The 133392-nt window shown below is 58.3% G+C and overlaps 3 protein-coding genes across 5 annotated transcripts; 2 read left to right on the top strand and 1 right to left on the bottom strand.

Annotated features, from left to right (window-relative positions):
- The first annotated feature begins 24657 nt into the window (after positions 1-24657).
- GRAP (GRB2 related adaptor protein) lies at positions 24658-48445 on the top strand. Its single transcript, XM_054571064.1, has 5 exons — positions 24658-24809; positions 32435-32532; positions 36966-37088; positions 46429-46597; positions 48260-48445. Exons 1-5 carry the CDS (start codon positions 24732-24734, stop codon positions 48443-48445), a joined length of 654 nt encoding a protein of 217 aa, XP_054427039.1. The 5' UTR covers positions 24658-24731.
- Positions 48446-49870: 1425 nt separating this feature from the next.
- Positions 49871-119523, bottom strand: SLC5A10 (solute carrier family 5 member 10). Of its 3 annotated transcripts, XM_054571061.1 has the most exons (16): positions 119410-119523; positions 110910-110981; positions 110551-110655; positions 110181-110240; positions 109398-109502; positions 102553-102658; positions 102149-102229; positions 100547-100752; positions 96986-97121; positions 85277-85303; positions 61943-62062; positions 54366-54516; positions 50721-50889; positions 50381-50596; positions 50089-50146; positions 49871-49968 (listed from the first exon to the last, which is right to left on the bottom strand). In XM_054571061.1, exons 1-16 carry the CDS (start codon positions 119521-119523, stop codon positions 49871-49873), a joined length of 1824 nt encoding a protein of 607 aa, XP_054427036.1. The 3 variants fall into 3 exon arrangements, with proteins under 3 accessions (XP_054427036.1, XP_054427037.1, XP_054427038.1); XM_054571062.1 differs by lacking the exons at positions 61943-62062; positions 85277-85303; XM_054571063.1 differs by lacking the exons at positions 85277-85303; positions 102149-102229 and having other exon boundaries at positions 61943-62050.
- Positions 73127-100384, top strand: FAM83G (family with sequence similarity 83 member G). Its single transcript, XM_054571060.1, has 6 exons — positions 73127-73209; positions 73640-74299; positions 86608-86775; positions 94357-94481; positions 95203-96442; positions 100004-100384. The coding sequence occupies exons 2-6, from the start codon at positions 73778-73780 to the stop codon at positions 100382-100384; spliced, it is 2436 nt and encodes an 811-aa protein (XP_054427035.1). The 5' UTR covers positions 73127-73209; positions 73640-73777.
- Positions 119524-133392: the final 13869 nt, after the last annotated feature.

The following is a 133392-nucleotide window of genomic DNA, read 5'->3' as shown; positions in this document are numbered from 1 at the left end:
GCTGAGAAGGGGCCCTATGAGCCAATCCTCCCTGGGGACCTTGGACCCAGGACCTGGAAGGGGCTTCACACAGTGCCCTGAAACCCATTCCACTGGTGCTGAGAACAGAAGCCTGGGGACCGGCCGCCCCTGAGTCCCGATGACACAGCGCGGGGCGCCCGGCTCCCTACCAGGCCCTGAGGCCCCTCCAGCCTGCCCCAGCACCCCCGCTCCCCATTCTCAGGATGGGCTCCTCTGGCCTCCCTGGCGCGGTACGGAGTGCAGGCCATGCCCTGCCAGCCCTGACCCCCAGCCTGCAGGCTCTGACCCAGGCTCTGACGGCACCAAGTCTGCGTTCGGCACCGGCCACGGGCCACGGGACAGGTCGCGCTGTCCAGACCCTCGGCTCGGGTGGCCTCAAAACCGGGCGAGAGGGCGCGGGGGACGCGGGGGCGGGTGTAGCAGGCAGACGCCTGGGGAGGCATCGGCACCCCTTACTCAGGGCCGCTGCCCCAATTCTCTGGAGGGCCCAACGCCGGCGCCCCCCGCGAGAGGTGCGAGGGCGGGCAGGGCGCGGGGCTGCCGGCCGGCACCGCTCTGTCTGCTCCGCGACCCTGACGGCACTCCGGGGCTTGGCGGCGCTCAACTCGGCTAGGAAGCACCCCCGCGGCTTTGAACGCCTCTTCGCGTCCGGCCCAGGTAGTGCTAGGCCGGGGCTGGAGGCGGGGCCCGCCGTTCCTCCCCGCCCGGCCCGCCCTCCGCTGTGTCTCGGGACGCAGGTGAAATGCCCCGGGAAGGCCGCCTCACCCCGCCTCCCCGCCCGGGTTGCGGACCCCTGCCGCGCCCCCCCCCCATTCTGCCCCGGCCCCGGCCCGGGCCCCGACCGCGGGAGCGCCTCATTCCCCGCTCCCCTCGGGGCTCCACTGCCCGCGCTGCTCGCTGTTCGCGCGCCGGCAGCGCCCTCTGCCGAGGCCTCCCGGTCGCGCGGGCCGCCGCAGATCCCGCCCCGCCCGCGCGGCCCGGCCTCCGAGGGACCCGGCTGGACGACCAACGGAGGCTGGACGACCAACGGAGGCCGCACGCCGCGGACAGCGTCAGAGGGGCCTCCGGCCCCAATCCCTCTCCTGCCTTCGCCGCGTGGCCTCGAATCGCCTCCCCCCTCCGAGCCTCGTTTTCCTTTTGTGCAAAATGTGTTTCCCAGCCATTTCCTGAGCATCCACTGTGTGCTTGGTACTGAACTGGGGGCTTGGACCACGTCAGTGACAGGGCGACAAAGCCACTGCCCCAGGAAGCAGCCACGGAGGGGACAGGCAATGGACAAAGTGTAATGTCAGCCCCACTGCACAGCGCGAGCGCGTGAGGAAGTGAACTGGGAGGCGCTGGCAAACGGAAGGTGGCGGGTTCAGCCCCTGGTCTGCCAATCGATGTTTCTCTCCCTCCCTCTCTCTCTAGAATCAGTAAAAGAAACAAATATAGAAGAAAAAATTTAAAAAAATGAACTGGGAGGGGACCGAGGGAGCCTGAGGTGACACTTGGGTGAGTCGCGAGGGCAGCCTCCCAGGGAGGCGAGGCCATCAGCGTCGCACACGGGCCGTCGCGGGACCGCGCGGCTGAGCGGCGCGCACTCCCTCACTCCGCAGGGCGGCCCCGCCCGCCCGCCTTCCAGAGGCCCCTTCCCGGGCTCCTCCTCCACCTCCTCTCTCTGGCCTGGGCCCTTTCTGCGTCTCCATCGACTTCTGGGGGGCGGGGGTGAGGCTCAGTCTAGCGGCTCCAAACACCAGCTAGGCCCTGACGATCCCTAAAATGTCATCCTCAGACCTGCCATGGCGCCTGAACGCCAGGATCAGTGCCAACACCCCCACATCTGGAGCAAGCCCCCTCTCTCTGCTGCACCCATTCCACCTCTGTCTTCTCTATCTCTGTAATCCCCCTCCCGCTGATGGCTAAGGGCAAGAAATCTCTCTCTCTCTCTCTCTCTCTCTCTCTCTCTCTCTCTCTCTCTCTCTCTCTCTCTCTCTCTCCTTTCCCTGCACCTGATCTGCCAGCAACCCCCCTGGGCTCCCTGGGAAACGCGCTAGGACCCTGGCCCACAGCCCCCGCCTGCCCCCCCCCCCGCCTCCCCCCCCCCCCCCGCCTGCACCAGGGTGGCCCCTCCGCCCCTGCGCCCCCGCTGGGAGCCGCCCCAGAGCCCACATGCGCCGCCCCCGGCCCTGGCGGCTCCCAGCTCCCCCGCACCTTGCCCTGGCCTGCAGAGCCACGCTCTGCGGGGCCCCGCTTCTGTAACGCAGCTTGTCCGCGCCCTTAAAAAAAAAAGTACAGCTTCACAAACACAAAATGAGGGAAGCCGAGTGAACGGGGAGTCAGAGTGAAAGACTGTGGTCTTGACCAAACGCCGCCGAGGTCGCTTCCTGGTCTGGCGCGGCCAGTTTGGAGACAGCGCGGCAGCACCCAGTGGAGCAGAGCACGGGGCGCCCTCGGAGCCAGCCGTTCCCCTGACCAGCACCCCAGGAGTGTGCCCGTGCGCACGGAGAGCGAGGGCCGGAACGTTGACAGGACTGCTCATGGGAGCCCCTCCCTGGCGCCAGCCGAATGGGCCGTCAGCAGAGCCTACACGGCAGGCGCGCGGAGGCCCCTTCATGCCGCAGACAGCCCGGCCCTGAGGAGGAGCGAGATCCAGCCAGGCGGACAAGGGCACACCGGGGCTCCACCCAGGGACGAGTTCCCTGTGCTGTGAGAAGCAGGGTCGTTGGTCACCCCTGGGGGTGCCGGCGACGAGGGCGCAGTGGGGGCAGAGAGCTGGTCGGATTCTGTTTCTTGACCTGGTGCTGGTCCCTCTGTGAAAAGCCATTGACCTCTCTGTAGATGGTGGGTGCCCTTTCCTGTGTGCACGTGAGACACCACTAGAAAACTTTTCTAAAAGGGTAAAAAGAGTACATACAATGCATTAACGAGACATTATGAAACGAAGTGAAACACATTTCATCTCAATAACTGACCTATGCATGCCCACCCTCATGTCCGTACCAGGGGACACCCCCTCTGTCTCCTGTGATTAAAGAGGGGCTGGCTGCGCGGGAGGCCATGGAGCCCATGGAGCCCAGAGGAGCCCGCCACGCCGGGCGTGGGTGCGCAGGGCCTTTCTGGAGGTAGAAGCGCACACGGACCTGAGACTTGAAAGGTAGCAGCTGCACGGAGGAAGGCTGCTCAAGGCGGAAGGGACGCGATGCAAAGGCACAGGGCACTGAGGTTCTCCGAGGGGCTCCAGCTGGCTGGAGAAGAGAGTGTGAGTGGAGAGGAGGAGGCCAGGCAGGGACCAGGTCAGGAAAGGCCTTGAGGACCAGGCCAAAGGGCAAAGGATGTGGGTTTCGTCCTGGGGCTTGGAGAGACGTGGTGGCCTAGTGGTCAGCACGTGGGCGCTGAGCCACACCTCCTGGATGGGGATCCTGCTTCTGTTCCTTCCTAGCAGTGAGATGTTGAGTAAATGACTTGACCACCACTCCATGCCTCAGTTTCCCCATCTGTAAAGTCAACTTAATGACACCTGAGAGGGGTGTTGGTGAGGAAATACCTCTGGAGCAGATATCCAGCAGCTGCTCAGGAAGGTCAGCTGTGATGGTTGCATTTGGGTTGGCTTTCCTCCGCTGTGGGGAAGATGTGGGGAAACCGAAAGCACAGAGCCCGCGCCATTTGCTATGGTGGCGCCATTTGCCGAGCAGGCCTGTGACCTTGTTAAACGTGACTGCCCTTTGACTCTTCTGAGCTTGTCCCCAGGACTGGAAATTACTGGAAGCAAAACAGAACTAACCGCTGCCACAGGCAGAAGGTAACAGTCGAGCAAACTGCAGCCCGGCAGCCCAGGGCCACACAGCAGCAGCCCCCTCCCTGCCCTTTTTCAATCCAATTAGAATCCAGTGAAAGTTCAACGCCCCACCCTCAGGGCTGTGCATCTCTCGGCACTGTGCCCCTCTCCTTTCTTGGAAAGTGAATAAAAACTTTCTTCTCTACACTCTTCTCTTTGTGAATTCTTTTTTTTAATAAACATTTTTTAAAAGATTTTATTTATTTACTTAGAGAAGGGAAGGGAGGGAGAAAGAGAAGGAGAGAAACATCAATGTGTGGTTGCCTCTCGCTTGTCCCCTACTGGGGACCTGGCCCGCAACCCAGGCCTGTGCCCTGACTGGGAATCAAACAGGCGATCCTTCGGTTTGCAGGCTGGTGCTCATTCCACTGAGCCACACCAGCCAGGGCTGTGGATTCTTTCCCAGCCACACTGAACCACCATCCTAACAAAAACAATCGTAACTATTATAAGTAGCTAATCTTCCCTGAACTGTTACTGTTACTGGATTGTCCTAAACGAACCTGAGACAAGAATTTGAATGCAAGGAGTTTCTTTGGGAGGTAACTCTGGGGGTGTGGGGGAGTGAGGTGGGGACAGGAGCAGAGCAAGAGAAATCAGGTCCCTGCTGCAAGCAGCTGCTTCTCAGTGCCACTGCGGGTCCCAAGAAACCTGTAGGGCACACCTCAGAGTTGTCCCATCAAGGGCTGGCAAGGTGGCATCTGTCCTTCTGGGAGAGATGCTCCTGTTTGCTCCTGTACCCTTCACTTGGGTTCTTGCAGCCCAAAAGGGCACTCAGGTGGTTGAGGTGTAAGGCTGCTGAGTGTAGGAAATAAAAATACAGTCCTCCTAGTTAAATTTGAGCTACTGGTAAACAATGAATAATTTTTGGTATAAGTATGTCCCATGCAATATTGGGGACATATTTATACTAAAGAATGACTTGTCATTTATCTGAAAATCCACTTTATCTGGGCGTCCTGTGGTTTATCCGGCAACCTTTTGAGTTGAGAGGCCATGGGCACGTGCAGAACTGCAAGGCTGGCGTGGGCTGGGGATGTTAGCCAGCGGCCGCAGCTTCCTCCTCAGGGATCTTTCCACAGCGCTTTTTGGGCTTCTTTGCAGTATGGCAGTTCATGACAAGGAGCATTCCAAGAGGTGGAATCAGAAGCTTCCACTTCTCTTGACTCAGAAGTCTCCGAACATTACTTCTGATGCGTCCTATTAGCCTGGGCAAGCCCTATTTCAGGGATGGGAAATAGACCGCACCTCCTGATCTGTGCACGGAGTCGAGAAACTGGTGGTAGCCCCGTGGAGAGACAATTAACTACAGAGGGAAGGCATTTCCTTAATCCTCTTTCATTTGTTGATCATGTCCAGGTGAAATCTCTGCATGGTATTTGGGCAATTATAAATTTTAAGTTGTAAAATCAACATACTAAATCCAAACCAGTATTTTTTTAATTTATTGATTTGAGAGAGGAGAGGGGAGACATCAATTTGCTGTACTACTTCTTTATGCTTCACTGATTGTAAGCTCCCCTGTACCCTCACTCAGCTTCAGCTCCCACTAACAGTTTTTATACTTGTACATCTACATGCCTTTGATAATTTCCAAAATAAAATAGTATAGGAAATGTCAGAAAAATGGGGCATTATTTTGTGAATTTTGTTCCACCTTCACACGTGTCTCCTGGGCAGGAATGTAAATATGCATGAAAACCCCCCTTCGGATGCTCCGTGGCTCATCTCCCCTTTGAACGAGAAGGCCAGCCGAAGTTTTTGTGAAAAACAGTATCCAACAGTTTTTAATAACGCTGTCTTGTTTTTATCTTAGTTTCATTGTTATGTATAGAGTGACACAAATTTTCCACTTAAGAAAAACACATTTATTGACATTTTAAAAGACGTCCTTGAAAATGTCACCTATCTGTTGGACAATTTTATTAAGTAGTAATAGTTCAGGGAGCTGAGGTGAAGATCCGGGAGCAGCAGAGAGCGAAAAGGGGAAGCGGTCGGCCGGGCCCGCCGCGGGCCGGGGTCTGGGAGCCCCAGGCTCCCGGGGCTCGGCCCGGCCGCCCCGTGCGCTGGAGCCAGCTCCTGGGGCCGGGAGCCAGGCCGGGCTCCGGCTGGGCGTGCAGCCGGCCTCGGGACGAGTCCTTCTTCTTTCCGCCGCGGTCTCGGCGTCTAGGGAGGGCGGAGAGTGGGCGACTTCAGCCTTCCTCTTGGGCCCCACGTCTGCGAGGCCTGGGCAGTCCGCAGGAGCCCCTCCTTCCCGCGCCGCCGAGTCGAGCTGAGCCTTCTCGCCTCCGACCCGACGCAGACCTGTCGTTCCCAGGGTTGCCGCAAGAGGGCAGGAGCAGCCATCAGCTGAGAAGCGGCGAGTAGGCGCTGCCTGGGGACAAGGAAGAAGAAACGGCGGCCTCGGGAAGAACCGCGACTCCTGGCGCTTCAGCGGCTTGGGTTCGAGCTCTCGCTCCTCGGCTTCCTAGACTGTCCTTTAATCTTTCCCCAGCAAACCAGGTCCTGCAAGGATTAAGCAATGTGCACGTAATATACCTCGTGTGTGAACCCGTTTCTCCCCAACTTCACAGATCAGAGCTCAAAGAGCTAAAAAGAACTTGATGAATTTTTATTTAGCAGGTGCATGATAAGGATAGCTTGTGAGCAGTGGAATGGCATGATTAAAAATGAGGGGAAAAAGAAAGAAAAAAAATGCACTTAAAAACTACCTGTAATCCTACTCCTCATCAGTAACCGCAGTAGGTATTGGTATACAGTTTTGCAGTCTCCCCCCCCCCCCACTGTAAATGCGTGCATACAAATATAAAGATATGAATATTCGCCCACAGACTCAGGGGTGCAAGAAATGTTATACTACTTCATTAATTTTTTTTTACTTTAAATAAAAATGACTGTTGTTGTTTTTTATACAAGTAATACACGCTCAAGAGGAAAACAAAGAAATTTAGAAAGTACAAAGGAAATAAGCAATAAATCATCACTGTAAGTGGGATTTTATACTTCATGATTATCATTATAGAATTCTTGCTCCACAGCCTCATCTCCTGTCTACAGGTTCAGTGGTAGACACACCGATATGAGCACTAAGACTGGGATCATAGTCTATGCTGTTTTTGTCTGTGCACTGTCAATGGCTTGCTTGTGTGTGTGTTTCTGTTAATTAATAAATTTTGTGGGGGGGTTTAGGGTTACGGAAAAATTGAGCAGAAAGTACAGAGAATTTTCATACATGCACACGCGTGCTTTCCTACTATGAAAACTTTGCATGGTAGCATGGCACATACGTTACCATTGATGAGTCCATGTTGATTTGTAATTATTAAATAACATTCATAGTTTACACTAGGTTTCACTCTGTTGACACTCTGTGGACTTTGCAAAGGCGTCGCGACCCGTGCCATCCAGCATCGTTTCGGTGCCCTAAGAACCCCTGTGTTCCACCTACTCCCCCCCGCCCCGAACTCCTGGCAGCCGCTGCTGATTTTCTTCCATCTCCGTACTTTTGTCTTTCCCAGTATGTCATATAACTGGAAAAATCATCTAGATTTCCTCCTATGCTATCTTCCAGGTATTTTATAGTTTTTCATTTTATATCTATGATCCATTTTGAGTTAGTTTTTGTGAAAGGTCTACCGTCTGTGTCTAGGTCTTTTGTTTGTTTGTTTTTGTATGTGGGCGTCCTGTTGTTCCAGCACCGTTTGTTGAAAACATTATCCTTTCTCTGCTGAATTACTTTTGCTTCTTGTCAAAGACCAGCTGACTCTATTTGTTTTGGTCTTTACTGGCTCTATATCTGGCTCTCTACTGTGTTCCTTCAATCTATTTGTCTTTTCTTTTGTCAATGCCACACTGTCTTGATTAATGCAGCTTTATAGTAAGTCTTGAGGTCAGATAACGTTAGCCCTCCAAGTTTATTATTTTTTTCAATACTGCATTAGCTATTCTGGATCTTTTGCTTTTTCATATAACTTTAGAATCAAGTTATTTTGTGTTGATATCCACAGAAGAACTTGCTGGAATTTGGATTAAGATTATATTGAAGCTATAGGTCAAGTTGGGAAGAACTGATATTTTGAAAATACTCAGTTTTCCCACCCATGAACGTGGGCTCGCTCTCCTGTTTTGTGCCATTCTCAGGCTGTTGTCAGTAATGCTGTTGCCTAGAAATGCCTGGGGGGACGTCCTGCACCCTGCTGAGCTCCCCACAGACATTTCTTCTTCCTTAGCCAGTGTTTCAGCTGGGCCAGCCTTGTGGTTCTTATTATGATTGCAAGACACCTTTCAACAATAACCATCAGGACACTTGGAAAAGGTACAGGTTTATTACTTTCAAGACCTGGAAATAACACAACACATGTGATTTTTCTTCTTTAATTTGTTGATATAATGAATTACACTGAATAAATTTTGAATGTTAGAGGCAGCCTTACATACCTGGGAAAAATCCCATTTAGTCATGGTGTATAGTACCTGTCTGTGTGTGTGCGTGTGTGTGTGTGTGTATGTGTGTGTGTGAGAGAGATAGAGAGAGAGGCCTTCCAGTGTGTCTACTTTTATTTTTTTAAATAATTTTTATCTTTCCATTACAGTTGACATAAAATATTATTATTAGTCTCAGGTGTACAACCCAGTGATTAGACATTTATATAACTTATGAAGAGATCACCTTGACAAATCTAGTACCCACCTGACACCAGACATACTCATTACAATATTGTGGACTATGCTCATTCACTATGCTGTCCGTTACATCCCTGTTACTATTCTGCAACAACCAGTCTGTACCTCTTAGTCCCTTCACCTTTGTTGCCCATCCTCCCAGCACTCCTGCCGTCTGGCAACCGTCAAAATGTTCTCTGCATCAGTGAGTCTGTTTCTGTTCTGCTTAATAATTTATTTTGTTTTTTAGGTTCCACATGTAAGTAAAATAACATGGCATTTGTCTTTCTTGTCTGACCTATTTCACTCAGCACAGCGCCCTCTAGGGCCGTCCACGTGGCTGCAGAGGACAGGTTTCATTCTTTCTGGATATGTACATCGCTTCTTCTTTACCCGCTCATCCACTCGTGAACACTTCAGTTGTCTCCATGTCTTGCCTATTGTAAAAAACGCTGCAATAACATATGGATGCATATGTCTTTTTTATTTAATGTCTTGGGTTTCTTTGAATAAAGTCCCAGAAGTGGAATTGCTGGGCCCTTCTTTGTCTGTTGTTATAGCCTTTGTTTTAAAGTCTATTTTGTCTGGTATAAGTATTGCTACCCAGCTTTTTTTGGTTTGTCTGTTTCCATGTGCATGAAATATCTTTTTCCTGGTGATCACTGTGGGGGGAGGAATATAAAGGGACTGAATGGTAATGGAAAAAATACAACAAAAAATAAAAAGAAATATCTTTTTCCACCTCTTAATTTCAATTTCAATGTGTGTCTTTCAATTTCAAATGAGTCTCTTGTCGGCAGCATATGTAACGGCCTTCTTATCCATCCTATGTCTTTTGATTGGAGCATTCAATCCAATTGCATTTGAAGTAATTGTTGATAGAGACAAACTTCCAGCCAAGACAGAGGTGCAGGTAGATACCCTTTGCCTCCTCACACAATGAAAAGGACAATGACAAATTTAAAAAAAAAAATTGCCAGAACTGCCAGAATATCAAACTGTATGGAAGTCAGACAACCAAGGAGTAAAAGAAGAAACATTCATCCAGACCCGTAGGAGGGGCAGAAACGGGCAGCTGAGGCGGGGAGGATACCCGGCAAGGCAGCAGCCAGAGGCCCAGGTGGGTGGGATGGCGGCTGGGGGACCTGTCAGCCCCACATCTGTGAGGAACGGCTGGGCAACGAGACAGACTGTGTAACCCAGGGTTCCAGCCCGGGAGAAGAAAGCCTCGAAACCTCTGGAAATAAAAATCTGTGAGGGATGTGGCCGCAGGAGAAACTCCCTGCCTCACAGGAGAGGCTGCTGGAGAGACCCATGGGGTCCTAGAACATTCACAAACCCACCCACCTGGGAAGTAATCCTAGAAAGGGCCAATTTGCTTGCGGGTAACGAGGTAGTGCCCAAAAGCTGGTAGAGAGCCAAGCAAGCAGCATTGTGCGCTCTCGGACCCCTCCCCGCGCCACAGCACCACAACACAGTGACCTGGGTTGCCCCGCCCTGGCGAATACCTAAGGCTCCATCCCTTCAAACGGAACAGATGGGCTGAGACTAAGAAATATGGCCCAAATGAAAGAGCAGATCAAAGCTCCAAAAATAGAACTAAGCAATGAACAGATTGCCAACCTATCAGATGCACAGGTCAAAACACTGGTAATCTGGATGCTCACTGAGTTGGTTGAATATGGTCACAAAATGGAGGAAAAAGTGGAGGCTATGAGAAGTGAAATAGAGAAAACTATACAGGGAACCAAGAGTAAAGGGAAGGAGACTGGAACTCAAATCAATGATTTGGAGCAGAAGGAAGAAATAAACATTCATATGGAACAGAACGAAGAAACAAGAATTCAAAAAAATTAGGAGAGGACTAGGAACCTCCAGGACAACTTTAAACGTTCCAACACCCAAATCATAGGGGTGCTAGAAGGAGAAGGGGAAGAGCAAGAAATAGAAAAGTTATTTAAAAAAATAATGAAGGAGAACTTCCCCAATCTGTCCAAAAAAACAGACTTCCAGGAGATCCAGGAAGCTCAGAGTCCCAAAGAAGTTGGACCCAAGGAAGCACATACCAAGGCACATCATAATTACATTCCCCAAGATAAAAGATAAGGAGAGAATCTTTAAAGCAGCAACAGAAGGGGAGACAGTTACCTAGAAAGGAGTTCTCATGAGACTATCAGCTGATTTCTCCAAAGAAATCTTGTAGCTGAGAAGGGGCTGGAAAGAAATATCCAAAGTCATGAAAGGCAAGGACCTACATCCAAGATCACTCTCTCCAGCAAAGCTATCACTTAGAGTGAAAGGGCAGATAAAGCGCTTCCCAGATAAGGTCAAGTTAAAGGAATTCATCATCACCAAGCCCTTATTATATGAAATGTTAAAAGGACTTATCTAAGAAAATGAAGATCAAAAACTATGAACAGTAAAATGACAACAAACTCACAACTATCAACAACTGAACCTGAAAACAAAAACAAAAACAAACTAAGCAAACAAGTAGAACAGGAACAGAATCACAGAAATGGAGATCAGAAGGGAGGGAGAGGGGGAAGAATGGGCAAAAAGGTACAGGGAATAAGCAGCATAAATAGTAGGTACAAAATAGACAGGGGGAGGTTAAGAATAGTATAGGGAATGGAGAAGCCAAAGAACTTACATGTACGACCCACGGACATGAACTAAGGCGGAGGGAGGGGGGAATGCTCAGGTGGGAAGAGGGTGCAGGGTGGATGGGAATAAAGGGGAGGAAAAAAATGGGACAACCTGTAATAGCATAATCAATAAAATATATAGTTAAAAAAAGAATGCATCTACAAAAAATGTTGAGAGAAAGAAGACACAGATGAGTATATACTACATCATTCATTGTTTTATGAGCATCTTGGCCAGGCAAACTATCTGTGTTTTGAAGAGAAGAAATAGGAATGATGGACGTTCTCGATGATGGAACTGCTCTCTAACTTGATCTAGGTAGTGGTCACATGGGTAAATGTAATCAGTAGAAAGCTTCTATGCACTTAAAATTTCATTGTATTTAAATTAAATCTCAATAAAAACAAGTAAACATGTTACTATAAGAAAATAAAGTAATTGTTAATTGTTGATAGAGATGTGCTTATTGTCATTTTATTATTCATGTTTTTATCTTTTTTCTTTTTCTTCTTAAAGAATACCCTTTAACATTTCTTGTAAAACTGGTTTGGTGATGATAAATTCCTTTAGCTTTTTATTATTTATTGAAGGACTTTATCTGTCCTTCAATTCTAAATGATAGCTTTGCCAGGCAGAGTAATCTTGATTTTAGGTGCTTGCTTTTCATCACTTGGAACATTTTGTGCCAGTGCCTTCTGGCCTGCAAAGTGTCTGTTGAGAAGTCAACTGACAGCCTTATGGGAGCTCAGCTGTAGATACTAACTCCTTTTCTCGTGCTGTTTTTAAGATTCTCTCTTTGTATTTAAACTTTGGCATTTTAATTATGATGTGTCTTGGTGTGGGCCTCTTTGGGTTCATCTTTTTTGGGACTCTCCATACTTCCTGGACTTGTGTGATTTTTTTCTCCACCAGATATGGAAATTTCCAGTTATTATTTCTTTAAATAAGTTTTCAATTCCTTGCTCTCTTCTCCTTCTGACACCCCTATGATGCAAATGTTGTGCCCTCAATGTTGTCCTACAGGCCCCTTAATCTGTCCTCATTTTTCAAAATTCTTTTTTCTTTTTGCAGTTCTGAGTGGGTATTTTCTCTTATCTTATCTTCCAAATTGCTGATTTTTCTGTGTCATCCAATCTGCTCTTGATTTTTTTAGTGTATTCTTCATTTCAGTTATTGTATTCCTCATTTCTGACTGGTTCTATTTTATGGTTTATATGTTCTTTGTTCATATATGTACTTTGAACTCTGTATCTGGTAGTTTGCTTGCCTTCATTTCATTTAGTTCTTTTTGTGCAAATTTCTCCTGTCCTTTCATTTGGGCCATGTTTCTTTGCCTCCTCGTTTTGCCTCCTTGTGTTTGTTTCTACATATTAGGTACAGTGCTGTGACTCCCTATCTTGTAGTGTGGCCTTGTGTAGTAGGTGTCCTATAGGGCCCAGTGGCACAGCCTTCCCTGTGAAGCACCCCTGAGTCAAGTGCCCCTGGTACTCCATGTGTGAGCAGCGTGCACCCTCCTGTTGTAGTTTGAGCCTTGACTGATGCTGGCATGTTAATGGGAGGACTGGTCCCCCAGGCTGATCAGCTATGGGACCAGCTATACTTGCGGAGGAGCTGCTGCGCAGGAGCTGGCCCCACGGAGCAGGACTCACTTCAGCGGGGCTCTGCTGCCCACTGAGTCCACCCCGTGAGTGTGTCACTCATACAGGTGGTTGGGTGGCGCTCTGGTGTGGTCGGAAGCCGGCTACCGGGAGCACTGACTCGAGGGCCTCCCAGGTGCAGGCCAAGTGTAGCTCTCCCTGTACCCTGCCCAGAGCCACCTGGCATGAGCTACTGAATGACCTGCAGATGGCCGCTACTTTTGCTGGGCTTGGGGATGCTCCAGGGAGGCCAAGCTCGAACCAAGGCCCACTGCGGCTAGTGCTGGGCCCAGGGCCACTTAGCAAGAGGGACAAGGCACACAGAGGCCAGGTGCTACTTGCTGAGGGTTTGTGAACCTTTGAGAGATTTTAGGAAAATTCGCAGCATGAGTCAAGACAGGCCATTTGTATAAAAAAGCTATTGGAAATGGATTGTGTGGATTCATATGGTGGATGGAGCTGCGTCTCAGGGAGTCACCAGGGCAGGATGAAGACCAATAGCCAGGCAGATGGAGACTTAGGTATGGCATTTGCCTGCTGGATCTGTAGGGGGAGGGCTCAGCAAAGGACCAATGGCCTCTGCCACACTTCTGTCTGGGAGAGAGCTGCTCCTCCAGCCCTCTCCTTAAAGCCAGACAATTCAGTCCCTTCCCATATGCCTCTAGTGCCTTTTGAGCTTCCGCCCCAGCTCTGGAGCTCAGAGCCTGAGTGAGGCGGTGAGTAAGTTAGTGCAGGCCCTTTAAGAGGAACATCTGGGACTCCACACACCCTGCATCTCTCTCAGCCACAACTTCTGCTGGTTTTCACGGCCAGAAGTTATGAGGACTTCTCTTCTAAGCGCCGGAACCCTGGGCTGGTATGAGGCTGGGACCCCCTGCTCCTCAGGGGGGAACTCTGCATACCCCTCTTCTTGTGTGGCCCTGACTGGGGATCAAACTTGTGACCCTATGGTGTATGGGATGATGCTCCAACCAAATGAGCCACCCAGACAGGGATTTATTATCCTTTTAATGCCCATAAGATGCCGTGATGGCCCCTCATTCATTTCTTTTTAAAAAAACTAATCATGTTCTTTTTGAATGTATTGATTTGAGAGAGAGAGACTAATCCAAGTCTTCTTTAGAATAACACTATATCACTTTATAAGTAGTGCAAGTACCCGATGATAGAATATTCTCAATTCCTCCCTCTCATCACTTATATCATTGCCACTATTCATTTCACTTATCCATAAACTATAATCACTGAGTGCACTGTTGCTATTATTGTTAATTCAGAATAAGAAAAATATATATTTTATTTTTCTTTCATTGATTTGTTTTTTTAATCCTCACCCGAGGGCATTTTTCCATTGTGTTTTAGAGAGGAAGGGTGAGAGAGAAACGTCGACTGGGTGCCCTGACCCGGAGTCAAACCCGCAACCTTTTGGTGATGGGACAGCGCTTCAACTGACCAGGTCGCCTCAGCCAGAACGCATGGATTTCTCATCTAAGGTTCTCGCTTTCTTTGTGCAGCGCCAAGCTTCTGACCTATATCATTTTTCTTTATTCTGAAAAATTTCTTTTAACATTTCTTTATTAAAAAGATTTTTAAAATTTATTTATTTTTAGAGAGAGGGGAAGGGTGGGAGAATGAGGGAGAGAAACATCCATGTGAGAGAGAAATATCGATCCGTTGCCTTTTGCATGTGCCCTGCTCAGCGGGGGGGCCAAGCCCACAACCCAGGCACGTGGCCTGGCCATGAATCGAACAAGTGACCTTTCGCTTTGGGACATGATGCCCAACAAACAGAGACACACTGGTCAGGGCTTAACATTTCTTACAGAGAAGATCTACTGGCCACAAGTTCCCTCAATCTTTTTTTTTTTTTAACTGTATGGACCCCTCCGTAAATAAGCAAGCACCTGGCACATGTCTGTTGAATTAAGGACTGGATTTTACAGTGCGGTTTGTAAGCCAAGGTTATTGAAACCTTGAAATGAGGAAGATCATTAATAGTTGGGATGATCTGAGAAGACTTCCTGAAAAAAAAAAAGGCTAATATGAAGCCTTTGGGAAATGTGTTGTATTTAGGTTCATTAGAATATAGGAAGAGGACATTTCAGGCATGGGAATCATTGCTGAGCAGGGTGTATGTATATCCTATAGGACGGCAAAAAGCTGCAGAAATTAATCAGCAGGGAAGTGTTTAAAATATACCCATGCCTGGATCCACCACAAACTAAATGATTCAGTTTCTGGAATGGCAAGTGTCCTCAGCTTTTGTCTCAGAAAATCTTTATAGTTTCTTAACTCTTAAAGGATAATTTCACTGGGTACAAAATTCTGGGTTGGCGGTCTTTTTCTTTCAACACTTTAAATATTCCACCTCACTCTCTTCCTACTTGCATAGTTTCTGAAGAGAAATTCATGTAGTTTTTACCACTGTCCCTGTCTAGATAAGATGTCCCCCACCCCGAGCTTCTTTCCAGGTTCAGTTGGTCTTTGATTTTCTGCTATTTGAATATGATATGCCTAAATGTATTTTTTTGGTGTTTATCCTGTTTCATGTTTCTGAGCTTCCGGGATCTGCAGTTTACTGTCTGACATTAATTTTGGGAAATTCTCAATCATTAGTTCTTCAAATATTTCCCTTCCTTCCTTCCTTCCTTCCTTCCTTCCTTCCTTCCTTCCTTCCTTCCTTCCTTCTTTCTTCTCCTAATACTTGCATGATATGTATGTGATACCTCTTGTGGTTATTCCACAGTCCTTGGAAATTCTGTTCTGTGTTTTTTCATTTGTTTTCCTCTTTGTATTTCAGTTTTGGAAGTTACTACTGACATTTCTTCAAGTTCACCGATTTTTTCCCCTGCCCTGTGTTCATTCTATTGATGAGCCCATCAAAGGCACTCTTCCTTTCTCTCACTGTTTTTTATTTCAAGCGCTTCCTGTTGATTCTTTCTTAGAATGTGCGTCTCTGCTTATGTTGTCTCCCTGTTCTTGCACATTGTCCACTGTTTTCATTACAGCCCTTAGCACATTAAACATGGTTCTTCTAAATTCCTGGCCTAATAATTCCAACATCTCTGCCATATCTGAGTCTGGTTCTTACGCTTGCTCTGCCTCTTCAAACCATGTTTTTGTCCTTAGTAGGCCTTGCAAATTTTTGTTCTTGTTGTTGAAAGCCACATGTGATGTACTGAGTAAGAGGAACTGAGGGAACTAGGTTTTCAGTGTGAGGGGTTATATTTACCTGGCTAGGGGTTACGCTGTGTTTACTGTGTGCCATAGCCATAGGTGTCAGGCTAAAATTTCCACGGTGTCCTTTTTTTTTTTTGTCTTCTCTGTTGTATTTGGGGTTCCCTAGAGACATATTAAATAAGGTCTGAGATGGGCAGTTCTTTGCATTGGAATCACTTGTTGTTATATAGGAGCCCTACTAATAAGTGCCAAGGCCTTGCTAAGACAGCAAGTTCCCTGGCTAAGAAGGACAGAACGCTCTGGTATACTTCAAAGTGGCTACTTTGCTCCTCTCCTGCCAGAAGCATGAGAAGACTGTTCTCCAACATTCACTGTGGGAACCTGTTCGATGTCCTGGAGGTAACTAAAGCTCCTAAAAATCCAGTGGAGGCCCCTGGAGTTTTTAACTCCCAAGCCTGTCCGCTGGGCGTCCAGCGGTTGGTTCGTCCGTTACTGCTCGGGCTTCCTGCTCTGGTGGCGGGTCCCCCGAGATTTCCCTGCCTGGCTTCTGCCCCAGGAAGTCGTGGTTTTCTGCATCTGCCTGTGTTCCTGTTCGGTTTGAGGGCCGCAGCTCGTCCTGTGGCCTCAGTCTTCTGTGAGATCGGAGGAGAGCTGTCAGTTTTCAGTTCGTTCGTCTTCCTTCTTGTTGTGAGATCATCGTGACAGGGATGCCTTCTGAGCTTCTCACACGCCCAACGACAAGCCAGGATTCAGGCTGCACTGTTCTTAAGATAAAAGCCTTGAAAGCAATTTTATTGGAATTTAGAAGATGAAAAGTAAGAGTGAAACCACAAATCCTGAGTTTGGGGTAATTTCTTTAACCACAGCAAATGTGGATTCCTTAAAAAGAATCCCTGTGTGGGTTACATGCAGTTCATAAAAGTCATTAACAGGCTGGAGTCTTTCTTTTTTTAACCATCTGTTTAAAATTTAGATGATCTGAATGGCTCTCTCCCATAAAAGGTAAGGTGACCGGTTCTTTTAGGCCCAGCCCTTGCAGCTTCCATTGCTTTTGACTCCAACATTTACAACATACCCCGCTCTGTTCTGCGGCCAGGCACCCCCCAGTTGAGCTTTATTCTGTGGCAAAATGCTTTTATCGCTCACGTCCAGTTCTTCTAACGTGACTTATCTGGTGCTGAGTTATTTATTTTAATTCATCGATAGGCTAGCCAGATTTCATGATGGAGAAATTTGTCAGAAAGGTATGAAGGGTGTGTTTACTGAGTGCAGTGGTCTGATCGGGAGATTGGACACCATAGGTTAAACAGGAGAAGTTTGCTGTGATGCGTTACTAATGGTGATAAAAGAGCAACCGTCAGGGAGCAACACGCGCTGCGCGGTGCCGAGGGAGGGTCCTCGAGGGAGGCCAGGTTGGAAGGCTCAGGCCTCCCTGGGGAAGCTGCAGCTCGGCCACTGGGTTCCAGAGGGACGCTCTGGTGTCGCCAGACTGGAGCTGGCCTGGAGCTGCTGGGCTAACAAGAGGGCACCCTTTTTTTTTTTTAATTTTTAAATTTATTTTTCAATATATTTGTCATACAATATTGTATTTGTTTCAGGTAAATAACATAGTGATTAGACATTCATACAACTTACAATGGCTCTCTTGCGTGAAACATTTTTTCTTGTGATGAGGGCTTTTAAGGTTTACTCTCTTAGCAACTTTCACATACGCACTGCGGTGTCACCGGCCATCGTCCGCACTGCACGTCCCTCCCTGTCCCGCACCTGCCTTCTGTCTGGACGCTGGTGCCCGCGGCGCCGACCGAGTCGCCCGCCTCTCACACCCGCCTCTGGCAGCACCAGGCTGTTCTCTGTATCACCATTTTCTCATTCATTAATATTTTTGTTTGCCTTTCGGTTTAGTCGTTGTTTGGTTGCTTTACATTCCACGTGAATTACATCACACAGTGTTTGCCTTTTTCTGACTTATTTCACTTAGCATAATGCCCTGAAGGTCTGTCCAAAATGACAAGATTTCCTTCTCTTCATGGCTGAATAACATGCCATTATCTATATGTGTGTATATATACATATATATAAAATTCTTTAACCATTCGTCATTCAGGTTGTTTCCATATCTTGGCTATTTTAAATAATGCCGAAGGGGTGCATATGCTTTTTCAAATTAGTGTTTGTATTTTTTCAGATAATCACCAAGAAGTAGAATTTCTGGATCGTAGTTTCGTATCTAATTTACGGCCCAGACCTGTGCAGCTAGCAAGGCGTTGGGGCCCTGGCCGCCAGGCAGAGGAGCGGGGCAGCGGCGGGTTTGCCTGATAACCAAAGAGACGGGCACCCAGGAAACACGGGGAGCCAGATCCCCCGCAGGGACAGGATAAGGTCAGAGGCCGAAAGGGAACATGGAGCAAAGACAGTAAGACATCGCGAGCTGAGGATGAGGTAAGGAACCCTGGGGGCGTCACAGGGTCATTGGGTTGCAGGACCCCACCCGTGCTGTTCTGGGACAGCTGTGGGGTCTGATTGCCCGCCACCAAGAAGCCTGACTCTCAATGCAAGAGTTTGGTGAAAAAGGAAAGGGGGTTTGTTTAAAGGTTATACAGACTCAGAATAATGGCAGATTTCTGCCGTTAATCCCACTCCTTTTAAAACACCCCAAAGCTCATAGTCCTGCCCTCCTTTGCGAGCCCAGGCCAGTCTCAGAACATGCCGGTGCGAGGTACCGTCTTTCAGAAAAGCAGAAGCCCGCAGGTCAGTGTGCCTGGTCGCAGGTCAGCTTTCCGGGCATCCCCGCGAATCTGTGCGCCGGGCGGGGGAGGGGGGGGGCAGGTCCCCAGGTTCCCGGCTCCATCCGCCCTGCAGCTGTCTTCTCCCCGGCAGCTTTCCCAGCGGGTCCCCTCTTCCTCCCTCCAGCTCTTAATTCAAAACCGTGAGGCACCTCCTTTCATACCCGCTCTCACGGCAGATGGGCCAGGGGCACGGTTGGAGGGAGTAGGGGGGTAGGGGGAGGGGGAGAGTGGGGGGAACCCTTCTACATCCTTTCGGACCGCATGGCTCCCTCCCTCGCAGCCTCTCCTCATGGCTGGCTGCCCTGATTTTTAAATGCTGACCTGGAGCTTCTTACGTGACCTCATACTGGGCAGTACGTGTTCTGAAAGCCATGTAGACCTTTTAACGGGTGGCAGCAGAGCTGCCCTTCAGGAAAGACGCGGCTATCACCGTGCCATTGTTACGAAAAGCATCTTAGGCCGTATCATCAGTTTCTCCCCTTCCCCCAACCATGGGCTGTTGGGGAACATGCTCTATTTCGGGGTCCCTTTTGCTTTGCACCCCGTTTCAACTGCAGGACAATAGAAGAACAGATGTTTAGTAAGTAGAAGTTTCAAGGGCCACATAGGTGGGTCAAAAAGTTTGTCCCTGATAATCCATTGTTATACACAAAGCCCCTAATTCCAGTTCTAGGTAGTTGAAGGGGCAGAAGTTTCCCTTGAACAGGAAACTAAAATTGCCTTTGGCTCAGAGTAATCTGCACACCACAGAGGCCCATCTCGGGGTGGACCGTCCTGGAACCCCGTACCATCTCAGGGGGCGTCCACAGGTTCTGGGGATCGAGACTTGGATGTCTTTGGGCTCTGAGTCAGCCTGCAAAAGGGGTCGGGTCTAAGTGCCACCAGAAAGGGGCCCTGCCAAGAGCGGGTCTGCCGCAGGCCAACCTCTGGTGTGTGGGTTCTTGACTTCGTGCAGGACAATTGCAGACATTTATCAAAGCTGGGGGAGGGCATGGGGTAGAAGAAGCAGTGGGAGAGCCCAGGCGGGGCTGCCTTGGCCCCCGGAACGGTTCGCCCGGGAGGAGCAGCCACAGCCCACTGCTCCCCCTGTTGCAAGTCTCGTGGGGACCCTTAGGGTTTAGGACATGGGCCACCTTGAGGGGAAGAAAGGCGTGGGCTCCTGGGCGGGAGAGCGCAGAGCACACTGGGTCCTTGTCTTGAGAGTTTTTAAAGGCTGGGGGTTTAGGAGCGATCTTAGGCGAGGATCGCAAGAGAATATCCAGCATCTTTTCCAGGTGTGTCCTTTCTGGGGGTCTTTCGTCATTGCAGCTGGTCCTGGTGTCGCCCACCTTTTGCTGCCTTTCTGAGCCTGGGGCTGAAATACAACTGAGGCCTGGATGTTGTCTCCAGGGAGGAAAGGTGGGGGAAGGGTGTCTAAACTAAATGACCAGCAATAGGAAAGGTCGGGGGACAGTGGATGAAAAGGGGACCACACACTAACCCTGACCAGCTCAGGGGAGGCCTGCGTGGCAGCCTTGCAAACGCAGACCGAAAGTAACCTCACAGGATGGTCTGAAATGAAAACTTCCCAAGTAAAAGCAGGTCATGGCAGGTCGTCTTGGCCTAGGCCAGTGTCTTCCCTGACAAAGTCAGCCTTTCCCTTAACTGAGCCAGTCTATTGTCTTTTTGCGTCTAAGGTAACAGACCTTCGGAACGTCCAAGTGACCCCTTCGGCCAGGCCCCTCAGGGCGCAACCTCCCTCTGAACCGGGGAGATCACGATCCCCTCATCGCTATTTGATAATAATTAGATAATCACGTGAATTGTTAACTATTTAACTGTCCTGTATCTGCCTCTGTAAAAGAAGATAGTCTATCATTTTACTTTTTACCCAGTCCCGGAGGTCTCCCCGCTTGGTCTTCTCCCGCCTCCCTGACCTGTCACCAGTGAATTCCGAGTGATCCCTCAGGCCTCCTTTGATCGGAATGTGTAAGTCGCAAAACTGCCCTTCTCTGGAGCATTGTCTCAATCTGTTGGGATTTCGTTTCCCAGCAGTTGTCATTGTTTTGGCTCAAATAAACTCATAAAAATTCTTACAGGTTGGGATGTTCCTTAGCTGACAGGTCCAAGCAGCAGGGCCAGCACCAAGCCAGGGAGGGCAGGCCACCCCGGGGCGAGGTCGGCAGCCGAGCTGCAGCCCTGAGCCCCTGCCACCTTCTGCCCTGGGGCTTCTGCCTCTGGCTGTGCATTGCCTGGCCAGTTCGTCCAGCTGCCTCAGTTCCCTGATCCCACTTGCGAGGACTTCCCCAAGCAGCTTGTTACCCTGCCTCATCAGGAAGGAAGCAGCCTGCCGTAGATGGTTCTGCCATGCCTGTGCCAAGGGCCCGCTTTCTCTCCTGTGGCAGCTGTGGGGGCGACCCCAGGGGCAGTTCCGGGATGAGACTTGGGGCTCTCCCAGCCGCCAGCCCTGATGCCCCTTGCTCGCGGCCCACCATCCACCCTCACTTTGGGTGCCTGAACCCCTCCAGGGCCCTCCTGATCAAGCCCTATTTGTAGGGTCCTGCTTGGTCTTAGAACCAGGCTCCTTGCCCTCCAGCACAGATGTGCTGCTCCCCACACCGCTTTCTGAGCTCACCGCGCAAGCGGCTGCGGAGGCCCCGTGGGTGGCCTGGGGGCTATGGTAGAGGCCTGGCCTCCAGCCCGCCCGGGTTCAAACTCCAGCCCTGCCACTTGCTGCCGAGGGCCCATGGGAGGGAGGGCTGCTCACCCTTTAGTGTGTGACTCGGCACAGAAAAGGTACTTTGAAAAACAGACCAAAGAGGCTGCGGGGCCTGCAGGCCCCAGAGGACAGGTGTTGGCCTAACAGAGGAAGCCCTCCCCCTTCTGGCCTGCGGCACCTCAGACTTGGGGTGGCGTAAATCCCAATCCCCAGGTGGCTGCACCATGCTGAGGCCTTGAAGCCTCCGCTGAAACTGAGCGGAAAGAGCCCTGTTACAACATCCTGTCACCGTGGGGTCTGGGGCAGGCAGTAGACAGGGAGGAGCAGCGGGGGGGGGGGGCGGGCGGGGGGGCGGGGGGCGGAGCTCCCCGTGGGGCCGAGCCAGGGCCTGGGCAGTGCCACCTGCCAGGCCTCTTGGGGCGCTGGAGCTGGGGACAGCCTTCTGCCATCTTCCTCTTCTTTCCCTTCAACTTTTTTAACTAAACCTTTTATTTTGAGATAACCGCAGATTCACATACATCTTCTCAACTTTTTATATAGAAACAATTCAGACCTTCAGAAAAACTGTAGGAATGGTAGGAGCAACACCCATATACCCCTCACTTGCATTCACTAATTCATATCTGATTGAGCTCATGGTTTTTAATATATTATCCATAGCTATATAGACACACATAGAAGTAAATATGAACATATGGACATTCTCTATTCCCTAAGAAATATCTCTAAAAACTCTTTTTTTTAAAATATTTTATTTATTTATTTTTAGAGAGAGGGGAAGGGAGGGAGAGAGGGAGAGAAACATTGATGTGAGACATGAACATCAATTGGTTGCCTCTCTTGGGGGGCCCCTACTGGGGACCTGGCCTGCAACCCAAGCATGTGCCCTGACTGGGGATTGAACCGGAGACCCTTCGGTTCTCAGGCCAGCACTCAATCCACTGAGCCACGCCAACCAGGGCTAAAAAGTCTTTATATATAAAACATATATAATGAGTTCATATAGAAAATTAATATATGTAAGTTGAGAGGGTATACATTTACATAACGGGTATATATGTGTATATTTTTCTCACTCTCTCTCTAGCTGTGTCTGCAGAGAGCGTCTGTAAGCAATGACACCTGCACACATAGAACCCGAGCACCAGCTCCACGCTGGTGCCTAAACACCATCCTCCATCTAAAAATACTGTCCTCCATCTCTTTGGAGAGATGGCTGATTCCAGGACTGGAGCAGAAAAAGTCCTGGGTGAGCCTGGAACATATTGTCAGAAAGTTAAGAAGTGCACAGGGAACAGAGAGGACTTGTCCAAAGGACAATGAGGCCTCTCGAGGGCGGTCCCACTGGCCAAAACTGGGACAACTTAAGCATCGAAAAAATAACAATAATAATAGATTATTATCCATTGAAGAAAATATGAAAGCATGATATAGACACATTGACAGAAATGAAGGCAGAAAAACTTTTTTACAGGAAAAATTAATCTTGCTTCACACTGATCTGTCTAATTCCAGCAGACACCGCAGGGCTCCTCCTCACTGTCCCCTTCCGGGCCACGTCTCCTTTCTTTCCCAGAGAGAACAGCACCCCGTGTTTGTCACTTTCCCACAACACTCACACAGGAGTGACAGGATCGCCACACCAGTGTTTGTAACAAGCCCAGAAACGAAGGTCCAGGTTCGCCCGCTGTTCTTTCTGACCACGGGCTCCCAGTCTCTGGGACGGGCGGGCACGTGTGCGACGCCCGGGGCAGGAGATGTAAGTGTGGTGTGTCCCCCTGCGGGGGCTGAGCCGGGTTTGTGTAGAGGGAAGGTGAGTAACAAAGTGCAGCTCCCGCTGCACCCGCGTCCCGCCCGTGTGCGCTTATTCTTAGCTGGCCCGCCCTGGACCCCTGGGCGCCAGCCCAGGCTCCCCGCCTCACCATGCAGCCCCGTTTCCTGTCCAACAAGATGAAAGAAAGTGTCCCGGGCCAGGAGAAACTTGCCCAGCCGCAGGCACAAGTGAGCACGGGTGGGAAAGGAGCTGCTTGTAGGACGAAGGTAGTTCACACAACCACGGCCACAGCAGGCGATGAAAACCGTCAGCGCTCCTCAGAGAAGTTAGGGGTGAGCAGCGTCTCTGGCATTGAAGAGGTGTGTTCACAAGAGAAGGAACGGTGGGCCACTGGAACGGCCCTAAGGCTCAGGCACCTCTGGCTGCGACACTTCCCACTCGGGCAACCACCTGGCGGGGGCAAGGGGGCTGGCCACGCTCTGCCCAGCGGCCTGTGGTTGGAAAGCGCTGCGGGCCCCAGGAGAGGATGAGGACAATGAAGTTCCTGCCCTCGGGGAGAATCGTGAAGAGTTTTCCAAGAATGAAGCAAAGTGGATGGCGTCGACCTCTGGAGAAGACAAACTTGAAGTTACTGGGAGCTGCTATTTTACATTACGGCTACCTTTTCAAATTTCGTTCATGGATCTGATAAAATCTACCTCTCTGATATTTTTAAGCCCTAGCCCCTTGCCTATGGCAGCTCTTTTCAGTTTTTGCTCATACACAAATCATTCTTTGCAGCTACTTAAACTGAAGAAGCCTGGGAATATAGTTTGAAACAAAGATTAATAAAGTTTTTGCCTAGTATAATTTTTTAAAAATTTCATTGACACGGGTTTGTACACAGAAAACAAAGTTGCTTCCAGAAAGCCAATCGTGGCATGTAATATGACAGATAATGTTTCATGGGATTTTATTATTAAAGATTGAGTGTGATAGCATAACATAAAAAAAAGAAACGAAGTGTGAGTCCACAGGTGAGCGGGGCAACGGCTTGGCAGGGCCTCGCACGCCAGGAAAGGAGCTGGGGTTGAGGCAGTGAGCGCGGGGCGGTCGCAGAGGCCCTGGGGCTTAGGAAATGGGGCCGACAGATCAGTGGCGAAGTGGCGGAGGTGGCGGGGGAGGCGCCATGCTGGAGCGCCAGGACGGCTTGCCCACTCTCCTTGGAGACCTCAGTTTCACCATCTGTGACATGGGTACAAGGAGAGGGACCCTCCCCAGGGCTGCCGGAGACTCCCCAAGAGCCACACCTGCCTTGAGGGTCTGAGGTGAGAGTGGGCCCCCACACCCTCCCCGCTCTGTGACAGGCCTCTGCTTCCTGTTTCTCCCAACAGGGGCAGTTTCAGTCTCAGCTTCAAAAGAACAAACGCGTTCTCAAAACAGAGGAAGACAGTCCTCGACTGCAGAGGAAGCAGGAAGCCGCCAGTCCTCCCTGAGCCCAGCGGCTGGGACTCCGGGCCGCGGCATGGAGTCGGTGGCCCTGTACAGCTTCCAGGCCACGGAGAGCGACGAGCTGGCCTTCAACAAGGGGGACACACTCAAGGTAGGACAGCCAGAGTGGACTGAGTGAGCCCGCCGTGGGATGGGGAGGTTAAGAACCAGGGCCCCAGGACAGCTCCCCCGAAAGCCCGGTGTCTAGGGGAGGACAGGCCAGCTTCTGCAGTCATCAGCTGTGTGACTCAGGACAAGCCTCCTCGTCCCTCCGAGCCTCAGTTTCCCCTCTAGGAAATGGGGAGGTCTTTCATGGTCCCTCCTTTAAGGGGGTCTGTGTGAGGATTCGAGGAGACACGAGCACAGCGCCTGGCAGGAGGTGGTTCAACACTCAACGCCCAGTTTTCCAGGGATGAATTTGAGAAGACAGTTGCTGAAGTTAGAGAGAGAGACAGAGACAGAGAGAGAAGAGTAGAGGGAGGGAGACAAGGAGGAAAGAGGAAGTTCTCAGTAAAGTAAAAAGTGCCAACATTAACATTTTGGGGTAAAAATAGCTGTGATTTAAAGGTCAGGAATGAACTTCCCAGTAGAATGGAGAAAAGGGGAGAGTCCGTCCTTCCACCGCTTCTGTCTGCCTGTCCAGGCCTTCGTATGAGCGCTGCAGCCCGCCACGGGCCGCCGGGCAGAAGGGCCTGGCGGGGGGGTCTCTCTCCCCGGAAATGTCTTGGCCTGCAAGCTTGCTCTGGGGCCGGGAGCAGGAGTGGCCCAGCCAAGGCTCGGGCACCGGAGCTGCCGCTGGCTGAGAAAGCCCCGCTTCCTGGGCCTGAGTCCCCACGGGAGCAGTGGGCCTCTGACGAGAGGTCCCGCTCTTCCCGCAAAGGGGACCGGCCCGGGGCGGGCCTGCCGAGGGCCCACCGCAGCGCGTGGGCTCTTGACTGTGTGTGGGAAAGATGTCACAATACCAGTCCAGGTGACTGTGGGGGTACGTTTATGACAGCGGGGGGCTGCCACCAGGGAGGGCTCAGCACAGAGAAGCAACAGGCGCGCCCGGGGGGCTGCCCGAGCTCACTGAGAGGCCAGAGCAGAGGGGGCCTTGGGGACAGGGTCAGGGGGTCAGCCTGGGTCGGGCTGCCCGCTGCCCACTGCCTTAAAGTTTGGGAGACCTTTTAAGATTTTATTTTTAGAGAGAGGGGCAGGGAGGGAGAAAAAGAGAGAGAGAAACCTCAGTGCCTGTTGTATGCATCCCAACCAGGCGCCGAACCTGCCACCCAGGCGTGTGTCCTGACTGGGAACTGAACCAGTGAGTGTTCACTTTGCAGGACAACCCCCAGCCCGCTGAGCCACACTGTCAGGGCTTAGCTCTCTCCTGCAGGCGGGAACCTTCGGGGAGGGCTCGGGGGAGGGTCTCAGTGGAACAATCGTCAGTTCCCCAGGTGGGACCGAGATCTCAGGGTCCTGGTCTCCACTGATGGGCCAGCGACGGGGCAGGGGGTCTTCCGTCACTGCAGTTGGCCTGGTGTCACCCACCCGGTTTTGCTGCTTTTCTGGACCTGGAGCTGAAACACAGCTGAGGCCTGGATGTCATCTCCAGGAAGGTGACCGTCACAGCTGGCTGTACATGGCTCGGCCACTGTATTCAGCTCTGTCTCAGTTTCCCTAGTCCACTGGCCAAGGAATTTTCCTGGATTCTTGCTGTCCTGTCTCACTTCCACTCTGGGCCCTGGGACCTGCATGTGGCCCAAAGCGTCAAGCACAGGAAAGGACAGGAACTCCCCTTCGCTGGCACCCTGCTGTATCCAATCCCAAGCTCAGCAAGGTACCCGCGTCCCGCTGAAGCTACTGAAATGACGAGGACTGGCATCCCCATTTTCATAGGTGACTAACCCGGGGCACAGGGAGGTGACGTGACTTGTTTAGTATGGGGTCCTTTGACCTTTTTGTCCTTTGAGTCTGGAAACTGTTCTGTCTCCAGTGAGGCTGAAAGGACTGGGCTGGGGGTTGGGGAGGTTGACATTTCCCCGAAAAAAAACATGTGCCCTTGAGGGGCCACCCTGCTTCTCTCTGCCAGGATGCCGGTACCTGGGCGGCCCTGGGCCAGTGCCATGGAGCCCCGTGGGCCTGGGGCCAGATGGAGATGAGGGCATGCCTGGCACCAGGAAGGGCCAGGCACCGTCTGTGACAGCCGAGCCTGGTTCAGAGGACTTGGCCACCGAGTCTGGCCACTTGAGAGAGTTTGGCGTCTCTAAACCCAGACCCGAGGCTTGGGAGGGAGTGGAACAGTGAGGAGACGGGAATGGGGGGAGGGTGAGCGACAGGCTCCAACTGGGGCTCAGAGTGATCAGCCAGCGGTGGGAGGGGGCCCGTGGGGCTCCCCACGGCAACTGTAAAGACTGTAACGCCCCCACGGCCCTTCCAGGCTCCTGGCCCCACCCACCTTTCCCACCCCAAGATTAGTCTTTGTCGTTTCCCGCTAACCTTTGCTGAAGTGTTAGCCAGTTCCGGGAGTGTTCGCTTTTTTTCACTGATTAGAGAGAGAGAGACATAGATTTGTTTTTCCACTTATTGATACATTCATTGGTTGCTTCTTGTATGTGCCGTGACTGGAGATCGAACCCGCAACCTTGGTGTATTGGGACGATGCTCCAACCAACTGAGCTACTGGGCCCGGGGATCCTGCTAGAACCGCAGGACATAAAAGAGTGCCAGCACATAGCAGGCTTTCAAGAAGACAAGTGAAACGTGAAGGAAGGCGGGAGGAGGGCGGCAGGGGAAGGAAAGGAGAACTGAGCTGTTAGCAGAAGCCGGGGCGCCCGCCCAGTGGGACTGGCTCCTCATGAGGGTGGAGACCGGTGGCGGGGGCGGGGGGCTTTCAAGCTCAAAACTGATGGAGGAATGAAGGCAGTGAGAGGGGCTGTCTTTCCCCTCGTTTATTCAACAAGCACTTGTGGAGACATTTTTTCTGGTTTTGTTGAGAAACAATCGACATATAAGATCACACGTGCTTAAGGAGTATGTCTCAATGCTTTGACATATGTCTGTGAAATGATCTCCACAATTAGTTTAGTTAACATCTGTCACCTCACAGTTACACTTTTTCTCTTGATGGCGACTTTTGGGACCGACTCTCTCAGCAGCTTTCAGACAGACAATGCAGAACGATCACCTGTCGTGGCCATGCCATCTCCAGAAGTGTTCTTACAACTGGGACTTGTACCCTCTGGCCCGCTTCGCCCGCCCCCCGCCCCGGCCTCTGGTAGCCACCAGACTGTCCCCTGTGGAGCACTGAGCTCCCACTGTGCACAGGCACTGGTCTGCGAGCCGACGGCACAGCAACAACGAGGCAGAACCCTTGCCCTCCTGGAGCCGACGTTCCAGGGGGTACACGGCGTCAGGGGGCACTAAGCAGGTTGAAGAAACAACACAGGGGGATGGGACACACAGTGACCAGTGGGTAGCCTCTCAAAAGATAGCACCCCTGAGGGATGCGCAGGGTGGCCCCGCAGACAGCAGAGCTCTGGGCTGGGACAGCTGGTGCAAGGCCCAGGGGCGGGAGCTGCGCACAGGCGTGAGCGTTGAGAGGAAGGTCTGTGGCTGAAGAGCGTGAGTGAGGGGAGGAGGGGAGGATGAGGCGGGGGTGGGGGGGAGCAGGAGGCAGGACTGCGCAGGGTCTGGATCTCACTGTGAACGGGAGCTGCGCCCACTGCGGGGCTTCGCCAGGGGTGTCTTAGAAAGGAGGCGGAGGGGCAGAGACATAACCCGAGATGTGTGTGTCCTCCCAGGAAGGACTCAGGAGGCAGGCAGTGCGTCCGCATCCTGGTCGCAAAGGCTCAGTGGGGAGAAAACACACAGTCACTTGGGCCACAAGCCAGATAAACAAGGAAAATGTAGAGTTTGTCAGCTGGAAACAGTACGCAGAGGAAAATGAAGCGTGCGGGGAATGGGGGATGTTGGTGACGACTGGCTGCGTAGCAGCAACCTTGACTACCTGTTCGGCGATGGCACAAAATATGACACAGCCCTAAAAATGCAATTTGGGGAGAGTGCAAAGCAGAATGTGAAGGTATTAGACAGAATGAGTCAACACTGGACAGACAAAAAATAGATACTGATTTTGTGGAGGGAAAACTGACCCTTGTACGCTGGGTTGCGCGTGGAAAAAAGCCGGGAAAGAAACCTCCCGACAACCTGAGAGCTGTCGGCCCTGGAGGGTGGCCGTCGGGTGCCAGGGTCCCGCTCCAGGGCTCGGCAGGTGCGAGGCCACATCCCGCCTTTAGGGCAGACTTGGATGGACCTCTCTTGTATTCATTTTTCAGTAGACTTTGCTTTTTAGAACAGTTTTAGATTTACAGAAGAATCAAGAAGATAGCGCTGAGGGACACCCGTCTCCTACACTCAGCTCCTGCCGTGGGGGCCTCTTCCATGAGTGGCTGGTACATTTGCCACATTAAGCGTCTGTATTGAGCCATAATTATTAGCTAATGACCATATTCAGAGTTTATGCATTAATGTTTATTTTTTAACATACTGTCTTAAAATATGATCTTGATTCCTGAGTTTTTTGGGGCTCCCTTAAATTTTGTTCCCAAGGTGCCTCGCCCACCCACATAGTCTGGGGCCCGCTTTCCGTAACTACAAAGCTGTGCCTGTGGCCCCTCCTCCGCTCCTGGGCCGGGGCTCCTGTGCGTGGGTCCGAGGGCCAGCTCTGTTCAGGCACCGCAGGGGTATGGCCTGACCTCACGTCCTGTCCCTTCCCTGGGTGCTGCCGTGGGCCAGGCCCTGGCATGGCGGTGACACCGGGCCTCCCAGCCTCCAGGAGCCTCAGTGAACAAACCTGAGCCCTGGTCTCGGAGGAAAACTCGGTGGCACGTTGACCCACTCAGGGCAAATGTCCCCAGACATCACCTCCCCAAAACAAAGACCCGCTTGCTGATTGCCAGGCATTTCGGGGCCCAGGACCTTGCAGCTCCAGGCTGGAGGAGGGATGCGGGTGATGGCTTCATCTCTCCATGGACAACCTGGTCCCCAAGGCCCAGACTCGGGGAGCCCACGCCGCCTTGGCGTCTCCATGGGGAAGGCTAATGGGCCCTCAGACCCGGCACAGGCCACCCCGAGCAGGGCCTCCCGCGGCCGCTCCCGGTCACCACGGGCTGCCCGCCTCAGGCGCAGGGCGCGGAGTCCTCTCCGCTGCTGCCTCTTCATTGTACACACACCCTCTCGCGGGGCCCATCAGCCCCTCTGCCAGCCTCTCAGCTCCCCTTGGGCCACGGCTCCCAGCGGCCACCCTCGGCCGGGCTGGCGAGAGGCTCCTCCCTGCCCCAGCCTCGTCCCCACCCAGCAGCCATCACTCAGAGCTTGGCCTCCCCCGATGGCCCCCAGAGACTCTTCTTGGCTTTAAAAACAAAATCTGAACTGCATCCCCGGGAGAACAAGACATACACACTCCCGCCCTGCCTGTCCTGCCCGCCTCCCCGCCACCTCCTCTGGCTGCCCCTCCTGCCTGGCTCCTGCCGCCCTTGCCTCCTTCCCGACAGCGCTTGCTGCCACCGCAGGGCCTTCTCTCGCTCTGGTTGTCCCCTCCCCCTCGTGGCCTGGAGGAGTGGCCCTGGCACCGTCTCTCGTCTCTCGTCTGTGTCTGTGAACCAGCCTCTGCATCCCTCCTCAGAGAGGTGTTTCTTGACCAACCCATCTGACCCCTGTTGCAAACCTCCCTCCCCCAACCAGACCTCCTCTGCTGGCGCTATCCTGTCATGGGTTTTTCAGACCGCCCGCCACAACACTGTTACCTTGCGGCCTTGTTTTCTTCCTTTTTTGCTGTTACCTGCGCCCCTAAGGATGGAAGCCCCATGTTCCCTGCTATATTGCCAGAGCTGAGCACGGCTCCGGGCGCACAGTAGGTGCTCAGTGAACAGCAGCGGAGCACTTGTGTTGCCCAGGGCACAGTGCGGGAGCACAGTGCCCTGGGCGGAGGGCGGGCGGGGGCGGAGGCCGGGGTTTCCCCAGGGAGGAGCAGCTCTCCCTGTTTTGTGGAAGTGCCCACAGCTCAGAGGGCCCTGGGCTTGCGAGCCACCTTAACGGTAAGAATTCAGCTGATAGAAACAACGAGGACATTTCTGGGTCCTCGGAGTGAAGACAATGGGAAAACAGAACAACATACGACAAAACAGGGATTAGACCGGATATATTACACACGCACACCCACACAGGACTCCGCAGTCACAGGACACTGCCCCGTGCAGCGCCGGCCCCATGTGTGCCCGTTCCACAGGTGACGCAACAGGCCGAGGCTCTCGAGAGCCAGGCCAGAGAGAGCGGTCTAGAGCCCTGGGCTCCAGGGCTCCTTTCCTGAATCTGTGGCTTTGGAGGGAGGCCCACAGGCTTTAGTTTTCTAATAAATTGGGAGAATTGTTTTGTTGGGGTTTTTTTTTGTTTTGTTTTGTTTTGAGCAAAGGTTTTCCTGAGTCAGCCACCTGCTTCCGTCTGTCCCTGCGGCTGCTGACCCTGCCCTGGCTGTAAGGGCAGGAAGGAAGGGACTCAGCGGGGCCTGGCGGACAGATGGGGGTGCCTGCCTGCGCTGGTCGGGCTCAGCATGGGCCCGAGGAAGCGACCCCAGTGCCTCTTGGCACAACCAAGCTGCCTGAGCAGCCGCCCACGTGTCAGCCTGTCCCCGGCCTGCCCCCGCCTCGGCTCTCGCAGTGCACCCTCCGTGGGGTGCTGTTCTGCCTCCAATATTTTCTCTCGGCCAGCATCGCCCCAGCACGGAGCCAGGACCTGCTGCAGGACTCCCAGTAGAGACAAAGGGTCCAGAGACACAGTGGGAGGTCGGGGCCCTTCGGCAGGCTCAGCCCGAGCCACCGGCGCCCAGGGTTCAGGCTCGCTGCTGGCCTGGCCCACTCCCCTCTGGGTTTGCAGCCTTCGATGATCGTGGCCTCAGAGGCCTGTGCGAGAGCCGAGGCGCTGCATGGGCAACCTGCCCAGGGGAGGTGGGGGGAGCCCCAGTTTTGTGCTGTACCCGCACTGCAGGCCTGCCTGCCCCCTCCCACAGCCACTGGACGGCTTGCAGAGGCGACCGCCACCCCCACCCGGGCTGTTTCTGTTCCTCTGGGCTCACCTGTGGGACCACAGGTGTCTCACACCATGGACAAGGGGCCTTGTGACCCGAGCAGGCCCGGCTCAACCTTGGCCCTGCCCACGGTCTCCCTCGCCTGCTCCCCGGTGCCTGAGCGCCACCACCTCCTGCTGCATGGTCGCCCCTGGATTCAGACTGGAAGGGCTGTTTAAATGCAAGTGCCTCAAGGTGACCACCGCTGGGCACCGAGCTCAGACTGGGGCTCCCTGGGCTCCCTGGGCTCCTTGGAGACCCCAGCCTGAGCTGCCCGGCTCTGCCTGGTGTGCAATGCTGCGGACCCCCGAGCTCGGGGGCACAGCTCAGGAAGAGAGGCACCCCAGGCTTGCCCCCAAGACCCCCACAGTCTGTGAGGGATCCCGAGAGCTGGCTCCAGCCCCATGGGGAAGCCGTGGGCCCTGGGGACAGGTTATCGTGGGGCTGGGGGATGAGCAGGAAGGGCTGTGGAACCAGGCATGGCCTGTGACCTCGCGCCGGTCCCCAGCCCTGCTCTGCAAGCAGGCCCCGGGGCTAGCTGGGTGGGTGAAGCCTCGGGGCACTTGAGCAGCAAACCCCTCGGCAGGTGACAGCTGTCCCCCTGGGTGACCGAGTGCCTGTGTCTCTCCTGCCTGCAGATCCTGAACATGGAAGACGACCAGAACTGGTACAAGGCTGAGCTCCGGGGCGCCGAGGGGTTCATCCCCAAGAACTACATCCGCGTCAAGCCCCACCCGTGAGTGGCCATCGCCCCAGCCTGTGACCCCAGGGCCCCCCCACCCCCGCCCCGCGCAGTAGAATGCCCCCGCTGGCTGCTGCCTGGTGTATCCCTTAGGCATGAAATCTCCTCCTTCCCAGCCCCTGTCCGTCCACCCGGGGCCCCAGGCTCTCCTCCAGGCTGGGGACAGGGCAGGGAGATGCGAGGGCCTATCTAAAGTGGCAGCAGGGTCAGGGCCAGCCCGGCCGCGGCACCGAGGACCTGGAACACCAGAGGACATCCAGGAGGCGCCAGGCAGGACGGCCCTGGGCTCGCAGCTGGCTGGGCCGCCAGCTGCTCTGTGGCCTTGGGCAGGTCCCGCTCTCCCTGTTCCTCGGGCCCCCCTCCACAGGGCAAGGAGGCCTGAGGCCCCCATCTCCGGGGGAGTCCAGGGCTCTCTAAGAGGCCAGTTCGGCCCTGTGTGAAGGTGGGGAGTCAGGGTGGCAACGTAGGGGCGCAGGGGCGAGCGGGAAGCAGACTCTGTGGGCTCTGCCTTCAGGGCATGAGGGAGAGCTGGACATTGGTCAGGCAGAATCTGGGATCAGGGCAGAGTGACGTGTGCGGCCCAGGTACCCAGGGCCTGGGGCCTGCTGGCCCAGGGAAGCCACCAGCCAGGTGTCGGTGGGTGGCATCCAAAGCTGCTGCCCCGAAAATGGTGGGTCTAAGGGGCCAAGAGTCAACAGAAAACCCACCTCGTTTGCTTGAAATGACGGCTGAGGCAGCCTCAAAATACAGCCGCTCCCTCAGTCACTCACCGCACGCTAGCCACGGCCTGAGGGCACTGGCCAGGACCTTCTGGGGACACAAGTGAGAGGCTGGGGTGGAAGAGACAGGACATAAAGGGAGTACAGCCTGGGAAGGCAGGCGGCACTGAGGCACCTCACGGAGGAAGGCTTCTCGGAGGAGGTGGCGGTGAGCGGGGTTTTGAAGAATGTGTAGGAGTTAGCTAAGGAGAACAAGAGGAAGACGTTGCTGGGCAGGGAAAGCGATGAGGGAGGGCCCATGGCCGTGGGACTGGCAGAAGGGCCTCAAACACCAGGCCGGGGGTGGTGGGAGCCGTGGAGGCTTCTAAGCAGGGGAGGGAGTCAGGCAGCTGTGGAGGCACTGAGCAGGCCGGGCAGGCTGCGGGGCAGACGGGGAGCCCTGGTGTGTGTGTAGCTGTGGGGGAAAGGGAGGGAAGTCAGGGCCAGGACAGGGCCTGAGGGCGCTTCCTCTTTATCTGTCTTCGAGTTGTTTTTGAAGCTGCCGGCCTCGGCCTCCCGCTTCAGGTGCTGGGCAGCTGCTCTGCCTGGGCTCCAGGCCCTCAGCCTGCCCCCCGCCCCCACGGAGGCTGCGGCCTCTGGCTGGCATCCTGGGCCACAGCACTTGTTTCCAGGCTCTGCAGTGTCCCTCTGGGCTTTGCGACGTTGGGCAGGGCCTGTCCCCTGGCCTCACAGTCTTTCTGTCACTAAAGGGAAAGCACAAGGGCGGGAAGAGAGGGTGAGAACCCAGCCCAGGGCCACAGGCCACGGCCCAGCTGCCGGGCATCCGCAGGCCAGCGGAGGACAGGCAGGAGCTGTCCCTGGGGGAAGGCCAGCTGGCGGGGTGGGGGGAACCAGGAGAGAGCAGTGACCGGGCCAAGACCAGGAGCCTGGGAGGCCCACAGCGGCTGAGAAGCCCTGAGCAGAGGGGAGAAGGGCCGCCAAAACCGTGGCACTGGGCCGGGCCTGTCGGGGCGATGCTGGGGCGGAGGCGAGAGTGGGCCGGGCCGGCAGGGGCCGTGGAGGGTGCCAGTCCGCAATGCCCCTGGGCCCCTGGGGTCAGCTCTGACCGCTTGCGTCCGGGACAGAGTGGGAATGGGGGTCAGGGTCCCGACCCCACCCAAGGCCATGCCCGCGTTGGTCCTTGGCTAACCTGCGTACTTGCCCTGGCCCCAAAATAGCGGAGGGGAAATTCCAGCTCAGCACCTGGCTCCACCCATCAGGCCCCAGGCTGTGGGGAGGGTGTGGGGAGGGTGTGGGGGTGCAGGGCTGCGGGGGTGGGAAGGGGGCTGAGTTTTCAAAAAGCCTTGGGCCTCCGCCAGGCCCACTCTTTCCGCGAGCACCCACTGTCACCCCCGCCTGCCCAGGGAGCCCTGGGGGAGGCAGGGAGGCAGGGACCCCAGACACAGGGCTGGCCCGTGGGGGTCAAGGAGGAGTGCCCGGGGGAGGGCACGCTCTGCCGCCTGCATGTTGGAGCAGAAGTTTGCCCGGGGGTAGCAGACAGGCCCAACCAGAGGTGCGGAGGCGGCTGGGAACCCCCTCAGGCTGGCTGCAGTGGAAACACTGCATGCAACAGCGCCCTCATCCTCCTGCTGCGGGCCACGAGGGACAAGGAGATGGGGGTGGGGTGGCCCGTCCAGGGCCACATGGCTGGCAGAAGGCGGAGGGGGATTTGCAGCCAGTGCTCTGGGCCCTGGGCTGTGCTCACCGGGCAGGGCAGTGGGGGATCCCTGAAGAGCAGCTGTATTGGGGGAGAGTCTGAGGTCAGGGACGTGCTGGGCAACCTTTCAGGGATCCCAACCCTCTCTGAGCCTCGGTTTCCGCATCAGTGAAAGGGGGGACTGGGCTGGTGGCCTCCAGTGCAGTGGCGCTGGAAGGAGGGCACTGGGCTGGGTGGGCGGCAGGGACGCTGGCCTCCCCGGCACCAGGGGAGGCCCCCATGGCCACGGCCCTGTCTCCCCCTGGTGGGGGCAGGGCGGCTCCCTTAGAGGGTGCAGTTGCAACAGCCTTTCAGGGTGACAGCCACCCACACGCTGATGCCTCCTGTGGGGTTTTGTGGGTTCTTTGGAGACATGCAGGCCCTCGGGAACCGCCCACAGCAGGCCCTGCACTGAGCCCCGCGCACCGGGCACAGGCGACCCCTCCCAGGCCCCGGGACCCGGCCTCCGCGGCAGCCACGTCCCCTGGCCAGCTCTCCCGGAGGCTGCCTTGGTTCCCCACACTCAGCAACCCCCTTCACTGCCGCCACCGCCTCCTGGGGCCACCCCCGCGAGATGGGCCCCGGGCCCCCACCGGAGTGGGGCAGCCTTTGGCTGGAACCTCGCCTCTGGGGGAGTGGGCCCCTGAAGCAGAGCCTGAGGCCTGCCCTGCGGGGGAGGGGGGGCAGGGCTTTATCTGGGAGCGGGAAGGGGGCAGGGAAGGAGCCGGCAGGGAGTGCCAGAGACCAGGCTGCGCTGCTGCCCAGAGTACGCGGGCTGGGGGCTGTTAATCCGCCGCGGCTCCTTCAGTCATCACCTGAGACTGTGCCAGGGGCCCAGCACAAGGGCCAAGCATGTTAGTCACCAAAAACAGCCCTCAGGCAGGGTCCCCAGTGTTTGCCTTGACAGGGGCCACAAGGGGCACGCGTCGGGGTGGGGGTGGGCAGGACACCGCCAGCCACTGCCCCTGATGTCCTCTGCTCTCAGCTCGAGGGCGTGTCCCCATCCTGAGACAACAGAAAACGTCCCACCTCACGCCTGCCCCTGGGGGCCAAGGAAAAGATTCATTAAACATTTGCTGAAAGAAGGAAGGGAAACAGGAAAGGGAAACATGGAAGGGAATGGAGGAGCAAGGCCTGCCCTTCGTTGGTCCTGGTCCTGCCATGAGACGTTGGCTGCTCTGGGCATTAGATCCCCCCACCCGCCCCCCGGCTGAAACCCTGGGGCTGAGGAGCTGGTCAGAGACCCCTGGGTCCTTCAAGGGCGGGCAAGGCCCAAATAAGCAGGGCTGTGGTCGGGGCGAGGAGCTGCCGGGGGCCCCGCCGCCAGGGCGGCCGGGCTGAAAGAGGAGCAGGACCCCAGCCCCCCGCTCCCAGGCTCTGGGGTGGTGGCGGCCTTGCAAGACTCTCAGCGTTCATCAGCTACCCTCTGCGTACCCGGTTCTGTTCAGTCAGCAGGAAAAGGGACTTGTGCCTGTGAGAAAAAGTCCCAGTGGCCTCCGCCTGTGCCTCTGTGAAATGGGTACAGGGTGAGCTCCTTCATAGGCAGATCAAAGCTGCTATTGTTTTTGTCATCGTTTTTTGTTTTGTTTTTTTTCTCTACTTTTAGGCCTCTATCATTTGAGACAGAAATGCTCAGCTGGGGTTGTCTGGGTGGGAGCTGCCTGAGGCTTGTTTGCTATTTCTGTTTTCCTAAAGGTGCAGCTTTGCCTGGCACGGTGGGAAGGGATCGGGCCCTGGAGCCAAAATGCTGGGGTTGGGTCCCGCTCCCGCCTGCCGCCTGCCGCCTGCCGCCTGCCGCAGCGCGTGGCCTCGGGCTCGTCGCTTCGCCTCTCTGTGCTTCAGGCCCCTGGTCTGTAAGATGGGCGATCCTGCTCCGGCGTTACGACGGTTGTGAGGATCACCGATGCTGAGCATCTGGGCAGAGAAGGCGGCCCTGCCACTGCACTGCCTTCACCCGTCCCCTCTCCCCGCAGGTGGTACTCGGGCAGGATTTCCCGGCAGCTGGCCGAAGAGATTCTGATGAAGCGGAACTTCCTGGGAGCCTTTCTGATCCGGGAGAGCGAGAGCTCCCCGGGGGAGTTCTCCATCTCTGTGAAGTGAGTGGTGGCCACGGCAGGGGCGGGGGCGGGGCGGCCGCCGCTGAGCTGAGCCTCCAAGCCTGCAACCGGGCTCACAGGTTGAGGCCGTGGGAACTGCATCCCAGAGAGGAGGAGCCCCAGCAAATGCCTGGAAGCAGGTGACCACCTGGGGGTGAGGGGAGGACACGCCCCCAGGGAGTGGCCCAGAGCAGTAAGGGTGTGCCTGAAAAGCGGGTTTGGGCTGAGTGCCAGGCCTCAGGTGCCAGGCTGGGGGGTCTGAACGTTATTCTAGGACCAGTAAGGAGCTATCAAAGATGCATCATTTAAAAAAAAAAAAAAGACTGAAAGAGAAAAAGAAAAGATTCATCATCAGAGAGGAAGGAGGATGCCAGCGGTTTAGCTATACCCAGGGACTGGGGACAGGAGGAACAAAGGTCCTGGGGCAGGTTTTCAGAGTGCACCTCTGGCAGGGTCCCACTTCACCGCGACACAGGCCAGGCGGGAGGATGGGCCCCGGGCCCGGCTGCAGGGCTCGGCCTCGGCTCTGCCGCCCCCTGGTGTGCAGCGTGGGCTCGCTGCCTGACGGCCCTGAGCCTGCCCTCACAGGGCACAGGGGCTGCTACGAGGGGGCGCGGAGGGCGAGTCAGCGTGTGGACAGCGATCAGAGCAGCGCCTGGGCCGGGGCAGGACGGCCGCGGCAGGGTCCGCCCTGGTGACGGGGCAGCTCCTCAGCGTGGGGTGGCCGCCTCCGGGCAGCACGGGCTGGCCCAGCGGCCATGTGGCGATGGGGGAACCAGGCCAGGAGTTAGGAGCAGGCGCAGGAGTGGAGGTGAAGGGGTCAGGCCCCGGGGGCTCTGTCCTTCCCAGTCCCAGCGTCTGTGTGAAGGGGGAGAGTCCCCTCTGACCCCCTGAGTCATTCTGGCTCATCAAATAGTTAAAATGGCACGAGACAGACCAGCGGGGGACGAGCAGCACATTTAATCACCTGTGCACACGGCCGGCAAGAACACGGGCCTGGGGACGCACTGGGCGGCGAAGGCCCCCAGGCCCCACGACTTGAGGAGGAAGGAAGGCTGCGGCTGGGACTTCGGGGACCAGGAAGGCCATCCATGTAGGGATGGAAACCCAGACATTCAGGAACCAGATGTTTGCTGGGCCGGCTTCGACCACGGGGCACAGAGAGGCTTGGTTACGGGGCTCTGTCTGTCATGTCTGTTCGTGTGAAACCATAGCTGTCTGTGGCGGTAGCCCACTTCCTGGGCCAGGTTCTCTAAGTTCTTTTAAGCAGTTCAAGGGAATGTCAAAGGCTCCCCAAGTCCTTTATTTCTTAAAAATAGCCAGCTTAAAGCAATCGCTCTCCCAGAGGGGCACGCTTGGTGGTGGCGATCTCTGCCCCTGTCGCTGGGCCAGCAGGATGAGGCGCCTGAATCCCTGGGACGTCCATGCAGTGACGTGCTGCGTGCCAGGCTCCCTGGGGACTGTGGAAAGGCCAATGAGAAGGCCAGCGTGGCTGCCCTTAGGGGTGTATGCCAGACAGTGGAGAGAAAAGAAATGGTTTCAGGGACAGCCTGTCTGAGGAAGTGGCATTCGTCGGAGCTGGAGGTGGAGGCTGTCCAGGTCCCCAGGAAGGAGGGCCCAGGAGGAGGGGCTTGCAGACGGGAGCAGCCGATGCGGGGCCTTGAGGTGGGAAGGTGCTCGGGACGCTCAGAACCCGCAGGCGGGGGCCTGGCCGGAGCAGAGGGCTCACGGGGACAGGGCGCGGGGCTGCAGTCAAAGACATGGGCCCCTTGTCAGGACAGATCCTGACAAGGAGGCCTTGCCCATCTCAGCCAGCAGGGAGCCCCAGGAGGGTTTTGGGCAGCAGATGTGATCAGCTTCCCTTTTTCGGCCAAGGCCCTGGCTGCTGGGAGGAGCAGCAGGGGTGCGGGGCGCGGGCGAGGAGCCAAGGAGAGGTGGTGGCAGCAGCGACCGTGGCAGGAGCTGGGGGACAGAACGCGTCTGGGCTGGAGAGGAGGCGTTCGCCTGCGAAGAGGGGACCACGGGCAGTAGCGGCCATCAGGCCTGCTGAGGGCCCTGGGCGCCCGGGCCGCACGGAGAGCCACTGCTGCTGTGCCAGCGCCAACTGTCCTGAGGCGCCGGCTCGGGGAGGCCAGGCTGCGCTGGGAGGAAGGGCGAGTGGCGCGTCCTGGAGCTCGGCAGCGTGACCTCTGGTGGCGGCGGTGGCTGCCAGTGATGGTGTGGCTCATGCCAGCGGCTTGAGGCCACACCATCACTGGCAGCCACCAGTGTTTGTCTGGCTCGAGGAGTGCCCAAGGGACAGACAAAACAGGATTCCTCTGGGGCTGGGGCGGGGGTGCGGGCGTCACGGGGGCCAGTGAAGCAGAGGAGGACAGGCGTGGCTGGGGGGCACTCGTGGTGTCCTCAGCACGCGCGGCTCCTTTTCGCAGAAAGGTGGCCCAGGCTGGCACCTCCCGGCTCCCGCAGGCCCTGCCGTGAGCTCTGTGGCTTTTGCGGGGCCTGCTGTCTGTGTCCATAAGGAGCTCCTGGGGGTATCCGACCAGCACGCCGGGACCCTGGGAGGCCACTGCCCCCCACCCCCCGCGTCTGGCACCAGGTTGGGGACCACTATGCTTAGCGTGCTCCCCTCCACGCCGTGTCAACCAGCCGTCGGCTTTCCTTACTCCCCTTCCCCCGGGAATGGCCAGTTATCCTGAGGGGCAGGAAAGGCTCCGACCCTCTTTGAGGAAATGGAAGCCCTATAGATGGGGCGGGGGGGCAGCAGGGGGTGCTGTGTGTTCTTCCCTCCCTGAGGGCTGTGGGCACCTGGAGAGCCCCTGTCACCTCCCCTCTGCGCAGGCCCAACCGCCACTCCCCACCTGGTTCCCTGCAAAAGCAGGACAGCATCGCTCTCCTCGCGCTGGCTGTCCAGCTCCTCTCCTCGGAATAGTGCCTATGAGCTGGGCCACGCAGGCTGTGAATGGCTCCTGGAATCAGCTCCATAGCCCAAGGCCGCCCAGCAAAGCAGCGGCACAGGGGCGTCACTGGACCCGCCTCTGGAGCCAGAGCTGAGGGCCAGTGGTGGCCATCCCCAGCGCCCCACTCACTCTCTCTCTGCTGGCAAACCCAGGCACCTGAACTTCCCCCTTAGTGCTTCCTGCACTGCCCCCTCCTGGCACTTCTCTGTAAATGCAGCCAAGCCCACACAGGCGCACAGGTTCAGACCCAAATCTCTCCACCTATTTATCGTGTATCAAGCAAGGGGGGCAGCACAGGGAGTGGAGTTGCCCAAGGACGGTGGTGGGGACACAGGCACGGCCGGGCCCAGGGTTTCGTGATGAGTGAATGAGTAAGGAACACTTGGGGACACAGTGAGGGAGGTGACACCTGGACTGGACCCTGAAGCCTGGGTAGGAGTCTGGAGCACAAAGCGGGGAGAGCCTGTGCAAAGGCCCAGAGGCGGCCGGTGGGGGGCGGGTTTGCCCAGGAGGGAGATGGGCTGCCCTAGGGAGCCGTCCTCGAGCAGGGGAGCCTGCGCCCCGTGGTCCGGGGATGGGGTCCAGGAGCGTCCCTCAGAGACATCCTGGCACGTGCCTCTCGGCTCCTCCCCCAGGGCTTCCTCCAGGGCCAGACCCCCAGGGCTGGAACCGGCTGGAGCCTCTGGGCCCCGCTGGCCGGTGTGTGCACAGCGCCACCGGGTGGTTCCCTCCCCGCTTTATCGGCCCAGCTGGGCCAGGGCCCCGCCGTCTCTCCTGGGGGCCCCTCAGTGGCCCTTGGGGGACGACTGGGCAGCGATCGGACTAGCAAGCTGAGACTCAGAGAACCTGCGTGGCCAGGAGTGTGGGCCCCTGAGCAAGCATCTCAGCTCCGATGCCTCCTGGCTATGTAGCCCTGGGAAAGTCACCACCGAGCTAGTGTCTTGTCGGGGAAACGGACGCCTGTGTAGGGTGTGACCCCTAGCACGGAGTAAGTGCTGAGGGAGTGCCAGTGAGGGCAGTCGTCACTGTGTGAACCCTCCCAGGGCCTCCGTGCCTCCTGGCCCTGGGCAGGGGCGTCAGGTGGAGGGAGCCGGTGCTCGTCCTGGCTTTGCTCTGCACCTGCTGTGTAGCCCCTGGGCCCCCGTCCCCTCTCGACTGTAATGTCCCCTCTGTAACATGGAGACAGGAACCTGAGGGCCATCCAGAAGGGTGACGGCTATGCACTTCCACCTCGCTGGCTGGCCCCTGGGGACTCCCCCGCTGCCCGCTGTGCCTGGCATCTCCTGTAAGCTCGCGCCAAGCCCCATAAAGCTGTCAGAAGGGGGCTTATGGCCTCACGGAGCCACGGGGCCGCAGCTGGCAGGCCTGTACAAGTTTCCGGAGGGCTTCCCCACCCCCCAGGAGCCCCTGAGCGGGCCCGGGGCCAGGCCTGCACTGTGTGCACCTTTTGCCCCTCACTTCAGTCCGAGGGGGAAAAAAAAATGGAAGTGATTCAATTCGATCACTTCGATTCACTGTGCAGTCCTCTGTTGTAAAGGACGGTTTGTTCCCCCAGTGAGGTGCTTTGCTTCCTGTCAAGCTAGAGATTACCTGGGGTCAATGCCGGTGTTTGCTCTCCCCCTCTGGTCACTGAGCACCTGCTATGCACCAGGCTCTGTTCCAGGTGCTTGGGATTCAGCCACAAACAGGACAAAGCTCCCTGTTCTTTAGGCCCTTGTGTTCTACTGGCATGACAGACAGTGAATGTCTAGTAAATTATACAAAATCTTGGAAGATGGTAAAGGCTCTTGGGAAAATGAAGCAGGAAAGAAGGCGGGGACACAACTCCATGCCTGCAAAGACAGGGAGGAGGTAATGCCAGAGACAGGGTTTACAGGGGAAAAAACAAAAACAAACCAAAGCTCAGAGAGGTGCAGTCACTTGTTCAAGATCACACAGCAAGGAACAGCAGGGCTGGCGCCCACTGACCCTCTGTGCCCCAGAGGCATGGCCTGCCCTTCCACCCACCTTCCTTGAGCCCGAAGACCCGGGAGGCATCTGCCTACACCGGCCTGCCCCCGCCCCGTCAGTCGAGTCTATCTCCTGGTGGCGGCAGTACAGGCGCCTCCCTCCCTCCCTCCCTCTCCACAGATGAGAAAGCTGGGGCTGCGGAAGGGCCTGCCTGGTGGGGGCCATGCCGTGGGCAGTTCGCACCCAGGCCTCTGCCCAGGGCTGTCCTGGGGCCCCCAACCTTCCCCAGCCTTGTTTGATCCTCTTTGGGCTGCCATTGTCACGTTTGTTGCTGCTGCCACCAAGCCAGAAAAACCTGCTGCGCAGGACCAGCACCAGGCCCAACTTGGTCCTTTGGGCTTCTCCACAGTCCAGGGCCAAGCCTGGCCCCGCACCCCTGTGGGCGGGTGTGGGGGTCACACACAGAGGGCGCACACAGCCAGTCACAGCGGGGCAGAGAGAGACGCACCTGCCCACACCAGACACCCGGGGGCGGGCGCCCGCACACGCCGGCCCTGGGCACCGCCCGCCGCTGTCCTGGGGCCCCCTCCTTTGGCCCCGCCCAGGCTCAGCCCCTCTCTGGGCTGCACTCCCCTGCTCCAGCTCAGGAGGGCTCCCCCAGCAGCGCTGTCTGCGTTCAGGCCACGCCTCCCAGTTCAGGTGTCATCTGTCCTCAGCCCAGTTCCCCTGCTGCCTCACCGCTCCCCTGGGCTTGGGGTGAGGGTCTAGCGTCCCCAGAGGGCACCCCCTGGTTAAGGGTTCTCAGGCGCCTCGAAGGATGACCAAGGCCAAGCCCAGGCCCAACGAAGGGACAAAGGTTCCCGGTCAGAGTCACAGTTGGGCCCAGGGAGCCTGGGAGACAGACTGGCTGGGAGAGAGGCCGCCCCTGGGGCTGAGCCCAGGGGACGGCAGGTGGTCCCAGCCCTTCCTGGCTTCGGACGGGGGTGGTCGCCGGTCCGGCCAGGGGCTGGCACGGGCAGGGGCCAGGGCAGCAGCAGCATCTCCAGCACAGTTGCCCCCAGCCATGGCCAGCCCTTGCTGCCCTGGGCCTGCCCTGCTCACTGTAGAGCAGGAAGTTTGGACCAGGCAGGAGAGGGGATGGGACCTGCCTTTTACTGAGTACGATGCATAGACTGGCGGCGGGAACAGGCAAGTGTCCCGGATATGAGAATTCTTGAATTCTCAGGATGGAAGTTTCTAGAATTCCTGGACTTCTTTCCCCTTTCCCACATCTCATCTCCTCTTCTCACTCCCTGACCCTCCTATATGATTCGAGAATGCTTTGTTTTGAATAACTTTCCAGGTAACTGAGGATAACCTTCAAACACCAAAGTGTTCAAAGTTTTGGTCACTTGGGGTTGAGATCTTTTTTCAACAGACCACACGCTTGCCTGCCCCCTTACCCAGAGGAGAGGGGCCACCCATTCCTCAGGCTGCTGCGTGGGGCGAGCACCAGCCGGGCCTTCCGCCCGTGCCCGGGCGGCTCGGGTGTGGAGTCACTGGGTGCTGTTTCCTGGCCCCCCACCGGCCTGGCTGCTGCTCTGTCTGCTCTCACTCAGCCACCAGGCCAAGGGCGGGGAAACCGCCACCTGCAGGGACAGGGCCCCGGAAGTCGCTGTGCTCAGAGGCTGCCTGCAGGGAAGCGCGTGGCCCCTGGGAGCTGCCGGCCAGACGGGACAGGAGGCACCGCCTGCGTGCCCACCCTCTTTCCCATCCCAGGGACTCGAACTGGTGTGTCCCGCAGCCAACAGCACGAGCAGCTCAGTCGCCTGGGAACAAAGCTTCCTGATGGCACACAAGTGGCCTCGTCTCAGGTGTGGGGGTCATTGCCTCCCCAGCCCCAGAGCCTCACTTGCTGTGGTGGGAGCCGACCTGCTCTAAGCCACTCTGAGAGCCACACACATCACAGAGAGGGCGCAGGGCCTGCCTGGGCCTGGGCCCTGGAGGGCTGGAGTCGCAGCTCTGGCTGGCAGAGGGAAGTTTCAAGGACAAAGCGCCCCAGCAAGCACGTGAGCCTGGAGCTGTGACGCCCCGTGTCCTGAGTCTGGCCTGCCCCGCCGGGGCTAGCACTCACGAGCCAGTCCTGCCTCCCTGCCCTTTCAGGGCCCAGGTGTGTCGTGCACAGGCCTTTGCACGTGGTTTGTCACAAGAAGGCTGTACAAGGGCTGAGGAGCCCGCGGAGCCCCTGACTCTGGCGGGAGCAGCTCTCCGAGGCTGGGCTGTTTCACCTGGGCCTTGAGGTGTGAGCACAAGTTTGACTTGAGAAGAACTTAGAGGGACTAACATACTCAAAGCCTGGAGGTATGTTTAAAGGTGGAGAGAAGGGTTCTGTGAGGTTTGGACCCCTTGGCTTGGCCCGGGTCAGGGATCCCTCTTTGCCTTCTGCCCCCTAAACCAGGGGATATTTACCTTAAACAACCCTATATCTTAAACCTTTGAACTTTGACCAAAGCAGCACACCAGCCCAGGACAACAGGTGGAGGAAGCCAGCCACAGGCAGGGGTGGGACTGAGAGCAGCAGGCCGCCAGCCGGGGCGACAGACACCAGGCACCATGCTCTGCATGGGCCCCAGAGTTGCCTGGGCTGCGGGCCTGCCTAGAACCCAGGCTGTAGGCCAACCCCGGCTCGTGAAGGCACTGCATCCAAAGTGGTTTAACAGAATTTAAACGTAGAGCCCAGCAGGTGTTTTTTTCTTTTTACTATCAAGTTTCCAGACTGGTGTTGAGTTCTCATTTAGCCCTAAATAAAAAGAACACAACCTGTGGCCCAGGAGGCCAAGGGGCCAGTTCCCTCCCGGTAGCCCTCCCCTGTCCCTAGTACACACGCCCAGCCGTGCCCACAGGCCCCAGGCTCTCCCCGCTGTCAGCCCCGGCAGCTACCCCGTCAGGACGCTCTCTTGGGGGCAGGTGCCTAAACTGGCTGCTTCCTGGTGGGGACTGGGTCTGTTCTGTGGCCACCAGCCTGGCCAGATGGGCGCCTGGCAGCCCTGTTGGCTCCTACGCAGCCCAGAGCCCCAGGCCTCCCTCACCTGTCTGTGGGGAGGGCACCAGTGCCTGCCCCCTTTGGGGCAGGTGCAGACACTGCAGACGCCGCCCGGGGAGTGAGCTGGGGTGAGTCCGGCGAGCTGACTGCAGCGCTGGGAAGGGTGGCTTCGCTCTGGCTGGGTACAGTGGACAAGGCAGGGCGGTCCCCCTGGGGGATCCCAGCCCAGGGAACAACGCGGAAGAGTGGGACTGGACTTGGACTGACAAGATCTGGGACGTGATAGGCATCCCAACTGGCATCAGTATTAATGGCTATCGTTATACAATGATAACCAGTCGGGGAGAACTTGAGTGCGATGCTCGCTCGACGTGTAGGAGCTCAGATGTGGGCTTTGTTGCTGAGTGACTCTGGGCAGGTCATGGCCACACTCAGGGCCCCGCTTCCCCAGCCACCCTGCAGCGGGGAGCGGACCACCACGGCTGTGCGGCACCACCTCCAGCCTCTGGGCCGCGCGGCCTGCCCTGGCGTGCGACCGGCCTGTGTGGGAAGGCACCGGGCAGGGCCCTCGGCCCAGGCCAGCCGGGGCAGGCTCCACCCCGCTGGCCAGCTTGGGAGAGGCAGGCTCTCTCCTAGCTGAGCAAGAGGGCACGTGAGAGGACTTAGCAGCCGTGGGTCGGAAGGCTGGGCAAAGGCTGGGAGATGAGAAAGGGACTCGCGGATTGCATCAGACGACATATTAAAGAAATGAGGCTGGCCATGGAATCAGAGCCAGATCTTGAGTCTGGGCTGTTAAGATTTTATCCCAAGGGTAATAGGGAACCCGGGAAGGTTCTTGAGGTGGTTGTGGGTGGGAAGGACAGGAAGCCCCCAACACACCTAAGCTCCTCTCTTGCTGAGTCAGGGTGGCCTCGGGATTCACTCCTCAAGGGCCTGCAAGGGCTGGGCGGGGAGAGGGAGGGAGAAGAATGTGAGGGCTGAGAGGGAAGTTAGAGAGGGAATGCTGTCTGGCCGCCTCTCTCAGAGAAACCCAGTTAATGGTGCCCATAGACCATCGTCAGCATCTTCTGAACACTTTCCCAGAGGGAGGTGTGAATATGAGGACACTGAGGTTCAGAGAAGTTGAGTGATTTGCCTAAAGTCACACAGCAAGAAAGAGGCCTGGTCCAGGGTCCACACCCTTACCTCTGTACCCCACTGCCGGGGGTACTCACCAGGTCTCACGCAGAGCCAGGTCAGGGGCCTGGGACTGTCCCCCCTCCCGGCACCTCCTCCCAACTCCAGGTCTCGCCAGGAAAGGGAAAGGCCTGGCCGCAGACAGCGGTGAGCAGGGAAGACGCAGGGCCGGGCCGGGCTGGGGGTGCCCTGGCTGCCGGAGGCGTCCGAGGTGACCGTGGGCCCTCTCCCCCAGCTACGGGGACCAGGTGCAGCACTTCAAGGTGCTGCGCGAGGCCTCTGGGAAGTACTTCCTGTGGGAGGAGAAGTTCAATTCCCTCAATGAGCTGGTCGACTTCTACCACACCACCACCATCGCCAAGAAGCGGCAGGTCTTCCTGCGGGACGAGGAGCCCCAACTCAAGGTAGGTGGGCAGGGACGGGTGGTGGGCGGGTCCAGCGTGAGTCGGGTCACCACCACAGGGCAAGGACGCCAGGCGGGGCCGGGGCCAGGGCCGGGCCAGCCTCCCTTCCCCGCAGCAGCCCAGGCAGGGGGAGGAGCGTCCAGCCCAGATTGAACAGCTCTGTCCTGGTGGCGCGGCTGTGAAACAGGCGAGGGTAGGGGGAGAGGAGGGGGAGAGGACGGAGCAGACTGGAAATTCCATGGGGCAAACCGTGTCTGGCTTGTTCACAGTAGTGCATGGCACACAGTAGGTGCTCAATAAATGTTGAATGAAGGTACCAACACCTACCAAGCCTATTGAGAGACATGTACTGAACTAGATTTTGTGCACTACTGCCCCCGTGGTATAGGAGGGGAAACTGAGGCCTGGAGAGTGCTGTGATCCATTCAAGACTGCCAGCCGGGCAGGCTCAGTCCCGCCTTCTGCTCCCAAGGTACCAGGTTGGATAGGGTGCGGGGCAGTGAGGGCGAGGCTCTGGCCAGACTCAGGGTAGGGGTGGCCGCCCCTCGTCCTCACAATAACAGCAATTTGCCAGCCAGCTCTTTCATCGAGGGCCCCAGGACCAGCGCCCATTAGGGTGACGACACCATCTAATGGGCTTATTAGCCCCGACCTGCTATTTTCCTCGGGAGAGGGGGTGTCGGCAAGGCCTGGGGCCGGAGGTCAGGTCCCCACCACTGCAGCCAAGCCTGGCTCTGCAGAGGGTGTCGGGGGCCTGGCCGTGGCCACGGCCCACGGAGGGGCTGACGGACACTGTGGGGCCCCCCATCCTGCCCTGCTCCCAGGCCCCTGCCGCCTCACCACGTGTGACCTTGGGGCCAGCTCATCCCTCAGCGGGGCCTCGGTTCCCTCTCTGTCCAATAGGATGAGCCCTGGGGTCTGATATTCCAGGACAGTCACGCAGTGCCTCGGGAGACCCCCACTAGTCTACCATCGGCCCAGCAGGGGGCTCGGCCTCCTTGGCCTGTCCCTGGGGACCAGGCCGGCTGTGAGCTCCCTTTCCCCTTGCTGCCCAGGCAGCTCTGACCATGAAGAGTGTGAGGGAGCCAGCAGGGAGCTGAGGGCCGCCTGAGGGCTCCCCGACACCCACCACCTCACTCTGGCCCGGCCTGGGATCACCCACTCTGTGGGGAGACTCCAGAGCTGGCTCAGTCTCTTGGGACCCATGCCGCCTCCTCTTTCCTGGGCAGAGAGCCCGTAATTACAGCCCGTCCACTGATGCTATCAGCTGTCCTAGGTAGGATTCCGAAGGCTCAGAGCAGAGATCCCGGTGGGGCGGGCAGCACCTGGGTGCTGGGCGCAATTGTGATGGCGTCAGGCTGGCGTGCCTGCAGAGCTCTCGTCCAGATGCCGTTCGCAGGTGGGGACGCTGAGGGACTTGACCACAGCCCCTCCCTGGACCCAGTACTCAGGGCCCAGCTGAGCCAGCAGGACAGTCATGTTGTTCCCTGTAGATGAAGTGGGGTGGCAGCGGGAGGCCCGTGGGCGGGGGCCACTTCCCAGCCTCGGAGGCGCAGGCGAGGACAGCCTCAGTCTGGCCTTGGACACGTCGCCCGTCCTGGGCTGAGGCGAGTCTCCCGCCAGGGCCCCTGAGGGCCCCACTGACAGCCCTTCCCTCTGCAGTCCACCCAGGCCTGCTTTGCCCAGGCGCAGTTTGACTTCTCGGCGCAGGACTCCTCGCAGCTCAGCTTCCGCCGCGGTGACATCATCGAGGTCCTGGAGCACCTGGACCCCCACTGGTGGCGAGGCCGCTTCTGCGGGCATGTAGGCTTCTTCCCGCGGAGCTACGTCCAGCCTGTGCACCTCTGACCAGAGTGGGGCCAGGGGCAGGGTTGGCAGACCGTCTGTCCACGGGACACTGAAGCCCAACAGAGACCGCGCACACCCCCACCAGGTCCCTTGGGGCTCAGCCATGGGCCTTGGACAGGAGCCTGGGCCTCTCCCTGCCCAGCCCAGCCCCCACTGCTCCACATGACCTGTGACTGCCCCAGGTGCCCATCACCAACTTGGTGTTCAGTGCCCCCCCCAGGCAGGGGGAGCTCCTGGAGTTTCCATTGGTCACCAGCTTTGTGACATCACAGGGTGAGCGAGCAGAGGCCCCGCCCACTCCAGCCATCAGTGGCCCCATCCTCAGAGAGAGTTGAGGGCTCCTGGGCTCAGCACATTAGGGGCTCCACCCAAGGGTTGCTGACCAGTCCTGCCCCTCCCTCAAAAGGGCCCTTGAAGTGTTCTGGCTATTGGGAAGGTGGCCTAGATATAAGGGACAGGCAAGGGCATCAAACACCTATTGGCCTATGCTCACGGGACAGACTCCCAAGCGGAGGCCAACTTTTCCGCAGCCCCACCACTCGTCTCCGGCTGGACACCCAGCACCCCCACCCACTACAGACGCCTGGGGGAGGGGCACAGGCCCGGAGGGCGAGGCCACAGTGGTGACAGAAATGGAGGCAGCTGCTCCTCTTGAAATGGACAAGTGCTGAGGGGCAGGCCCTGGACACAGCCACCGGAGAGACTCGGTTCAGGCCCAGGTTTGGCCCACACTCGGGCAGCGTAGGGACTGCAAGCCAGGTGGGAATAGGGGCCTGAGCTGGCCTCTGAAGGCCAGCCACCCCCACAACGGGGGGGCTGTCTGGGCGAGGCCCCAGCTCGAGAAAAGACAGGGTGTCCGCATGCACTGTGCTCCCAGCAGGGGGTTGCTAAGCAACGCAGCCTGGAGCCTCGGCACCTTTGGGAGCAGGCAGAGTGAGGGGAGCTCCGAAACCACTTTGAATGACCAGCTGGTGACGCAGGGGCAGTGAGGGGGGGAGGGAGAGGAGGCCCCTGTGGTGGCTGGGAGCAGATGGGATGGGGGGCCCCAGGAGGGCCGGTGAGCCTGAGCTGAGGGCTCCCTTCACCCAGGGGTGGCCTGAGGCCCTCGGTGCCCTGAGCTCTGGTGGGTGGTGCTGCTCCTGACCTGGACCATGTACTCCGAATAAAAACAGCCATACGGTGCGAGGGTGTCCATCAGAAATCTAATTTTCTTTCTCATTGTGACTGCCATTTTTGATGTGTCGCGTTCGTTTCTCCCATTTCCTTCCTGATTTTTCAGGGCTCTGCTTTGCTGGCAGGGCCAGTCCCTGGCACTGACCCACTGCCACGCAGCCATGAGGGGGTCGCCCTCTGTGGCCTTGGTGTCCCCATTAGGGAGGGGCCCCAAGGCTCTGAGGGCTCCCACCTTCCCACCCAGGAGCAAGGTCAGGCGAAGTAGGCATAGAAGAAGATGTTGACACACATGAGAAGGATGGCGTTGAAGCCACAGACACGGGCCCAGAAAGCATATTTTTGGGCGTCACCTGGAGGGGGTGGGAGAGGGACAGACGAGGATCACAGGGCCGCACCCAGTGCCAGGGGTTTTTTCCAAGCCCCAGCCCCAGGGATGGGAGTGAAGGGGGGTGCCTGGGGTCCCCACATACCTGCTTTGGCCCCCGGGGGCAGGTCTCGAGCTAGAGTCCACCAGGTAAGATTCTGGATCTGCAGGGAACGCATAGGGATGGGGCTGTGGCAGGGCTGGGGGATGGGCCCGGACAGGATCAGGGGTCAGGGATGGAAAAGGGCGGCTGAGTTCAAACAAGGCCCCAGGGCCAGGGCCAGACAGAGCTAGAGGCCAAGAGCTAGGAAACTCTTGACTCAGAGGGTCAGGAGTCAGAATGGGACCTGAGTCAGAACCTGTTAAGGGTCAGGTGCCAGGGGTCAGGGCAAGCTTACTTGAGCTCCCTGCGGGGGCGGCGTCAGCAGGCTCCCAGCCACCACCACTGCTCCACTGAGGGCGAAGAGGGCGACAGCAAAGTGCAGGTAGTGGATGCCGCGGAGGATGGCGGGCCGGGCATCCACCGCACCGCAGGGCGGGGCTGGGTAGAGGAACTCCAGGACCAGCCTCGTGGCGCCCACCGCCAGCCCCGCCATCAGGCCCCAGAAGGCCCCCTGGGGAGGAGAAGTCAGGGTGGCTGGGCCCCGGGAGCAAGGCCGAGGCCCCCCAGTCACGCTCCGTGCGGGGGAGGAGCTCGGCCCCCACTTCCGGCTCCGCCCCGCTCCCCTCCCGCCCCACCTGCTCGTTGGCGCGCCGCCAGAAAATGCCCAGGATGAAGATCGCAGTCACTGGGGGGGCCAGGGAGCTGGTCACCGACTGCATGTAGATGAAGAGCTGCCCGCCGTTGGAGCCCTGCAGGACGGGGATCCAGGCCACGCTGACACCGATGAGCACCACGATGACCAGCCTGCAGGCAGGCCGGGGGCTCGGCAGCAGGCCCTTCACGCCCGTCCCCGCCCCTGCCCACCCCCCTCCCCTGCCCCGCTGCCCAGCTCCAGCCTCCCCCTGGGCTCACGGTCCACTCTTCTAGGGGCATGGCCAGTCCTGCTCATTCCAAAGCCTTCCACCGGCCCCCTTCCCTTGCCACCTTGCCCCCCTCTAGGCGAGGGCTTCCGCAGCAGAGACGCTTCCCTGTTCATTCACTAACGGTTCAACAGAGCCCACCTGAGGACAGTGCGCTGCGCTAGGAGCCCAGACACGGTGAAGAGCAGGCCCTGGTCAATGAGGAGCCTGTCACCCTGCGGTCAGGGCTGGGCTGTGGGAGCCCAGAGGAACCCCTGATCCAGGAGGGCTTCCAGAAGGAGTGGGCCCTGGAGCCTTGAGGGGGCCTGCAACTTGGCTAAAGGCGCAGAGCTTGGGCGAGGTGTTCCACCTACTCTTCCGGGGCTGAGCACCCCTCGCCCCTGTGTCAGCTGGGTGCCCCCCATCCCTAAAGTGGGCGGTGGACTGAGACCCCATGGAGCCCCGAGCGGGATGTCAGGGGTGAGCGAGGCTGTGTGCCGCTGGGGCGGGCCCTCCTGAGACAGGGCAGTGAGAAGCAAGGAACATTCCTGGGCGAGTGGAATGGGGAAACAGACAAGAAAATTAAAGAAGGCCAAACAGCTTGAGCGACTTACAGCGGCCAGGTGGATTGCAAGACCGTATCTCTCCTAACCAAGGACACGTGAGAGCAAATGGTTTACACCTCCCCTCCCCATCAGAGGATACAGAGCTTAAACCACAGGTGTCCCAGGAAGAGGAATGCTAGCGCTAGGCTGACAGGAAGAGGGGAGCGAGCTTGGGAGAGGCTGTGCGACTCCCCTTTCCACCCCACCCCCACGCTCCCCCTAGGAATTTCCCCTCTCAAATCCCCACGCTTCCCCTATATAAACTTGCTTCCGAAAGCTCAGAGGGAGAGTGGGCGTTGGGGTTTTTACCTGCCACCTTCTCAGACTGCTGGCCTCTGATATTAGTGAAAGCGCCACTGTGGCCCAGCCCCTGCCGCTGCCCTCGGACGGAGCGGGGACAGCCAGTGCGCCCCGGCCGTGGCTGCCCTCGGTTCACTCCGCCCTGCCTGCTGCCTGCCTCCCTTTTCTCCTCTCCCGGCCTCGGGTTGAGGGTGGAGGAAGGAGGTGCCACGTCGGTTGAGGCTAATGAACCCTTCGCCTGGCAGGCTCCATGCGCCCTGTCCCAGCCCGCCCTCCTCACACAGGTTCCCAGGGTCTCCGTGTAGGGTCCTGGGCCTCCCAGCCCAGCCTGAGACAGGGCCCTGCCTGCTTGCCGCTCTCCAGGGTTTCTCCTTCCGTTTCAGGCACCACCCGGCTGCCAGAGGGGCCCCAAACCCAGAGGCTTTTCCTTCTGCCCGGAAGGCCCGTCTCAGCTCCTGCCCCTGCAAACCCTCTCACCTTCCCAGGCCCAGCCCAAGGCCTCCCTCCTCCAGGACGCCTTCCCAGCTGCTCCCCCACACACTGCTGACAGGTCGGCTGCCCCCACATCGCTAAGCTGCAGCCGAAGTTATAGGGGAGCCCCTCAGCCTGGGGTTCGGGCGGGTCAGGGTCAGGAGTGGATGCCCATATGGCCCAGCTCAAGGCAGGGTGCAAGGGATGCCTCGGCACTCTTGGAGAATCATAGAGAAGGGGCACAGAAGGGGTGGTAGGGGAGGAAAACAGGAGCAGAGGGTGGGGAGGGGGCCTGGGGCTGGCGAAGGTCAGGGCGCTAGAGGTGGAGTTGTCACTGCCCAGGCCTGCGACACCTCCTTTGGCTACCGCCCCAACCTGATGAGACTGTGGGGTCACCGGCATGTCCCTGCCAGTCCTTGCCCCAAGAGGGCCTCCTCCCCAGACTTCTGGGAGTGCCCCACGCCCCTTTCTAAGGCCTGGCTCTTGAATGGAGGCTCTGTACATCCAGACCCCACATGGCCTGGGAACACAGCCTGACCATGTTGTCTCAGGCAAGAGGAGGCTGGAGGTGTTGGGGGTGTCCCAATGCATCAAGACGGAGGTGTGGGAGAGCTGACCACTGGTGCTGGGCCCTTCCCACTCCCCGAAGCTGGCGGCTGAGAGAAGTGGGACTCAGAGACGGGGAGCCCTCAGCCAGCACAGCTTTGCGCCAGGAGGAGGCTGGCAGGGCTGGGGGCGAGGGGGCGGGGGGGCGGGGAGGGTGGGGCGGGGCACACCCTGGGCTACAGAAGGGCAGGCCAGTCCCAATTTCCAGGACTGCTGAGCTTGGAAAGGCTTTGGGAGAAGCCTGTCAACAGGGATGGGCCCCAGAAAGGAGCTGCGAAGGCAGGGAACCACAGGCAGAGGGGCGGGGTGCTCTGGGGAGGGGTGCTGACGCGGAGGGGTGCTGACGCTGAGGCTGACGCCGCCTGCCAGGCAGGAGGGAGGCTGCTTGTTTTGGAGGCTGCGGATGAGATCACACCTGCCCGCTGAAGGCGTGTCCCAGCAGGGCCCTTCTGACTGAAGAGGGCTGCTTTGCATCACCCAGACACGGCCCGTCGCTCTGGGGGAGGCCCCCACCCCTGCCGATGGCTGCCGTGGGCTCCCAGGAAGAGGGTGCACTTGTTGGCCAAGCTCAGCCCCAGGAGGCTGAGCCCTTCACCTAGCAGAGGAGGGACCACGTGGCTCATGGGGGGCAGGAGAGGAGGGTCCAGGAGAGGGCCCAGTCAGACACATGCACACCCTTGGGGACCAGCTCCTCATCAACCGCTGCTGAGTTCACCCCGAAGGACTGCTGGTGCCTGGCCAAGCAGGGCGGTGGAGAGCTGTGCCAGACACAGCCCCTGCCTGCCCCTGGGGGCGGGGCACAGGGAAGACGTTGGACCTAGGAAAGGGCCGCGAGCACTGTGAAAGAGCCTGGCAAGGGTCCCCTGTGAGAAGCACAGAGGGGAGAGGGGCTCATTCCTTGGTCAGCGGTATCAGGGAGGGCTGACGAGGGGGCTTTTGGGGTGAGTCATGGAGGTAATAGGAAGGGACAAGCAGGCCTAGGAGGAAATGGGCAGAAGCTCAGTGGGGCCGGGGCCGGGGCCACAGAGGCCTGAACATGGTCATCCCTGAGTTCTGGCTCGGGGTCCCCTCTGGAGCAAGTGGGGCTCATCAGTAGGGCTCGGGGCTCAGATTTGGGGAAGAAGAAAGATCACTGGGGCAGTTGGGGCGGAGAGTTCTCCTTCAGAGATGCTGCTCCGGGTAAGAGACACATCCAAGATGAGGGCTGGGACTGTGCAGGGAGGGCCAGGGAAGCAGTGTGGGACGTGGGATGGGCAAGGTGGTCTGCCCTCCTCTCCCCTTCCCAGCATCCTCCTGTTCATCTCTTCATGTCCATCTCTGGCAGGGCCCTCCGGGCTGGTCGTGTGGCTGGGAAGCCCACCTCTCGGCCCCTCCTGGTGCCAGCTCCCCGCCAGCCTACCGTCCCACCAGCAGCAGCTCCCGCTCGCCCGCCTGGGGCCGCACCCGCCTCCAGATGTCCATGGTGAAGAGTGTGCTGCTGCTGTTGAAGATGGAGGTCAGCGATGACATGAGCGCAGCCATCATCACTGCCACCATTAGTCCCCGCAGACCTGTGGGTTGGAGATGGGGGCTGTCAGGCCCGGCCTGGCCCTCCCCTAGGCTCCAGGAGTGCCCCCTGTCTCTGTCCTGCTGCGTGAGGGCCCACCATCAGCACTGCATGACTGAGCCTCCACCAGGACATGTCCCACCAGCATGCAGCCAGGTGGGAGGAGGCTGAGATGTTTGAGGCAGTGGATCAAAGACCCAAACTCAGGAGGCAGGGGAAGCCAAGAACAAACTGTGAAAACTTCCGGATGTGCTTCTTAAGCCTGTGGCTTGCTGATAGTCACAACTGTAATTGCTTCTGATAGAGGAACTCAAGAATTAACGATTTTAGCTTCAGTCATAGCTGAGAGGCCTAAATGATTAATGCACGTGGAAAGCTGTTGTTCCAGAAACTGCAATGCATGACCTAAGTGACTCCAGGAGTCCACAAGCAATTCCACCTTTGTGCCTCAGGAGGTCTGCAAATGATCCATATGGTATCTGAGCTACTTTGTCCCAGGGAGGGAACATTTGTGACACAGATAAAGAATTGTTGATGAACAGATAAAGACGTAGACTTCCAGCCAAGGTGGAGGTGTAGGTAAACACAGCTTGCTTCATCACACAACAACATCAAAATTACAACAGATAAAGAAGTACTAGGAAAATCATCACCAGACTGCACCTCTTATCCAATTAACCTTTTTTCCAAACCCATTGCCTACCCTTTCTTCTTATAAAAACGTTGGCCTGAGATGAGATGTTAAGATGGTTTTTGAGGGTACATAACCCTTCATCTTCTCAGATCACCAGCATCTGAATAAAGCATGCATAAAGATTCAATCCTTGTCTCTACTTATTGGTTCTGGTAGTGACAGCCAGCATGAATGCTGACTTCTGGTTTCTTATTTTGGCGACCCAGATGGGACACCTTCAGGACTCTCTAGGAAGTCTGGGTACTTTGTGGAGAGTCCCATTGGCCGCCTGGATGTGGGGGCCCTGAGGTGTGGATTTGGATACTCCCTAGCATCTTCCAGGTGACTTCACTTGGAGACTCTTCTTCTCCAATTCTTGGCGCTCCCGAGCAACCTCACTTTCAACTGAATCATTGTGCTTTCTCATTCAGGATTGCAGCCCTGGGTTAATTAAGGTGCCTTCTGGTTTGTGTGATGACTTAGGTATTACAGAGCTCTGTCTGGTAGAATTGCAGTCCTGGGTTACAACTTAGAATAGTTATCAGGAATTAGAGTGCCTTCTGGTTTGTGTGATATTACAGACCTCTGCCTGGTAGAACTAGGCGAGGGGACTCCATTCCAGGAAACAGCTCCTTAGGGTGAATTCCTTCTTATTTGTGTGATATTACAGAGCTCTGTCTGGTAAAATGGAGTAGAGCCTCCATTCTGGGAAACAGCCCTTAGGGGCAAATTCTGGCTGATTGGTTGACCTATGCTTATGAACCTAAGAAAATGGCTTTTTACTGTAATAACTGTTTGGCTTATGTATGATCTGGACTCAGGAGAATGCTGGCCACTGAACGGGTCTTTGAACTACTGTACTAAATTGCAATTAGAGTTGTTTTGTCAAAGATGAGGGAAAAGGGGAAATGGTCCAGAGAAAAGGGAATTTGCCTGTGGTACATAGCAGAAGCTCAGGAGAGAGGGACCCATGAGGTCAGGGTGTTTGGCTGCTGTGAGCATGGTCTGGGTTCCCACTGCTCCTCCAGCCCTGGGGGATAGTCCTCCTTACTTGGCGGACAGAGCCAAAGGTGAGCTTGAACTGGTCTCTCCATTCCAAACACATCAGGGAAACAAAAACTAGGGTGGGCAATCACATTGCAAAAGAAAAGGCAACTGGAAAAAACAGTGCCCCAAGTGAGGGAAAAGGAGGTCTGAGCCGGAGAACTCAAAAAACTAACAGTGGACAGAAAAATGGTAGACCTTTTTGACTGATACCAGAACAACACATTCTGTGGTCAATAGACCTCTAGCTGAACTGTAACTAAAATTTCGGGAAGTCCTGAAAGCCAGTTTTCCTTGAAGCCATTAGAATGTGCTCTAGGAGATGTGGATTTCCTCTTCTGGGAAGGGATTTGTTATCAACTCTGTGCTCAAATCACTTTCTTGAATAACAACAGCTCCGCCTAAGGTCCCTCCAGAGCATGCCCAGCAGTTCCTTAGGTAACCGCAGGAAGGAGGAGGAAAGCAGCGCTGGCTAGAAGAAATTGAGACTCAGGTAAACCCCGCTGCGTGGGCTGCTGGAAGGCTGGGGCTAAGCGAGCCTCCCCCATGAAAGCCGACCTCAGACCAGGGACAGGGACTCCCGATAGGAGGCCGTACCCGGGCGAAAGGAGACCCTGGAGGGGATGTGCCCGATAATTCAGAAGTTTCAGGCATATGGGCTCATTCGGCCCTGCCACCCCCTGTACAATACATGACTGAAGGGCCATAAATGACACTGTACAGAACAGTACACCCGGGCACAGCCTCTGGTATTCAGTTCTGGACTTAAAAGATGGTTGGTTTGTTTTTTTGCATTCTGGTTGACCAAGACTCTCAACGGTTGTTTGTATTTGAATGGCAGGACCCGGTATCTCGGGTCAAGGCTCAGTACTGCTGGACAGTCTTACAAAGGTTCAAGAATTCCCCCATGATTTTCAGAGACCCTGACCCAGGACTTAAAAGATCTAAAACTAGAAGGAGGAACTCTGTTACAATAGGTACATGCATCATTTAACTAATAGGACAGCTACCTGGAACCATGCGGCATCCTGTGGCTGTAAAGGATCGGCACGGAAGGCCCAGATTTGCCAACCAGCAGCAAGGTTTCTTGGGCTCCTGCTTGAACCTGGCAAAAGGAGTCTTACTGGACTTGTCAAAGAAACTAGATCACACTGTCCGGGGGTAGCCAGCCTGCTGGAGAGCAGTGGCAGCCACCCGTGAGCTTTTACAGGACGCCTACAAGTCTCCCTTGGGACAGCCTCTCACCGTGTATGCACCCCACCCTGTGCTGAGCCTGCTGGAGCAGAGAGGGAAGTCGTGGCTCAAGGCTGGAAGAAGGGGCAGGCACCAAGCCACTCCCCACTGCCCGTTAAACCCTTCCCCCCTTCTCCCGGAGCCCGCCTCAGCCGTGCCAATGCATGACCGCGCTGAAATAACTGACGATGTTTACTCTAGCAGAATTGATTTAAAAGAGAGCGAACGTGTATCTGGAAGGAAAGAGGACTATTAACTTCCAATATAAAGGAAATTAAGCATGCAATGGAAATTTTAAATTATTAGAGGCTGGTCAGGTACCTTTACAGGGGGCAGTTACGACCCCGGGCGTCAGAAAGAGGACACCTAAGTGGCTAGAGGAAACCACCTGCTGGTTGAACAGCGAAAGAGGCTGCCAGAGGGGCGTCCATATGCCTTTGGTACCCATCCAAGACTTGCCATAATTCGACCCTGAATATTCGACTGCAGACAGAGAAAGCTAAGAGCTGGGGTCTGAACCACCTATATTAAACCATGGCTCGCAGGTCCTGGAGCTTCCAAAGGCCCGTGTGCCAGAACAATCCGAAGACAGATCCCCATCAGAAAGAAGAAGGGAAACAATACCAAGGGCAGTGCCTGTTTGAAGACTGGCAGACAGACTTTGCCCAGACACCGAGGGTCCAAGGATGGAAATATTTGTTCATCTTTGTTCATGCATTTTCAGGATGAGGAGAGGCTTATCCGACTAGAACTGAGAAATCCTCGAAGTAGTGAAAGACTTACTGCGGGAAATAAGTCCTCCCTTTGGCCTACCCGGCAGCGTCCAGAGAGATACTGGAGTTGCTTTTGTTTCAGAAATTACATGGAAGGTTTAGAAAATGTTTAGGAATCAAGGGGAGACTCCACAATGGCATGGAGACTTCAGGCTTCTGGGGAGGTAGAGACGATGAATCACACCTTGAAGAAAAATGTAGCCAAATTGTGTCAAGAAACTCATCTCCACTGGGATCAAGTTTAACCTGTTGCCCTGCTCAGGATAAGGGTGGCTCCTCGAAATGGGATTCAATTGAGTCCTTGCACAATTGTGTACAGGCGGCCATTTCAGGCTATGATTGGGGTGGGAGATACGTGTGTAGGTCAAGAAGTGAAGTTGAAGAACTATGTACAACAGTTAAGTCAGACTTCAGCTGTGATTAATGGCCTTAGCTGTGTTAGGGACCTCTCCCCCACAGGTTCGCTACACTCCTTTGAGCCTGGAGATAAGATGCTGCTCAAGACCTGGAACACAGGACCCCTAGAGAGCCAACTGGAAGACAAGTGGACTGGAACCTGTGGGGAACAAACTTTCTTTTCATGTCGTGTAGGCATTTGTGCTCCCCTGGAAAGATAATTGGGGACCTATGGTAACTCTAAAGGACAAAGAACTGTTTTCTTTAAAAATTCTAGTGTCGCCACAGCTGGAAAAGGTGCAACTTTGGTCAGCTGTGCTAAAACCATTGTAGTGAAATGGCGACACCACCCAATGTATCTTATGCCTTTAGTCACATCAAATTGCCAGCAGAATGGTCTATATGTGGAAGGACTGTTTATTCAACAGTGAAATTATTTTTAAATAATCTCACCTGCTTTTACATTGTTTTAGTTTGTATTTCTTTAATTAAAGTAGACTTATAGAAATAAGATAATTAAAAACTAACAGGGAGGCATGATAGGGGAACTCAAGAGTTAAAGATTTTAGCTTCAGTCATAGTTGAGAGGCTTAAGTGATTAAAGCTATAACTCAATAGTTAGAGATTTTAGCCTTAGTTGAGAGGCTTAAGTAACTGATGCCTGTGGGAAGCTGTTGTTCCGGAAACCAGAATGCATGACCTAAGTGATTCCAGGAGGTGACAAGCCATTCAACCTTATGTCCCAGGGGGTCTGCCTGCCATGGCGCTGGTACCTGAGCCATTGTGTTCCAGGGAGGGAACGCCCATGATGCTGATCAACAGATAAAGAAGTACTAGGAAAATCATAGGGGGACTGGAACTCTTATCCAATTAGCCTTTGTTCCAAACCCCTAACCTATCCCTTCTTCTCCTTTATAAAAAGTTGGCTTGAGATGAGACGTTAAGACGGTTTTTTAGGTTACATAACTTGCCTTCTTCACAGATCGCCAGCATCTGAATAAAGCGCCCGTAAAGATTCAATCCTTGTCTCTACTCATTGGTTCTAGTAGTGACAGGCAGCGGGAATGCCGACTTTTCTGGTTTCACTCCCATTGTTGTTGGTGCTATTATCAGCCTCTCATTTCTACAGAGCCTTGCAGTTGACAAAGCACTTTCACACCCATGACTTCATTTGATGGAAGGATTATTAACCCGTTTGACAGATGAAAAAGTAAAAGTTCAGAGAGGGGAAGACAGGCGCCCAGGCCGGATGCAGGACTCCGGGGTTGATGGGGGAGTGAGGAAGGCTTGGAGTGGGACCCTGGGCTTAAAGGTTGCACCCTGGGCAGGATGCAGTGGCCCAGCCTTTGGGGTCTTATGTGTGGGAGGCCCGGCAGGCCCAGGGGTTCCCCTTTCTTGTTGGCTCTGTGGGAGAGGCGATGTGGTTCCCCACAGGGGACAGAAGAATCCACCTGCTGATTGGCTAAAAATGAGTGAGGGGTCTGCCCGGAGGTGGGTGAGGCACTGCTGTGCAAAGGCTTCCAGGAGTCCAGGCTGGAGAGGGGCCGAGGGTGGGGAGACTCAGTGCTGTGTGGCTTCAGGCCGGTCACCTCCCTTCGCTGGGTCTTGATGCAACTCTCTCTCCGAGGTTTCTTACGCTTTTTCTTCATGTGCCTAAGCAGCCCCTGTTCCACAGATGCCCCATCTGCCTGCCTCCACCCCCTGCCCTAGGATAAACCCGGCAGGGCCCCTCTGGAGGGCTCGGCCTTACAGGTGCCACATGCTGCCGGCTGGGCTGCCGGCTGGGCTGCCGGCTGGGCTGCCGGGCGCAGGCTCTGCACCCAACCGGCTGTGTGACCTCCGGGCTGGCTGGGGTGGCTCCCAAAGCAAAGTGAGTTCAAGAAAGTGTTTTCCCCGAAGCATTTCTCTGCCCTCCTTTTCTTGCTCTGGCAGGTGGATTAACTCAGGGCTTATTCTCCACCCATCTTTCGGGCCAGGAGCTCCAGGCATGGCGGGGGCGGGGCCGGTTGTGGCCCAGTAACAGCTGGGTGTCAGCGCTGGCGGGCTTAGGAAGCCCCCCAGAGCAGAAGGGGAAGGCAAAGTCGAGGGGTGGAAAACCACACTGCAGCTGAGCCTTGCGCCAGGGTGGCCGTTTTCCTAAGCTGTTATGTTTCACAGCAGCAACGCTGAGGGGCGGGTAGGTGTCATTGTCTCCAGTTTAGCTCAGAGCAGGCGCGTGACATGCCCCACAGCTCTCAGCAGCAAGCGGCGGAGCCAGGGTGCGATCCCGGGACTGTGTGTGAACATCCCCTGGGAGGGAGGGCAGAGCAGGGGCTGGGGGTCTTCCATGGGGGGTCGGGGGGTAGGCGCTGAAGGGCCTGAGAATCCAGAAATGAGCTGGGCTGTGGAAGCTGCCTCCTCTCAGCTGAGGTGGGGCCTCCCACATCCTTGCCGTTGCTTTGTTGCGCCCCTGCTGCGACTGGACCCTCATCAGCCCATGTCAGGCTGGGCGACCACTGCTGCCGCGAGGAACATGCAAAAGGCCACAACCTGCCCCCCAGCTTTTTCCCACTCAAGGTCTCCCAGGGGCTTGGGCTCCTGGTCCCAGCGGAGTAAGCCGTGGGGCTCGGGCCAGACAGGTTGGGGTTTGTGTCTCGGGGGCTCTGTAGCCTTGGACAAGCACTCCCCACCTCATGCCTCGGCGTCCCCTATCTGTAAGGTGCCGCTGACAACTCTGCCTTAAAGGAGCGAAGCAGTTTGAATGCCCTGGCTGGGTGGCTCAGTTGCTTGTAGCATCGTCCCCTACACCAAAAGGCTGCAGTTCCTGGTTGGGGTATGCACGGGAGGCAAGGTATCAATGTTTCTCTCTCTCTCCCCCTTCCTCTCTCTCTAAAAACCAATGGAAACATGTCCTCAGGTGAGGATAAAATAAATAAATAAAGGAGAGAAGCAGTTTGTAAAAGGCCTTGGCACCCAGGGGGCCTGAAGGAAGAGAAATTGGCTAAGAGGGCAAGCTCTGGAGGCAGATCATCCAGGTTCAAATCCCAGCTTTGCAGCTCACGTGCCACATGACCTTGGCCAACTTACTTAACTTCTCTGGGTCTCAGTTTCCTCGTCCCTAAAAAGGGGACGATAATAACACAGAAGGTTCCTGAAAGGAAGAGGCAGGGTACTCTCTGGTGAAGCCCCTGAAATAGCACCTGGTCTGTGGCAAGTGCCACGTGCTTCCTGTTATTACTTTCCTACTTGGGTGTCATACAGCATCACACTGGACCCAGGATGGCCCCACAGCCCCCGACGTTGGTCCCCACCCAGACCCTCCAGAGCCTCACCAATGGGCATCAGTTCCATGACCAGCTTGGGATAGGCGATGTTGGAGCAGCCGATCTCGGCCCCGCAGGCCCGCAGGCACTCGGACGGCACGACGCAGCCCACGTCATCTGTGCGGGAGAGATGCCCAGAGTTCCGCCGCGGCCCACGCTGCCTTTCGCACAGGCGTGGACTCCGGGGGTGGGTGGGACCGGGCCACGGGCAGGAGCCTCGCCTGGACCCACTTTGTCGCTGCCTCTGACCAGCTGCCGCTTGGCCCTGAGCCTCAGTTTCCTAGTCAGGGCCACAAAGAGGCGGCTGGCCTCTGAGAACTCTCCTGGCCGCTGAGGCCCTGACGAGTCTCCCTTCTGCCCTCTGCCCCGCCCCCAAAGCGGCAAGTGGAGGAGAGGGGCAAACCGCGCCCCCCCACCGGGGATCAGAGCTTTAGGGCAGCAGCACTTCCTGACCCTCACCCTGAGCTGTCCCAGGAGCTTCCAGAGGACCCCTGCGACCCCTGCCCAGAGTGGCCTGCTCAGCCTCTCAGCACTTCACCAGGCCCTCCGCGCCGCCCCGCTTCCTGGCCACCCCGCACCAGGTGCCCGCTGGCCTCCCTCGCTTCCTCCGCCCACTCCCCCTCGGCCCAGGCCTCCCAGCCCCGCAGCAGAAGCAGCTCTGCCAGGCCTTCCCAGGGGACCGGCCGCCAAGGCCACCGAAGCCATCCCTCTCCGCTCGCCTGCCCATCTCCTCGCCCCATCTCTTCTCCTCCCCTGGGTGACTTGGGCACATTGGTTTCTTGTCTCTTCCCCACGGCCGGGAGTCTAGGAAGGTCGCCGACTTGGACCTGCTGCGGCTGTGTGGCCCCCCGCCCCGCCGCAGCTGCTGGACAGCCATCTGACGTGAATGGAGGAGTTAATGAATGTCCTGGGCCTCCGTCCACACAGGCCTGAGCCCTAGATCCCGGCCTCCCTGGGAAGCCGCCCGGAGCAGAGCCCTGCCTGCGGCCGCAGCCTCAGCACTGCCCGGGGTCGCGGCTGGGGCCTGCTTTTCCACCGCCATGGCAGTTGGGGGCCATCTCTGCCCAGCTCGCAAGCACAGTGTAGGGGACAAGCAGCACCGCCCCATTTCCCTTCTTCCTCCAGGAAACACTTTGTAAGCCCCGGCAGCTCCTGTCCCCTGGGATTTTAGCAGAGGCCCATGTCACGCAGTGCAAAGGAGGAGCTGGCGGTGACAGTAAAGCTCAGAGCCAGAAGCTGCCCCAGTGGCGACCAGAAGAGGTGGCACACAGCCGCTGGGCCAGAGGCCCCTTTGTGGGAGGGAGGGTGGGGGGTAAAGTCTCCACGTGGTGGCATTGAGGTTTCCGTGCCGGGGTTCCTGGGCAGACAGGGCACTCCTGGGCTGAGCACTGCCCCCTCCAATTGCTCCTCTGAAAGGGCCCTTAGATGCCCAACCCGCAGGGGCAGGGTGTGTGTCTCAGGCCCCTTCCTCTAGGTCAGAAGGGCTGGAGCAGCGTCGCCCCCACCCCAGGACCCCACCCCCCAGCCGGCCTGGCGGGAACCCATCTCCCAGGACACCAGCTCCCTGCCATCCCCCGGCACCTCCCCCTCAGCCTGTCCAATCAGATCGCCTGCTCCGCCCTTCCCCCTCCCCACTCCCAGTGATAGTCCCCTATTCTCCCCCTCCCTCTCCCTCCCTCCGGCAGCGCCACAGCTTCCCTGCCCTGCCCTGCCCGCTTCACTCCCTGCGCCTGGCCCTGGCCTTCTCCCCTCTGTAACCCCTGGGCACCACCTCCTCGCTGCCTCGCTCCCATCCTCTCTGTTCAAAAGCGCAGCGTTGCTCATACTGCTTACTTCTCAGGAACCCCTCCCTACCCCCATCCCTGGAGCCCACAGCTTCCTGGGGAAAATTTTTTTTCTAAGCATTCAAGGCCCTTGCCGACGGGTTCCAGGTCCTCCCACCTGGCACCCGTGCCCGGCCACCCTGCCCTGTTGGTGCTTCCTCGTACGTGCCCAGCACTTGGGCCCCTCCAAGCTCTGGCAGCCACCTCCTCCCCTGGGCGCTCCATCCCTACCCTTGCTCACCTCCCGCTTCCGGCCCCTTGCACAGGGCTTGTCCCCAGGCTTCCCTGACCCTTCTGCGCGTCCCTCCCCACGGCTGGGCAGGGGCGCTTCCTCCTAAGAGCTCCTAGGCCAAGTTTTGAGTCACAGTTGTTCACTTGCGCACTTCACCTCCCCTGCCAGACTGGGAGCTCCCCAAGGGTAGACAATGGGTTTGAATCATTCCCCACTCTCAGGGATCGCCTTGTTCAGGGCCCAGCCCAGAGACGTTCTGCGAACATGTGCGAATGAATGAGTGAATAAGCAAGTGAGGAAGGAGGAAAGGCACAGGAGGAAAGAAAGAGGGGGAGAAAGAATCCCAAAAGGGTCCATGGAGAAGTTCAGGCGCTGTTAGATCCAGCTCCCCTCCCTTCCTGCCTTCACCCCCACCTGCCGGGCAGGTGTGGGAGCTCAGTGACAGCCAGGGCACGACTTGCCTGGACGCACAGCCAGACCCAGGACTGGGCCCAGGGCCCTGCGGCAGGGCTCTGGGGCCTCCAGGGTCCACCTTTCGGAGGGCCACTGCTGGGCCCCTCCTGACGAGGTCCGGGCTCCAGCTGGCCTGCTCTGATGCCTCGCAGGATCCAGCCCTCCTGGGAGGGACAGATGAGGAGTCACAGCCACATAATAGCTCCGAAAGCCTGAGTCAGGAGGTTCCGGCTGCGTTTATTCAGCCTGTTCCAGGCTCCACCTCTGAGCACGGCTGGCTCACGTTGCCTGCCTGAGCGTTCGCGCTGAACTCCAAGAAGGAACAGCGTCTCCTTATGACAGCAGCCGTGACATCACCACTTAAACAAAGTCCCCCGAATGTGCCAACTCCGTAGGGAACGGTCCCCCAACAGCGAGGGCCAGGGCGCTGGGAGGGGGGCTTCTGTGGGTCTAGGAGCTCCCCCCGGGGCCCCACGTTGCCCTCACACCCGCATCCAGCTGAGGGCCCACTCCGGAAGCCTGGGAGTTGCTCCCCTCCTTTCCTCCAAGCCCTCCCTCCCCGGCGCCAATGCCAAGTCCAGCCACTGGGCTGCGATCAGGGGAACTGCACCACCTCATTGCCGAGCCCCGTCTAACCCACCCTCCTTGCAGAGGAAGCTCCTAAAACCGCCCATCTGCCCACGCTCCTCCTCGCTCACACCCCGCTGTGGCTCTCCGTCTCCTGCCGTTGGGACCACCCCGCTCTAACTGCCCGTGCACAGCCCTCTGCCCACTTGGCTACGTCACCCCACCAAGTTCGCCCCCACTGCTGGGCCTCTGGGTGTGCTGCTCCCTCTCCCCGGAACGCCCCTCCCTCCTTCCTAAACCCGGGGGTTCATGCTCATTCCTGTCACCTCTGTGGGGGGCTGGGCCCCCGAAGCTTCAGGGCAACATCCTCCATGGCTCCAATAACTCTATGACCTGTGTTCGTCCCACCTCCCTATTACGACCATGGGCCCAGGGCATCCTGGGGCCCAGCGGTGCCCAGCACAAGCCAATGCACAGCAGGCTCTGCTGGGGTTTGCGGACGGATCAAATGACACTTTCCCAGGCTGGCTGCTGGAAATACTGCCATGAGGGCTGATCAAGATGCTCCCCAATCCCCATCCAGGACTGACCGTTCCTGGGAGCCAGTCCAGAGGTCAGTGTCGCAGTCGGGGGCAGAAGAAGAGCTCGCAGACCCGGGTTTGAGTCCAGCTCTCCAATCCCTTACTCTTTGACCCTGGGTAAGATTATTTTGGGGACATGCATAGGCCAAAAATTCAAACTGCAACCTAAAGTCCGCCACTTACACAAAAGTTAAATCAAAATAGATCACAGATTTGGAGGGCTTCTGGTCAGGATGGCAGCATCACAGCTCACCTCTTTGCACAACCACATCAAAAATTACAACTAAAATATACAACAACCATGACTCAGAACCATTAGAAATTGAGTTGAAAGAAGTCTGACAACTATGGAATTAAAGAAACCACATCCATCCAGACTCGTAGAAGGGGTAGAGATGAGGAACAGGCTAGTCACACATGCATGTGCAGTGGATAAAAATTCAGAAGGGATATCTCAGGAGTGAGGATTCTCAGCCCTAGAGCAGGCCCCCAGCCCAGGGTTCCAGTGCCAGGAAAATTTGTTCCCATAATTTATGGCTGCAAAAACCAGTGGGGACTGAAATGGTGGAAGAAACTTCTGGAGTCCCAAGCAGTTCCTTTTAAAGAACCTGCACACGGACTTACTCAGACTCACTCCCTCTGAGCTCCAGCACTGGGGTAGCAGCTTGAGAGGCACCAGTGGCTCACAGGAAGCAACTGAGACAGCTGGGGGACAGCTTTCTCCCACACACAAGGGCAGACAGAAACCACTGTCCCTTTTCTGAACCTTCCCCTGACAGAGCCACAGAGCCAGCAGGCGGGGGCCATATCTGAGACTCCATCGACATGACTAACAGTGTTTGCCTCACCCTGGAGATCCCCTGAGGCTCTGTCCCACCCAATTTAAAGCTGTTAACAGTGGCTTTTCCAAATGAATGGCTGGTCTGGGCTCATACTTTACAACTTCCTAAATCCTTCCAAACAAGCAACAGCCGGCCTAGGTTCACAGTTTGGCTTTGCCTGGGAATCACCAAGCCCAGCGCAAGTAGCAGCCATCTCAGTTGCTTTATAGCTCAGGGAGGATGGCCCCAGGCAAAACACAGGTGGGGGCTGACCTTGGCCTGCGCCACCCGGGAAACCGCAGGTCCTGCTCACCAGTGGACAGCTACAGACCGTGTGGGAGCACCAGCACCCTGCCCCTGCACCTGCACAGCTGATCCTCCACGGAGGGCAGAGAGTGATGGTCAGGGCACAGCCGGCCCCTGCAGCTGACTGGCCTGGGTAAATCCCTCCCATTGACCCTCCGACCATAACTAGGGCTCAACTGCAAGAAGACGGTGTACTCAGCCCACATGATGGGCACACCTAGAGTAACCAGCTTGGGTGATAGGGGAGGCGGTGCCACTGGACCCTACAGGACACCTACGTTAGGCCACAATCAAGACATGAAGTCAATGCTGCTCTACCTAATACATAGAAATAAACACAGGGAGGCTGCCAAAATGAGGAGACAAAAACGAAACAAGGCCCGAATGAAAAAACAGATCAAAACTCTAAAACAAGAATAAAACAGAATGGAGATAAGCAATTTCTCAGGTGCAGAGTTCAAAACACCGGTTATGAGGATGCTCAAGGAACTTAGTGAGGACATCAACAGCATGAAAAAGATCCAATCAGACCCTGGACGGTGTGGCTCAGGGGACTGAGCGCTGGCCTGTGAACCAAAAGGTTGTGGGTTCGATTCCCAGTCAGGGCACATGCCTGGGTTGTGGGCCAGGTACCCAGGTGCAAGAGGATTGAAGTTTCTCCCACACATAAATGTTTCTCTCCTCTTTCTCCTTCCCTTCCTTTCTCTAAAAATTAAAAAAAAATCCAGTCAGAAACAGAAGATACACTAATTGAAATAAAGAACAATTAACAGGGAAAAAACAGTAGAGTGAATAAAGCTGAGAACCAAATCAATGATTTAGAACATAAGGAAGCCAAAAGCAACCAATCAGAACAACGAGAAGAAAGGAAGAATCCAAAACAAAACAAAACAAAACAAAAAAAAAACAAGGATAGTGTAAACAGCCTTTGGACAACTTCAATTGTTCCAACATTCACATCATAGGGGTGCCAGAAGGAGAAGAGCAAGAAATTGGAAATCTATGTGAAAAAAAAAAATGAATGAAAGAACACTCCCTTTATTTGGTGAAGGAAATAGACATGCAAGTCCAAGAAGCACAGAGAGTCCCAAACAAGATGGATGCAAAGAGGCCCACTCCAAGACACAACATAATTAAAATGTCAAAGGTTAAAGATAAAGAGGGAATCTTAAAAGCAGCAAGAGAAAAGCAATTGGTTACCAAAGGGGAGTTCTCATAAAACTGTCAGCTGATTTCTCAAAAGAAAGTTTGCATGCTAGGAGAGATTGGCAAGAAATATTCAAAGTCATGAAAAGCAGGGATCTACAGCCAAGGTTGCTCTACCTAGCAAAGATACTATTTAGAATTGAAGGGCAAATAGTTTCCTAGGCAAGAAAAAACTAAAGGAGTTCATCATCACCAAACCATTATTACATGAAATATTAAAGGGACTTATTTAAGAAAAAGAAGATCAAAACTATGAACAATAAAATGGCAATACACATCTATCTATCAACAATTGAGTCTAAAAAACAAACTAAGCAAACAACAAGAACAGACACAGAATCATGGATACAGAGAGCATTTTGGGTCGTCAGACAGGAGGAGCATGTAGGGGGATGGGGGAAGAGGTGAGGGGGTTGAGAAGTACAAACAGGTATTACAGAACAGCCGTGGGGAAGTAAAGCACAGTGTAGGTTATGCAGTAGCCAAAGAACTTACACACATGACCCACGGACACGAACAATGGCGTGGGCAGTGCCTGAGGGAGTGGGGGGTGCTGGTGGAGGGGGCAAAGGGGGAAAACTTGGAACAACCATAATAGCATCAACAATAAAATATAATTTAAAATAAGATCACAGATTTAAATGTAAAACTATCAAACATTTAGGTAAAAAATAGTAGAAAATCTTTGAGACCTCAGGCAAGGCAAAGAGTTTCTAAACATTTCTTTAAATTTTTTTTTTTTTTTTTTGAGAGAGGGGAAAGGAGGGAGAAAGAAAGGAGAGAAACATCGACGTGAGAGGACGTGAGAGGGAAACATCCATCGGTTGTCTTTCCTATGTGCCCCAACAAATCAGAACTCATCAAAATGAAAAGCTTTTGCTCTGTGTAATAGGCCTGTGAAAAGGATGAAAAGAAAAGCTACAGAAATTACTTTCATAAAGTTGCAGGACACAAAATCAATATACAAAAATCAGTGGTGTATCTATACATTAACAATAAACTATCAGAAAGAAAAATCAAGAAAACAATCCCATTTACAATTGTAACAAAAAGAATAAAACACCTAAAAATAAATGTGACCAGGGAAGTAATACATCTGCGTACTGAAAACTTATAAGATGTTGATGAAAGAATTTGAAGAAGACACAAATAAATAGAAAGATATTCTGTGCTCAGGGATTAGAAGGATTCATATTGTTAAAATGTCAATAATACCCAAAGCGATCTATAGGTTTAATGCAAGTCCTATCAAAATTCTAAAGTATTTGTTGGAGCCATAAAATATCCCAAATAGCTAATCTGTTCTTAAGAAAGATAAACAAAGCGGAGGCCTCACATTTCCTGATTTCAAACTGCATTACAAAACTATAGCGATCAAAAGAATGCAGTATGGGCACAAAAGATAGATTTATACATAGATAAGTGGGGTAGACTAGAGAGCCCCGAAATAAAGTCATGCATATATAGTGTATTGTTTTACAACAAAGGAGCCAGGAATATACACTGGGGAAAGGGCAGCCTCTTCAACAAGCGGTGTTGGGAGAAAAGGGCGTCCACATGCAAAAGGATGAAGCTGGACGCCTCTCTCACACAACACACCAGCAGCAACTCAAAAGTGGATTGAAGGTTTGGGCCTAAGACCTGAGAACTCCTAGAAGAAAACATGGAGCTAAGCTCCTTGACGTCAGTTTTGGCAATGATTTTTTGGGTTTTACACCAAAAGCAAAGGCAAAACAAAAACAAAAACAAGTAACCGGGAATACGTCAAAGTAAAAAGCTTCTGCAAAGGGAACCATCAAGAAACCATCAAGAAAATGAAATGGTAACCTACAGATTGGGAAAAAAATATTTGCAAGACACACATCTGAGAAAGGGATAATATCCAAAAATATATAAAGAACTCATAAAACTCAACAGTATATATATACATATATATGTATATATAAAATTTTAAAATGGACAAAGGAACTGCGTAGACATTTTCCCAACGGAAACATACAAATGGCCAAAGAGTACATGAAAAAGGCTCAATATCACTAATCATCAGGATGCAAATCAAAACCACAATGAGCTACCACCTTGCACCTCTTAGCATGGCCATCATCAAAAAGACAAGAGATGACATGCATGGGCGGAGATGTGGACAACAAGGAGCACTTGCGCCTTCCTGGTGAGAATGTAAGTTGGTGCAACCACTACAAAAAACAGGGAGGTTCCCCCCCAAAATAAGTGGAATGCACCTCATGATCCGGCAAGCCCACCTCTAGGTTACACACCTTTAGGAAGTGCAGTCACTACCTCTAAGAGATACCTGCACTCCCGGGTTCATTATTCACAACAGCCAAGGTACGGAGACAACCTAACTGTCCATCAACAGATGAATGGATAGAGAAAATCATATATACACACATATACAAATGCACATACATCTGTATATACAACAGAATATTACTCATTCATGAGAAAGACAGATATTCTGCCATTTGCAACAACATGGATGGATCTAGAAGGTATTATGCTAAGTGAAATAAGTCGGAGCAAGACGATCACTGGATGATATTACTTATACTCGGGACTTAAAAGTGTCAAACTCATAGAAACAAAGACTAGAGTGGCAGTTACCAGGGACTAGGGAGTCAGGGTAACAGGAGAGATGTCGGCCAGAGGGTACACACTTCCAGTTATAAGGTGAGTAAGTTCTAGGGAGCTAGAGTACACTGTAGTGACTATAGCTAATATTATATAGTTGACCCTTGAACAAACATGGGTTTGAAATTATAGATGGGCTTTTTTCAGTAAGTACTTTAAACGTATTTCCCTTATGATTTCCTTAATAACATTTTCTTTTCTCTAGCTGACTTTACTGCAAGAACACAGTACACAATGCATATAACACAGAGACTGTGTGTTAATTGGCTGTGTATGTCGTCAGTGAGACTTCTGGTCGCAGTAGGCTGTTAGTAGTTAAGTTTGGGGGGAATCAAAAATTACGTGTAGATTTTCAACTGCATGGGGGGGAGTTCAGTGCTCCTAACCCCCACATCGTTCAACAGTCACCTGTATTATATACTTGAAGAAGAGAAAAAGAAAGCTACAGACCAGGAGAAAATATCCACAGACCACATACCCAACGACAGCCTCGCATGGAGACTATACAAGTGTTCGCAAGACTCAACAGTAAACACCAAAAAATCCAATTTAGAAAATGGACAAAACACATGAGCAGGCAATGCACTGAAGAGCACATACGGATGGCAAATAAGATAGAAATAAAAATATGTTTCATGTCATTAGTCATTAACAAAATGCAAATTAACACCACAATAAGAGACACCTATTGGGACGGCTAAACTAAAACAACAGTGGCAACGCCACATGCTGGCAAGGATGTGGAGAAACTGAATCACTCATGCATTGTTGGTGGGAACATAAAACATGTGCAATACATATGTGAATTCATAACAGTCCCAAACTGGAAACCCAAATGTCCTTCAACAGATGAAATAGTTAAGTAAACCGTGGTCCATGCACACCATGGAGTACGGCAGCCACAGAAAGGAGCAAGCTACCAATCAAACCGCACGAGGACCTGGAAGAGTCCCAGAGAGGAAAAGCAGGCCAGCGGTTGCCAGGGGCGAGGGGTGGGGGTGTGGTGTGGCTGAAGAGAGGGAGAGCTTGGTGCTGAGGGCACAGCTCTGCATCTTGGTTGTGGTGGCGGTCACACAAATCTGCGCGTGATGAGGTTGCCTACGCCTCCGCGCACACGCATCTGAGCACGTGTGAACTGGTGCGATCCGAACCAGCCGTGGATGACAGCGACAGCAGCTTTCTTGCTGCGATGTTACTATGCTATGGTTACGCAAGACGATACCACTGGAGGAAACTGGGTGAAGGCTGTATGCAAGCTGCTATGTTTTTTGTTTTGTTTTGTTTTGTTTTGTTTTGCTTTGTTTGTGACAGCTTCCTGTGAATCTCTGATTCTGGGCAGGTAACTGCAGAATTGGGAGGCCTGGAGGCCTTTCACCCCTGAGGGCCAGAGCGCCCCCCTGAGCAAGAAGCCCTTATGCTGTGTAAGAACAGAGGACAGGCAGGGGCCCCGAGGGAGCCCGTTCTGGGGCCGTGGACCGAGCTTCAGAGCGCCCAGCGCGGTGCTGCCCACAGCGACCCCCGCTGAGGGGATGCCACACACGCCCTGGCGGGGGGGGGGCGGCTCGGGGCACCTGTGGGACTGTGCTCAGGGAGGCCGAGGGCCTGGTGTCTGGGGCCACCTGTTCAGACACATTGTGATGCCTCCCGGGGCCAGGGTGCAGTGCTGGGGCTCCCAGGGGTCCCGGGGCCGGGAGCGTGCAGTCCTGGCAGCGAGGGCCCTGAGGGAGCCGGGGTTCCATCCTCAGCAGCACGGAGCACAGAGCGGCGGCGTCCAGGGCAAGGGGCAGGGGGTGCGGACGGAGGGAAGGGCTGGGCCAGGTGCCTGGCTGACTGGCTGTGGCACGCAGTGGGGTCTGGCTGTGTGGCCAGGTTTAATGGGCTTTGTTGTCCCTCCCCTGGCAGCCTGCTTTCAGATGTGGTCCCCACACCTCCCATAACCGGGTCCCAAGCCCCAGGGACGCTGGGCAGCGAGTGGGGCCTGGTCCAGCCCACAGCACCCTCACTGGCTCTCCCCTCCTCAGGCCAGGCGCTGCTCATCAAGCAGGGCCAGTCCTGGGGCAGGAGACCCCTGCCAGCACAGCAGGTAGCAGGGTTCCTCACGACAACTGGGCACCCGCTCTGTCCACACTAAGCTCTGAGAAGGCTCTGAAGGTTGGGTCAGACGGTGCTCTACCCCTGCCTTGGAGACTCTCGGCCTAGTACCTCAACTCCACTTCCGCAATCGGACAGCTGGCCATCTCTGGGGACTCCTCATCCCACCTGGGAGGCGTCACAGGCAAGGGGGGACCAGGATTCCCACAGGCCCGGGGCGGGGGAGTGCTAAGGCTATTCATGTGCTGAGTGACCCCAGGAGGAGCGCTATCCCTCTCTGGGCGCAGAGTTCCGGGAACACTTGGACTTTGGTCCCCAAGCTTTTCACCGGTCGGCCACCCGGACTGGGCGCAGCGCGGCGGCGGAGGCGGGTCTGGGTCCGCGGATGGCGTGAATCAGTTTCCGGCCCCGCCCCGGGGCCGCACGTGACCTCAGGTGGCGGCGGGTGGGCGGGGTGACATTTAGTCACCTGCCTGCCGCAGCCTGTGCGCACCGCTCCTCCCTCACGGCTTCCTCGCCGGCCCTGCGTCGCGCCCGCAACCGCCCGGTAAGCGCGCCCTGGCCCGCACCCCTGGATGCCGGCGTTCCCCGCGCCGCCGGCTCCCCCACCCCCAGCCACCTCCGGGCAGGCCCCCTGGATTGCCCGTCCTGGCGCCCAAGGACTTTTAGGACCTTCACCTTTACTGGAAGCCCTGGAAAGGCAGGCGGCCCTGAACCGGCAGGGCCGGTGTCCGCCTGATTTCAGTCCCCTGCCTCCCACTACTGGAAACTTATGGGAAGTTCTCTGCTAGCCCTGGTTTCCCCAGAGGTAGCCTAGAACTTCAGGCAGTCCCCGAAGTCTGGGATGTGAGTGCCCTGTCCCCTACAGACACCGGACCCGGGCCTGGGGAGGGCCCCCCCATCGCTCTCATCCCTGGCGGGGTGCCCCGCCGGGCCTGTGCTCCGCCTGACCTAGCCCTGTCCTGTCTCTCCTGTAGGCTCCTCACTGGCACAGGAGCAGAGGCGGCCCCAAGGCCCGAGCGCACTGTGTCGCGGCCCCACCGGAATCAGGGTCCGGACCTCGCTGAGCGTCTGTCTCCCGTCCGCCCCGGCAGAGGCGCTGGGCAGGTGGCACCATGGCCTTCTCCCAGGTGCAGTGTCTGGACAACAGCCACGTCAACTGGCGCTCCAGCGAGTCCAAGCCCGAGTTCTTTTACAGTGAGGAGCAGCGCCTGGCGCTGGAGGCCCTGGTGGCCCACGGCCGTGAGGCCTTCTATGAGGTGCTGAACCGGGAGAACATCCGCGACTTCCTCTCAGAGCTGGAGCTCAAGCGCATCCTGGAGACTATTGAGGTGTACGATCCGGGCTCTCAGGACCCTCGGGGCTCAGGCTGCGCCCAGGGGCCTGAGGACAACGGCGTCGGGGATGGTGAGGAGGCCAGTGGGGCAGAAAGAGTCCCAGCGGAGGCAGAGCCCCCGCCCTCGCTGGAGTACTGGCCCCAGAAGTCAGACCGCTCCATCCCGCAGCTGGACCTGGGTTGGCCCGACACCATCGCCTACCGCGGCGTGACCCGGGCCAGTGTCTACATGCAGCCCCCCCTCGACGGGCAAGCCCACATCAAAGAGGTGGTGCGCAAGATGATCAGCCAGGCCCAGAAGGTGAGCGAGCCACTGGCGGGGGGTCCCCGCAGAGGAGGCCGGCCCCGCGGGCCTGGCCCGCCCCCAGCGTCTCCCACCCCGGGGAACAGTCCCGCAGGGTCCAACGTGGAGAGCTCACCATAGTCCCCTGTAGGTCTCCTGGCTGCCTGCCTTCCTGCTCCCGTGGAGGTTCCGCATTCTTTGGAACCCTCCACGGGAGGGTTCTGGGCCCTCCCGGCATCGCAGAGGGCCTTTGCGCTTTGGCGCGGGGGTGGGGGGTCTTTCTGATTCCCAGAGGCCTGGCGAGCAGGTTTCCCAGAAGAAGGTGCCTCAGTGGGGTGGGGTGGAAAGGCATTATGTGCCTTAACTCTCACTGCCCCAGGGATGGCTCTGATTCACCCCTGAGAAGCGAGGCTCTGATACACACCACGAGCTCTCCAATTGCGTTTTTGGGTGGGGGTGTAGTCACGGAGACTGAGCCATCGCCTGAACCCATCCGAGGCTGGCCTGCAGGCCCGCGTCCAAATGTGCCTGTTCCCTGGGTGTGCCGGCAGCGGGGAGCCCGTTGCTCACCCAGTCTGAGCCCCTTCATGGGCTTTGCCGTGGCAGAGCCTTTCAGCTGGGGATATGGGGTGGGGGTGGCCTGGTCTTCAGGGGCGGGAGCAGAGTGAGCTCAGCTGAGGGCTGTCCACCTGGGCTGAATGTCACTGCTGGAAGGGACCTCAAGCATCGTCTGGACCTCCCCTTCCCAACCCCTGCCGAGCTGTGCAGTGCCCCGGGTGGGGATAGCCATACTCAGTTGACACATTGACACATATTCTGAGAAGAGGAGCTCACTACCTGCAGAGACAGCCAGGCCATTGCTGGACAGCCATGACCTTGAGCAGACACTTTTCCTGCCGAGTGGGCAGTGCCTTTGTCATGGTGTTAAAGTGCACCCTGACATATCTGATAAAGCCTGCCTAGCTAGCTGTGCCAAGAGGATTCTGAGGCAGGTCTGGGCTCAGGAGAGAGCAGTGAGCGATTAGCAATGTCTGCCCTGGCCTTGGGTTGTGGGCGAGGTGTTTCTAGTGGAACCTGGACCCTTCTCTGTTTTGGGCCCAGACGGGCATGGCAAATTTCAGCAAGACCTGAACACTGGTTTTGGGGACGGTCCTGGCTGACAGACAGGGCTTGGGGAGGCTCTTGGGGGAAAGAAACCAGAAGCAGGCCAGGGGCTGAGGCGGTGGCTGCAGCTCACGCTCCGTCTCCGAGGGGGCCAGCCGAGTCCGATGGCCCGTGTCGGGGAGCCTGGTGCTCAGCCTGCCCCCGGCGGCTTTGGCGCTTTGCGTTTCTGGTCTGTAGGATGGAGGCAGTGAAGAGAAAAGCTGTGTCTTTGGCTGTTGTGAAGATAGAGTCAGGTGATGGGAGTGAGGAAGAGCTGGAGGAAGAGGAGGAGAAGCGGGGGGGAGAAAGGGGCCCTTACAGCTTCCAGGCTGAGCAACCCGCCCGCGCCAGCCGTGGGTCAGGAAGGCGCTGCTGATGTTGGGCCTGAACCTGAGGTCATGGAACCCAGTCCCCTGGGAGGGCCTATGGGATCCATTATCTAGCCTCAACTGCCGTTTTAAAATTGGGGAAACTGAGGCCAAGGAAGCTTGACCTGCTGTGCCAGGGCTCCCCCTCCTCTTTCCCCTCCTCCCCACCAGGACTAGAAAGAAGGCTGGTGTCAGGTCCCAGGGTGGCGTGGGCCCAGCCAGGGTCTAATCTCCCCCAGACAGAACGACAGACGGCCTGGGCCAGTGATGGGGCCAGACGGGGCGCCTGGGGCTCGGCCGGCCCTCGCGGCGGCCTCCCCGTTCTCTGAGGCCTGGGCTGAGACCCGGCCACCCCACGGGCCTTCTGGGACTTTATTTGCTCCCCGTAAAAGCCTCACGGGGTGACGGGTGTCACCTGTCTAAGGCAGAAGCCCACCTTGGATTTGAGCCCCGATCTGTGTGGTGCCACAGGCGGTGCGGCATCGCCCCTCCTGTCATCCCTCTCAGAATGGGGGCTCCCTGCTGAGGCTGATGCCCTTCCAGACAGCAGGGAGCCTCGAAGGCCCCAGGAGTGGGGTCTTGGAAGCAGGAGGCCCAGTGCCGCATCCTCCCGACGGGGACACTGAGGCACCGAGAGGGTGGGGTTTGCTCTCACCCCGCCGCGCTGCGGCACACCGGCCCCGCTTCCCTGCCTGCCGGCTTCCCTGCCACACCTCCCGGCCCCCGGGGCCCACGTGGCCGTGTGCTGAGGCCGTCTGCAGTGACAACAGCTACTGCTTATCGAGTGCGACGCCCCTGAAAATCTCAGACAGTGCCAGCTCCCTATTTCTCAGGTGTAGAAACTGAGGCTCTCTGAGGCCACCTTGCTGCTTCTCGGGGGCAGGGTGGGGACCAGGTAGGCTGTCCTTAGCCCCCAGGACAGGGCAGGGAGGGCAGCTCCTGCAGCCTTCGCCGTCCCCCCACCTCCCTGGCTCCTGGTCCGGCTGCTCCCGGGCTCCGCAGGGCTGGGCCGGGACACTGACTGGCGCTGGCGAATGCTGACGAGCCCTCGGCCTGGCCGCCTGCCCGGGAGCTCTTCCTGCCGTCTGTCTTCCCATGAGTCACTTCTCCCTTGCCCCCGATTCCTCCTCTCTAGCCCTGGTACCAGTGCAGGCCTAGAACGCGGACCCTGCCGGCCAGTCACCGGCTGGAACACCAGGCCCCTTGCCACCAGCGCCCGGGCTGGTGCCGCTGCCACCGAGTCAGGGCAGCCCAGCCCACCACCTCCTCAGCCCAGCCTGTCGCCCCCCGGCAGGCAGGCCCTGGGGCAGCGACCTGGGAGGCTGTTCCTGTGAGGGCTGCCACCAGGTCCCCCTGCTCCCCAAAGACGAGAGTGGAACTCATAGGTCACCGTATAGGAAGCCGAGAGTGCCGGGGTCAGGCCCCCGCCCTGCCTCCCCTGCCCCACTGAGCCACCAGGCGCACACGCAGCTCCTCTCTGAGCCCCAGCCCTCCCGTCTGTAAGGCGGGTGCAGGCATTGGCAACTGCGACACCTTGCGGCCCTGTGATTCTAGACCCCTCTGGGGCATGCGGGGCTGGCGGGCGCAGGTGGGCGGCCCTGGGTGTCCGAGGACGCCACTGGCTGTGTGGCTCGGAGCAGGTGGCTTGTGCTCCGAGACAGCGCCCAGCCCCAGGGGGCTCCAGCTTTCCAAGGTGGACGGTTATCTGCCCGCCCGCCCAGCCCCCTGCCCCTGGAGCCAGGAGTTTATCTGGGAAAAACCCTGCTATGGGGTTTCAGCTGCATTCCAGAGGCCGGGCCTGTAGCGTCACGCCCAGAAGGGATGAGCCCCAGCCTCACTCGGCTACAGCCCCTGCGGGCCGGGGAGAGGCTGGACTGGCCGGGAGGGGCGAGGGTAGGGGAGCCCCCCCCCCACACCACCTACCCCCACACACCACGGCCCCAGGCCCCTGGTGGGACCCCTTGGCAGCCTGCGGGGAGGCCCCGGGGGCCGCGCAAGGCCCGCAGCGATGAGGAAACTGAGAAGGGAGCGCATGGCCCCGGCTAGGCTAGAACCTGACTTCACGCCAGGCAGGCCAGGGCCTGGGAACAGGGACCCAGAGACAGGGCCACCCAGCAGGAAGGGACAGGCACCAGGTTTCTTGAGGCCTGATTAAGCCCACACCCGTTCTTTCACCGCCAACACTGAAGTCCTGGCTGGTGGCTCAGCTGCAGGAGAATAAAAGCACTGTCCTGAGGCATTTATTAAATACCAGCTGTATGCCAGGTGGAATGGGCACTTGACCTACATTGTAATCCTCCCAGCAACTCCACCGAGTGGGTGTGCAGATGAGGGATCTGAGGCCTCGTGGGCGCAGAAGGCAAGCAGCGCCTCAGGCCGCAGGGCCGAGAGCTGAAGGAGCTGGGCCCGAGCCCTCTCCCCGGGAAGCAGCGTCTTAGCTGCTCTTTCTGAGCCAGGCCCTGCCAGGGTCATCGGGGCCTCGCTGCCTCTCCCCAGCTTGACTCAGGACAGCGAAAGCGTTTCCATCGGTCTCCTCGTCCCCATCAGGCTCCCATGAGGGGCGTGGAGGGGCAGCGCACCAGGGCTGGCGAGGGGACGGTGGCGGGAACCAAGGCTACCGTGGACCCTGGCACCAGCAGGGAAGGCTTTCACTGACCCTGAGCTGGGCCCCACCAGGGCGGCTTCAGCACCTCAGGAGGCCCCAAGGCGGCCCGGTCAGCTGTCCCAGGGGCACACAGCAGGTTCGGGAGCTGCTTCCTGCTGCTTCTGGCAACTCCCAGCCCAGGGCCCTCACCTGCCAGGTGGGGAACCATCTGATAACAACATCCCATGTTGGCTCCTGTCTTCTGCAAAGGCTTCCTATCCAACGGGGTCTGCACCTCACTTGAACGTGGGGAGAGCCGGCTCCCCAGGCTGGGTGCACCCCTGGCGCCAGAGCTCGGGAGCAGGCAGCACCCCCCCGCCCCCGCAGCACTGCCCTCCCTCGACCCTGTGGGGCGCTCCCATCGCAGGTGAGGATGCCGAGGTCCAGGGCAGGCCAGGGCCTGCGCAGGTCCTACAGGGCTCCTTGGCGTGGCCAGCCTGCCTGCACCGGGCTCCATAGGACCCCTGGTTGATGGGCTCACCCTGAAGCCAAGGGTCCCCCCGCCAGGCCAGCAGTGGGGAGCTGGTGCTCCTGGAGGTCCCTGGCCCACCTGCCCAGCTCAGCCACTTCCTTGCTCCATGACCTTGGGTCTCGTTTTCTTTCATCTGTGAAATGGGGATTGGGCACTTGTCTTGAGGCATTGAGAGGTATGAGCGCCCACCGGCCGCTGAGCACACCAGACTGCACCCTGTAACCCGGCAGGCCTTGGCCTGGGTGGGCTGCACCAGCCTCCTTTGCGGGGGCCCACGTGATCCCCAGGCTCAGGCGCCCTCCCAGGTTGAACGCCACGTGGGGCAGTGGAAAGACCGGCCTCCACGCCGCACAGACCCAGGCTCCCGCCCCAGCTCTGCCGTTTCCTAGCCAGGCCTCCCTGAGGCAGTGGCGGTGCCTCTCGGACCCTCCGCTCCTTCCTCTCTAGCGCCGTGGTGATGCCTCCGCTGCTGCACCAGAGCTGTGGTGAGATTTCGGTGGAAGAAGAGCGGTCTGAAAGCACTTGGCGTGGGAGCTGGCATTCGGTAAATGCCAGCTCTCGTCCCTATCCCCTCTCTCTCTGTCCTTGCCCCTCTCCTGACTGTGTCTCTCGGGTAGAAGTCTGGGTGGAGAAGTGAGCTCCCCATCCGGGAGGCGTTCAAGCCGGGGCATGGAGGAGTGCAGTAGAGGGGCTGTGGGCGCCAGTGGCCCAGGGCCTCCGCCCTGCCGTGGCTCACCGTGTGACCTTGGACAAGGCCTTTCCAGGCCAGTCTTCCCGGGGAATTAGGATGCCCAATGGCTCCAGTGTCTGTTACTCTTGGACCCTGGAGAAGCTACGGTTTTAAAGACTTTTGAATTTATGACTCTGAAAATCCTCAGCTTGCACCATTTGCTGACAACTGCAGGGGGCCGGCCTGGCTGGCCCTGCGCCTGCAGGCCCGGAAGCTCGGCGGCCTGCGAGGCCCCTTGCGGCTGGCGGGGGCAGGGAGCAGCTTGCCCTCTGGTCTTCTCCACAAGGCACAGCCCCGGTCACTGGGCGGCCTTCCCCACGCTCTGCTGGCTCCTGAGCCGCGGTGGGGGGTCGATGCGTCTGTGGGGAGGCTGGAGACCGAGGGCCGGGCCCTGGCAGCTGGGCCGAGCCAGGCCTCCTGGCAGAGGGCTCTGCGTGGGACGCGTGCGCTCCCTGACCCCGTCCTGCTTCAGCGTTCGATGTTCAGGAGGCCCCAGCCTCTTTCCTCAACCCCAAGGAGGCCTCCGTCTTGACAGCGCAGAGAGCGAGGAAGGTGCCAGAGGGGGCGGATAGTGAGGGGAGGGACTGCAGGGCATCCATTCCGAACCCCCGTGTCCCCAAGAAGAGAAGCTGAGGCTGCAAGTGGGGACGCACCAGCCATAGGCCCCCAGGAAGGAGCAGCAGAGGCTGGAGACCCTGGGCACCTGCCCTTAGGGTGGGGCCGACAGCAGAGCTTTATTCCAGGACCCCCGGCTCTGGGAGGCGTGGGTAGAGTCACAGCTGCAGTATAACAGGATCCCCCACCGAGAGAGCAGCCTGCGAACAGGAGGCCCCTGCCACCCCGTGACAGTGACGCTCCCCTGGAAAATGTGACTTCGGTCTTATACGCGTGCCAGCAAGCTGGCGCAGCCAGTGACAGCATCTGTTGCTATGATCATAGACTTGCTCCCTGTCGGCCAAGGAGGCAGGACTTAACTCAGTGGCCGGTCTTCAGAGCCGGGGGACAGGCCGACTGGTTTGAGAAGCCCCGGGAGGCGGGGGGACACTGCCCACGGTGGGGCCAGGGCTGCCGGGAAGCATCCTCAGCGCCTGGAGGACCGTCCTGGCCTTTCAGACGGCAGGTCCATGGCAAGAATGTGGGAAGCAGAGGCACCGTGGCCAGGTCTGCCCCGGCCCTCCTGCTGGAGGAGGGCGTTGAGGGGTGGGAGCAGCCGCGGCCCCCCCGGAGCCGCTGCCCCTCGTCGGTACGGTGACTGCGGTGCAGGTCTGCTGGGGCGGAATCCTTCCCGCCCTGGGCCCTCTGACCAGCTCCTCTCTCACCTTTGGTGTTGAAAGCGCCTTTTGCTGGGCATGGAATCTAGGTTAACAGTTTTCCCATGTAGGACCTTGAAGGTGCTGTTCCCGGGTCCTCTGGCGTTGCTGACTCCGAGGAGAACCGGCTTCCCTTTGCTCCTCAATGTGCAATGGATGGTCTTTTCCCCTCTGGCTGCTTTTAAGATTTTCTCTTTATCACTGATTTTAAGTGACGTGGTTTTGAGGTGCTTTGGTGTAGTTTTCTTTGTCTCTTCTGCTTGGAGTTTGTTGGACTTCCTGAACTTGTGGATGTATAGTTCTCATCAAATGTGGAAATGCTCTATGGCCATTATTTTCCAGTGTTTTCTGTCTCCTCCCCTCCACCCTGCCCTCTGCCTCGGTGCCCTCTGGGACCCCTGTACACTTGGATTGGACCTTCGAAGTTGACCCGCAGCCTCTGAAGCTCAAATCCTGGTCTTTCAGTCTCTCTCTGCAGGTCATTTTGGATCGGTTCTCCTGATGTCTTCAAGTTCACTGGTCTTCTCTCCATAGTGTCTAATCTGCTATTAATCCATCCTGGGTACTTTTCATCTTAAACATTGAGTTGTTTCATCTCCTGTGGTTCAATTTGGTGTTTTTAAAAACATACCTCCCGTGTCTCTATATAACTTTTTGAACATATAGAATGCAGTTATAATTCTTGCCATGTTGATAGCTGCCAGTTCTAACATCTGTATCCACTTTGGCTTAGTTTTCACAGATTTTATTTTTTTCATGAGGGTCATTATTTTTCTGTTTATTAGTGTGTCTTGTAATTTTTCATTGGATAGCAGATCATTTAATGCTGTGGAGTGCTGAAGTTTGATTTTTTTTTCCTTTAACTACTTCGGAGCCTTGTTCTGGGATGCGGTGAAGTTGCCTGGAAACCATGTAACGCTTTGGGCTTGCTGTTGAGCTCTGTCAGGCGGCCCGCGCAGCACAGTGGCTGGGGGAGGGGTCGGCCGCTGCCTGCCTCCCGGGACGCAGGCACGCACCCTGGTTCCTGTGCTGCCCGGGGCTGCTCTCTGCCCTGCAGCCTGAAATAGTTACCTCCTGGCCTTTACAGAAAAAGCCTGCAGCCCCTGTCGCGCCTGTGGGCTGCTCCTCGGCGGTGCCCTCCTGAGGCTGCCCTGCAGGCCCTGCGGGGACATGGCAGCCCTGCCTCCCTGTGAGCCGGCACTGCCCCAGCTTCGGTGCCCTCCCATGCGCGCGCGGCACCGTCTCCAGCTGCAGGCTCGGGGGCACCCTCTGCCGTCTCTGGCACTAGCTCAGTGCGGCCCTGTCTGCTCAGCTTGGGGAGATGGCCGCACCCCGCAGCCCCGCCGCGCCGCGGCCTGGAGGGTGCTGGGGCAGCCCCGCAGCTTGCCTCGCTGTTTCCTCCTCTTAGGGAGCCCTGCGCTTGCTGGGCTACCTATGGGCTCTGGCCTCATAGATTTTGCCTGGTTTTTTATTGTTAGGGCAAGAAGGTAAGCACAGGCTCTGTTCTGCTGCCGTGGCTGGAAGCAGAGGCTGAATCCTGCGGCTGATGGCCGTTGTCTCATCTGTCTCAGCCCTTAGGACCACCTGCGGCCTGCCCTGCGCAGTTTCCATGGGGCGCTGCCTTCCGGCCGCCTGCCAGCTGGCATGGGGGGCGGGGGAGCAGGAGGCGGCGGGCAATGGTCCCGGGTTGTCCACCCCGGAGGGTGCGGTGGGTCTGGCGTGATGAGGAGGGTGCAGGAGAACAGCAGCCCCTGTCTGCTGAGCCAGCTGGGCACTGCGGCAGCCGTGCGGGGTGGGAGCTGGTGTCGCCTTGCCTGAGGTCGTCACAGATCTTCCCAGAGGACAGTCTGAGGTCTGCACCACCACCCAGGAAAGGCGCAGGGAGTTGGGGAATCCCGTGGCTGGGACAGCCGTGGGCGGCACACCAACCTTCCCCATTTCATAGATGAGGAAACTGAAACTCGGAGAGGGACGTGGCTCACCCAACGCCATACCATGGCCTGGAGCCCGCAGCTCCAGCCCTGGTCCTGCTATGTCCTCGCCAGGAGTCAGACTGCTCCCAGGGCCGAGGGGGGCGGCACTCACCCCAGTGCCCCGGGCCATGCCGCCAGCGCCAGCAGCAGCAGGCTTCAGGCGTGTCTGTTGGGGGCGGTGGCCACAGGTGGGGGTTGCTGCCTCGCTGTGGCTCAGACCCCGCGCTCCTGGCTCGAGCTGCCCCTCCTCCTCCCGCAAGCGCCAGATGGGGAGGTGCTCGCGGTGGGGCGGCGGGACCTGGGCCAGCTGCCCTGTCCGCCCTCCCACTGGCTCGAGGTGAGACCTAGGGCTGGTCCCCTCCCCTCCGGACCACATTGTCAGCATCTCTCAAGTGGAGGTGGATGCTCACCCACTCCAAGGATATGTCAGGGATCCTCAAACCGCCAGGGGGTGGGTGGGGCATTAGAGGAGGCCCGAGAGCAGCCCTGGCCTTGTGCAGAGTGGTGGGGCCCTCGGACCCAGGACCCAGGAGGAGGCAGGACGCGGATCCCTCTGATGCGGGTGTGCGGCCAGGGGCGGGGCCGGGGGGCGGAGCTTGCACGTGTTGCACAACCCCTGCCACCACCCCTGGAGACGTGGGGAGGCTGTGGGTATGAGGAGCACTCATGCCCAGCGCTGACCCCAGTCCCCGCGACGTCCCCTCCGCTGCGGCCTGGCACAGCCCCCCTCTGTCGCCCCGGCCACCCTCCCGCCTCCACTCCGCTGCCCTCTGGGAACCTGCATGGTGTCCGTGCTGTCTGGCCCTGTTCTGCGGCAGCATCTTCGAGGGGAGGCTTTCCTGTGGTTCAGGCCCTGGGGCCGCCGGGCTCCCTCCTTCCCTCGGGAACTGGCCTGTGTGACCTGTACAGGCTCGGGCTGTGGGACCGGGGCCGCCCGCCAGCCCCACGGCGACGCAGACCTAGAGTACAGAGCACGCACACCCCTGCCACCCCCACCCCGTCGGAACAGTGCCCGCCCTGGGGCCGCAAGGAGCGAGCGTCGGAGCCGGGACCCAGGTCGCCCGCCTCTTGTCCTGTGTGGTCTTCCCCCACACGCCGGGCCCTTCTCCCATCCCAGCCTGCTCTCTGCCTCCCCCGCGGCTGTGGCCCTGGCCTTGCCCGGCGCTCGGGTATGCGGCCGCTGTTCGCCCCCAGGCGGGGCCCGTGGCCTCGGATGTGGGAACTGACAGACTGAGCGAGCCAGGCCCACATCCACACTGGCAGGCGGCAGAACGAGGGTCCCCACTTAGCTGGGCCCAGACAGGCTCTGCCCTGGACAAGCGCGCACGGTCACAGGCAGGGGAGTGCCCCCCGCCCCCCCGTGCCTCGGTCTCCTCCTTGGTGAGGCGAGAAGACCGCTGCTCTGCAGCGTGTCTGCGAGGACTGAACAGGCAGCGGTCGCCAGGCTCATTAGACACCCTCACGCAGCCCAAGGCCTGTGCCCTCTGGGGCAGAAGGTGCCGCGGGTTGGGGTGTGGGACCCTGGGCCCGGCTTCCCCATGTACGGACGGGGAAGGGCATGCAGGACTCGGGGCTGCCAGAGAGCCTCAGGGCTCTGCCTGTGAGCACGCGGTGGGGCCGTCGTGGGCGCGCCCGGCGCCCCTCTCCACCCCCAGCCTTCGCTGGCACCTGTCACAGGCCCTCCTCTGACCTCCCCGGGACCAGGCTCCGTGCCTGCAGAGGGCACCTCTCAGCCCCCGGGTCCCTGAGGGATCCACCACGGGGAGCAGGCCCCAACACATCCGGCCCAACAGCAGATGGTCCCTGGATCAGGCACCCTGCCCGCCAGAGGGTGACGTGGGGAAGGACGCACATGGAGCGAGTCCTGCCGGGGCACGTCCCCCGCCCGGGCCCAGGGCAAGCCCCCGTCTGCTGCGGCAGGCAGGGCCTGGAACCAAGCCGGACCAATCCTCCAGGGGTGGGAGGGCGCGGAGCAGGCAGCCAAGGGACGGGGCGACCGCCTCCAGGGAAGGCAGGTTGGCTGCACCCTTCCCAGGGAGGCACGTGAGCCTGTTGGCCTGCGGGAGCGGCCTCTCTGAAGGGCCCCTGGGCTGCCGTGGCTTCAGGGCTGTGGGGTCCCAGTCGAGGAAGTGTCTGCTGCCACCTCACGCACCTCAGGGGTCTCCTCGCCCTCGACCGGTGGAAGCCAAGCCGGGGCGCGTCCACTCAGCTCCGTCTCTGGCTGTCTGTCACCTGTGCTCTCGCCCCCCGCTCGTGCCCTCTGGCCTGTCCTCAGTGTCTCTGGGGACGGGTGTTCACTGCCCTGAGAGCCCCGGCCTAACTCTGGTGCCAGGGTCCGCCGGCCCCGGCTCTCCCTGCAGACACTGTGCCTCTCCTCCGCCCCTCCTGGAACAGCTCTGTGAAGACTCCAAGACAGAGCGGCTGTCTCCCAGGGGACGGGGCGCGCGGGCCGGGCCTTCCGGGTCCCCGGGCCCCTTCTCGTGCTGACGTCAGAAGTCAGCTGCCTTGCTCTAGGCCACGCAGCGGTCATGTCGGTGGCAGGGCAGGGGCCTCAGGTCCCAAGGGGCTTAGGTGGCCCGCGGGGGGCGCAGGCTCACCACAGGCAGGCCCCACATGGCCCCCCTGTCACCCTGGGTCCGTGGATCCCTGCGGGGGCTGCCAGGCTGCCCTTGCTGGCGCGGGTGTGAGCTTGGTTCCCTGACAGGCCCAGTAGGTTCTGGCCTGAGTGTCACCAGTCTGATGTGTGACCCAGTGCGCGTCCCCCGCCTCTCAGGGCGAGGCTCGTCCCGGAGGTCCTAAGGCCGAGGCCAGGGCAGGGGCCGACCTCGGGGGGCGGGGGGCCCGTGCCTGAGGCTGGAGGGCTTACCCTCAGTACCTCGTCCTCTCCCCGCGTCTGTTCCCTCCACAGGCTGCGGTGGGGCTGCGGGTAGAGCGGGTGCACCGTGACCTCTGGGGCTCTGCCCTGAGCCAGGTCCGGGGAAGTGGAGGTCAGCTGCTGGGGGCAGAGGGAGTCTGATGACAGGAGGAGCACAGGGACCGGTTTGGGCGGCAGGGGAGCCTGCCAAAGTCCACACTGACCCAGGGACATGTGGGCGACCTCAGCGAGTGGCCGCGCCAGCTGCAGCCCTGACTCCTGGCCATTGACACACCTGGTTCTCCTCAGCACCCCGGGGTGGCAGCTGGAGCGCTCAGAAACGCAGCCCGGGGCAGACTGACGCACCCCAGCTGAGCCCTGGCTGTCGCGAGGGAGGGGACCCTCCAGACACAGCCCCTTTCTGACCCCAGGACCTTTGAGAGCCAGTTCCTCCCAGGCTCCCACCCAGCTGTCTCCCTGTCCCTCCCTGTGCGCCTCAGCCACTGGGGACGGGGACGGGGATGGGGACAGAGCGTGGTCCCCCGGAGTGCGTGTCAGGCAAGCAGCGCCCACCTCCCTGCCGTCGCAGAGTCCGCTCTGTGCCACTGATTGAGACCCCTGCACCTTGAGTGTGGAATACTGACCCTAGAGTTTCAGGGCCAGAAAGGGCCCCAGCCCAAAGCTTCCCAGTCCCAGCCCTGGGGCTTCGGGGAGCAGGGCTGGAGGGGCCCCCGGAGAGGGTGGCAGGTGTGGGAGGGCCGTGTGTCCTGCGAGGCACCCGCCCCACTGCCGCCTGCCTGAACAAAGGCCCTGTCTCCCCTCCTCCCCCCAGGTGATAGCTGTGGTCATGGACATGTTCACCGATGTAGACATATTTAAGGACCTGCTGGACGCCGGCTTCAAAAGGAAGGTGGCCGTGTACATCATCTTGGACGAGAGTAACGTCAAATACTTCCTGCACATGTGTGAGCGGGCCCGCATGCACCTGGGACACCTCAAGGTGAGCTGACGGTCACAGTGGCCGACTTATTACTCAACAAATGCCCTGGCACCTGTCCTCTAGGGAAAGAGCCGTGCCCAGCCCATAGGGCTCAGCCATCCTCTCGCCTCCTGCCGGGCGGCCCCCTGGCCTCTGCTCAAATGCCCCCAGATGCAAGACGCTGAGCGCCAGCACCTCCAGCAGCCAGAGATAAGGCCGGCGTTGATTAAGGGCCTGCTGGCCAGGGGCCAGAGTCCACATCAGGGCGCTGCCTCGCCTGCTCTTTCCAAGCAGGCCCTGCCACGTCGGTGGCCTGTCTTTGCTCGCTCACCTGCAGGGACAGGGCGCTCGCTGCCCTGGCTCCGGCAGCTCACATCTGCTGTCTGGAGACCTCTGACTGACAGAAAGTTCCTCCTTGAGTTTAAGCCAAAGTCTGCCTCTGCGGTGCCCACCCACGGGTTTTAGGATCTGGCCCCGATGGAGGACACTCCCTCGGGCTGAGGTCGGGGAGGCTTCCTGATGGCTACAGAGTTCAAGTGGATTGAGGAGGAAAGCAGAGCAGAAAGGGCCGCCCAGGGGGCGCCACGGAGCAGATATGGGGTCGTGAGGGCCTGGCTGGCAGCGCTGCTCTGCTGCGTGTGCTTGAGCGCACCCCTCGCTCCCCTCTCGGCTCCAGGACCGCGCCGGCCCGGCAGAGGGGCATGTGGGCCCGTGCAGCTGGCCTTTTTGCACAGACACCCTGGCATTTGGCACTTTGCGTGGGGGTAGAGGGAGCCCTCCTTCCACCTCAGAAGCGCTTGGCACCTACTGTGTGCAGCGCATTCTCTGGAGAATGCTCCCGCCGCACGGTAACAGCCAGAACTTCTGCGGCATTGGACACGGGCCGCGCCTGTCCCGGCTCTTCACCCGGTTACCTCATCTACTCCACACACTGTCCAGTTGTCCTCATTTGACAGGTGAGGAAGGGGAGGCACTTTGCCCAGGTCTCCCTCCCGCCTAGGGAGTCAGAGAAGGGCCAGGGACGCACACCGGAGCCTTCTGGCTGAGAAGAGCCTCCGGCGGGTCAGAATCCCTTGGGCTCTCGGCCTGGGCTCTGAACACGATCCCAGGAGAAGGGGAGAGGCCAGGCTGGTTCACAAGGGGCTGGGCTCCCGTGCCTGTAATTTGCTGGCGTTTGTCACGTATGCCCCCCGTCCCAACCGGGCCTTTTCAAGTGGGCGTGAGCTCCCGAATGGTGAGTCTCTAGCTGTTGGGCATTTTTATGTGGTCTCTTTGGTGTGTTGACCCAAGCTCCACGCTCACTCCTCGCGCTGCCCGCCGTGTAATTAGCACTGGGGATCGAGTCCCGGGGCAGACGGCTCACGCTGGAGAGGCCCAGGACGTGGACAAGGCGTCTTCTGAAAGGCGGCGGCATTGGCCCTGGCCCGGCAGGCAGCAGATCGGAGGACCTTGGGGCCCCCCGTCCAGCCCCTCCCCGTGGTCTCGAGGAGACCCGACAGGCCCACCCCACTGTGCCCCTGCCTCACGCCCGGGGATGCTGTGCTTTACACACGCCACCTCCCTCAGCCCCTCGCACTCCCGGTGTGTGGATGCTGAGCAGGGACCTGAGCCCGCGGCTGGAGACCCTGTGCCCTGTCCAGCGCCACAAGCCTTTTCTCAGCGGAGAAATCCCAAGTTCAAGTCTCCTCATGGTGTTTGGAGTGTTCAGAGTGTCTGGACCTCCCTGAGGCGGCAGGCCACTGGGGCTGCGCTGAGACTCGGCCCAGAGGCGGCACGGCTCCCTCCCGGGAAGGCTGGCCCTGCTCCCCCACTGCCTGCCCTCTCCTTCGCGCCCCGCGCACTGGGGGCCTCGGCACCCGGTGCAGCCCCGTTGCTTTGTGGGCGCCTGGAAAGCCAGAGCCAGAAGGGGCCTCGAGGCCATCGGTACTAGGCTCCCACGGGACAGGTCGGGAAGCTGAGACCTAAGGGAGGTTGTGACTTGCCTCCTTGTCCTGGTATTCCTTCAAGGCGGGCTAACCCTGAAAGCCAGCAGCAAGACACCAGCGTGGACAGGAGGGCGCACAGACCCTTGGTGCCCGACATCCCTGCCCGAGGCTGTGCCGGCCACGGAGGCCACCATGGGCTTGGGCGTGGCCGCGCCTCTGGCACCTCATGGCTGTGCTGACGCCTTGCAGAGCTGTTTGAGGGTGAAATTAGAGGAGACAATGGCTATAAAAGCGCTCTGTGAGCTAAGGGGAGCTGCACAGCTTCTGGTAACAACAGAAATTAAAAACCCTGGGCCCTGGGCAGGGGCGGGGGTGTGGGTGTGAGGCCTCCCCCCACCGCCTTGAAAACAGAGCTGCAGCGAAGGGCACAGAAGCGCCAGCTCCCCCTGGGGCCCCCTGGCCCCGCCAGCCCCCTCCCTGTGGGGCAGGCCGTGTGCACTAGGGAAGGTGGCAGGGTCTGCGGGGCGGCACGCCCAGGTGCCGCGGCCCTCTCAGTGCAGGGCAGGTGACCCCGGCCGCCTCATTCTCCCCTCTGAGCCTGCCCCCTCGCCAGTCTGGGCGGGTGGCTGGAGGCTCCTGTGGGCCCAGCCCTGGCCAAGTGTCACCTTGTCTGGGGCCTGCCCACACGGCCCACCTCCCTGCCCGCGGGCCGGCTGGGCCCGGACCTGTCTCGGGAGCACTTCCTCCGCCGGGAAGCCTGGCTCGCCCTTGGCCGGCTCTGCTTCGACCTGCCCTCAGATCCCGTAGGCCCAGGGTACAGGTTGCGCATGTAGGGTCATACTTTGGACCACAGCGGTGTCGGGTGCCAGCCTAGGGGCCACACGAGGAACCAGGCTTGAGCCCCAGCTCCGCCACCTTCCCTGTAGCTTTGCACAGAGACACTGTATCTCTCGGGGCCCCAGTCTTGTCTGAAAATGGGCAGGGCTGCTGTGAGGCGTGAGCCATGTAGGGGCAGGACCCTCAGTAACGAGCCCCCTTCTCATCCTGTCCTTGGTTGGGGACAGGCACAGCTCCTCCCATGAGACCCCAGCTCTGGTCTGATGAGTGCCGGGGGCGCCCCTCCCCCTCGGAGCCGCAGCCTGGCCAGGCCCCCCGCCGCCCCCCTCCGCCGTGTGCCCACTGCAGGCAGCACCGCGCGGTCGCGGCCTCCTGCCTCTGCCTCCTGCGCTCACACCAGAGCGCTCTGGAAACAGCTGCCCCCTGGCTCTCAGGTGAGGCAGGAGGACGTGCACTGGCACCTCCCGCAGCGGGAGGTTCACAGCCTTCCCCAAGCACCCGTCCCCTCACGGCGCCCCTGGCGGGGCGTATGGGAATCATGGCCCCACGGCAGCAACGGGAATAGCCTTTCAAAAGGAGACCCAGCCCTCTCACCCTCCCCAGTGTCCAGGATCAGGCCGCGTGGCCAGACCACATTTGGGGGTGAGGCTGGGTGCCAAGGGACGCCCCAGGGCCGGAGGGAGCCAGGCCGGGCCTGGAGGCTCCCAGCTCAGGACGGGGCGGGAGCTGCGCGGTGCAGATCGGAGCGCCTCGTCGGCTCGGTGCTGCCGGACTGGAAAAACCAGCAGCCTCTGGGCAAAGGCTGGACCCATTTCTGATGAATGAGTCCAGCCACGGTGGCCGTGGGAAGGTGCCCGGTCAGGATCCTGCAGCGCAGGTTCCGCACTGGACAGGCGGCTTCCTGCCGGTGCCCAGGCTCCCTGCCACCCCTTCCTCGCGTGTCTGATCCTGGCTCGGGCTGTCACGGACTCAGGGTGGGGAAGTACTCCTCAGACAGAGGGGTTTACTGGCTTGGGATCCTGGGCAGTGTCTGGAGACATTTTTAAGGGTCACGACTGGGACAGCCCGGTTGGCACCTGCGGGTAGAGGCCAAGGATGTTGCTGAACGTCCTGTGATGCCCAGGACAGCCCCACAGCAGAGCGTCACCTCGCCCAGAGTGCCACAGTGCCGAGGCTGAGCGACGCAGCCCAGGGGAGAGCAGGGAGTCCCTCCACCGCGACCTTGGAGCTGCGCAGGCGCAGCCCCAGCCGCCCCCAAAGGCAGTTCACAAGGGGGCTCCCCATCCCAGCTTCGTGATGGCCAGGTGAAGGCCAGGGTGAGCATGGCCCCCCATTACAGAGTGGACCAGGCCCTTTAGGAGAGAGCAGGGGCTGCCAGGCCCCTCCGTCTCCTGCCTCCGCATGCCTGGCTCGATCTTGCCATCACTGGCCGGGCCTGGTCGGGATGCACCCGTGGGCCTTCCCGCTCCTCCTCAGGCCCGGGGGATGCCAGCAGGCCCCTGCGGAGGTTGGGGAGGGGCACGAAAGAGCCACCGCGGTACAGCTGGAGGCCGCCCTCAGGCCTGGGGGGCTGGACCCTGCCCCTGGGAGACTGGGCAAGCCCCCCGCCCTCTGAACCGACCTGGCCATCACGGGCAGCTGACAGTCCTGGCCCCCCGGACCTGGCCTGTCCAGATGTTTCCTGGCCCTCGTGTTGGCCCCACTCTGTCCCCTCCCCAGTGGAAGGGGTCCCCCCAGCATGCGCAGTCACAGCCGCTTTGTCACCTTGAGTTTATGAAGTGCCGGCCGCTGTTCCCTGTGGTTTCGTGCCGACCCCACCGCAGCCCCGTGGCAGGAGGGGGCAAGGCTCCTTGCGCAGGTTGGTGTCCGGCTGGCACCACGGCTGGAGCCCTGTGTGATCAGAGCCCCAGAAGGCCCAGACCCTCCCTCTCCGGGGGCCTGGGCCTCCCGCGCTTCCTGCCCGCAGTCGAGGCCTGGGCTCGGGCCAACTTAGGACCCGGTCACGTCACATCTCCGCACAAGCACAGGAGGCCTGGCAGGGAATGTGGGGCAGGACGTTGCTGTTTTGCCCCTTCCCTAGTGCCCACCCCACCCTGCCCCACACGCGCGTGGCGCAGAAGCCACCCTCGGAACAGGTGATGTGGATTACCTCCCCTGACATTCCCTCGGGGCCCATCGCTGCCCCTTTCAGGCGTGAGGAGACCAAGGCTCCGCAGAGCCCAGGGACCGGCGCAGGGCACCCTGCCTGGGCCAGCCCGGTGGCCGTTCTCCCGGATGCCCTGCCCCTGCCCGCTGTGTTCTGCCCAGGCTGTCACAGGGCGCAGAGACAATGCAGCTTTGTGGGAGCCTCTGCTGCTCACCCGAGCCCTGACTCCTGAGACATTACCTCATCCGGGCCAGGCCCCACGGGGTGGGGTGCACCCAGGAAAGCAGGCCTGGGAGCGGAGGGGGCGGGGTGGGGGAGTGGCAGCAGCCACGAGGCCCCACCTGCTGCCGAGCCCCAGGGCTAACACACCTTCGGTTCGAGGCCTGTCCCCAGCACACAGACGAGGAAACTAAGGCCCAGAGAGGGCCAGAGACTCTCTTAGAGCCCTGCAGCAAATCTGGTGCCTCTCGTGCGGAGTTGAGTCTCTCTCAGATGTGCATGGTGACCTCTGAGCCCTCTAGCTGGACAGGGTTCAGGGTGGGTGGGGCAGACGCTGGCAAGAGGGGAGGTGAGGCTGAGGAGGGGCCTGCGGTTCGGCACGCAGAGCCCTGGGCCAGGAGCCCACGGAAGCCATAGAGCTGGCTGTGGCCGGGCCAGGCTACAAGGCAGGCCTTGTACCGCCTCCAGGCTCTTTGCTCCAGTTTCTGGTCCTGAGCGTGCTCTGTGTTGGGTGCAAAGTCAGGAGCACTAATTGCCCTGGGCTGCGGCCAGCTTCCTGCTGAGCTGGCTCCGAGCTGGCTGTGTGCAGACAGGCAGCCTGGCGGGCAGAGGAGGCTGGCTCTGGGAGCAGAGGCTTATCTGCTCCTGGGCCGGCCCAGAACAGGTGGCTGTGCGCCCTGTAGCCGGGCAGGCATCCGCCATCCGCCCCGCAGCCTCTGAGCGGAGGGGCCTGGGGCCTGTCGCAGCAGGGCCGGCCAGCAGCAGCGCCCGGAGGCTGTGGGCGGCAGGGGAGGGCAAACCCAGGCTCTCCCAGACCCATCCCTGCCCCGTGTGGCTGCCGCCCTGACTCGGGCCCACCTCCCTTGCCTTCAGCAGCGCCCCCAAGTCCCCGGCCCCCCATTCACTACACGTGTCCTCTGCGGGATGCCGACCCCTTCTGGAGGTGCAGCGCCGACATCATGGCTCCCTGCTCCGAACCCTCCCGCTCCCCCCGCTGCCCCAGGGCCGAGCCGGGCCCTTGAGCAGGTGTAGGTCTGTCGGAGCCAGCTGAGCTCACTCTGTGCCTCCGCTGCTCACCCTCCTCCCCCGAAGTCCTAATGTGTCTTAAAACAGACCGCTGCTCGGGTCGGCGACCGTCGTGCTCCCGAGTCGGGATGCTGACCCGACCCCCCGCCACCCTTCGCTCGCCGGCCTGCCCCAGCCCTCGCAGCCGCTCTCGTCCCCCGTCACGCCGGCGTTCTGGTCACGGTCATCTCTGCCTGCAGCTAGGGACCTCGGCAGGGGGCAGGGGACAGCGAGTGGGCGGTCGGCCAGCGGGGGCACAGCAGAAGTCACGGAGGGTGCGAGAGCCCGGTGCCCGAGCCTGCGCGGGGGCCTCCGCAGGGGGACTCCCGTCCCGGGGGCGTTCAAGCGGACCTGCCGGGTGCCCCCAAGGGAGCTCCTGCCCTGGGCAGGTGTTCGATTTCCTAGGCCCCGAGTTAACAGCAAAGTTCCCAGCCCGCCCACAGGCCCCCCCGAGTGGCTCTCGGGGGCACCAGGAGCCTGTGTTCCTGACACTCTGCCAGTCACTGTTTTCACCACAAGCCCACACCTCCTTCCTTGCCTGAGCATCGGCGGGGGGCCCTCCCCCACCCGCATTCCCTCAGCCTGTCTCAGCCAGGCTCACCCTGCCCTCCCCCAGAGCTGGCGCCTCCTTCCACGGAAGGGCAGGGGAGCCAGCCCTGTGCCCTGTGGTGCCCGGCCCACAGATATCCCTAGACTTCGAGCCAGGGCAAGAGGGCTCTTCACGACCAGAGTCCAGATGAGGGCAGGAGTGGCCTGGTCTTGGACTTGAGGCCCCGCCCATGACGCCCCGACGCCCCCTCCTCTCCCTGGGTCTCAGCGCCCCTTCCCACGGCCTCCCAGGGGCCTTGGCTGGCTCCCGAGCCGGACCGCGCCGGCCCAGTGAGGAGTGGGGTCAGACCGTGCCAGGCAGTGGTCTCGCCCCCAGAGAAGTAGCAGAGATTGCTGGGAGCCTGGCCCTCAGTGAGCAGAGGTTGGCAGCGACAGAGAGAGAGACCCAGGCCGAAGCCCGCCGGTCACTCATCCTGGCACGGCCCAGACCCTGCAGGGCAGGTCCCGGTCCTCACCAGGACTTTCTACAGTGCGTCTGCGTCCCCTCTTGCTCAAGGCCCTCCAGCAGCCCCTCCCCCAGAGCAGTGCCCCGAGACCGCAGAGACCGCAGGCCACGCAGACCCTCTGCACCTAGCCCTTCAGCCCCGGCCCCACCCTCCTCTCCAGCTTCCCATTCCTGCGCTTCCCTCCCGGGTCCTGGCCCTGCAGTCCCCGTGCACCACGGCCTCCTGCCGGCCTCCGCGCCTCCCCCTTCCCCACCCAGGCTCCCCCGGAGCGCCCTGAGGCCCCAGGCGGACCACCGGCCTCCCCTCCACGTGGTCGGTGCTGTGGCCATGTAATTCTGTCTGTTCCCCGACACAGAACCTCAGGGTACGGAGCAGCGGGGGAACGGAGTTCTTCACGAGGTCAGCCACCAAGTTCAAGGGCGCCCTGGCCCAGAAGTTCATGTTCGTGGACGGAGACCGAGCCGTCTGTGGCTCCTACAGGTGACTCCCTGGCCTGCCAGGGGCTGGGGAAAGAGGTGGCTCTGGATCCCCTCGGGTTTCTGCCCTTAATCCTGCCTTATGACACCCTGGTTTTTCCGGTTCATTGGTCCCAGAACTGCTGAGGTGTGAGCTGGGCTGGGCACACCCGCACGCCACCCACCCGTCTCGGGAGCGGGCAGAGGAGGGCTCTGTCTGGGAGGCTGGCTCCAGCCAGGGGTGGGGTGTGAGCCGGCCCGGCCGTGCCTCCCCAGGCTGTGGAGCGGTCGCTCTGAAAGCCATTCTCAGGGCCAGGGCTAGAATGAGGACAGCCATGGCCCAGCTCCGCGAGCCCTGCCACGAGGCGGGGGGGAGGGAGGGTGTAGGGGGACTACTCTCACTCAGAACTTTGGTGACAAAGACACCAGGTGTCCGGGCTGCTCAGGGCACCCTGTGACCCCTGAGGAACGCAGCTCTGTGCTGCCTTGTACAGAGCAGCCGAGAGAAGACCTGGTCCCCGTGACTCGCCTGAGGACCCAGACTCAGGTCTGGCCCTGCTGCTTGGGCCCTGTCCTCGGTTCCCCTCACTTCTCAGTCCCATCCAGGGCCTTACCGTAGCCACAGTCCGGGGAACAGCCGCCCGCGGGGAGCCTGGTGGCTCTCGGACGCCCACGGCAGGGGCGCCAGCCCGAGGGAGGGAGCGAGCGGCCGCGCGCCTGACCCACAGCCCCGCCCTGTGTTGCAGCTTCACGTGGTCCGCCGCGAGGACAGACCGCAACGTGATCTCCGTGCTGTCCGGCCAGGTGGTGGAGACGTTCGACCGGCAGTTCCAGGAGCTGTACCTCATGTCGCACGGCGTCAGCCTCAAGGGCATCCCCATGGAGAAGGAGCCCGAGCCGGAGCCCGTGGTGCTGCCCCCCGTGGTCCCCCTGGTGCCCTCTGGCACTGTGGCCAAGAAGCTCGTCAACCCCAAGTACGCGCTGGTCAAGGCCAAGAGCGCTGAGGAGATCGCCAAGGTCTCCTCTGAGAAGCAGGAGGTCAAGAAGCCCCCGGGGCTGCGGGGCGCAGCGCTGGCCGAGCAGCCGGCAGACCTGCCCGAGCCGTCCCTGCCCATCCACCCGGGGCTGCTCAACCTGGAGCGGGCCAACATGTTCGAATACCTGCCCACGTGGGTGGAGCCGGACCCAGAGCCGGGCAGCGACATCCTGGGCTACATCAATATCATCGACCCCAACATCTGGAACCCTCAGCCCAGCCAGATAAACCGCATCAAGATCCGAGACACCTCGCAGGCCGGGGCGCAGCTGTGGGGGCAGAGCCAGGTCTGCAGCCCTGGTCCAGAGCCCAGCGGCTCCCAGGACGCGGTCCCGGCCAAGAACGGCCTCCCCGAGGAGGACCCCAAGCCCCCGGTGCCCAAGCCCCGGACAGTCCCTGTGGCAGACGTGCTCGCCCAGGAGGGCAGCGGTGCTGGCTGGGCCCTGGGGAGCGCAGGAGAGGGGGTGCCCCAGCACAGGGCAGGCCGCGGGCTGCCCAGGACACCAGGCCCAGGCCAGGCCCCACCCCAGCGGCCACTGTCTGTGACCCAGGACGACCCTGCTGGGGAGAGGGTGGTGATCCCTAACGGGCTGGATCAGGAGGACGAGGAAGACGACGACGACTACGTGACCCTCAGCGACCAGGACAGCCTCTCGGGCAGCTCTGGCCTTGGCCGTGGCCCCCGGCGGCCCTCAGTGGCCTCCTCCTCTGTGTCAGAAGAGTGTTTCGAGCTCCGGGGACGCCAGGCCGCTTTCCAGAGGCGCCACTCGGAGCAGGTAGCTAACGGGCCGGTCCAACCCCCCCGCCGACAGCTGAGCGCCCCCAACATGGCCCTCAGGACCTTTGGTGAGCAACTGTGTGGCTCACTGTGGGCCCAGGGCCGGGAGAGAGAAGAGGCAGGCGCTCTGAGGAAGACGCAGGCCTTGCGCTCCGCGGACAAGGACGCACAGGTGGGTTGGAGCCCCTTCGCCCCAGGGGCCCGGGAGCCCCCTTCCGCAGGCCTGGGCACGGAGCGCGGCCATCTGCTGGGCTCTTCGTCCCCGGCTCGGACCCTCTCCTTGTACCGATGGGGACACCGATAACGGGGTAGGCAGCGGGGAGGGGCCGTCCCAGGCCACACGTGGCGGTGCTGGAGACCTCGGCCCCAGGATCCCCTGAAGGCACCTGCGTCAGCTCCCAGGGGCTGAACGGAAACGCTTAACCGCCTGAGGTTTCAGGCCCATGGTGTTACGGGAAGTCAGTGCCTAGTTTTCGGACAGGGAAATGGCAGTGGTAAAGGTATTTGTGTCCTGCAGCAAGTGGTCCTTGCCTGGGCCTGTCCCGAGCCCCCTGTGTGTCGGCCCCTTTGACTGTGGTCCTGGGACCACTCTTCCCTACTCCCCCAGGCCAGGAAACGGCTCGCACCCATCCTTTGCCTCTTCCTGGCAACTCTCGAAGCCCCGGCGCAGCCCCGGCCCAGCCCTGGCGCAGCCCCGGCCCAGCCCCGGCCTTACCTGGGAACAGCGCGCGGCTGATCATGCCCGGCATGATCATCAGGCCCATGGGTAGCATCTTCAGGTAGCTGGCCAGGATGGAGCCCGCTTTGGCGTGGTTCAGGTCCCGGGCAGACAGCGACCGCTGCACGATGACCTGCGGGCACGTGGAGGGCGTGAGCCCTGGCCCCTGCCAGGCGCCCGTGGCAGGGCTGCCCCCAGGTGGGCCTCCAGGGGCGGCATGAGGTGCTGTCCCTCCAGCGCCAGGCCCCCCTGAGACAACCCAAGCCCAACCCTGACCCCTGATGGTCCCCCCCAGAAGCAGAGCTCACCCCGATTGGCCGAGCAACCAAGACCAAGGTGCTCTCATTCCAGAGCCTCAGTTTCCCTGGCTGCTGAGTAGGGAAGGTGTGGCTCCTGCCCGGCCTGGCCCTCCGCCATCAGCAGGACTGGGGGAGACCCTGGCGGACGGCATCAGGGGACTCCCCCGTCTCCTGCACCTCACAAGAGCGGCTGGCGTGTTCACACACGTGCCTGGAGGTGACACTGGCACCAACTGTTGGGCATCGCTGGCAGGGGTCAGGAGCTCTCAGACCTGGGGCCTGGGGAAGCCGCCTGGTCAGCAGGGGTGGGGGCTGGGCTGCCAGGGCCGCTCCTAGCGGGGCCTCAGTTTCCAGGTCTGCAGAATGGGAACTGATGGCATCTGAGATCCCTCCCAACTCTGACATGATGATGATACTTAAAAAAAATAAAGATTTTATTTATCTATTTCTAGAGAAAAGGGAAGGGAGGGAGAAAGGGAAAGAAGCATCAATCTGTGGTTGTCTCTCACTCTCAACTGGGGACCTGGCCCACAACCCAGGCACATGCCCTGACCGGGAACCAAACTGGCAACCGCTCGGCTCGCAGGCCAGTGCTCCATCCAGGGAGCCACACCAGCCGGGGCACGATTCTATTTTTAAAAAAAATTTTTTTTTTTCTTTTTAACAGCTTTCTTGAGGGATAGTCCACTTGCAGTGCAGCCACCTAAAGTTTCATTGCAGTGCTCAGCGTGTCCGCGGCGTTGTGCCGCCTGTGCCTTTCACCTGGGTTCCCCTTTGCCCTCCTGCAGCTCCGTCACTAGCAGCCGTTCAGGAGTAGAACCACCTGTGACTTTAACTACGTCCCAAATGTGCTAGTTTAAGGGCTCGCCCCCAGCGCTCCCTCTGTCGCGTGGTTCTCAGTGACCCCGGAATCACAAGAGCGGGGAGTGGCAGCAGGGATGCACAGGACAGTCTGCTGTCCGTCCGGCTCCTCCGCCAGCTTCCGGTGACTCAGAGACAAGTCCTTGCCGCGCTTTGGGCCTCAGTTTCCCTGACTTGACAAGGAGGGGGTCAGACCTGGTTCCCTGTAGACCCTTTCCCATTGATGTGCTGTCACTGCAAGAGCCCAGGGCCAGTCCCCGTGGGAGAGGAGGAGCATTTCCTCGAACCCCGAGCAGTGCCGTCTATTGTTCCATCCCCGGCTCTCGGGGACCGACCTGGGAGGCCAGGCCGGTCTGCAGCCAATCAAAGGTCTGTGGGGGGAGGAGCTGAGGCTTGGCCCCACCAGGCCTCCTCTTTGATTGGCTTTGCTTCTGATGACCAGAGCGTGGCCCACACGTCGTGGCTGAGCTGGGAGATAGTGAAAAAGCCTGAAGGAGAAGAGGAGCACCGGTGGTCCTGGTGCGCGGAGCTGCCGCCTGGTGCCGACCGGGCTGTGGCTGAGCAGAGTCAGCCCTCCCGGTGTCCTGTGGAGTCCCCAGCCACTAGTGAGGGGGCAGACAGGCGGGACCCAGTGGTGCAGTCCCTGCCTCGTGGGTGCTCTGGACCAAGGCCCCGCTACCCCCAGGCAGACGCACACTAAGCAAGAGGAGGGTGGGGAGGTGCGTCTGCGGGCGCTGCCCGCCTCCCTGTGTGGCCCTCTTTTCCAGGCACTGAAGCCCCTCCAGCCCTGCCTTGGGGGCCAGGCCCACGCGGCCTTCATGGGGAAATCTAACTGCTCTCGCGCCCAGGCAGGCCAGCGCCGCGCCGGGCCTGTGCTGAGTTGGGGAGAGGGCGCGGATGGCTCGCCAGGGCAGTCCTGGTGCCCCCGTGTGCCCCCAGCCAGCATCCACCCAGCCCCGGGCTCGCCCGCAGCCCTCCTGCGGGGCTGGGCAGGTGCCTGCTGGGTACCCCTGTGTTCCTGGGAGGCCCACGTGTGAGGCGAGGCTGGCGTGGGCATCTGGGGGCCCCATGTTACAAATGGGGAGACTGAGGCCCAGCCTCCCAGGATTCCTGAAGCCTCCCCGTGCGGCTCGCTTCCCACTGCCCCAGCCAGGGAGCGTCTGCCAGCAAATGCACACCGAGGAACCTGCTGCTCGAGAGCGGGAGACCCTGCGAGCATGCCCCTCACCAGCGGGCAGCGTGGCCCCGGGAGACGGCCCGCCCTCCGGGTGCAGACGGGTACCCCCTTCAGCAGAGGCTGCCCTCGTTCACCCGCTGCCTCACTTCCCTGACGGGGCCCTGCTGCTCCGCGAGGCCTTCGCCCGCCCGAGCGCTGCCCAGAGCTGCCCGTGGCCTTCCCCGGCAGGCCACGCGGCGGACACTGTCTGCCTCCACCCCGAGAGGACACGAGGCTGTCCGAGGTCGCCCAGTGCATTCACAGTGCAGAGAGGATGGAGTCGGACTCCGGGGAAGAGCCGCCCCCTGCACTCACCAGATCAAGGGCCCAGATCAAGGGCCTACCTCTGACCGCCCAGCCCCACCCTGTTTACAGGTGGAGGAAGCTGGAGCAGGGTCCTCAAGGAGGAATAGGAACTTGCCTCATCACAGCCACCAAAGGCGAGATTATCCACCTATGACACATGGGGGAACTGAGGCACAAAGTAACTCAGCACACTTGTCCAGGCCCAGTGGCTAGTGCGTGGCGGGGCTAGGGCCAAGCCCGGCTGTGCAGACCGCAGCCTGCCTGGCAGCAGTCCCCCGGGGAGAGGTGGAGCTGCTCAGTGGGACGTTGCTCTGACTGCTCTCTCTTTCCCAGGACCACCAGTATGGAGTCCCTCCCGGGACCCGGGACAAAGATGGCTTCCCACGGCTGCTGAGGACCCCAGGATCCCCGCGGTACTGCCCCACTGCCGAGGGCGCCCAGAGCTCTTCCAGGAAAACGGGCTCCCACTGCTGGCAGGCCCCGGGCAGCCTCGGGCCCCACATGCCTCCGGACCCTGGGAGCCCGAGGCTGGGCCGCAACACCAGTCTCCTAAGTGACGGCAGGGCCACCAAAGTGCACCCGAGTCCTTTCGGGATCCCGTACTCCAGACTGTCGCAGTCGAAGCACTTGAAGACCAGGGCGGGCGGCAGCCCCTGGCCCTCCTCCGATTCTAAACGGAGGGTCCAGGCCCCCCGGGACCGCAAGGACCCCTAGCACCGTCCCCAGGCCTGGAGCCAGGTCGCCCACGGCTTCCACCCAAGCCCAGACGCACCACGCGGGCCGCCCGGCCGATTTCAGATGGGCCACCCGGGCCCTCCGGAGGCCCCCCCACCCCCGGAAGGCAGGAAGGTGGCAGGCGATGGTGTTGACACTCACCTGGTCAGTGCACCAGTACCAGGTGGCCATGATGGTCAGGCCGAAGGTCATCCCGGTCCACGGGAGGTCCGCGGTGTAGGGGTCTCGGAACATGTGCATGGCGTCTGCGCGCGGCAGGTGGCAGGTCGTGTTGGCAATAGTCCTGGACGGGATGGCCCGGGCGTAGGCTGCCGCCAGCTGCTCGTACCCACCAATCTGGTCGAAAGCTGGAAGGGCCGGGACAGGGCAGGGACGGGTCGGCGGCCGGCGGCTCCCGGCCGCCGCCCGCGTCTCAGGAGGAACCTCCTGCTGTGCCACAGTGGCCTTCTCCCACTGCACCGTCCCAGCGCCTGGAAGGGTGCGGCTGGGTAGAGGGGGTTTTAAAAACCTGAGTTTAAACGACTATTTTATATGTATTTAAAATAATGCTATTAAATAAGCATTTTGCACGTGGGCAGCCCAGTGTCCTGGTGACCTCTGGGGGCCGTTGGCCTTAAGCCAGGGCTTCCGTGCCAGGCTTCACACTGTCAGTTCAAGGAAGCGGAAGTCTTTTTTCTTAGCATTTAAGGACCTTCCAAGGAGTTCAAAGTGTCAAGGTCCCCTGACCCAGGGGCTTCTGAAGGACATGATTTGAGCTGAGCTGAGAATGGCTGGCAGTGATGTGGCGGTGCGCAAGGAAACAGGCCCGGGGGGCGGGGGGCGGGGCGGGGACAGCCAGCGGGGCCTCAAGCCAGGGGCCTTTCCTCTCAAGCCCAGACCACATTCGCCCCCTCCCGCCTCCGGGTCAGCCCTTCGTGGCCAAGCCCTGACCCGCCCATGGCTCTCGCTGTGTCCGCAGCCACTCCAGGCGGGGCCTGGCTGCCTCGGCCTCTCCAGCAATGGGCTCCAGAGACACGGGCCCCTGGTCGGAGAGGAAGCAGGTACACAGAAGGCTGGACACAGGAAAACCCCAGCCACGGCCCGGGCCCTGCCCACCCCCTTTCCCAAGCAGGAAGCCTGCTGCCTGGACTCTGGGTCCCCTGTGTCCTTGCCGCCGGGAGCCCAGGCCAGACTGGGGTGACCGCTCCGAGCAAAGGTGCAGACACGACGCGAGCGGCAGACGTGGCTGGGCCGCAGGATCCTGGAGTCCGAGCCCGGAAGAGACTGGGAGGCCTCTGCCCACCCTCCGTGGGACCCCTGGGCTCTGCGTGCACACTCCCGGGCCACGCCCCCTGGAGGCCCGCAGAGCCACTGGCTGAGCTTCCTCCGTCTGGAGGCCTGCCCCCCTCCCCGGCTCTGCCCGCGGGCCGCAGCAGCGCCTGCTGGGATCGCGCACCCAGCTCTAAACCAGCGGAGCGGACACCCGGCTGTTTTGCGGTCTCCTAATTGCGTGTCTGCACATCCGCCTGGGTCCAGCCTCACCCTCCAGCCCTGAGGCAGGGCAGGTGTGGCTCGTCCTGGGTTCCTGAGTCAGCCCTGTGCCAGCCCTGAGTCCTGTGGGAGCTGTGACGGGCTCGCAGCTGGGCCGCGTGGGCGGGGCGGGGCAGACAGCCCCTTGGGGAAGCCCAGGGCCCCACCTCGTGAGCCAGCCCGCCCCCCGCGCTGACCCCCGGACCCCAAGGCTGGCTGCGCGCCCGGCCTCACCTTTGGCAGTCAGAACCACGGCCCCCACCACCATGATGAGGGTTTGCAGGGCGTCTGTGTAGATCACAGCGGTCAGGCCGCCTGCGGGAGGACACGGGAAGCTGCAGGGCCCAGGCTCGGGGGGAGGGTCAGGGAAGCAGCGCCCGAGCTCCGGGGGCAGCTGCGCACGTCGCCGTCCCCCAGCCTTTCGCGGGCGGGTGAGCTGTGGGACCCAGAAGCTGGGCCGCAGAGCCGGACGCAAGTCTCTGACGTGGCCGCTTCCCAGGCTGCCAGAAGACGGGCCCCCCACCCCCGTGCTCACGCTCCTTGGCCCCTGCCCGCGTCTCGGGTGCCAGCCCTTGTCCCCCAGCTGCACGGACGCCCCACCCAGTGGTCAGGACCCCGGCCCGGCCTGGGCGACATACCTGCGATGGTGTACAGGGCCGTGATGACGAGCATGAGGATGGTGGACAGGTAGAAGTTCCAGCCCAGGCAGATGTGCACAAAGAGAGCCCCTGCATACAGGTCGATCTGGGGCGGGAAAGGCATGTCGTGTTGAGGCCCGAGGTGACCGCGGGCCCCGGAGCACGAGTGAGCCCCCACGTTGCTGCGCTCTCACCGAGTGGCCTCAGTGGCCTGTCTCAGAGGGGGGGAGGATGTCCTGGCCATGGACAAGCTGAATGCAGGGGCATTACTGTGGCTAATGAAGTCCTAAGTGGCCGACGCCCACCGGCCAGCAGCACTGCTACTGAATGGCCCCTGCCCGGGATGTGATGGGCAGAGCCCTGGCCTCTTGGTTCTCGGGGGCCCTTGAGGAGGAGGAGTTCCGGGGGGCTTCTCGAGGGAGGCCCACAGAGACTTGCAGGCCTCAGAGAACAGGCGCACATGGCTTGGTCTGCAGGCCCGGGTCTGGGTATACTGCCTGTTCCCTGTCCCCTGGCGGATGGGGCCCTCCAAGAAGAGAACAGCCGTGAGGGCCGGCGTGGGCCGGGGCAATGGGCAGTCGTGCTTACTGCCCCCTCAGCGGGACTGAAACTGAAGCCAGGACCGTGCATTAGGCTGAGGCTGGTTCCCAGGGCGGGAGGAGCCCCCACCGTCCCAGGACCCATTGGGGGCGAGAATCCTAGCCTCAGGCTGAGCACTGGGTGCAGCCTCCCAGAACATGCCCCTCCCCCACTGTGCAGCGGTTACCCTGAGGACAGGACCCTGCCCTGTGAGACCTGGGGGCTGGGTACAGGGCTCCACCCACCTCATTTCCAAACCCGCCATTCTGTGCTGGCTAAGTACAGGGGAGACAAACAGAACTGGCCACTGGGGCCAAGAGCGTCCCCCCGAGAAGGCTGGGCGAGGCTGTGGGCCAGTCTGCAAGGCTGCGGGCGCCGGCCCCTGTGAGCTACCCTGGGCCAACCTGGAGCTGCCAGCCCTGCTGGGAGCCAGGCCTGGGGGACGCAGGGCCCAGGTGGGAGCTGGGTCTCACCCAAAGCCCAGGTTCCTGTACCTCTCCCTCCGGGCTCCTCCTCCGCCTTTTGGAGAGGTGACCAGCTGGGGCGGAGGCTGACAAGGCCCTGCCTCAGCGTGCACGCGCGCACGTGTGTTGTGGGGCATCGGCCACCAGCACTCATGAGACCAGAGGAGAAACAGGCTGAGGGAGGGGAATGGACTTCACCAAGGACAGGCCGGGGCCAATAGAGGTGGGAGACGCCAGGTGAGAGGGCCACGGGCAGGGGGCACGGGAGGGCTCCAGAAAGCAGCCCTCCTTCCATCTGGTCACCTTCCTCCTTCCTCTGGCCGCCTCTGAAGACGCCCCTGTGGACCCCAGCCGCCCTCAGAGCCAGCTTCAGGGACCCAGGTCTGTGTCCCCAGTCAGCGGCGTCCCCGCGAAGCGGCTCTGAGCGGGGCACCTCGCCCCGAGCTGCAGGGGCTCCCCTCCGTAAAATGGGGGTGCACGTGGGAGGGATGCTGGCAGTGCCCCTGTTGTGGGAGTTCTTGGCCCCCTTCCATCCCACGGGCCTCTGTGGCCTCCGTCGGGAGGGTGGCGGTATGGGGGCGGGCCCCCTTAGGGTGCCTGGTGGCCCAGGAGCAGCTACGGCAGCTAATCTAACTCCCTGTGGGCACAGAGAGGGAGGTGAAGTCAGGGAACTCGCCCATGGTGGCAAAGCCCTAGGAAGAAAATCAAAGGACAGTGGCAGAGAACCTGTGTCTCAAAGGAAGACCTGCTTTCGGGGCACAAGGCCAGCCAGGGCCTTGCTGGGCAGGAGCCGCTGATGCGCCCTCACCCTGAAACCTGCTGTGGCTCCCTGCGGCTCCCATGGTGGTGTCCGAGGTCGTCTGTATGAGATCTGACCTCATACTCGGTCCTCAGCAGCTGTCTCAGCCACCGCCTGGTACTTCTTCCCCGAGCGTGGGTCCAGGCAGTGCCCACGCCAGACCTGCTACTCACAGGTTCCCCTGCATCTCATACCAGACCCTCTGATGCCTTCGGCCAACCGGACCCCCGGGAGTGCCCCTGGGGTGCGTGGTGAACCTACAGGTGCCGCACGCCGCCCTGGGTGCCGTGTTCTGAGTAGCTCATCTAGTGCTTGGGCGTCCTACAAGGTGGCTGTCACGATGAGTCCCCTCCCCAGAGGGGGCAGCAGCAGGCAGGGAAACGCCTTGTCCAAAGCCCTGACCGCAGCCACGAGGCAGGGCCCGAGGCTGCAGCCTCCCTGCTGGGCGGACCCTGGGGCCAGGAGCTCCCAGGTCCCTAGAGAGAGTGGAGCCCATTTTGTGGAGCTTGGAAAAAGGCTTGAACCGAGGACAGGGGAGGGGGCAGGGCGCGGTGTGGGAGGAGCTGTGCCGCAGAGTGGCTTGCAGCTCAGCTCGGCTGAGTGCGCTGAGTGCGGAGCCCCATGCCCCGGGGTGGGGGGCACTGGCTGCCTCGTGCCTGAACCTGCACCCTGCACCCTGCGCCCTGCACTGGCCACCTCCCGACAGAGAACCCTTTTTGCCCTCCCTTTGTGTAGGAGCAGAGAAGCTGCGGTGGTCCACAGGTTTACCGTGTGATATCTCCCTAAATTTCCCTTGGGGTCCCCTGCTCCCAAATCTTGTCCATCTGCGTGGAGGCCATGAGCATCCCTTTTGGGATTCCAGAAACTTCTTGGCCATACTCCCTTTCACCTGACCCCACCAGCCACTGCTACAAAATAGTCCTCCCCACCTCCGTCGTCCCCGCGGTGGTCCCACCCCTTTGGAAGCCCCTCAGCGGCCCCTCCTGCGCTTGGCTTGTCCTGCATTTCCACTGCGGGCCCCGCCCTTTGCCGCAGCCCCGGGCTCCGAAGCTGCCTCCGCACCAGCCTCCTTCAGTGGCTGCGAGCCCCGGCCTGGCATCCAGACCCCTCTCCAAAGCCGGCCAGCCCAGCCTGTTCTCTCATTCTAGATTTCAGCCCAGCGTGCGCTTCCTTTATCCGTCTTACTATTTATTGTGACTGTATCAGTCTATTTACTTGTCTCATCTGTTTGGAACATAAGTTCCCTGAGAGCAAGAAACAAGCTCATCACCCAGGCTCAGCCAGGGCCTGGTCCACCGCGGGCGCCCCGCCAAAGGCCCCTTCGCAGGCGTCAGGGATTGGCACGCCGGAGCCGCGGGCCAGGCGCAGTCACACCCGCTGGGACCGCCCTCCGCACTCCAGCGGCAAAGTTGAAAACGGTTGACCCTTGAACAACTTGAGGGGTGGGGGTAAGAGTCCTGACTGCCGCACAGTCAAAAATCCAAGTGTAACTTTTGACTCCCCACAGACACCAGCATCCACCGACACTCCAGTCCCGCAGGTAAAGCGGCGTAAGAGCGGTGCAGACCGCTGGTCCTCCGCACCCGCGGGCTCCCAGTCGTGGATGCAGCCCCCTGGGGTGGGGGCGCCGACGGTGTATTTACTGAAAAAAAATCCACGTATAAGTGGATCATGTTGTTGAAGGGTCAAGTGTAGTTTGCATGTGGCCTGCAAAGCCACAAATACTTCTGGCTCTATACCAAAAAAAAAGAAACAAAACATTAGCTGACCCCAGGCATGTATTCTCTCATTCAGTCCCATGAAGTGGGGCTGGAGCTACATCAATGAACAAAGAAAAAATGGGGGAGACAGACTAAAGACAGCTCTAAGCAGACGATTTAGCAGACTGGGAGAGACCACGTGTGTGAAGAAGAGGGAGCAGGTGAGGGGCCCGGACCTTCCGGGGCAGCAGCAGGCCCCCAGGAGAAGGTGAGATTTGAAAGACTAGGGAGAGGCGAGGGAGTGGGCCTCGTGGATACCCAGGGAAAGGGGGTTCCAGGCAGAGGCCATCGCAAGTGGGAAGGCCCCGAGGCAAGGCTCTGCCTGGCATGGTTGGGGGACTGCAGGTCACGGCCGGAGCGCTGTGCGCGACGGGGAGAAGAGGGGGAGGTGAGGTCAGTGACGAAGCAGAGGCTGCATCCTGAAGAGCTTGGAGGCCACAGTAGGTCTTTATTCCAAGTGACCTGTGGTGTCATGCCAGGTGTCTCTACTTTCCAGAGATTGGACGGGCCCATAGCTACTCAATGATGGGGCAGGACCTCGGTTCCCCCCAACCCGGTCCTCAAGCCAGTGCGATCCCTGTACCCCGACGTCTATGCTCTCTCTGCAGACCAGGGCCCGCCCCCGAGGGACGGCAGCGGGCAGGCCCTGTGGTCCCTGCCCAGACAGGCTGCGGCTGGGATGGGCCCCGCAAGTGCAGGCACAGTGGGCATTCCTGCGGCTGAGGCCAGGGCCTCTGGAGGCCGGCCGGACACACGTACTTGGGACGGCTGCAGCCCAGGGCCATCAGCCGGGGCGGCCCCGGCCCCTCCCAGGCCAAGCCCAGCATCCAGTGCCGCCTGTTTACTTCATCTGGCAGCCCCAGCCTTGACATCAATGGGTTGCTTCCTATTTTATAGGCGAGTGAACTGCGTCACCCTCCTCACAAAGTGGAGTTTGAAGTGTTGCGTCCCGGCGGCTCTAGCGCGGCACGGCAGTGGTCAGGCGCCCGGCCCGAGAGGCCGAGGCCTGGGTTCTAGCCGTGACCGCTGCCTGACCCAGCATGACCTTTAGCACGTGGCCCCCTCTCTAGGTCTCATGGTCCCATCTACACCTCGGGGCTGCGCTGCACCCTCCTCCATTCCGGGAGTCCCACCCAAGCCCCCCATTGAAGGCTGCTCTGAGTGCGAGCTATAAACCCTACCGCAGGATATCAACAGGTTGAAACCGGGGACAAAAGAACCCCCCAGGCCCACGACTCAGCCCCTCCAGACCCCAGTGCGGCCCCCCTCCTCTTGCCTCTGTCCTCTCCAGCCTGTCCTCTGGGAGGCGCCAGAGGCACTAACAAATGTGACTCGGTCGCCACCTCCCTTAAAGCGCCAGTGCCGCCGGGCCACTTGGACCCCTTGCAGCAGGGCCCCCAGCCTCCTCCCTCACTGCCGCCCTCTGGGCTGGGGTGGGACCCTGGCAGCCCCAGAGCCAGGCGGGCCCCCACGTCTGTTCTGTGTGGCTGCTGGAGCACCTCGGTCCCCACCACTCCCTGTCACCTCCCTCCCCGCTCCTCCTCACAGTTTCTGCTGGTGCCGAAGTGCCTGACCTAGAGACCCGCAGCGTCCAGGCCTCCTGACCCGACGCGTCCTCCGCGCCCCACCTCTCTCCTTGGCATGTGCCCCGCCATGTCCTCTCACTATTCCTTTCTCCCTTAAAGCCCAACTGAGGTGCCACCCCAGCAGGCCCAGCCACCTCTGAGGTCCACGCTTGTCCTTCCTGTGACACATCCGCCTCTCACTGCAGTGCCAGCCCCTGGTCCCAGGGGAGACGGGGGTGCAGTGGGGGGAGGGGGGTGCTAGAAAACTTGGGGGCGGGGTAAGGGCAGGAGTAGAAAACTCTACGCTGGGCCCTATGGCAACGCAGAGCCAGGCCCTCTGCTCTGGGAAACCATGAGGCAGGAAACCTCTAATGATACTGCGAGCGTCTAGTAAGGAAGGCAGAGCGACAACACCTGCTTGCTGACTGTCCCTGGAAACCTGCCCACAAGAACAACGAGATGCCCTGGGGACCCTGGGGCTGTCTTGTGGGTGCCCAGCACTGGCCAGGCCCAGCAAGGCTCCAGGGATCTGCAGAGGGGCCCCCAGCCACGGCTCCCACACCCAGGTCAGATGCCAGGTCAGACCGCAGTGGGGGCCCGTGAGGGGTCCAGGGAGACCGCAGACCCAGCCCAGGCCGGCTGGCGCGCAGTCACTCTCCCAGGGCCTCATTCCCTGCCCGCCCTGCACGCCCTGCCCACAGCTCCTGGCTGAGCAGCAAGGCCTCCCCGCGCTCCACAAAGCCGATGACGTGCCTGGGGTTCCGGGTCCCAGTGCCCTCTCCACCAGCGAGGAGAACGCCGGCCTCACGGAGCGCCTCCCAGAGCCCCACAGACTGGCCTTCCTCACCCTCCACTGCAGCCATGAGGGTGGGCCCGCCTCGGTCTGCCGCCAGGGTCGCAGCCGAGGCTCAGGCTCGTCCAGATTCACCCAGCCGGAGCAGCCGATCCAGGCCTCTGGCCCGGGGCCCTGCCTCCTGAGCCCTGCCGGCAGGTGGAGCAGAAGGAGGCTGGCTGGCCCTAGGGGAGTGGACACCAGAAGCCCCTCCCTGGGCCTCGGCGTCCCCATCTGTGAAGTTAGGGGCTTGGACAAGACCGGCCACCAGCCAGTCCTGACTGCAGTCAGCGGCACTTTCTGCTCTTGACCTTCCAGCGGGGCCGGGGCCAGGTCCCCGGGAAAGCGGCCTGGAAGCGCCCACTGCAGTGGCGCCCTGATGCCAGGCAGACGCTGCTCGGATCAGTGTGTGGAGAGCTGCCCAGACCCAGGGGAGAGGCCGGAGCAGGCTCCTTGCAGGCTCTGAACCTCGGCCCAGACCGCGCGGACCCTCAGCGCCCCCTAGCGGGCAGTGCCAGCTCAGGCGGTGCAGGCCCAGGACGACCGGAGGCTGCCAGGGGACACCAATCCGATACCGAGTACCCCTCTAGCCCTCCAAGGCTAGAACCTGGGGTGAATCAGAAGTCACAGAACCTACGTTCTCCCCCCAGCTATGCCGGCTGCGGAGCCTACTGGGGGCCCCGGACCCGCTGTCGCAAACTCACGGTGAGACCCTAGGTGCATCATTGACCGTTTCCCCAGATGTTAAACAAGGCAGAAGTGGACGAGAGGATGTCAGGTCCGTCTGAGGGCCCCCAGGGCAGGATGTTTCCAGGCCATGGCCCAAAGCCAGGGCGGGCAGCTCACCGATATCTTGGTGAAGACCGACAGCAGCAGGGACAGCACAGACAGGTACGTGCGGATCCGCTGGCCTCCGTAGCGCTTCTGAATGTACTCAGGCATGGTCACGATCTGGGGAGGCGGGTGGGGGCTCAGCGCTCTGCTGGGACCGTGCCCAGCGTCCAGGGCCTGCAGGGCTGCAGCCGCCCAGGGCCAGGCGCAGGCCACAGTGAGCTTGGAGCCCCAGGCTCTGGGTCTGGCCACCCCCAAGGGCTTTAGGCAGGGGAGGGGCAGGCTCAGGTGGGCTCTTCAAGGCCGATATGAGGAATGGACTCGAGGGGCCCGAGCTGGGGACAGAGGGGCACATAGGGAAGCTGTTATGACAAAACCAGGTGAGCTACGTTGAGACTAGATGGAGAAGGTGGCTGCAAGGGGACAGACGGAGAGACATGGAGTCCCCCCGACTCAGGGACGGCTCAGCTGGGGCTAAAGGACTGGCAGAGTGAGGGACAGTGCTGCCCGGCGTGCCATCCGGGCGTGCTGCCGGGCCTGAGTGCCCAGGTAGGGGGAGGCTCATCCCCGAGGTGGCGCGTGCAAGGGCAACGGAGGCCGCGGGCAGGTACTGGGCTGATGCCCCAGGGGCCCTGCCTTTGTGGGTTGATCGGAATGTGAATTGGACTGATAACAAACACAGCTCTGAGAGTTTGCCAGCTTATGAGGGAAGCCGGGGGTCCTGCTCATCGTCACTGCCAAACCGGAGCAGGGCCAGGCCCACGCGAGGCTGCTCTGAGGCCCCGGGAGCAGACTCACCTCCGAGGAGATGTAGATCGGCACAAACACCCACGCCAGGGCCAGCAGCACGTACGTGGCCTGTGGGGCAGAGGCCGGGTGAGGACAGTGGGCACAGCTCCTGCAAGCCCTGCCCCGAGCAGAACCGGGACAGCGGTCGGGAGGCCTGAGGCGCGTGAGCACGCAGCGCAACCCCTCCCGTCCCTCCACCACTGTGAACAGACGGCTGGCTGAGGCCAGCAGACACGGCGGGGGCCCTGCTGCAAGGAGCACAGGCAGGCACCGGCCAACCCAAGCGGCTGGGAGGCGCTGAGGGGCGGGCTCCAGGGGGCCCCCCTTCGAGACGGTTGCACCCTCCCGCAGCAGCCCGTGCCCGCCCTCCAGAGCTCACGTTCCACTCGAAGCCCGCCACGGCCACGCCCCCAGCCGCGCCTGAGCCTGCCAGTCCCACAAAAAGGCCTGAGCCCTCGCTGCTGGCAAAGAGGGAGGCTCCGATCTGCAGGGGAGAGAGGAAACGGGATCAGCTGCCGGCACCTGGACTCCAAGCCCCGGCCCTTCCCCCAGCTTCCGGCGCCCCACTCCTGCACCCCCAGCTTGGGGACGCCCTGACCGCCTCAGCCTGCCCCTTTGCCACCTGCCCGAGCGTGAGCCGGCCTGGGCAGTGACCTCAGGGTGGCGGGTGCTGGCTGGCCTGGGGCTCAGAGATGGCCCCGCGGAAAGGAGGGGCGGGAGGAGTCGGGGCGCACTCACCGGCCACCACGTCATGTCCCGGCCTGCCAGGAAGTAGCCGCTCACGGTGTTCCTGCTGGCTCGACAGGAGGACTGCAAGGACAGAGCAGAAATGGGGACCCTTGTGCGTTGCTGGAGGGAGTGTGAAATGGCCCGCTGCTGTGGGGACGCTGGGCCATCCCTCAAAGGGTTACACGTACAATTGCCCCACGGCCGTTCCAGGAGCGTAGCTCAGAGAAGTGAAAACAGGTGTTCAGACAAAACTCATGCACCTGGATGCTCAGAGTAGCAGCATTCACGACAGCTAAAGATAGAAACCACCCAAGTGTCCGTCAGCTGGGGAATGGGTACAAAACGCGGTCTCTCCACACAGTGAAATCTCATCCAACCAGACAAAGGGATGAAATACTAATACGTGAAAACATTCTGTTAAGTGAAAAAAGTCAGGCACAAAAGGCCACGTGCAGTGTGGTTCTGGTTACGTGGATGTCCAGAACAGGCGAATCCACGAAGACAGAAAGCAGGCGGGGGCTGCCAGGAGTCAGGAGGCGGGGTGGTGGCGGGACTATGCAGAGCGGCTGCTTACAGGTCGGGGTTTCCTTTTGGGGCGATGCAAACGTTTTGGAACTAGGTAGAGGTAATGGTTGTACGACACTGTGAGTGTACTAAATGCCACTGAACGGTACACTGTAAAATGGTTAAAATGCTGAGTTTTAACACCGGCAGCCAGCACCCCCTCCTCAGCCCAGTGTCCCTGCCCCTGGGCTCAGCGGTCAGCTCCCCCAGGGCTTCTGCCGTGGCCAGCCTTCTGCAGGCCATGGCCCCCCCGGGCCCCCCCATCCCCGGGAGCTCTGGGCCTGGGGGAGGGGTGGGGCTGCTGCCCATGAGCCCCACCGCCCACCATTGGACGGGGTCGCGCATCTGCCTGAGCCAGGCTCCCTCATGCTTCTTATCCTTGACCAGCCAAACAGCCTCCAGGCGGTTACGGTGGCCCCGAAGGTCAGGTCTAAGTTTTGACCTTCCCGAGAGCATTCCTCAGTGAGCAGCTAAACTGGCCCTTTCTTTGAGCCAAAGAATCTGAGAGTCCTTTGGTCTTGATTTCTTTTTTAAAAAAATTTATTTTATTTTTTAATTTAGAGAGAGGGGAAGGGAGAGAGAAGAAGAGGGAGGGAAGCGTTGATCGGCTGTCTTTGTACCAGCCCCGACGAGGACTGAACCTGCAACCCAGGCATGTGCCCTGCCCGGGAATCGAGCAGGCGACGTTTGGGTTTGCGGGGCGGCGTCCGACCAGCTGGGCCAGCCGGCCAGGGCTGGTCTTGCTTTCTTATTTCTAATATTTACGTTTCTGGTACATGTCAACAAATTATCACCTGAGTATTTATTCCTGCATGACTTTTGTTTGGGGAGAGTATAGATTTTGTGCTCCATGTGTATGGAATTGTAAAAATCTGAAATCAGAATGCTTGGGGCAAATCCTGGCTCCTTCTGGCCATGTGACCTCGGGCAAGTGACTTAACCTATGCACCTCCGTTTCCTCTTCTGCACTGTTTCCTAGTAACAGTTCTCCCCTCGCAGGGTTTTTACGAGGTCAGTGAGTTAATCCATGTAACACTCTGACGATAGTGCTGGGACCGGCCGCATGTTCACTAAGGGTCAGTGCTCAGGGGGTTTTTTCAAGCCCCCATTCAGTGCTACCTGGAGGAGAGGAATCAAAAAGGTATAAACTTGAAAACAGAAGAAATTTGGAAAGAGGGACACGGAGGTGTATTTAGACAGATATTTTACATTCCTTTTTCACAGCACACATATCATAACATAAGGCTAGATCACAAAATACCAGTCGCTATGCAGGCTTCTTTCTTCCTGACTTTGCCTGCACCCTATATCCAAGGTGGTTAAGCCAACTGGCCCGGCCTACTATTCACAGCTTTTGAGGCGGCTACTTCACACTTTTCTCCGGCCCCAACCCCCCCTGCTTTCTCTCCGCCCCGTGGGTGGCCCTGCCGTGCTGGGCACAGGTCCCAGCAGGAGGGGCCGGGCACCGCACAACTCCAGAGCGGCTCCAGCCTTAACCCAGGCTCTCCCCAACCCTCCACCTTTCAAGGATACAGGGAGCGTTGCCAACTGCCTCCTTATTTCTCGTTTGCTTCCTAAAGAAGCCTGTCTTCCCCAGCAATTGGCTTGAGCAGGCCCAACCCAACCTGAAGCTTCTGGGGTCCTGAGCCCATCCCATTCCTTAGCGGCCACACCTGGTTCGGGGCCAGTCACTGCCTTGGACGAGGAGCCGGGGCCCTGCGGCTGCCGGCAGCCGCGCACCCCTAGTTAGTATCCACGCAGCGCCCCTCTGCGGCAGAGCGGGTTCCAAGTGCTTTTCCTACATGACATGAGTACCATCGTCACCCCCCTATTACCAACAAGGCAACAAGGCTTTCAGAGGTGGAAGGACACACGGTTAGTAAGTGGCGGAGTCAGAATTTAAACCCAGGCTCAACCACTAGGCTGGACATTTTGCCCCCTAGAGGGAAACTCGGCTTGGGACAAAGCCACAGGTGGGCGGAGGCTGAGAGAACCACGGGGACCTGCAGCCCTGGGTCGCGCTGTACCTGAAGGCATCACTGTTGCTGCACTTTTCAGTGCGGATGTCATTACCTTTTCTTCACTGTTAAGCTCATTGGAAATCGGTTTTCTGTCCCTTGATAACAGACACCCTCACGGGTGCCAAGGTTTAGCTCAGGGTCCTCTCCCCCTGGAAGCCCTTCCCTCCTGCGAGCCCTCCCTCTGCACCTCCCCCCCACTCTCCTGACCTCACCGTGATCAGGGCAGCTTCGCGGAGCTGTACCTGCCCCGTTTGCTCTGCCTCTGGCCCATGAGCACCTACAACCCTGTGTGGCCTGGCTCTTGCACCCTCCTCACTGAGCCTTGCCCCTGTCTGCATGTGCTCACAGCCATCTGCCAGCAGCACCCAGCTGGGCTGGCACGCACTGTGAAGGGGATGGGTCCGCACTCCCAAAACCTCCCACTGCCTGAGCAACGGCCAGGCTGAGCGGGGTGAGGTGGATACTGGGAAGCAAGCACACAGGGGCCCGAGTCACTCGGCAGCCTACAGTCTGGCAGCTTTTCCAACTCAGTGCCCGCCGGTGCTGGCTGGGGAAGCTCTCCCTCTGCCTCCCTCCTCACCTCTCCCCTCACGAGACCTTGCTGACCTCTCGGCCGGGCTCTCTCTCACCTCGTCTTGTCCAGAAAGCCTCAGGGCCCATTCTGTGCACGTGCCCCTCCTCCGCACACCCAGCTCTCCCAGGAACGCTGCCCACTAGGGCGGCACTAGACACACACACCCAGGGACCTGTGCGCTCCTCGACACAGCCCAGGGAGCCGGGCCGCACGGACATTCGCCTGTGTGTCCGAGGAAGGTGAGACACGAGAGCTAAGAAATGGACTCCAAGTACAGAGAGTCAGGGCCAGAGCCCGGCTTTCCAGACACCGCCAGTGTGACTCGCCATTTATAGTTCTTTTTAACTTTTAAAAAATGTATTGATTGATTTTTAGAGAGAGAAGAATGGAGAGAGAGTGAAACATCAATTTGTTGTTCCACCTATTTATGCGTTTATTGGTTGATTCTTGTGTGAGCCTAGACCTGGGATCGAACCCACACCCTTGGCGTGTCAGGATGATGCTCTAACCAAAAGGGCTACCTGGTTAGAACGGTGACTTATCATTTAATCAGAGAAGAATCAACTTCAATTACTGCTGCTGTTGTTGTTGCTATTACTATTACCACAACTATCACCACCAATTACCACCAGCGTGACACCATTACAGGACCACCACCACCACCACCATCTCTACCACCACCACCACCTCCACCACCACCATCTCTACCACCTCCACCTCCTCCACCACCTCCATCTCTACCACCTCCACCACCATCTCTACCAACACCATCTCTACCACCTCCACCACCTCCACCACCACCACCTCCACCACCACCACCTCTGCCACCACCACCACCTCCACCACCTCCATCTCTAACACCTCCACCACCTCCACCTCCTCCATCTCTACCACCTCCACCAATATCTCTACTACCACCATCTCTACCACCACCACCACCTCCACCACCTCCATCTCTACCACCTCCACCACCTCCACCACCACCACCTCCACCACCACCATCTCTACCACCACCACCACCTCCACCACCTCCATCTCTACCACCTCCACCACCTCCACCACCACCACCTCCACCACCACCATCTCTACCACCACCACCACCTCCACCACCTCCATCTCTACCACCTCCACCACCACCACCACCTCCACCACCACCATCTCTACCACCTCCACCACCATCTCTACCACCACCACCTTAACCACCACCACCTCCACCACCACCATCTCTACCACCTCCACCACCATCTCTACCAACCATCTCTACCACCTCTACCACCTCCACCACCTCCATCTCTACCACCTCCACCACCATCTCTACCACCACCATCTCTACCACCTCTACCACCTCCACCACCACCATCTCTACCACCTCCACCACCTCCACCACCACCACCTCCACCACCACCATCTCTACCACCACCACCACCTCCACCACCACCATCTCTACCACCTCCACCACCATCTCTACCACCACCACCTCTACCACCACCACCACCTCCACCACCACCATCTCTACCACCTCCACCACCATCTCTACCACCACCATCTCTACCACCTCCACCACCTCCACCACCTCCATCTCTACCACCTCCACCACCATCTCTACCAACACCATCTCTACCACCTCTACCACCTCCACCACCACCACCTCCACCACCACCACCTCTACCACCACCATCTCTACCACCTCTACCACCTCCACCACCACCATCTCTACCACCTCCACCACCTCCACCACCACCACCTCCACCACCACCACCTCTGCCACCACCACCACCTCCACCACCTCCATCTCTAACACCTCCACCACCTCCACCTCCTCCATCTCTACCACCTCCACCAATATCTCTACTACCACCATCTCTACCACCACCACCACCTCCACCACCTCCATCTCTAACACCTCCACCACCTCCACCTCCTCCATCTCTACCACCTCCACCAATATCTCTACCACCACCATCTCTACCACCACCACCACCTCCACCACCTCCATCTCTACCACCTCCACCACCTCCACCACCACCACCTCGACCACCACCATCTCTACCACCACCACCACCTCCACCACCACCATCTCTACCACCTCCACCACCATCTCTACCACCACCACCTCTACCACCACCACCACCTCCACCACCACCATCTCTACCACCTCCACCACCATCTCTACCACCACCATCTCTACCACCTCTACCACCTCCACCACCTCCATCTCTACCACCTTCACCACCATCTCTACCACCACCATCTCTACCACCTCTACCACCTCCACCACCACCATCTCTACCACCTCCACCACCTCCACCACCACCACCTCCACCACCACCATCTCTACCACCACCACCATCTCCACCACCACCATCTCTACCACCTCCACCACCATCTCTACCACCACCACCTCTACCACCACCACCACCTCCACCACCACCATCTCTACCACCTCCACCACCATCTCTACCACCACCATCTCTACCACCTCCACCACCTCCACCACCTCCATCTCTACCACCTCCACCACCATCTCTACCAACACCATCTCTACCACCTCTACCACCTCCACCACCACCACCTCCACCATCACCACCTCTACCACCACCACCACCTCCACCTCCTCCATCTCTACCACCTCCACCAATATCTCTACTACCACCATCTCTACCTCCACCACCACCTCCACCACCACCATCTTTACCACCTCCACCACCATCTCTACTACCACCATCTCTACCTCCACCACCACCTCCACCACCACCATCTCTACCACCTCCACCACCACCTCCACCACCACCACCTCCACCACCTCCATCTCTACCACCTCCACCACCGCCACCACCTCCAACACCTCCACCACCACCATCTCTACCACCTCCACCACCTCCACCACCACCATCTCTACCACCTCCACCACCATCTCTACCACCACCATCTCTACCACCACCACCACCTCCACCACCACCACCTCTACCACCACCACCACCTCCACCACCACCACCTCCACCACCACCACCTCCACCACCTCCATCTCTACCACCTCCACCACCGCCACCACCTCCAACACCTCCACCACCACCATCTCTACCACCTCCACCACCTCCACCACCACCATCTCTACCACCTCCACCACCATCTCTACCACCACCACCTCTACCACCACCACCTCCACCACCACCATCTCTACCACCTCCACCACCATCTCTACCACCACCATCTCTACCACCACCACCACCTCCACCACCACCACCTCTACCACCACCACCACCTCCACCACCACCACCTCCACCACCACCACCTCCACCACCACCACCACCTCCACCACCACCATCTCTACCACCACCACCACCTCCACCACCACCACCTCCACCACCACCACCTCCACCACCACCACCTCCACCACCTCCACCACCTCCACCACCACCACCTCTACCACCACCACCACCTCCACCACCACCATCTCTACCACCTCCACCACCTCCACCACCACCATCTCTACCACCACCACCACCTCCACCACCACCATCTCTACCACCTCCACCACCTCCACCACCACCATCTCTACCACCACCACCACCTCCATCACCACCACCTCCACCACCACCACCTCCACCACCACCACCTCCACCACCTCCACCACCTCCACCACCACCATCTCTACCACCACCACCACCTCCACCACCACCATCTCTACCACCACCACCACCTCCACCACCACCATCTCTACCACCACCACCACCTCCACCACCACCACCTCCACCACCACCACCTCCACCACCACCACCTCCACCACCTCCACCACCTCCACCACCACCATCTCTACCACCACCACCACCTCCATCACCACCACCTCCACCACCACCACCTCCACCACCACCACCTCCACCACCTCCACCACCTCCACCACCACCATCTCTACCACCTCCACCACCTCCACCACCACCACCTCCACCACCTCCACCACCTCCACCACCACCATCTCTACCACCTCCACCACCTCCACCACCACCATCTCTACCACCACCACCACCTCCACCACCACCACCTCCACCACCACCACCTCCACCACCACCACCTCCACCACCACCACCTCCACCACCACCACCTCCACCACCTCCACCACCTCCACCACCACCACCTCCACCTCCACCACCTCCACCACCACCATCTCTACCACCACCACCGCCTCCACCACCACCACCTCCACCACCTCCATCTCTACCACCTCCACCACCATCTCTACCACCACCATCTCTACCACCACCACCACCTCCACCACCACCATCTCTACCACCACCACCACCATCTCTACCACCTCCACCACCTCCACCACCTCCATCTCTACCACCACCACAACCACCACCAGCACTGCTGCTCCTATGGCAGCAGGGGCCAACGCGTTAGGCCGATTTCCCTCCACCTCAGGGAGTTGGGACAAAGGACGATCTAGGTGAGTAGTGTGTCCATCTTACAGCCCAAAACCTCGAGGGCCAGAAAGCCAAGCAGCTTCCTAGGATGCCAGAGCAGCAGACACAGCCATTCTCTCCTCCGCAGCCCCAGGTTAGTTCTGGCACCCAAGAAGATAAGAAGGGGTGCTCTTTCTTCCCAGGACATGAAGACCAGAACATATCAAGGCTCGAGGATGCTGGCCTGGGGACCCTTGGTACTTGGACAGTAAGGCCCAAAGCTGGCCGGCCTGCTGTGTGCACCTCCAGGTCAGGAAGTCCTCAGAGGTCAGCAGAACACATAACACAGGACCCTGGTTCACAAGGTCCTGGGGCCCCCTGCGGTCCCCCGGCTCTCCTGCCCATGGGGCCATTGGCATGGCGTCTGCATCGCGGCCCCCCCCCCGGCCACTGGATTCTGTGATGGCTCTAATCATGTCTCTTTCTTATCAAGGTCAAGAGAAACTGGCCTCTGGATTGGGCTAGGTGGCAAACACAGGTGCCCCGGGGAGCTTGTTAAAAATCAAGACTGCCCCTCCCCCACCTCCTGGTTCTGACCCAGCCGATCTAGGGGACAGCCAGGAGCCCGTGTGATGCTGTGGTTCGGGTAGATGTTCACTCGTGAGCCCACCCACACGGAGGAGAGAGACATCAGGAAGATGGTGCGCTGCCGCCAGGCCCCCACCCTGTAAAGCCCACTGAGCCTCCGCGGCGGCTGTCCCTTAGACCATCCTCTTCCTCCCTTTGTGGGTTGAGATTCCATTGACCAAAGAGAGAAAGGATGTTGGTTCTCCAACAAATCGACCCCAGGCCTGAGAGCAGGACCCCCGAGGGCCCCAGCCGCCTGGGGAGAGGATGGGGAGGCCGCCGGGACGTGCTGCCCAGCCCCACACCCGGCGCGGTCCTCTCACCCATATGCCCACGGCCACGTTCAGGGCGAAGTACACCGCGATGACGGCGATGTCGGCCGAGCTCAGCTGCGACTGCGGCGCATGCGGGTCGCTGGTGGAGTTGTCCAGCGCCATCCCGCAGCAGGTGCCTCCTTGGAGCCAGAAGGAATGGGGACCAAACCAGGTCGACTATGAGTTCCCGTCAGGGATAAATTGATCATTAAACCGAGCGGGACCATGGCATCTCCAGCCCGTGCTGTGGCCAAGTGCCGGGAAACTGCTTCAAAGTGCAGCTCCGTCTCCTCCACTCCCCCACCCTGACGCCCCACCACTGCTTTGGGGAGAGTTGTGAGGGAGGGTGGAGGAGGGGAGCCTCCTTAAATTTAGAGGAGATTTGGGAAACATAGGAAAGTTTAGTGGATCCAAGGGCAACCAGAATAGTCCCAGGAAGAGCTCAGTAACCAAAGCGCGGTCTGGCCTATATTTAATTCCTGTAAGAAGCACGGAGGGCTGGGGACAGATGCCGCCCCCCTGAGTATACCATCCTGACAGGCAGCTGCATCCGGCAGCCGCTGGGCTGTGAGTGGACCCAGAACCTGGGATGGTGACTGTCACATTATGTGATTTACTTCCGGCCACAGCAGCCCTGGTCTCAAAATGTCCCCATGTTGGACAATAGAGGCCTGTTGCCAGATTTTCTCTTTCTAGACCAGTGAGACAGGCCCAGGCCCCTCACTTTGGCCACCGTCTCGGGTCCCCGTGGCCTTCTCAGGCACACGGAGGGACCCGACGCCTGGCAAGCGCTTAGCTGTTTCACACACTCGTGCTGCGTGCAGCAAACCTGTCGGGAGAGTGACATCCTGTCACAGCCAGGAGCGGAGGCCAGGAGGCTGAGCGCCTGTCATCGCCACCTGGGGGGCCGGGCTGGGATGCCGCTCCAGCCGGCCCGGAACCTCCCCGTGGGTGGCAGTGACGGCTGCGGTTCCGCCAGATGCCATCGGGCCCGTCCTGCTGCGATACTCGCTTCCCGACCAGATCGGCATGCGGAGCCCGGCGGCACCTCGGTGGCGTGGCCTCGGGAGCGCAGCCAGGACACTTAACCCACCCAGGGGTGATCACGGGTGAGCGGCGCCCCTGGAACAGGCTGGCCTGCCAAACCAACAGTGCCTGTTACTCAGTAACCAGGGCTTAACGCACACGCAGGCCGCGGCAGGGTCACTGCTTGTCAGAAGCCCAAGAAGGCTGGGGCTCCCTCACCACCTCCACCCTCAGCCAGCTAAGCTCTCAGGTGGCGTTCACTTCCCAGGCCGTTGCTCGACGCGTATCGTAAATCAAAAGGTCGCTTAGTGCCCGTCAGAAGGACCCAGATTTATTAAACCAGTCTCCTAAAGATAAAGCAGTAGAAAAAATAATATTTGGTCCCCTCTCCTCGGCCTGGGTCTCAGAAGGAAATAAATCATTAGCGATAACCCTTCTGACCTAAGGTCCTGGACGAAGGTAGTGGGTCTGCAGGAGCTGATGGGTGGGCCCAGGAAAGGGGCAGTGGGGGACACGAGGGAGAAATTCCGCACTCAGGCCCACTCACGCTCTACGCGCCCACCCCACCTGACCCAGCATGAGCACACTCACAGACCCGACTCCGCTGGTTCAACTCGCCCCGGACAAGAACGCCCGGGACCTGCCCAGCCACGGGGCCGACTGCCTGACACCCCCGTAAGCTGTGTGCACCCCAAGAGAGAGCACCCAAGACGTGCTTTCAAACCCCAGCCTGACAGCTAAGCTGTGGGGCTTTCCACACTGGCCAACTCTCTGTCTCTGTGGACGTGACTGGCCATCTTGCAATTCGGTTCGGTTCGCTTGACACAGCGCGGCTCACAGAGCAGGGCTCAGCCCACGAGACCGTGCCACTTCCGACACCGGCCGCGAGCCCTGCGCCTCCGTGCTTCTGACCAGCTGTCTATGAATCGGGGGTTCCCGCAAGCCCCTCTTCAGCTTGACAATTTGCTAGAACTGCTCACAGAACTCAGGGAAACACCTCACTCTTAGTGGCTTTTATTAAGGACACAATGAAGGATAAAGGCGAACAGCCAGACACAGAGGTATGTAGAGCGAGGTCCAGGAGGGCCCTGAGCACCGGAGCTTCTGTCCCCAAGGAGCCTGACACATGGGTGCGTTCACTGACCTGAAAGCTCTCCAAACCCACTTGCTGTGTGGGTTTTTGGAGGCTCCGGTGCGTAGGCACGACGTGTTGAGTCCCCGGCCATTGGTGACTAAGCCCAGTCTCCAGCTGCTCTCCTGGAGGGGGTGGGGGTGGGGCAGTTTCCTACCCTCTAATCATGCCCTGGTTTTTCGGGTGACCATTCCCCACCCTTAAATTACCCGGGGGCTCCCCCGATGCCTGTTATCTCATTGTCATACAAAAGACACTCTCACCACTCTGGAAGTTCCGTGGGCTGTAGGAGCTGTGGGCCAGCATTTGGGTCGGACACATCCTAACAGCAGCCGGCCCCGGCTGGGCGGCGCGCGCTACGGCGGGGGAAACCGCAGAGCGTGGGTGCGCGGCGGGCCACGCCGCCCAGGCCGCGTGAGTGCACTCCGCGGTGTGTACACCCCTACAGAGTCACCGCAGAACGAGTCCCTGTCGCTAAGTGGCACAGTCGCATTCGTTTTTTACCATGTTACTCCCCAGACTCGTGAAACTACATCCTTGGCCTAAGGAGTGGGGGCTGGGCGGGAGGGCTGGACGCTGGCTCCCTTCCTGGGGGTGGGGACGCAGGCATCTGCAGGTTTATTTCCTTCCTTAGTGCCTCAGAATTGTGCAGGGGGTTTGTCCCAGCTGAACTGTGTGGATGAGCTCGAAGGAACCGAAACACGAGAGATGTTTGCTCGCAGTTTGCTGCCCCAGCTCATGGACTGTGCCCTGCCGCTGGCTTAGCGTCTCTTCCTATTTAATGTCATGGGCCTGTCTGTCCCTCTAGAAACACACACGTGTCCACGGCAGCGTGTGTAAGAAAGTGCAAGGTAGCAGAAGGTTGAAAATTGCCTAAATATCCACTTAGAGGGAGGGCAGAGTGACTCAGTACCTCCACGGAATGCTGTGATCATTAAAAACACGAGGTGGCTTTATATAATGACACTGCGGATGGTACATGTTTAAGTGAAAAAAGCAAGTTGCAGAAAGCGTGCCCACTCATCCCCTCGTACGTACAGAGGAGTGTGTCCCCATGACCAACCGCGGTGCGCAGAGGGGGTGGATGTGCGCCGTCCTGCTAATGGCAGGGCGGGGCTGAGGGTGGGCGAAGAGAATTACCCCTTCCCCCACTGCCCCCACAGGCGCCCGGGCGCAGCGTCAGCTCCCTGTCCTGGGCCGCTCCAGGCTGTTTCCCGCAGCGGGTAGAGAAGCCCTAAGCAGCACTTTGCTGGAAAGGGTCCTGAGCTCTTCTGTTACTGGCCTGAGCCCAGGCAGCTGGCACTGCCCGCTTCCCTCGGCTCAGTGGGCTCAGCCGTCCTGCTGGCCGCTTGCCGACCCGTGCGCCCCGGCTCTTCGCGTCCGGACGCCCATTGGCCGCCCTCAGACTCCACAGCCCAAACCTACCCTTCTCCAGAGCTTCGTAGGCGACACCACTGGCCACCCCGGTCGGGGTCCTGGGGCTGGCCCGGAGCGCGAGCATCCCCGCTTTCTTCTGAGATGACCCCACGTGCCCCGGCCCCCTGCCACCCCTCCCAGCTCTTCAGTGGATGGAACAAAGGAAGCACAGAGAAATTAAGTAACTTGCTCAAGGTCACAGAGCCACGTAAGTGGCAGAGAAGGGGTGAAGGCCGAATCATCTCGGTCTTGAGCCTCCCTGTGAAAGCCCACGACAGGCACTCGGTGTGAACACACGGCCCCCCACGCGCGGTCCGCTCCTCCGGGCCGCTGGACCCGAGATACTTCTTCAGTCTTGCCAGGAGCTCACAGCCTGAATGGTCGCCCTGCATTAGGTCTCACTTTTTTTTTTTTTTTAGGTCTGTTCTTACTTGTTACTCTCAGAAATCTCATTTGTGACTGGACTCAGAGGTAGGACCTCTCAGAGAGAACAGCCTATCTTTCCTGGCAACCTGTTCCCAGCATTTTTCTTCGGCCTCCTGCATTTCTCTTAGCCAAAAATTTAGCATCTTCTGCAGCCTCTTCCTTATTTTTCTTCACACGCTCTTTCTTGAGAGCAACACGCTGACGTCTGTGCTGCCGATGCCCATGGTGACAAGACGTTGAACCTTGGGTGCTTTGGTCCTGGGTTGGTCACCGTCTTGTTTAGGGGCTTTCTCGCTGTGTGTGGGTGGACACCACCCTCTTTAGAGAGACTGGAACATCTCTGGATTCTGCCAGCTCTTTTGGGCTCCAGGCGACGAGACACAGTAGTATCAGTGAGACCAGGAATATCTTCCCTGCTTTTTCACGATGACCGGGGTGAGAACACGATGACTGGGGTGGCATCCACCCCAAACAGACTTGCACTCTCTCTCCAGTGCCGCTGGCCTGCGACAGGGATGCTCACTCGGTGGCAGGCACACGCAGCCCTGGCCGACGTCACCCCGCTTCCTGGGGAAGCCTTGTTTGTCGTTCCCACCGCTGATTCAAACCACATCACCCTTCCGTTCTTCACCCAGGGCGTCAGCAGCGACTTCCGGGGCCTCACGCTTCTCATAAAAGGCACCGCGTGTGCGTCCACCGCCCCCTTCAGTGAGTTTCTGGCAGCCTGTGGCCGCGAAGGGCATGTTCGGCTTCATCCCGAGGCAGCCAATCGCCTGTGAGGTGCCACGGGAAAGAGCCGGTCTCCCCTTGTGACCCACCCACCAGGCGCAGCATGTCAGAATGACCTACTAACCTAATCCCTGGCACGGCACACCTGTGTAAAGGTTACCTCTCAAAGGCCCTCGCTACTCGCTAGGTCAAACGCAGGGCCTCGGGCCCGCACACGCCCGGCCCCCTCCTGCTGCTCCCGGCTCCGCAGCAGCCCCTCTGTTCCACGCCTCGCTGCCCTGGGCTCCCACGGCTGCCCCCCGGGGAGCTTCAAGGCTGTGCCTCCCTGCGCCCGTCTGCTTCGCGGCCGGGCTGCCGCCCTGCTCGGGCGCTGCCGGTGCTGCGGGCCCCGCATGGGTCCCCTCCTCACCGCGCCCCTGCAGCGTGCCCATGGCCGGGGGCCGCTAGGCCGTTAGGTCCCAGAAGCCTGTTCTTGTCTTCGTCAAGATAAAAGGCACGTAACGTAAACTTAACCCCTCGAAGGGAACAATTCAGTGGTGTTTGGTATGCTTACAATGCCCTGTAACCACCACCTCCGTCTAGCTCCCGAACACGCCTCACTCTGAGGAGAGCCCGTTCTCGCCGGGAAGTTTCCCTCCATACCCCCCTCGCCCTGGCAGTCGCTCACCTCTGCCTCTCATCGATTTGCCTGTTCTGGGCACGTCATATAAATGAAATCGTTCAGTACGTGGCTTTTTGGGCCAGGTTTCTTCCACTGAGCATAATGTTTTGGAGATCCATCCATGTTGTAACTTGTATCTCTAATTCATTCCTTTTTATGGCTGAATAACATTCTATTTTATGTCCATACTAAGCTTTGTGCACCCGTTCATCCACTGATGGACGTCTGAGTCGCTCCGTACTTTGGCTGTCGCGAATATGCTGGTGCGAACACGGGTGGCCCCCTGCCTGTGTGAACACGTGTCTCCAGGCCTTGCTGGGCCATGCGGTGACTCTATGTTTAACTTCTGGCGGAGCAGCCAGACCATCTCCCGCAGTGGCCGCGCCACTGACATTCCTGTGGTCAGCATGGCAGGGCCCCCGTTTCTCCACATTCTCACCGACACACGTCAGTTTTTCGTTTGGTTTTTGTTTGGTTGGTTGTTTTTTTGTTTCGTTTTTGGTATAACCATCCAGCTGAGTATGAAGTGGCCTCTCACTGTGGTTCTTGATTTGCATTACCTAATGATTAATGATGTTGAACATCTTTTCATGTAATTTTTGGTCATTTGCGTATCTTTGGAGAAATGTCTATTCAAGTCCTTTGCCCATTTTTTAATTGGATTGTCTTTTTGCCGTTGAATTGTAATGTTTTTTATATATATACACACATACACGCACATACATGTATTATATATGTGCACACATGCACAGTGGTCCCCATTTACCCACGGGAGACATGCTCCAAGGCCCCCAGAGGATGCTTGAAACAGCAAACAGTACCAGGCCCTGTGTACGCTGTTTTTTTCTATACATATACGCCCACGATAAAGTTCAATTTATAAATGAGGCACAATAGGAGATTAACAACAACAGTAATAGATTCATTTTGATGATATGTGATCATAAAAGCTACGTGAAGGGCTTTGGGGCCGTTACTAAGCAGATTGTGAGCTACTTGAACACAGGCCTTGTGACACCACGCAGTGGACTTGATGGTGGAGACAGTGCTACGGACAATGGGCGAGGGTCACACACAGTGTGGATACGCTGGACAGAGGCCGATCACGTCCTGGGTGGGCGTGAGAACTCATTATGCTGCTTTAGAACAGAGAGTAGTTTAACACTCGCGAGTTGTTTATTTCTGAATTTCCCAGTTAATAGCTTTGGACCACAGCTGATTGCAGAACATGAAACCATGGGTGGAGGGGGCAGAATATTGTGTGTGTGTGTATTCTAGATACTAGACCCTTATTAGTTCCACGTTTGCTTCCGCAATTCCCTGCCCCCACCTCCTGGCAACCACTAACCAGCTTTCTGTCCCTATGACTTGCCAATTCTGAAAGTTTCATATACGTAGAATCATACAATATGTGACTTTTGTCTGGCATCTTTTTACTTAACATGTTTTCAAAGTTCATCCCTGTTGCCGCTTGTATTAGCACTTTATTCCTTTCTAGGCTGAATACTATTCACATATATAGATATACAATATTTTGTTTATTCATGCACCAGCTGATCAACATTTGGCTTGTTTCCACCTTTGGCTAGTACTGACAGTGCTGCTGGGAACAAGTGTGTACATGTTTTTGTTTCGACATTTGTTTTCAGTTCCTTTGGGTGTATACTCAGGAGTGGGATTGTAAACCAATACGGTAATTCTATGTTTAACTTTTTGAGGAACTGCAAACTGCTTTCCACAGTGGCATTCCTGTTTTACATTCCCCCCAGCAACGCACAAGGTTCCACATTCTTGCCAACATGTGTTTTCTGTTTTTTTCTTTATCGTGGCCATCCTCGCGTATGTAAAGTGGTGCGTCATTATGGTTTTGATTTGCACTTCCCGACTGAGTAATGATGTTGAACACATTCAGGTAATACATACTTTGCAGAAGTGGCTTGAAAAATGTACTGAACAGCTGGGTGCGACAGCTCTCATCAAGCAAAAACCAGAAACTCATCAGGAGGGAGGAAGGTCTAATTTCCAGAGTTACAAGGTTATAACACTGAAAATGTCCAGTTCTCAACAACAACAACAACAACAACAGAAAGCACACAATTGTATTGCCTTTGCTCTTTTATTAGAGGTCACTTATGGAGTCTGTTTCTGGGCTCTCGGTTCTTTCCACTGATCTATTTGTCTGTTCCTTCACCAACGCCATGTAGCCTTGACGAGGGTGGCCTTAGAATAGGCCTTGAAGTCAGGTGTCAGTCCCCCAACTTTGTTCTTCTCCCTCAATATTGAGTTAACTCTGCTGGGTCATTCACCTCTCCATGTAAACTTTGGAATCAGTGTGTTGATAACCACAAGATAAGTTGCTGGGATTTTGACCAGGATTACATTGATCTATAGATCAATTTGGTTAGAACTGACATCTTGACAATGTTGAATCTTCCTATTCAAGAACACAGAATATCTCTCCATTTATTTAGTTCTTTGATTTCTTTCATCAGAGTTATGTCTTTTTCCTCATATAGATCTTACTCATGTTTTTTTTTTTTTAGATTTATACTATTTTATTTTGTGCTATTAATTCAAATGGCTTTGCTTTTAATTTCAAATTCCACCCGTTCATTACTGGTATACAGGAAAGTGATTGACTTTTGTATCTGGCAACCTGCTATACGCCCTTATTGGTTCCCGGAGGTTTTTGATCTATTCTTTCACATTTTCCACATAGATGATGATGTCATCTGAGAAAAGGCACTTTGAGTTCTTGCGTTGCCACAACTTCACAACTTTGTACCCCTTATACTATTTTCTTGTCTTACTGCATCAACTAGGATTTCCAGTGTGATGTTAAAAAGGTGTGGCAAGAGGGAACATCCTTTTTCCTGATCTTAGTGGGAAAGCTTCAAGTTTCTCACCATTAAGTATAATGTTAACTGTAGGCTGTTTGTACTCTTTATTAGGTTGATGTTCTTTCTCTATTCCCAGTTTTCTGAGTTTTTATCATGAATGGATGTTGAATTTGTCAGATGCCTATTCTGCATCTATAGATATAATAATGCATTTTTAAGCCTATTGGTGCATGGGTTATATTGATTTTTGAATGTTAAAACAGGCTTGTGTACCTGAGATAAATCCTACTTGTTCACAATGTACAGTTCTTTTTATACATTGTTTGATTCAATTCGCTAACATTTTGTTAAGAACTTTTACATCGATGTTCATGAGAGATATTAGTCTTTCGTTTTCTTTTCTTGTAATGTCTTTGTCTGGTTTTAGTATTAGGGTAATGCCAGCCTCAAAGGATGGATTAGGAAGTGTTCCCACTGCTTCTATCCTCTGAAAGAGATTTTAGAAAACTGGGTTAGGACTTCCAGTCAAGATGGAGGCATAGGTAAATATGGCTTGCCTCCTCCCACAACCATATCAAAATTGCAACTAAATTATACAACTATCACACAGAACCATCAGAAATCGAGTTGAATCAAAATCCAACAATTATGGAATTAAAGAAACCACATCCATCCAGACAGGTAGGAGGGCAGACACATGGAATGGGATGGTCCCACGTCCATGTGTGGTGGATAAAAACTTGGGAGGGATCTCTCAGGAGTGAGAAGTCCCAGTCCCACACCAGGCCCCCCAGCCCAGGGTTCCAGTGCCAGGAAGATGAGCTCCTATAACTTCTGGCAGCAAAAAGCAGTGGGGAGTGAGTTGGTAGAAGAAACTTCTGGAGTCCCAAGCAGTTCCTCTTAAAGAACACACACATGGACTTACTCAGACTCACTCTCTCTGAGCTCCAGCAATGGGGTAGAAAAAGCTTGAGAGGCACCCATTGCATACAAGGAGAAACTGAAGTATCAGGCATCAAGACGAGAGCTGGGGGACAGCCTTCTGACAGATAGAAAAGTAGGCAGAAACCATTGTGCCTCTTCCGAACCCTCCCCCTACAGAGCCACAGAGACAGCAGTCCAGGGCCATATCTGAGACTCCATCAACCTGCCTGACATTGTTTGCCTCACCTTGGAGATCTCCCAGATTCCATCCCACCCAACTTGCAGGCCCGCCCAAGCTGTTAACAGAGACTTTTCCAATATGAATGGCTGGTCTTGGCTCATGCTTCACAACTTCCTAAATCTTCTCAAACAAGCAACAGCCGGCCTCAGGGAGCCTCCAGCCCCCTTACCTCTTGCTAAGTGGCCCCGGGCCATCACTAGCAGCAGCCAGCCTAGGGTCACAGCTTGGCTTCACCTGGGAATCTCCAAGTGCAGCCCAAGTAGCAGCCATCTCAGATTGCTTTATAGCCCAGGCAGGGTGGGCTCGGGCAAAACACAGGTGGGAGCTGACGTTGTCCTGCACCACCCGGGAAGCCCCAGAGCCCGTGTACCCAGTGGACAGCTACAGAGCACAGTGGAGCACCGCCACCCTGAACCTGCACAGCTGATCCTCCGTGGAGGGCGGAGGTTGGTGCTCAGTGGTCACAGCCAGTCCTTGCAGCTCAGTGGTCTGGGTAAATCCCTCCCATTGACCTGCCAACAGCAATCAAGGCTCACGTACAAGAAGGTTTACTCAGCCCACATAAAAAGCGCACCTCAAGTACCCAAGTTGGGTGATAGGGGAGACTGTGCCACTATTTCAGTGGGCCACCTACCAAGACATGGAATCAAAGCAGCTCTTTCTAATATATAGAAACAAACAAAGGTAGGCTGCCAAAATGAGGAGACAAAGAAACATGGCCCAGTTGAAATTGCTCCACCCAGCAAAGGTATCATTTAGAATTGAAGGGCAGATAAAGAACTTCCCAGACAAGAAAAAACTGAAGGAGTTCATCATCATCAAACCATTATTATACGAAATGTTAAAGGGACTTATTTAAGAAAAAGATCAAAACTAGGAACAATAAAATGGCAGTAAATACATATCTATCAGCAATTGAATCTAAAAAACAAACTAAGCAAACAACAAGAACAGAGACAGAATCATGGACATGGAGAGCATTTTGATGGTTGCCAAATGGCAGGAGGGTGTGGGTGATGGATGGAGAGGTGAGGGAATTGAGAAGTACAAAGGTAGTTACAGAATAGCCATGGGGATGTAAAGTACAGCATAGGAAATGGAGCAGCCAAAGAACTTAGATCCATGACCCATGGACTTAAACAAAGGTTGTGGGAACTGCCTGAGGCAGTGGAGGGGGCAAAGGGGGAAAAGTCGGGACAACTGTAATAGCGTAATCAATAAAAATGTAATTCAGAAAAAAAAGAAAACTAGGGTAATTCTCTCCTTAAATGTTTGGTAGATTCACCAGAACATTCACCTGGCTCTGTTGCTTTCTACTTTAAAAGCTTATTTCTTTAATAGGCATAGGTCCGTTCATATTTTCTTATGTGAGTTTTTGTAGATTGTCTTTCAGAAAATTGGTTCCTTTAATCTAGGTATCAAATTTGTGGACATACAGTTGTTTATAGTTTTCCTTTATTATTTTTATGTGCATGGGACCTATAGTGAAATCTCCTCGTTTGTTTCTGGTATTAATCATTTATGTCCTCTTTCTTGTTTTTATTAGCCTGGCTAGAGGCCTATTGATTTATTTTTTTTCCTCAAAGAACCAGTTTTTGGTTTTGTTGATTTTCTCTGCTGAGTTCTTGTTTTTAACTTCATTGATTCCTGCTTCAAGTTTTGTTATTTTTCTTCGGCTTACCTTGGATTGAATTTGCTCCTCTTTTCCCAGGACACACCCCCTTTGCCCATACCTCTGTCGTCAGCAGCAGCCAGCAGCACAGACCCCCACTACTTGGAAGACGGAGTCCGTTTGGCCGACTCCGGCTTCCACAGCTTGTGCAGAGGGCTCCAGGAACACATGCACTGATGCCTGCCGCAGGCCTGGGCTGAGCAGTATTTGCTACTATGCTGAGAGCTCAAGTTGACCAAATTTAACCACAGCTTACCGTTCAAGACTTCTCCTGGAGGCTGCAGACATTCAAGATACTCCAGAGTTCCGAGTGTTGCATTGGACAGATTTTGCCACTGCAGTTCTGTGTAGGTGGGAAGACATTCCTGGTGCTTCCTGCTGTTTGGCTCATTTTTAGTATTTCCATCTCTGTACTGATAGCCTCTGTTTAGTGAGACATTATTCTCATGGTTTCCTGTCTTCGAGTGTATTTAAAGGAGCTGATTGAGTCTTTTGTCTAGCAAGTCTGATTGGGCCCAACCTTATTGTACATGCCTCAGAATTTTTGTTGAAAACTGGATATTTTGCATGTTATTATGCAGGAAGTCTGGAAGTCAAATTCTCTTTCCTCCCCACGATTTACTGCTGCTTGTTGTTTGCTTCTGTGACGGCTTTCCTGAACTAATTTTGTGAAGTCTGTCATCTTTGTTGTTTGTGGAAACTGAGGTCTCTGTTGAGTTAACTGAGTGGTCACCTAGTGAGTCATCACAGACTTCCCTTAAAAGCCTGAAACCCAAAAGAAAAGCAAACAGACCCGTGTTCAGATGGGCTCTGTCTGCCTTGGGAAACGTCTTCGGCACTCTGCCAGGCAGTCCACCTCTGTCCTAGTCCTCACTTCCTGGCTGCACAGAGCCTGAGGATCAACAAGAGTGAGATCTTAGGGTTTTCTCAAAGTCGGGATATGCTTGAAGTGATCGGAAAGAGCGCTGGGCTCTGAAGCAGGAAGCTTCGGTCTGAATCCTACTTGGTCGGTCAGTGGTGGGGCCTTGGACAGACGACATCATGAGAGCCAGAAGCCTACCATTCTGGCACACAGCAGTGGTCGAGCTGGTGCTCATTTACGCATGTATTCACTCCAGGAGCAGTTCTAACCCACATTTGCCAAGTGACAACATCATAATCAATCAAAATGAGAAGCTATTAGCCTTTTTATGTTACAGAATTTCTAAATTCAACTCCCCATCTCTCTGGCCGGGAAGTGGAGACAGCAGTTTGGAGGGCAAGGAGGACTTCTCTGGCTCAGAAGCCTGCGGTGCACAAAAACCTCGTAGCCTGGTCTTCTCTAGGAGGGGACAATGGTGGCTGAGGGGCTCAGGTGGGACTTCCTTCCCTGTGCTCCCTGTAACCCCACAGAGCCCAACCCCCTCCACTTGTCCCTGAAAGGCCTCTATCCTGCCACCCCTACCTGAGCACCCATGCTTCCTGCTCCAGCCACAGTGGCCTATGATGTGACACTCGTCACACCTCTGAGCCTTTGCTCACGTTATCCCTCTTCCTACTCTCCACCGATCTTTCCTGATCCTTACAGGGAACAGCCGTTCCTTCTCCACACCCCTCAACTCTCTGCCCAGACGTGCCAAGCGCCTGGGTCCCAACCCGCACCAGAGGGTGACTCCTTCCAGGTGTTCGCCTTCACATGCCCAGAGCCGGCTCTGAGCTCACACGACGTCCCTGGGGATGTGAAGGGCCCCAGCCAGCTTTACAAGTTCATCACACAGAGGAAAACATCCCATTGTTTTTTCATTCACCACTTCCGTAAGTTTGACTTCTCTTCATGAAACATGACACATCAAAAAAAAAAAAAAAATGCAAGTCAAACCTCATGGGACACAGCCATCTAGAGGGAACTTCCTACTGAATGAGCCCAATGGTTACATTGGTACCAAAAGGGGCAAACGATGGGAGGAGGAGGAGACAATACAGCAGTGCGAAGACGTGAGGTCTGCCGTGAGGCTGCCGCAGCCCACTGCAGAGGACCAGCTGCGGAAGGTCCCAGCAGGCACAGGCCGGCTCCTCCCTCCGGGAGGGTGGCACCCGACACCGGAAGCTCTTCTTCCAAATGTGGCAACTGGTTAGAGGATGACAACCTGCTACTAACCAGAGCTGCACTGGCCAAAGCAGCTGTCCTTGTGTTATTTCCTAAGCTCATTTGCGAAGCTCTTACGTTTCCATTTCTAGGCACAGGCTCTCAAAGAGCAAGCACACACTTCCAAAGTGTACAGCTCTACTCAAACTGGCGTGGGGACTGGAGGCAAGGTGGTGAGGACGCCCTTCTCGGAAGTTCGGTTTCCTCAGGAGGACAACGTGGTGGGGCCCGGGCGCCGCTGGGTGTGCCGAGCAGGTGGCCGTCTACTGTCCCCTCGGGGGCTGTCGGATGGGCCCCGCAGTGCTCCTGCATGCACGGCCCGGGCCTGCTCCGGGGCGCTCCCAGCAGCCCCACTGCTTTCTGGGGAGTGCCAAGCATGGCCAACAGTGAGTGAGCAACCTTCACTTTGTGCTAAGTCAACTCTTCCATTCCATTTTCTAACAGATACAGGCAGAAAGGAAAGGTTTAAGGTTTTTTCTCCCAAGAAAACTAATCTCCCTCAGTGAGAAAGTCTTAATTTTTACTCCATGAACTGGACAGGACTGCCCACACATGACCTTACCGGTAGAACACACTGGCGTAGCTCATGGAACCCCAGTGTTCCAGAGTCTGACAAACCTGAAGGTATAGGTTTCAAGTTCTAAACTTTAGGACAGGTGAGATTTACCTGCTTGACACTTACAAGAAGCACGTTACTTGCCCTTTGCCCTTAGTGACGGCCCTCCAGCACCTCACCGCCAAGGGCTGGCAGCGTCACATTTTGCTGGGAGGACGGCTGTGCTGCCGAACAAGGAGCACCA

The sequence above is a fragment of the Pteronotus mesoamericanus genome, unplaced genomic scaffold (assembly GCF_021234165.1).
Source record: "Pteronotus mesoamericanus isolate MK-2021 breed Mesoamerican mustached bat unplaced genomic scaffold, CSHL_Meso_final contig_22, whole genome shotgun sequence".
Taxonomy (NCBI): Eukaryota; Metazoa; Chordata; class Mammalia; order Chiroptera; family Mormoopidae; genus Pteronotus; species Pteronotus mesoamericanus.
This window is presented reverse-complemented; position numbering and strand designations above follow the sequence as displayed.

What these genes read in the sequence shown, in the direction of transcription:
- GRAP (XM_054571064.1), top strand. Translation starts at nt 24,732, where the DNA reads ATGGAGTCGGTGGCCCTGTACAGCTTCCAGGCCACGGAGAGCGACGAG. An exon ending in ACAAGGGGGACACACTCAAG is followed by an intron (nt 24,810 to 32,434) that starts GTAGGACAGCCA and finishes TCCTGCCTGCAG; the next exon opens with ATCCTGAACATGGAAGACGA. An exon ending in GAGTTCTCCATCTCTGTGAA is followed by an intron (nt 37,089 to 46,428) that starts GTGAGTGGTGGC and finishes CCTCTCCCCCAG; the next exon opens with CTACGGGGACCAGGTGCAGC.
- FAM83G (XM_054571060.1), top strand. Translation starts at nt 73,778, where the DNA reads ATGGCCTTCTCCCAGGTGCAGTGTCTGGACAACAGCCACGTCAACTGG. An exon ending in TGATCAGCCAGGCCCAGAAG is followed by an intron (nt 74,300 to 86,607) that starts GTGAGCGAGCCA and finishes TCCTCCCCCCAG; the next exon opens with GTGATAGCTGTGGTCATGGA. An exon ending in CCGCGGACAAGGACGCACAG is followed by an intron (nt 96,443 to 100,003) that starts GTGGGTTGGAGC and finishes TCTCTTTCCCAG; the next exon opens with GACCACCAGTATGGAGTCCC.
- SLC5A10 (XM_054571061.1), bottom strand. Translation starts at nt 119,523, where the DNA reads ATGGCGCTGGACAACTCCACCAGCGACCCGCATGCGCCGCAGTCGCAG. An exon ending in GGTACTGGTGCACTGACCAG is followed by an intron (nt 97,122 to 100,546) that starts GTGAGTGTCAAC and finishes ACGTGCCCGCAG; the next exon opens with GTCATCGTGCAGCGGTCGCT. An exon ending in GAGCTGCTGCTGGTGGGACG is followed by an intron (nt 50,890 to 54,365) that starts GTAGGCTGGCGG and finishes GCCTGCCTGCAG; the next exon opens with GCTGGTCATCGTGGTGCTCA.